This window comes from Chiloscyllium plagiosum, unplaced genomic scaffold (assembly GCF_037043375.1).
Source record: "Chiloscyllium plagiosum isolate Xiang-an unplaced genomic scaffold, Cpla_swu_hap1 HiC_scaffold_8, whole genome shotgun sequence".
In the NCBI taxonomy this organism is placed as follows: Eukaryota; Metazoa; Chordata; class Chondrichthyes; order Orectolobiformes; family Hemiscylliidae; genus Chiloscyllium; species Chiloscyllium plagiosum.
The window spans coordinates 117,373,079-117,517,257 of NW_028270146.1; the positions used below are offsets into that span (position 1 = coordinate 117,373,079).

The 144,179-nt window shown below is 43.7% G+C and overlaps 2 long non-coding RNA genes across 2 annotated transcripts; one reads left to right on the forward strand and one right to left on the reverse strand.

The window, feature by feature from the left end:
* Window positions 1-8,890: 8,890 nt before the first annotated feature.
* Window positions 8,891-28,729, reverse strand: LOC148149534 (uncharacterized). Its single transcript, XR_015757802.1, has 3 exons — window positions 28,631-28,729; window positions 23,058-23,183; window positions 8,891-9,784 (listed from the first exon to the last, which is right to left on the reverse strand). It is a non-coding gene; the product is annotated as an uncharacterized LOC148149534 (long non-coding RNA).
* A 7,721-nt stretch (window positions 28,730-36,450) lies between these two features.
* LOC148149535 (uncharacterized) lies at window positions 36,451-110,966 on the forward strand. The gene is made up of 6 exons (XR_015758003.1): window positions 36,451-36,996; window positions 37,114-37,221; window positions 61,635-61,761; window positions 73,670-73,804; window positions 99,264-99,367; window positions 110,551-110,966. It is a non-coding gene; the product is annotated as an uncharacterized LOC148149535 (long non-coding RNA).
* Window positions 110,967-144,179: the final 33,213 nt, after the last annotated feature.

Consider the following 144,179-nt stretch of genomic DNA (forward strand, 5'->3'; position numbering starts at 1 on the left):
ATAAGACATAGGAGTGGAAGTAAGGCCATTCGGCCCATCGAGTCCACTCCACCATTCAATCATGGCTGATGGGCATTTCAACTCTACTTACCCGCATTCTCCCCGTAGCCCTTAATTCCTTGTGACATCAAGAATTTATCAATCTCTGCCTTGAAGACATTTAGCGTCCCAGCCTCCACTGCACTCCGCGGTAATGAATTCCACAGGACCACCACTCTCTGGCTGAAGAAATGTCTCCGTATTTCTGTTCTGAATTTACCCCCTCTAATTCTAAGGCTGTGTCCACGGGTCCTAGTCTCCTCGCCTAACGGAAACAGTTTCCTAGCGTCCACCCTTTCCAAGCCATGTATTATCTTGTAAGTTTCTATTAGATCTCCCCTTAATCTTCTATACTCCAATGAATACAATCTCAGGATCCTCAGCCGTTCCTCATATGTTAGACCTACCATTCCAGGGACTATCCGTGTGAATCTCCGCTGGACACGCTCCAGTGCTAGTATGTCCTTCCTGAGGTGTGGGGACCAAAACTGGACACAGTACTCCAAATGGGGCCTCACCAGAGCTTTATAAAGTCTCACTAGCACATCAGTGCTTTCATATTCTAACCCTCTTGAGATAAATCTTCGAGGAGAAAGTGAGGTCTGCAGATGCTGGAGATCAGAGCTGAAAATGTGTTGCTGGAAAAGCGCAGCAGGTCAGGCAGCATCCAAGGAACAGGAGAATCGACGTTTCGGGCATAAGCCCTTCTTCAGGAGAAGAAGCTCCTGAAGAAGGGCTTATGCCCGAAACGTCGATTCTCCTGTTCCTTGGATGCTGCCTGACCTGCTGCGCTTTTCCAGCAACACATTTTCAGCTCTTGAGATAAATGACAACATTGCATTCGCTTTCTTACTCATGGACTCAACCTGCATGTTTACCTTCAGAGAATCCTCGACTAGCACTCCCAGATCCCTTTGTACTTTGGCTTTATGAATTTTCTCACCGTTTAGAAAGTAGTCCATGCTTGTATTCTTTTTTCCAAAGTGCAAGACCTCGCATTTGCTCACATTGAATTCCATCAGCCATTTCCTGGACCACTCTCCCAAACTGTCTAGATCCTTCTGCAGCCTCCCCACTTCCTCAGTACTACCTGCCTGTCCACCTAACTTCGTATCATCGGCAAACTTTGCTAGAATGTCCCCAGTCACTTCATCCAGATCATTAATATATAACGTGAACAGCTGCGGCCCCAACACTGAACCCTGCGGGACACCGCTTGTCACCGGCTCCATTCCGAAGAAGAACCTTTTATCCCAACTCGCTACCTTCTGCCAGACAGCCAATCCTCAATCCATACCAGTAGCTCACCTCGAACATCATGGACCCTCACCTTACTCAGCAGCCTCCCGTGTGGCACCTTATCAAAGGTCTTTTGGAAGTTTAGATAGTGCACATCCTCTGGGTTTCCCTGGTCTAACCTACTTGTCACCTCTTCAAAGAATTCTAACAGGTTTGTCAGGCACGACTTCCCCTTACTAAATCCATGTTGACTTGTTCTAATCTGACCCTGCTCTTCCAAGAATTTAGAAACCTCATCCTTAATGATGGATTCTAGAATTTTACCAACAACTGAGGTTAGGCTAATTGGCCTATAAATTTCCATCTTTTGTCTTGATCCTTTCTTGAACAAAGAGGTTACAACAGCGATCTTCCAATCATCCGGGACTTTCCCTTACTCCAGTGACTTTTGAAAGATCTCAACCAATACCTCTGCTATTTCCTTAGCCACTTCCCTTAGAACTCTAGGGTGTAGCCCATCAGGGCCAGAAGAATTATCAATTTTAAGACCTTTTAGCTTTTCTAGCACTTTCACTTTTGTAATGGCAACCATACTCATCTCAGCCCCCTGACTCCCTTTAATATTTGGGATATTATTGTGAAGACTGACACAAAGTACTTATTAAGTTCTCCAGCTATTTCCTTATCTCCCATCACTAGGCTTCCAGCATCAGTTTGAAGTGGCCCAATGTCTACTCTTGCCTGTCGTTTGTTTCTTATGTATTGAAAGAAACTATTACTATCATTTCTAATATTACTGGCTAGCCTACCTTCATATTTGATCATCTCCTTCCTTATTTCTCTCTTTGTTATCCTCTGTTTGTTTTTGTAGCCTTCCCAATCTTCTGATTTCCCAGGGCTCTTGGCAACTTTATAGGATCTCTCTTTTTCTTTGATACATTTCCTGACTTCCTTTGTCAGCCATGGCTGTCTAATCCCTCCCCGGATAATCTTTCTTGGGGATGAACCTCTGTACAGTGTCCTCAATTATACCCACAAACTCCTGCCATTTTAGCTCTACTGTCTTCCCTGCTAGACTCTGCTTCCAGTCTATTTTCGTCAGTTCCTCTTTCATGCCCTCATAATTAATTTATTTAAATGTAACACCATTACATCTGATTTTGCCTTCTCTCTTTCAAACTGCATACTGAACTCTACCATATTATGATCGCTGCTTCCTAAGTGTTCCCTTACTTTAAGATTTTTTATTAAGACTGGTTCATTACATAGCACTAGGTCCAGAATAGCCTGCTCCCTTGTGGCACCATGACAAGCTGTTCCAAAAAGCCATCCTGTAAGCATTCCATGAATTCCCTTTCTTTGGATCCACTGGCAACATTATTTACCCAGTCCACCTGCATATTGAAGTCTCCCATGATCACCGTGACCTTGCCTTTCTGACATGCCTTCTCTATTTCCCAGTACATGTTGCGCCCCTTGTCCTGACCACTGTTAGGAGGTCTGCACACAACTCCAATTATGTTTTTTTTGCCTTTGTGGTTCCTCAATTCCACCCACACAGACTCCACATCATCCGACCCTATGTCATTCAGTGCCATAGATTTAATTTTGTTCTTAACTAACAAGGCAACCCCGCCCCATCTGCCCACCTCCCTGTCTTTTCGATAAGTTGTAAATCCTTGGATGTTTAACTGCCAGTCCTGAACCCCCTGCAACCACGTCTCTGTGATGCCTACCACATCATAATCATTCACGATGATCTGTGCCGTTAGTTCATCTCCTTTGTTACGAATGCTACAAGCATTCAGGTAAAGTGCCTTAATGCTAACTTTCTTATCATGAGAGATATTGGAAGTCATAAGACGTCCTAAGTTATCCTTCCTTTTTGCTGTATTCCTAGTCTGCCTCAAGCTTAAATCCACCTGCACACACGCTATCCTGCTGCTTATCTTTCCATTTAACTCCATACTCCCTGTCGCTTTAACTTTCCGGTCGCTTTCACTTTCCCTAACCCCCCCAACTCAGAAGTTTAAAGTCCTACTGACCACCCTATTTATCCTCTTCGCTAGAACATTGGTACCAGATCGGTTCAGGTGGAGACCATCCCAATGGTACAGATTATGACGGAGGATGTGCTGACCATATTGAAAAATCATGAGGATAGATAAGTCTCCTCGGCCAGAAAGGATTTAACTAAGATTGTTATGGGAAACGAGGGAAGGGATGACTGTGTTTTGGCGAAAATCTTTGTATCCTCACTGTCCACTGGAGTCATACCAGATGATTGGAGAGTGGCAAACGTTATTCCCTTATTCAAGAAAGGCAATCAAGATAATCCTAGGAATCATTGATGAGTCAGTCTTACGTCAGTTGTGGGCAAATTATTGGAGAGGATTCAGAGAGACATGATTTATGATTATTTGGAAAAGCATAGATTGATTAGAGATAGTCAGCATGGCTTTGTGAGCGACAGGTTATGCCTCACAAACCTTACTGAATTATATGCGGTTGTGACAAACACATTGGTGAGGACAGAGTAGTGGATGTGGTGTATATGGATTTTAGCAATGTGTTTGATAAGGTTCCCCATGGTAGGCTTATTCAGAAAGTAATGAGGCATGGGATACAGGATTATCCTGATATAATTCAATGTTGAGACATTTGTGTCAGAGACTGCAAGGGGGAAGTGAGAGAGAAATAATTTTTTAAAAAGCAGAAAGGAAAGGAACTGGTGAGCAGAGGAGCTCCAATTAGCTTCTCACCCTGCCAACATCGTATTGGGTGAGCTGGAATGCAGACTAGTCGAGCAAAGGCCTGACAAAGTTACACGGACAGAATCATAGCTTACAATGTCCTAGACATCATCGTCACTATCCCTGTATGTCCTGTCCCACCGGCAGGACATGGGTGCAACTGAAATGCTGGAACATGCAGGGTTATGGACTAAGGTCTGCAGAATTGGATCATTGTGATTTATTTGACATTTCTCCAGAATATTAAACTCCAGTCTAATTTGAAAATTTATCAACATCATCAGACTTGAACTCCAAATGTCAGAAAAAAAATATCAGAGACTTACAGAGCAGGTGAAGGTCACTTGGCCCATCCTGTATGTGTTGCTTATAATATAACTACCTAGTCATTACAACGTTCTGTACTCACCGATGAGAGCAACTATTTCAGACTGTGTACTCTGCCCTCTATGTTGTTATAATCTATTTTGCCAATGTATTTCTTTGACAGGGGCTCACCTTGTTTCCTGGTTTCTTTCCCAGCCCTAAATCCATTCCCCGTGGCCTTGAGGGACTACCATTTCTGCTATTTAATCTCTCCTGCCTTCCCCCGTGTGACAGACTGTCTTTTTGTCCTTGCCTCACCCCCACCTTGCTCACATCCTGTTACATTTCTGATGGTTCCCAGGCCTCTGTGACTTCACTGCACCCCCTAGGTCAGTGGCACGAATTTTGAATTCTCTTCCTCCAGAAATAATTGGAAATCTTTCTGTCTGCAGTTTCCCCCAGATTTTACTTTGAAAATCAGAGCATTTGTGTCAGAGTCAAGTACTTGTGTGCTTTCATCCACAATTCCGAGCATTTGGATGTATTCTGTGACCTGTCCACAGATGTGCAGCTTCACTGGATTGACCATGTTAACATAGCCTGTAGTGTGCAGGTTCGGCGGGTTGGGTTAGCCATGATAAATGTGGGGTTATGGGGATAGGGTGGGAGAGCAGGTTATTGCAGACTCGATGGGCCAAATAGCCTCCTTCTGCACCTACGGGATTCTGTGATTCTAACTAGTTGTGATTGTCGTCACGTTTTCCTCATGCCATGGTCATTCAGCTCAGGTACATATGCTGCCTTGGTGTTTCTGTGGGTACTCACTCGCTCCTTTCCTTCTGTTTTATAACAATTTCACACTGTATTTGAGGGCGAGAATGAATTTGTTAATACAAATACTCCAACCGAAACCCGGGCAAGTCAGGACCTGTTTCTGCTGCTGATGTCGCTCACAGGGAACAGGAAAATAAAGGTTCGGTCATACATCTTACAAGGTTACAATCAGCAGGAATGGCTAAACAGCTTAAAACTCTTTTCTCAAGAGGAAGCTGAGAGACAACCTGGTACAAGCAGGAAGCTTTATGTCGGGTTTTCAGAGAGTTCAGGTTGAAATAATTGAGTTGGAAGCATGTTTCATTGCCCCAGGACATCAAAGGTGCTATCTAAATGTGCATATTTATTTCTGTCTCTCTGTCTGAGTTAACAATCAGATGGACAGGTCAATGTCTGAGTGTTTTCCCAAATCCCTGAATGAATGTCTCCCCCCACAAACTCAGGTGCCTCACCACTCACTGGGTCATGGAGAAACTCTGCCGTTACAATGAGAACTATCTTTGCTGTCACCTCTCCTCGTGCTTCCGCCTAATCCCCACTTCCCTTCATTAAATCCCAGCTGCCTCTAGTCCACCCACATGGGCATGTTGAAGAGCATGACAGGAGAATGGATTGAAACCGAGAGTTCAATAGCCAGAATGAAAGAGGAAGAAGGAAATAAATGGGGATTTTGAATCCCAGGGGATACAGACTCCAGGATTAGTCCTTGTGGGCATTCCTGCAGTAACACGAGACAGCATTCCATGATGAGAGTTACATACGGGTGGCAGGAGAGGGAGCCACTGAACATGCGCAGGTTTAGTTCAAACACAGGAGGTTTGTTCAGTCAGTAACAGTGTGTTAGACATGGAGGTGAAGTGAACAGTGAGGAGAAATGTTGCCACAAGCTGCAGATGGACAACTTTCAGTGGAACAGGAGGAGACCATTCAGCCCTTCAACCCTGCTCTGCCATTCAATAGATCGTGGCTGATTTGTGGCCTAACTTGCAATTTTCAAAACTCTCCAAACTCACCAATAAACTCCTCTGCAACAGACAAGATCAATATTCAAAAACGAAACATCTGAAAATGCTGGGAAATCAGGAACAAAAACAGAAATTGCTGGAAAAAGTCAGCAGATCTGGCAGCATCTGTGGAGAGTGAATCTTTGGGTCCAGTGACCGGTCAGGTGACCAGCTGCAGCCGACCATTCTGCCTTTTCTGTAACACTCTCTGGAACAGGTTCTGGTGCGAGGGGAATGAGATTGTCAATAACAACTGAGAAAACAGGAGGACGTGCTCAATCAGAATAAAACACATTTTGGTCTTTCACTTTTAATTCAACTATTATTGTTCAATATTATTATTATTATTCAACTACTGCAAAGATTATTCATCATCATTTCAGAAATAAGATAATAGGCCAGAAATCAACTCTTCATGTCATTGGGTCTGGGAAACTGTTAATTCTGACCTGGTCGAGCCTACGTGTGAATCCAGACCCTGAGTAATGGGGTTGACTCTGAATGATCTCTTGGGCAGTTAGAATGGATGACAAATGCTGCCCCGGCAAGTGATGCCATGATCCCATGAACAAACAAAACAGATCCAATCGCTGTGGATCGTTGTGAACTCGCCGGTGTTATTGGAAGAGGACGAATGGGAAGGTTTATGGGGTAAAGGGAGAAGATTGGCATTCGGTGAGGTGATCCTTTGGATAGCTGATGAGTCAATCAGCCTCTTTTTGCAAAGTAACAATTCTGTGAATATTTCATTCTGAGCCATCTAAGGAAATATCAGGGCAGGATTTGTAAAGAGGTCAGATTGAATGAGTTCTCGGTGAACACAAGTGAGACACAGGTACAGAGGGGTTTTGGGATGGATTAAATTAAATTTTATACATTTGCATAGTCATCAACTTTACAGCAGTTAAAAATGGGAGTGATCAAGAGTGTGGAATTAGAGCAGCAAATAAATCTTAAACATTTATGCAGCTAAAGGGAATGCTGGGTAAAGATACCGTAGTTAGTGCTTATTTTATTCCAGGCACACCAGCCTAGGAGCACATCCTTCCTGTATGTGTCCTCTCGAGCTCTTGAAGACTTTTGTTCATTTGAAGTGTTTCATGTTTAGATACTCCAGAGAAGACAGCTTCAAGCTGGTGGCACGGTGGCACAGTGGTTAGCACTGCTGCCTCACAGCGCCAGAGACCCGGGTTCAATTCCCGTGTCAGGCAACTGACTGTGCGGAGTTTGCACATTCTCCTCGTGTCTGCGTGGGTTTCCTCCGGGTGCTCCGGTTTCCTCCCACAGTCCAAAGATGTGCAGGGTCAGGTGAATTGGCCATGCTAAATTGCCCGTAGTGTTAGGTAAGGGGTAGATGTGTATGGGTGGGTGACGCTTCGGCGGGGCGGTGTGGACTTGTTGGGCCGAAGGGCCTGTTTCCACACTGTAAGTAATCTAATCTACAATCTCTCCTGCCAGGGCAATGCTGCTGTTAGAATTCAATTCACTGGTGCATGTTACTGGCTGCTTCATGGACTGGAACTGACAATTGAGACTGAAAGGTTACTGTATAAAATATCTTCAATGGTATTGCCAGACGTGAGTGGTTTTAGGAAAATGACCTTGACTACCGGGCATTGAGTGTCAGAGCACTTCCTGTTGTGGGGCATCCTGGTTAGATTCAATCTATTGATAACTATTAGAACTGACTTGCACTGACTCCGTCAAAGTGGTCAGAGCATTATGGCTGTCATCGAAGCTGGTAACAAACTTCCCATGGGTTAAAAATCGTAAATGATAGAGTAGGTACGAGGTCTGATGGCACTGTTGGAGTATTGATGTTGTTGTTAATCACATTAACTCGGCTGGAGTTGACTGAATTTATATTGTCTCTTGCTGAATCTCAGGATGCCTCTCTGGGCAATAAGTCTCCAATAAACAGCAATCTGACAATGAGCAGGGATCATCTGTTTTGATTTAAATTGGAGTCCAGCCTTGGTCAACAGCCAGTGTGGAGTTTGCACATTCCCCTATGATTGTGTGGGCCCCCTCCAGGTGCTCCGGTTTCCAGGTGCACCCTCCAGGTGTTCCAGTTCAAATATTTGTGGGTTAGGTGGATCAGTTGTGCGAAATTGTCCACAGTTCCAGGATTGTGCAGACTCGGTGGATCAGCCATGGGAAATGCAGTGTTACAGGGATGGAGTGCTCCAGGTGGGATGCTCTTTGGATAGTTGGTGGGGTTTGATGGGCCAATTCTCTCATGCCACACTGTTGGGATTCTATTCTATGATTGAGGATAAAGGCTATTCTATGATTGAGGATAAAGCAGGGTGTCCTTGGAGAAGGAGCATGTGGTATGTATCAATGCTCTCGATGCCTTTAGATAGAGGTGGGCATCGCAGGGGATACAGTGCTTTATCTCCACTGCTGCCCCCTCACCCCTAACTCTACTTTGATTTGGTCCCTTCCCACTCTGTCATTTGTAATGGTTTGCTTTGCCTGTAATGGGCTTTGTTTGTAAATATTCAATTGGTTACATGGGTGATTTACTGCTGGTGATTATATATTAACAAAACCCAAAATGGCGTAATGATGAACGTGGGAAGGTTGCTCAGCTTCTCCTACCCAGAAGTGAGATAACACTTCTGGGTTGGAGAAATGGGGGGAAAAAGTACACTTCACAGGTCACAGAAGGAGAACTGAAAAACAGTTAAATCAAACCAATGGTTCAGACAGGGAGGGAATATTTCCCTGGAGTTTGAGTAACTGGAAAGTGATTGTGTCCAGGAATAGACAGGATTTTGTTTTACAGGGCGTTTGAAATTTTTAAAAACTGTTATATTCAGATAGTTTCATTTCTTTTCTTTTAGTTTTATTTATTGTGGAATAAATAGTTACAATACTTTAAAACCAAATTCACAAACCTTGTGTTAAAGACAAATGTTAAATAAAATCCATCAAACCGTCCCTCACTGAAAACTGATGTGGAGGTGCAATCTCCTGGAGAATCCCTGCCCTGCCTACTTCTTCCTACCCGGGCTCCATGACTATATACATACCTGGGAGATGGCAGCAGGAGGCCATTCGGCCTTTCAATCCTGCTCCACTATTCAAGGGGTAACAGCTGATCATCCAGCTCAGTCTCCTGTTCCTGCTGTGTTCCAATCCCCTTTCATGACTTTACCTCAAAGAACTATATCTAAGTCCTCCTTTGGTTTCACTGCCTTTTGTTCCAGTGACGTTGCTGTGTTACTGTGTGGGTGTAGGCAGGGTTAATGTGATGGTGCTGCCTCCTGGAGGATGCACTCAGCGTCCCTCTTCATCCTGCAGTAACATCAGTTGGGTTTCAGCAACTTGAGATAGAAACCGTTTCCAGGATATGGGCATCACTGGCTCAGCCAGCATTTATTCCCCATCTCTCGTTACCCTTGAGAAGATGGTAGTGAGCTGCTGTCTTGTACCATTCACAGTCCATTTGGTGCAGAGAGACCGACAATGCTGGGAGGGAGAGTGTTGCAGGATTTTGGCCGAGTGATTCTCCATCTTTGGTTCTTCAAATGCTGGTTAACTTTATCACGATCGGCACATGATGTTGAGATTTCAGTCTGCAAATCTTCACCATCTAGCACCCTGTATAAAGGAATATGTACAGATTAGAAATTCAGAGCAGACAATTCTCGTTTCTCTGGAAAATCTTTTTCCCCTTTCTTCCCCCAAAACTGTAACCCTCCAGCCCACTTACTCTCTCCCATCATTCTGACTCTGCTACCCCCAATGTACACCCTCCACATTCTCATGAATGTTACTGATAAACAGATCCATTCCACCACTTCCCATCCCTGGTTAGACTCTGCACCCTTTCTGGGTTCACTTCATTTCCCTTCAGTTGCTGCAAGTCAATAATGTAACAGCAGAATGAAACAAAAGGAAACAGAAAGGGAGGTGGCAGATCCTGGACAGAAGAGGAACCTTCAGTCTGGGAGAATGGGTCAGATCCTTCCTTGTTTCCCATTAGTCAATTCCCAGTGTTATGACAAGTTGCGAATGGAACTTGGTCCCATCTGGGCATAGTGACACTTTGACCCCCCTAACAGATCAATACTACAAGCAGATGCGTCCCTTCTCCAGCCAATCACAGTGTGAAATGCTTTCCGCTAGCTACCCCAAAGAACATGCTCCAAAACCCTCCCACATTCTGTACATGTACAGTGCTGGGTTTTCCCACACACGTGTGGTCCCTGCCTCAGGGATTGTGGGAGTTGTAGTCCCCATGAAGCCCCTGGAGACCTGTCCCTGGAAAGTGAAATAAAGTGTGGGCTGGAGGGTGTTGTGTATAGGATATCTATTCAGACACACAGGACATGTGGGCTGTCACTGGGATTTACTGAGACATCCGCTTAGACACCCCGATTTCTGACGTAAGGAATATACATTTAGCCAATTTCAGGGTGGGGAGGTTAATAATGGGCAGCAGACTTTAAGGAGAGGTGGCTCAGTGGCTAGCACTGCTGCCTCTCAGCGTCAGGGACCCGGGTTTGATTCCAGTGTTAGGCAACTGTGTGGAGTTTACACATTCTCCCCATGTCTGCATGGTTTTGTTCGGTGCTCCAGTTTCCTCCCACAGTCCAAAGATGTGCAGGTTAGGTGGATTGGTTATGCCAAATTGCCCACAGGGTCCATGCATGAGCCAGTTAGGTAATTAGCAACAGGAAATGCAGGGTTACAGGGAATGGGAAGGTCTGAATGGGATGCTCATTATAGGGTTGGTGTGGAATCGATGGATGAATACCCTGTTTCTGCATTATAGAGACTCTATTCTATTCTCATGAAGAAGAATGTACCTATCTCAACGTGTTCTGAATCTGTGGAATTTCCTACTCAAAATGCAGTGGATGCCAGGACAATGAACAAATTTAATGAAGAGATACAGATGTTTAATTTGCAATGAGTTGAAGGGTGAGAGACAGCAGGTGGGAAAATCCAGCTGAGACCGAGGTGAGCTCAGTCATCATGGTATTAAATGGTGGAGCTGGTTCGAAGGGCTGCATTGCCTCTCCTGTGCCCAGTGATTATCTTCTTACGGTAATAACTGGAAAGCTGAATCCAAAAATCACCAACTTCACCAAAGGAGATTTCTGGAAAATGCAGGATAGTTAGGTGGATTAGCGTTCCAAACTTAGATAGTGAGGAAGCGTGCAGGAGATAATGATTTTGCAGTTTTAAACTGAGGGGAGACAGTGATTTATGGTTCTAGAATGTGTAGGACATTCACAGTGTCCAGAATACTCTGTTGTGAATATCTATCTTATATTTTATTACAAAGCCAAGGTCTCTGACAATGAAGCCCAAAACACCCAGGAAACATTGCCTCCCATCCAATCTGATAAAAAGACTTGTGATAAGTCTGGTTGAATTTAGAACACAGATGGAAAGCAGGAAGATTAAATCCAATCCCAAGATACTGTGCTTAAACAAAGGAGACTACAATAGGATGAGGCAGGAGTTGGCTAATGCAGACTGGAAGCAAAGACTTTACTGTGGGACAGTTGACAGTGGAGGAATATCAAAGCAATTTTTCAAATTTCTCAGCAAAAGTATATATCAGTGAAAAGGAAGGACTGTAGGAAAAGGAGCAATCTGCCATGGGTTGCTAAGGAAATAAAGTAGTCTATCAAATTGAAATAGAAGGCATACAAATTGGCAAAGACCAAGGAGAAATTCGGAGATTGGAAAAACTTCAAAGATCAACAGAAAGCATGATGGAATTGGGGATAAAAAGTGACGAGTAGCTATCCCCAGGGACAGAATAGCAGTTTACCCTGCTAGAGGGAAACCTATTGTTTGGGGAACATATGGCCTCTGTAATTGTTGAAGCACTTAACTGTTACCATAGGGACAATCCTGATCAAGTTAAAAATCACAGCACACCCCAAAAGCTTGCACTGCCAAATAAATCTGTTGGACTATAACCTGGTGATGTGTGGTTTTCAACTTTGTCCACCCCACCCCAACCCCGGCTCCTCCACATCAGAATCCCGATAGAAAGCCCCACTGAAACTGAAGCGCCTGTCAGATACTTGAGGGAGCCACGGGGGTGTGGGGGGAGGAGTGTGTGGTTTAACCACAAAGTGCTGAACTGAACTAGACTTTTGAACTGCTGTTGCCATGGAGATAACATTGAGAGACCGTCTGTATTCAAAGTCACAAACCACAAAAGGTATAAGAATGGGAGCATACACCAGACAGGCGGGGAGTTACCTGATGCTGCCTGAAGGCGTTTTACATGTACACTATCCAGGTAACTGCCATGTCTCAATAATAAAGACTCAAAGAAGACCTCTCAGAGTTCTGTGCCTAGTTATTCTTCTCCAGCAGGGTTGAAGAATATGATTACACAGCAGTCAGTCTTCACAGTGGTGGATACGAAGAACATGCCAGTAATTGAAAAGGAGACTGAGGAAGGTGAGGACCAAGAAACAATCATTATCACGAAAGTGTTAGAGCTGGGCAAGTTAATGGAGCTAAATGTACACAAGTCTCATTGCCCTGATGGAATGCATGCCAGGATACCAACAGACTTATTGGGAGAAATAGCAAATACACTTACGAGTTGTAGAATCCTACAGCAGAGACAGGCCCTTTGGCCCAAACTGGCCCATACGAACCAGAATGCCCATCCACGCTAAACCCATTTCCCTGCACTGGGCCCATCTGCTTCTGACCCTTTGCTATCCATGTATTTGTCCAAATGCCTTTTACATGTTGTTAATGTACCCACCTCAACCACTTACACTGGCAGCTCATTCCATATACATACCACCCTCTGTGTAAAACATTTACCCCTCAGCTTCCCTTTTATTCTTTCTCCTCTAATCATAAACTGATGCCCTCCAGTTCCCTGGGAAAAAGACTGAGTGCATTCACCTTACCCATGCCTCTCATGATCTTATACACTTCTGTAAAATATTCCCCCTCAGTTTCCACTGCTCTAAACAAAAAGGTCCTCACTTGTCCAACCTCTCCCTGTAACTCAGACCCCCGAGACCTGGCATTATCCTTGTAAATTTCTTCTGCACCTTTCCAGTTTAATAACTGAAACCTACACTGCACTCATCACATTTCCCGTGTTTCCCCACGGTGCTGGAACCGACGTGACAACGCCAATGGATTACAATCCATGATCGATAATTCACTCCATTACAACAATCCCATTTTCACAGCTTCTTCCATGATGCAGGAATCCTTTTGTCTTTCTGGTTTCATGGTAAATTGCCCTCATACAAAACCAATCTGTGGCTTAACTGTTCCTGGGAAATGTGCCATGATTTTTTAGACTTTCAAAAACCAATGAAATCTCTCTCCACAGTCCCCACGCTAACATGGACTTCGCTGTCTCAGTACTTTTTTCCAGCCACACTGACATTTGAAATATTCGCCCACAGACAGAATGCACACCTTTCCATCCGGGTGGAAAGGCCAATGATATTCAGATCGGCACGGATCCAGTAACATGAAGTTCAATTTGAATTTCTCAACTACTAATCCCCCCTTTCAGTATTCTACACCAGAGAAAACAAAGTGCTGGAGATCCTCAGCAGGTCCGTCAGCATCTGAAATGGTGACAGAGGCAGGAAACACTGCAGCCTTGAAGAAGTGTTTCAATGATCACACCAGGCATGTGTGCTTGATGACCAGAATGGAGAATATGGAGGCATTGTATTCAACAGTTTTATACCAGAGACTGTGACCCCATTTTATTCCGTATTTCTCCAATATTCCTTCTTCTCAGAAGCAGACAGGAGTGGGAAGCAGTGGAGAATGTAAATGATGTGTGACCTTCCTAGTGAGGATTCGAGTACAGGAGCAGGGATCCCTTTCTGGAAGGGTCTTGGTGAGACCACATCTGGAGTACTGTGTGTACCTTTGTTCCCCTTTCCCAAGGGGAGCTATCCAGGTTATTGAGAGAGAGTAAAGGTGGGTCATCAGCCTGACTCCTGGGATGTGAAGATAGTTGAGGGTTGCAGATCCTGGAAGTCAGGGTCTATACAATGTGGATCTGAAAAAGCGCAGCAGGTCAGGCAATATCAGAGGAGCAGAAAGGTTGATGATTTGGTCAGGACCCTTTGTCAGTCCCAATGAATAGTCCTGACCCGAAACATCAACTTTCCAACCCCATCGTATTCATGCTGATTATCAAGCTCCTATTTACTCTAGTCCCACGTCCTGGCACTCAGCGTGTAACTGATATTATAGTGCTTGGTGTGACTTCTTCAAGGCTGCAGTGTTTCCTGCATCTGTCACCATTTCAGATGCTGCCAGACCTGCTGAGGATCTCCAGCACGTTTTGGTTTTATTACAGATTTCCACCATTTTGCTGAAGCACGTGGAGACAGAGAAATGTACAACTCCATATTTTGTTGACTCTGATTCCTGGGATGTCAGGACTGATGGATGAACAGGGACTCAATCTTCGTTTAATCCTCATTTCCTTTGGCTTTCTGAGCTGCTGGCTACATCACTCATATTCTACCTCCCATTCCCTGACCTGAATCTGACCCATCTAAGCCTACACTTTAATTCCCATCCCCCTGCCAGACTAGTTACAACCTCACCAATGGGATTTCTCCCAGCTCTGCCCAGGTGTAACCGCTCAGGCTGGTACAGGTCCCACCCAGAAACAGTCCCAGTGCCTGAAGAATCTAAGGCCTTCTTTGGTACACCTTTTCTCCAGCCACATATCCAGCTGATCTGCCCTCTTATTCATGCTCTCACTAGCACATAGCACTGGGTGCAAGTCTCGCGTTATTGCATTTCAGGAGCTACATTTTAATGCATCCCTGATCTCCCTATATCCAGCTTTCAGGCCCTCATCCCTTTGTTTAGCAATGTCATTGGTATCTATGTGTTCCACAACCACTGACTTTACCCTCCAGCTCCAGAATGTCCTGCAGCGGCTCCATGATATCGCGGATCCTAGCTCCAGGAGGTAACGTACCATCCTGGATTCATGTCTGTGGCCACAGCAGTGCCCGCCCTAACCCTGAGCATTGAATCCCCTGTCACTATAGCCGTGTTTCCTCTCTTTCCTCCCGCTCTGTGCAGCAGAGCTCTGTGTGGTGTCATGAACCTGGCTGTTGCTGATTTCCCGAGAAGCCACCCCACCCATTCCCACCCTTACAGAGTCCCAGGCAGTATACAGTATCTGTTTGAGAAGGGGATGACCACTGGGGACTCCTGCACTCCCTTCCTGAGCCTTTTACTTGATCTGATGGTCACCCATTCCCTTTCTGCCTGTGTAACTCTCGCCTGCAGTGTGACGGACTCACTAAACGTGCTGTCCATAACATTCTCAGTATCGCAGGTGCTCCACAGTGAGTCTACTCACAACTCCAACTCTGAAAAGCAGTTTCCCAGTAACTGCAGATGGGAACCCTTCCTGCACACATAGCCGTCAGGGACACTGGAAGCTGCTCTTATTTCCCACATTGTACAAGAGGACCACACCACGGGTCTGAGGTGCCCTGTCACAACATCTCTCTACATTCATCTAGTTACTCCCATTAAGAGAATTTAAATGAGTTAGCAACCTTCCTTCACTTTAAACATGTCCATTATAATTAAAAAAAATTACTTAAGCTGATATTTCATACTTTAAAAACTTAAATACTCCGCAGGTATTACTGACAAATTGGCTATTCCCATTGGGACTGTGAACTTCTGAAAGGCCTGAAGCTGAAACTCAGTTTTAGTTCACCTTCTCCATGTCTCACCTCACTATTTACACCCAACTCTAAAACACTCTCATTGAGCCAAGCAGCACTCTTAGTGCAGCCCTGCCATTTTCATTGTCTGCTCACACCTACACTTCCCTCAGCCTCCTGTACTGTTCCAATGCACCTCAATGGGAGCTCAGGACCAGCATTGCATTTTTCAATTCAGCCCTTTGTAACCCCAGAGTTAAAATGGACTTCAGCAGTTTCTGAATGAATAGACAGTTGTCAGAATCTGGAATGTTCCACCTGAAATGGTGCTGGAATTTGAGTCCACAAGGAATTTCAATGAGAAATTTGCAGAGAATTGGAAGTAGGGAGTTTACAGATTAACATTATAAAGTGGATGATTGTGACTAAATCTGACAGATCCTGCAAAAAGATGAGGTGTAATTTGGATAAATCTGTGCTCTCTCCCAGGCCAATACCTCCTTCCACAGCTACAGGGCCAAGAATTAAACACATACCCCAAGGGTGATCCAACCATGGACTTGAACATCTTTCTGCTTTTGGCTTGACAAAAATATTGAAGATAATTTCCCACAGACAGAACAGACAAACCTTTCTCGTTCCACAGTTTAATGCCAATGATATTCAGATCCTGATGACTCTGCTAACTATAGAAACTTGTTTTTTGACATCCCAGTCTCAATTATTCTCAATTAATATCCTATAAAATGAATTCACAAAACAAAGCTCATAGTCAGTGCAAGATGAATAGTGAAGGCAAACACTTCTCTTGGTATGTGTTTGATGTGTAAATGCTCCTCTTCAAATCACCCCGCCCCCACCCAGGAAGAGGACACGTGCATGCTCCTTGCGGTACCTTACCCCAAGTAAAGATGGCAGCCATAACCCAGGTCCTCTCACTGCCTGAAGCCCAAGCCATCTTCCCCTTTGCTGCAAATGTGGGACCAAGAGTTTCTAATTCAGACTAACGACCTGCACAGAGTGTAACTAAACCCTCCCAGTCTACACTGATACATTTCATCCGGTTTCTGCTGCCACTCTCCCCTTTCCGCCTCCTGCACACACCAAGGGTCATCATGGGTCCAATGCCCCGTCCTCAGAACCGATGACAGCTGGGAAAATTAGAATCACTTCAGGAAACAGGCCCTTCGGCACAACAATTCCACACCCACTCTCCGAAGTTAATCCCACCCAGACCCATTCCCCTATCCTATTACTCTCCATTTCCCCAGACTAATGCACATCCCTGAACACTACGGGAAGTTTAGCTGGGCTAATTCAGTTGACCTACACATCTTTGGACTGCAGGAGATAGGGGTTAAAGAGTAACTAATAGGTGGAGACAGAGCCCAAAGAGAGACAGGAACATTTGGAAATGCCTGGAGTGGAGTTGGAAAGCTGTTAATGGAGGAGACAGGAACCTTCTAGCATCTCAGTGACGATGGTGGAAATGGTGTCTGATGATCTACATTGTGCCGCAAAAAAGACCCTGAGCTTCCAGTTGCCTGCTCTTTAACACACAAGACTGTTCCCTGTCCAACATCTCTGTCTCATGCTTACTGCGGTGTTCCAGTGAAGCTTGATGCAAGCTGGAAGAACACTTCAGAACATACCAAATGGCTTCCTATTTCAAGGACTGCAATTTCCCCTCACACGTGGTCAACAATGCCCTCCAGTGTATCTCCTCTACTTCCCACACCACTGCCCTTGAACCCACCCCTCTAAATGCAACAAAGATGGAATCCCACCATCCTCACCTTCCACCCAGATACAACGCATCATCCTCTGCTATTTGCACCATCAGATCCAACCACCTGAGACATATTTCCCTCCCCACCCCTTTCAGCATTCCACAGAGACCATACCCTCTGTGACTTCCACGTTAGATCACGCTCCCCACCAACCCATCCTCCACTCCAGGCACCTTCGCTTGTCACTGCAAGAGGTGGAAAACCTGTGCCCACACCTTCCTCTCACCTCCATCCAAGGCACCACAGGATCCTCCCACATCCAGGCATAGATTTCCCTGCCCACCCAAACACCTCACCGATTGTGTCCTTTGCTCTCAGGACGCCAAATTGTGGAATATTTCAGGGAACATTTCTGGGACACATGCACCAACCAACCCCATCGCCCTGTGGCCGACCACTTCAGCTACCCGCCCCTCACCCCCACCCCCCGCCACCACGCTGCCAAGGACATGCAAGTCCTCCACCACAAAATCCGAGCCACCCGACACCTGGAGGAAGAAAACCTTGGGAACTTTCAACCACACGGCATCAAGGTTTCCTTATCTCCCCTCCCCCACCTTATCTCAGATTCAACCCTCCAACTCGGCACAACCCTTTTGAACAGTCCCACCTGTCCATCTTCCTTTCCAATTATCCATTCCACCCTCTCACCACTACCCCCATCTACAACTACCTATTGCCTCCCTAGCTCCCTTCACCCAACCCCGAACACCCCTCCCTATTTATCTCTCAGCCGTATTCCACCACCCACATTTCTGATGAAGTGCTGACATGCCCAATACGTCAATTCTCCTGCTCCTTGGATGCTGCCTGACCTGCTGTGCTTTTCCAGCGCCACACTTTAACATAAGCTGGAATAACAACACCTCATCTCCCACTCGGGGACCCTGCAATCCTCTGGCTTTAACATCAAATTCAATAATTTTAGGTCCTGAACTCTCCCACGTCCTAGTGTCTTTGCCCCCTACCCCACATACCAGGCCTTGTTATTACGTAGCCTTCCAATTATGTAGCCTTCCATTACACATTACCTATGGTTAGCTACTAACAGTCCCCATAAACAGCTATTCACCCTCCCCCTCAGATCATTATCCACTCCTTTGTCCAACTGCTCTTATCTCTCTCTTTGGACTCTATCCCCACCTATCATTTACTCCTTAACCCCTACCTTCTGCTTAAAACCGACATTTTTTTCTCAGCAACATCAGTTCCTGAAGAAGCGTCACTGGATCGAAAATGCGAACCGATTTCTCTTCACAGATGCTGCCAGATCTGCTGAGCTTTTCCAGTACCTTCTGGTTGTTGTGTGTGATTTACAGCATCCGCAGTTCTTTTGGTTCTAATTTACTCGGAGTATCTAATTCAGGTCCAGCAGACTGAAACAGTGTTTATCAACCCTCCCAGTCCACACTAACTCCATCTCTCTCCCAGTCTCTGCTGTCTCTCCCACTCCCTTCACACTCACTGAGTCCTCCCTCACAGTGACACTGCGCCTGCAAAGCTGATGATCATGTGTTGGCCTGCTGAACCCACCCCTCATTCACTCCCATTGGCTGGAGGACCACGCCAACTCTCCTATTGGTCAATCAGCCAGGCCCCATTGTGACCGGAATGGTGGGATCCTCCCAGGTGCATCAAAGGCTGAGGGGTGACCTCAGAGGTTTATAAAATCATGAGGGGTATGGGTAGGAGAAATAGACAAGGTCGTTTCCCTGGGGTGGGGGAGTCCAGAATGAGAGGGCATGGGTTTAAAATGAGAGGGGAAGAATTTAAAATGGATTTGAGGGGCAATTTTTTTTCCCCACTGAGGTTGGTGCGTATATGGAATCTTCTGTCAGGAAGTGAAGGATGTTGGTACAATTATACCATTTGGCATCAGGATGGGTATATGAATAGGAAGGGTGCAGAGATATATGTGCCAAGTGTTGGAAAATGGGTCTAGATTAGGTTGGGATATCTGGTCAGCATGGACCAGTTTAACCAAAGGGTTTATTTTCATGCTGTACATCTCTACAGCTCTGCCCTGTGATGAGCTTCATCATTCACAGTGAATGGCTCAGTATCACAGAGCACAGGGGCTGGGGGATATTCCGCCCATTGGGGCTGTACTCTCTCCCACTGGAGATGTTGCCAGTCAGTCCCAACTTACCTCCCATTTGGACATAGCCCTCCAAATCCTTCCTTAAAAATGTTAAATTTCAAATTTGTTTTGACAATAACTACTGAATCTGCATCCAGCTGTCTTTCAAACTGTCCCAGATGCTCAGAACTTAGTGAGTGAAATAATCTTCACATTTTTCTTTGCATTATTTGCCAGTTACCTGAAAATAGTTACTAAAAATTGTGACGTTAAAAATTTCTCACTCTGTCTCTCTGTAAATGAAATACCCTGGAAACAAATCAACTCCTGGTCGAAATCACTGCTTAACCTTCTCAGCTCCAAGGAGAATTGTCTGACCTTCTGCTAACGCTCCATAAAAGAGAAACCTATCTTAATTTTAATTTATTAGTGCCATAGAGATGTACAGCACAGAAACAGACCCTTCAGTCCAACTTGTCCATGCCGACCAGATATCCTAAATGAATCTCGTCCCGTATGCCAGCACTTGGCCCATAGTCTTCTAAACCTTTCCCAATCACATATCCAATGAGATGCCTTTTAAATGTTGTAACTGTACCAGCCTCCACACTTTCTCTGGCAGCTTATTCCATACACATACCACGTTCAGCTTGAAACTTTGCACCTAATAATCCTTTTCAATCTTTTCCCTCACGCCTGTGCTTTCTAGTTTTGGACTCACCTAAACAGGAATAAGACCCTGGCTGTTTATCCTATCCATGCCCCTAACGATTTTATCAACCTCTATGGTCACCTCTCAGCATCCGATTCTCCAGTGAAAACAGCCTCAGTCTATTCAGCCTCTCCCTATAGCTCAATCCCTCAACCCTGGCAACATCTTAGCATCTTTTCTGAATCCTTTCAAGTTTCACAATATCATTCCAATAGCAGGGAGACCAGGACTGAAAGCAGAATTCCAGAAGTGGTTGAATGAATGTCCTGTACAGCCGCAAAATGTCGTCACAACTCCTGTACTCAATGCACAGACCAATAAAGGCAAGTACACCAAACACTTTCTCCACTACCCTGTCTACCTATGATTCCACTTTCAAGGAACAATGAAACTGCACTCCAAGGTGTCTTTGTTCAGTAACACTCCCCAGGACAGTCCCATTAAGTGTATACGTCCCACCCTAATTTGCTTTTCCAAAATGCAGAAACTCACATATATTGAAATTAAACTTCATCTGCCACTCCTCAGCCCATTTGATCGGAGTCTCATTGTACTCTCAGGTAACTTTGCTGTCCATTGCACCTCCAATTTTGGTGTCTATTGTAAACTTACTCACCATAGCTCCTCTATTCACATAGAAATCATTTATATAATTGGCAAAAAGCAGTGGACACAGCACCCAGCCTGACAGCATATTGCTCATCACAGGCTTCCAGTCCAAAAAGCACCCTCCACTATGACACTGACTGCTCAGCAAGGTTAGAGCTCATGGAATACAGGGAGAACTAACCATTTGGATACAGAACTGGCTCAAAGGCAGAAGACAGAGGGTGGTGATGGAGGGTTGCTTTTCAGACTGGAGACCTGTGACTAGTGGAGTGTTACAATGATCACTGCTGGATCCACTACCTTTCGTCATTTATATCAATGACTTGGATGTGAACATAGGAGGTATAGTTAGTGAGATGACACCAAAACTGGAGGTGTAGTGGACAGTGAAAAAGATTACCTCAGAGTACAATGGGATCTTGATCAGATGGGTGAATGAGCTGAGGAGTGGCATTTTGGGAAAGCAAATCTTAGCAGGACTTATACACTTAATGGTAAGGTCCTGAGGAGTGTTACTGAACAAAGAAACCTTGGAGTGCAGGTAGATAGGATAGTGAAAGCGGCATGTGGTATGCTTTCCTTTATCGGACAAAGCATTGAGTACAGGAGTTATGAGATCATGTTGCAGCTGTATAGGACATTGGTTAGGCCACTTTTGGAACGCTGCGTACAAATCTGATCTCCCTCCTATTGGAAGGATGTTGTGACACTTGAAAGGGTTCAGAAAAGATTTACAAGAACGTTGCCAGGGTTGGAGGATTTGAGCTAGGCTGGGGGTTGAATAGAGGTTGAATAGACTGGGGCTGTTTTCCCTGCAGCGTCAGAGGCTGAGAGGTGATCTTATCTATGTATATAAAAACATGAGGTGTATGGATAGGATAAATAGACAAAGTATTTTCCCTGTCGTGGAAGATCCCAGCACTAGAGGGCATAGGTTTATGGTACGAGGGGAAAGACTTTAAAGAGACTTGAGAGACAACGTTTTCACACAGAGATTGAGATGTTTTTGATGCAGAGATAGTGGGGTGGTACGTGTATGGAATGAGCTGCCAGAGGAAGTGTTGGAGGCCATTACGATTGCAACATTTAAAAGGCATCTTCATGTGTATATGAATACGAAGGATATGGGCCGGGTGCTGACAGGTGGGACTAGATTGCATTGGGATATCTGATGAGCATGTACTGGTTGGACTGACGGGTCTCTGTTTCTGTGCTGTCCATCTATGACTCTTTGACCTTCCAGCCAATTCCGTATCGAAACAGCTAGTTCCGCCAGAATTCTATGGTGTTGAACCTGCTAACCAATGTGTTATGTGAAACCTTGTGTCTTTCTCAAGTCCAAGTTAATGATTTCAGTGCACAAAGCCATGCTGACTCTCCCTCATCATTTCTTGCTTTTCCAATGACATGTAAATCCTGTCCCTGAGAATCCCTTCCAACAACTTCTCTTCCACTGACTTCAGGCTCACTGGTCTATAGTTCCCTGGCTTTTCCTTACCACCTTTCTCAAATAATGGCACCAGTCTTCCAGCACCTCACCTGTGGTGATCGATGATACAAATATTGCAGTGAGGGGCCCAGCAAAAGCTTCCCTAATTACCCACAAAGCTCTGGGATACACCTGATCAGATTCCAGGGATTTATCCACCTTTATGCATTTTAAGACATCCAGTACCTCCTCCTCTGTAATATGTACACTTGCCAAGTTATCACTATTTATTTTTCCAACTTCTCTAACATCCATATCCCCTTTCAGTAAAAACTGACATGAAATACTAACAGAATCTCTCCCACCTCCTGCTGTTCCATAGACAGTCTTGTTGATCTTTAAGGGTCGCTATTCTCTGCCTAGTTATTCTTTTGTCTTTAGTGTATTTGTAGAATCTCTTTGGATTCTCCTTAAACCTATTTCCCAAAGCTATCTCATGTCCCCTTTTTTGCCTCCTGGTTTCCCGCGAGTATATTCCTACTGCCCTTATAGTCCTCTAGGGATTCACACAGTGGTCTGTACCTGCCATATCCTTCCTTCATTTTCTTGACCAGAGCCTCAATTTCGCAGGTCATGCAGCATTCTCGATGCCTCCCAGCCTTGGCCTTAACAGGAATATACTGTCTGTGTACTCTCATTGTCACAGGCCTATGGAGGCAATGGCAGATGAGGACAGAGAAACAATCATTTATCAGTAAAGAGGTAGTGTTGGGAAAGCTAACAACTCATCCTTATCTCAATAATTCCTCTCTAGCCTCAGAACTATCACTATCTCTGCATCAAAAACATCTCAATCTCTGCAACATCCTCCAATCTCTAATCTCCTCCAGTCTCAACACCCTCTCTATCTTTAATCATGTCCGCCCTCACAAATCTCTGTGATGTGCCTTTCTTTAATTCCAGCCTTCAGGATAACCCATTTTTACTTCAGATTCCTGCACCCAGAGCTCCACAATGTCCCGCTTAACCTCTGTCACATTTTCCTCCAAAAAACATTAATCAATCACGTATCATCTATTCTAATATCACCTTCTCTGACCTGGTTTCTATTGTGGCTTGTCATATTCCTATATTATGCGTCTGTGGTCTACATGACAGAAAACGGTTTTGTGGTCCATTGGGTTTCTGCTGTAAAGAAATCTCCCAGCTAACTATTTTAATCCCATTTTCCAGCACAGAGCCCATAGACCTGTCAGCCTTGGCCTTGCAAGTGTGTTCCTAAATAGATTGTAAATGCCATCGAGATTTCTGTCTCTCACTCTCTTCCAGACAGTGAGGTTTAGTGCAACTGTTGCTCTATGCTATCACCCACAGGGTTCAGAGCAGCTGGGTCTGTGCGAACCAGGATGGATCAAGGAATGGGGGATTTTAGTTGCAGAATTTGTGGGGCTTTTTTAACATTAATTGTTCATGTGCAATGTGTGTTGCTAATACATATCAAGAATAACCATCCACAATTAATGGACTCTCCTTTTCAACCTCTCCCCTTGCTTGAGCTGTGGTAATATTCAGGTTAACCACTACCAGACATCTCTCTCTAATGAGAGAGCAGTCCTATGTCGGATGGACAATACTGACTTGATCTTTTACACAGTGATGCCACTGTGCCTTGAGGGTGGGGAAAGGGAATGCTGAAGGTGGTGGATGGGAAACCACTCGGGCACAGTGCTTTATCCTGAGGATGTTCACTTTCTTTAATATTATTGGGAGGGGGGGGGGGGGGGGGGGGGGAGGGGGGGGGGGGGCGGGGGGGGGGAGTGCACTGATGCAGGCAAGTGGAGAATGTTCCAACACAACCCTGATGTGTACCTTATAGAGAGCAAACAGACATTGGGGAATCAGCAGTTTGGAAAAACTGAGATTGTTCTCCTTGTAGCAAAGGAAATTCGGGGAGCTGTGACAGAGCGGTTTACAAAAGTTACACGTTATAATAATAAACCTTACACCCATCAGCTCATTACACAAGGATTACAGGACACATGTTGAAGATTTGGGAAGATCTATTGAGAGGATGGTTTGATTCAAAGGAGAACTTTTCTGCAGCAAATGGGATTGATCTGGAACACAATACTCTCACACAATATGAATATCCAGGTCCTGATGAATGGAGTAATTCTGTCAGAGTTTGGCGTTACAATGACTGAGATTACCATCTGAATATCTGCCTGTAATACAAGTTTATAAAATCCGTCACTGTCAGTTCGAGTTTGAAACTCATACAATCCCCTCCTCCTGGCCCAGGATGACTGTACACATTACCCCTGGTGGAGGTTAGCAGGCACTTCAAGGGCAAATCTATGTGGGTTTCTATGAGTTTCCACCTTGGGACTTCATGTGACTGAACATGGGACAGAATGTCCCAAGATTCAGTGAGATATGGAGAGCAGGATTTGCTTCCTTTTCTTTCCTTCCGTTCTGCCGCTGTGCCTCCTCAATAAGACTTGGGGTGTGAAAGGCTCATGCAGCTCGATGGGCAAGATGTCTCCATTCTGACCAATGGGCAGCAAGCTCCTCCCAGTCATGAAACAGAGTATCCCTGAAAGATAGCAACTGCGCATGCTTCCCACTGCCCAGTGCTCACAGTACATGTTTCGAATAATGAGGGGGGAAATCTCAGAGAAAAGGCATAACAGGAAAGTTCCAAAAGGATTATAAACATCTTACAGAGAGATAGTCACAGGAAACGTGGGCAACAAGTTAGCAAATAGAGTATAACTTGGGATAAACTGTAGAAAGCTGCACCACAAAGGGACTGGGGGAAAATGAGCAGGAAACACAGAAAGCTAGCACACAATTACAACATTGGATCAGGAAGGGGAATGGAATGCTGTCCCTTATTTCAAAGAGTTTGCCAAATAAGAGTTTGGAGTATATACCTTAGGACAACTAAACAAATGGCGAGTGAGACCACATCTGGAGTAACATGAACAGATTTGGTCGCTTTAGTTAATAAAATAGAGCAGTTTATTGGAGGCATTTCAGAGAAGATCCATTGGGATGATCACTGTTTTGAAGGGATTATCCTGTAAGCAAAGGCTGAATAAGTTGGGAATCTACTCACTGGACTTTGGAAGAATGAGAGGTGATCTCTTTGAAAAATACAGGATTCTGTCGAGGTTTGACAGGGTAAATATGGAGAGGGTGTGTCCCATTACGGGTGAGTCTTGAACCAGATTGTGGGTCAGTCGCGGAATCAAGGGTTCTGTTTCAGATTTGTCAAGTTAAAGGCAACACCGACACAGGTTAGGGTTTCAGTAGCAATGGAGCTGGGGTGAGAAGGAGACAAGCAACGTTTTAGAGATTGGAATTCGTGGTTTCTGATTGTGTAGATGTCCGATCAGAAGGTCACCTTGGGGTCAGATATGAAAGCAATATTGTGAAGAATGTAGTTCTGCCTCAGACACTTCCCAGTGAGAGGGAGGGACACAGCAGTAAGGGAAATGAATTTGGAATAGCAACTGAAGGCAATGGGTTTAACAATTACAGTGTTTCATTGGAGTGAATTGCAGCTAATCGATGCGTGGTAAGCAGTTTGATAACTGAGTAATAGTGGAGTAATGGAGACGGATGATGGGGAGGGAGAGCTGGACATTGTCAGTGTACATGTGAAACCTAACACAGTGCTTTTGGGCGATGTTACCTCCTGGCAGTATGTAGGTCAGAAACAGGACGGACCAAGGATAGATCCTGGAGGGACACCAAATACAATGAATTCAGAAAGGAAAGGGAGAGTGGAGATGGAGCAGGATTTTCCAATGATGGTGAGGTCAAATATGAGGTTTTAGCAAAATGGGAGAGAAGGACATAACGAGAAAAGACAGACAGACAGATCATGGGACAATATCTGTGAATTGCAAGGGTGGGGAGGGCGGTGACAAGCAGGAGGATGAGACAGAGATTTGGAATGTCCATGATTTAGCTACACTAGGGTAAATGTTCAAGATGACCTCTAATAAAGCTTGACAAGAGACTCTAGGAAATGCAAGTTTAGGACTAAAATGAGGAGCACCCTTGTGAGGCAGTTTGGCCCGATGGGCTAGTGGAGAGGGAGCGAAGAAGCAGAGGCAGCTGATCGGATTGTCTCAATGTTATTGACAGAGAAACTCCATGTGCTCCTCACTCTTGTTGTTGGAGGGGAGGATGGAGGAGGCAGGATAATGGACATTTATTTATTTCCAAAACAATAAACACAACCTGTGATAGTGATTCTAAAAATAAGTGGACAAACCTGTCGTATTTATCATTTATCAAGAATATTAAAATATATAACTGAAGTTCAGGTTTGAATCCCAAATTGGTTGAGGGTGGCTCTGAAGTCAAGAAAAAAATAACTGGAATGAAGAATCTACTGTTTGCCATGGAACCATTGGGGATGTTTTTCTGCCATTGACAATGTCCTTGAGGGAAAGAAACCCGACAGTGGCCCATCAAGTCACTCATTGTATTAATCACTGCACAGTCTCAACAAAGGAATGAAACTGGATGGATCACATTATATCTACCAATGCACGAGCAAAACCAACCACACAATCAGCCCTCTTGACCCTGCAACTTCCTCACTGTGGGCCAACAGCAGCAGAACTGTACTTCAGTCCAATCTGAAATCTCATGGCCTGATATCCCCCACTCAACCATTAACATCAAGCCAGGGGAATCAACCCTGGTTCAATGGTGAATGTAGGAGGGCATGCCAGCAGTACCAGGCATACCTAAAAATGAGGTGCCAACCTGGTGCAGCTACCAAACCTGCATGCCAAACAGCACAAGCAACACCAAATAGAACTAAGTGATCCCATAACCAATGGATTAGATCAGAGTTCTGCAGTTGTGCCACACCTAGTCAAGAATAGTGATGGACAATTAAACAACTCACTGGAGGAAGTATCACAGATATCCCCAGCCTTACTGATGGAGGGGTCTCACACATTCATGCAACAGATAAGAGGACAGCATTAGCAGCGAGTTTCAGCCAGCAGTGCCAAGTGGATGAGCCTATTCCATTGGTCCCTGACATCACAGATATGAATCGACTTGGTTGAAAACTCATTTCAAATCAGATCAAGAAACGGATAAATAGTATAAAGGCTAGGGGCCCTGCCAATATTCTGGCAATAATACTGTTGGCTGTGCTCCAGAACCTGCTGCCCGCCAAGGCAAGTACTGCTCCAGCACTGGCACCTACCGACTTTGTGGAACATTGCTCAGGGATGTTCCAACACAAAAACACAGGGCAGATCCAACTCAGCCAATTCCCCTCCATCAGTCGACACTCGCTCAGCAGTGAAGTGATGGAAGGTGTCATCAACAGTGCTGTCACGCAGCTGCTCAGCAGTAACCTGCTCAGCGATGCCCAGTTTGGGTTCTGCCAGGGCCACTCAGTTCCTGAGCTTGTTACAGACTTGATTCACAAACTGACAAACAGCTACATGAGGCGAGGATGACAGGCCAGACCCCCTCCAAGACCACTATTTCGACTTCAGTGATATCACCTGACCTCACCACAGTCTCAGCTCATTTGCTGAAACTCTCATTCATTCCTTTTGTTAAATCTAGATTTCATTATCTAAAGCCACTCCTGGCCAGCATCCCACATTCACCCTCCCGATAATCTCAAGAATATTGAAAACTCTACTGCCGAAGTGCTCACTTGTACCAAAACTTGCTGATCAATCAAAAGACTCCCATTTATAAGCAACAACAATTTACTTTTGCACCATTGTTTTTATTCCTGGCTGTAAGCATTCCTATCTCCCTGCACCACACACCCTTTCATATCTCAATAATTCATTTTAGTTCAGACTCTCAATGATGTGTTTATTTTTGAGTTCACCTGTGTGACTGTTTCTATAGACTCCAAGGGAACATGGTCTGGAATCCCCACTCTAACCCTCTAAGATCTACCTTCTTCCTTTAAGGCATTCTTGAAAAACTGCGTATTTGGCAATGGTTTCGGTCACTGGACACAATATTTTCCATCTGTAGCCTTATGTCAAAAGTTCTCAATAATATTTTTGTGAAATTAAAACCATGATGATTTGTACAGATATCTTCTGCTCTTCGATATCGCTGAGTGAATAATCTGTAATGTCTCTTACCCAACCACGTTGTGGGAGCACCTTCACCATACAAACTGCAGCTGTACAAGGAAGTCAAACATCACCCTCTCCCCAGGCAACAAGGCTTTGGTATTGATCACTGGTTTATGTGGAAGGAGAAATACACAGTTGATGTTTCAGGGAGTGCAATATGAATTACAGGGAATGAAAATGGTGCGAATTTGACTGTCAGAAATTGAAGGAAAATGCACTCGCTTATTGGAAAAAAGAATTCTTGACTGTCAAAGATATTGAGGAAAAAATAACCTGATAATGGAACAGCATATGGTCAGGAGCCGGGCAGCAGTGGACAATTCATTTACATTCCTGAAGAAGGGCTTATGCCCGAAACGTCGATTCTCCTGCTCCTCGGATGCTGCCTGGCCTGCTGTGTTTTTCCAGCACTACACTTTTCAATTCATTTACAAAACAGCTGTGAAAGTAATAGTAAAATACTATACAGAGCAAAAATACACCCATGAGAGACTGAGGAAGCTCGATAACGAACAAGTGGACATCAGAGAACCCAGAGGTGAACCAGAGCAGAGTTCACTTTTATAATCCCACAGTCAAAGATGTCTAGCACAGAAACAGACTTCTCCGGTCCAACCTATGCCAACCAGATATCCTAACCTAATCTATCTAAATTAAATCCTATCTGACACTCCTCAGCCCATTGGCCCATCTGATCAATATCCCATTGTATTCTGAGATTGTCCACAATACCAACTGTTGCCTGGAGCTTGCGCACTGCTTCGTGGCTTTTGCTGCTGTTTCTCAGTTTCAAGAGTGAGGGACAAGGTTAAATATCACACAACCACCTGATGGAGGACCAGCTTCCAAATAAACCTGTTGGACTATAACTTGGTGTTCTGTGAATTATAATTTTGTCCATCCTAATCCAACACCAGCACGTCCAAGTCACGAGTGAGGGAGGAATGCATAACATAAGAACAAAAGATCTTGGAAAAGGAGAAGGCCGTCCTGCCCTTCGAGCCGGCTCTACCATTCGATAAGATCATGGCTGATCATTTTGTGGATGCAGAACCATTTACCCACGTTCTCACCGTATTCCTTAATTAATTATTTCTTTTTTAAAAAAACTAACTTAGCTTTAAAAATGTTCATTGAACGAGCATCAACTACTTCCCTGGGAAATGCACTCCATCGAGGTCAAGACGTTCCTTCTCAATTCAGTCCTAAATTTGCTGCCTCTAATCTTGTGGTGATGCCCTCTTGTCCTGGCTTCACCTGCCAGTGGAAACATCCTCTCTACTTCTATTTTATCCATTCCATTCATTATTTTATATCTTTCCATTCTTCTGAATTCCAATGAATATAATCCCAATCTACTCCGTCTCTGTTAAGCCAAACCCCTCACCTCTGGAATCAACCTCCTCTGCACCGCCCTCTAGTGCCAGTACATCCTTGAGCACGTAAGGAGATCAAAACTGCCTGCAGTACTCCAGGTGTGGCCTCACCAGCACCCACTATAGCTGGAACATAACCTCTGCTTTTAAACACAATCCCTTCAGCAATGAAGGACAAAATCCCATTTGCCTTCTGAACTGATTGTTGTACCTGGTGACCAACCCTCCTGCAGACGCATGTTCAGGTGCCTCTGCATAGCAAATAACGCAACTTTTAAAAAAATCAAGTAATAATCTTTTTATTAATGTTACTCCAACCAAAGAGAATGACTTTACATTTATGAACGCAATATTCCACTTGCCAAACCATTGCCCACTCACTCAATGTATCTATGTTCTTCTGCAAAGTTTCCCAGTCCTCCGCACACTTTGTCCTGCTTAGTCTCATATGCAAACTTTGACACCCTACATGTGGTCCCCAATTTCAAATCATCTGTATCAATTCTAAATAATTGCAGTCCCAACACTGATCCTAGAGGCACACTACTAGTTACTGATTGCCAGCCAGAATAAGGCTTATTTATCCCCACTCTTTGCTTCCTGTTAATCAATCAATCTTCTATCCATGCTAATACTCTATCCCATGCACCCTTATATAATGCAACAGCCACTTGCATGGCACCTTTTTGAAGGCCTTTTGGAAATCAAGGTACACCGCATCCACTGGGTCCCCGTTGTCCACCTTGCTCGAAATGTCTTCATAGAATTGGGCGGCACGGTGGCACAGTGGTTAGCACTGCTGCCTCGCAGCGCCATAGACCCGGGTTCAATTCCCACCTCAGGCGACTGACTGTGTGGAGTTTGCACGTTCTCCCCGTGTCTGCATGGGTTTCCTCCGGGTGCTCCGGTTTCCTCCCACGGTCCAAAGATGTGCAAGTCAGGTGAATTGGCCATGCTAAATTGCCCGTAGTGTTAGGTAAGGGATAAATGTAGGGGTAGGGGTATGGGTGGGTTGCGCTTCGGCGGGTCGGTGTGGACTTGTTGGGCCAAAGGGCCTGTTTCCACACTGTAAAGTAATCTAATTCCAAACGATTTGTCAAGCATGACCTGCCCTTCCTGAATCCATGCTCTGTCTGCCCAATAGGACAATTTCTATCGAGTTTCCCTGCTATTTCTTCCTTGATAATAGACCCAAGCATCTTTCCAACTACAGAGAATAAACTAACTGGTGTAGAATTCCCTATCTTTTGTCCACCGCCTTTTCTTACAGTCCTTCCTTTTCACTGGAATATGCCTTTGCTGAGCACTTCCTAAAATGTCTTTGAAAATCTTTCACTGCTCATCAACTGTCCCACCATAAAATCTTTGTTTTCAGTCTACTTTATCCAGGTTCTCCCTCATTCTATTTTAGTTCAAGCACAGGACCAAGGTATTAGCTTTTATCTTCACACTGTCCATATGTATTCTAACTTCAACCATACAGTGATCACTTCTTCCAAGAGGATCCCTAACTCTGAGGTCATTAATTATTCCTGTCTCATTGCACAGGGGCCAGATCTTGGATAGCTTGCTCCTTCTCAGTTCCATTTCAAACTGTTCAAAAAAACTATCACAGATACACTTAATGAACTCCTCAAGGCTACACTGACTGAGCTCGTTCGACCAATCTACATGTAGATTAAAATCACCCATGGTAATAGACATACCATTTTTACAGGCATTAGTTATTTCTTTGTTTATTGCCCATCCCAAAGCAATGTTATTATTTGGCCTACACACTGCGCCTATCAGTGACTTTCTTATTATAATTTTGGATGCATCATTCCTGTTTCTCCTAATGTACAGCAATAACAACAACTACTTGTATTGTATGGAATCGTTCACAATGGCAAATCTGCTAAGGTGCTTCATGGATGGTCAAAACGTTGATTAAGGAGAATGATTTAAAAAAATCTTAAAGGGGGATAGAGAAGGTTAGGGAGGCTATTCCACAGACTTCTGCCCTTGACAGCTCCAATTGTGGAGTGATGCAGGTGGGGTGGGTTGAAAAGGGAACGTGCAAAGGGGAAATGGAGGAGCGCAGGCAGTGCATAAGGTCTTAAGGATAGAGGAGGTTCCAGACTGAGTCTGTCTATCATAGACAGTATGGCTGCCTCATGGAATTTGAAGCACCGCAATGGGCCCATGCATGTCATGTTAGTCAAGGATAGTATAACGGTGGCTGAGAGAATATTTGATGAAGACTTGTATACTGAAGTAGTGTGGGCTGAGGTTAGAAACAAGAGAGGGGAGGTCACGCTGCTTGGATTTTTTAATAGGCTGCCACAGAGTTCCAGGAAGGGGGAAAAGAGGATGTGCAAAGTTACTCTGGGTATGAGTAAAAGTAACATGGTGGTCATTGTGGGGGACTTTAACTTCCCCAACATTGACTGGAAATGCTATAACTCTAGTACGTTGGATGGATCAGTTTTTGTCCAATGTGTACAGGAGGGTTTCCTGACACAGTATGTCGAAGGTCCGACAAGAGGGGAGGCCACATTGGATCTGGTGCTTGGTCATGAACCTGACTAGGTGTTTGATTTAGTTGTAGGTGAGCACTTTGGAGAGATTGATCATAATTCAGTTATGTTTAGTTTAGCGACGGAAAGGGGTAGGTACATGCCACAGGTGAAGACTTATCAATGGGGCAATGGCAATTATAATGCGATTCAGCAAGAATTAGGATGCATAGGATGGGTTAGCGAAATGCAGTAGATGCAGACAATGGAAATGTGGAGCTGGTTTAAGGGACAGATATTGCGTGTCCTTGATAGGAATGTCCCTGTCAGGCAGGGAGGAAGTGATAAGGTAAGGGAACCGTGGTTTACCACAGAAATTGCATGTCTTGTTAAGAAGTAGGAGGCTTATGTGTTGATGAGACAAATGGTACAGATGAGGCGATGGAGACTTGCAGATCAGCTAGGAATGATTTAAAGAGAGTTAAGAAGAGCAAATGGAGGACACGAGCAGTCTTTAGCGAATAGAATAAAGGAGAACCCTAAAGCTTTTTATAGGTATGTGAGGAATAAAGGATAGGGTAGGAATAGGGCCAATCAAAGACAGGAGTGGGAAGTTGAGTGTGGACACTGTGGAAATCGGAGAGGTGCTAAACAAACATTTCTCATTGGTTTTCACTCAGGAAAATTAGAATATTGTAGACAATAATGAGGTAGAAGATGTTAGACTAGAAAGGATCGAGGTTAGTTATGAACAGGTGCTATCAATTCTAGAAGGATTAAAAGTAGACAAGTCCCCTGGGCTGGATGGGATTTATCCGTAGATTGTCTGGGAAGCTTGGGAGAAGATAGCAAAGACTTCGACTTTGATATTGAGTTGTCATTGCCTACAAGTTCAGTACCAGAGGACTGGATGATTCCAAATGTGATGCCCTTGATCAAGAAGGACAGTAGGGATGACCCAGGTAATTATATACCTGTGAGCCTTACTTCTGTTGTAGGAAAGGTTTTGGAAAGGATTATAAGAGACACTATTTGTAATCATCTGGAAAACAACAATATGATTTCAGATCGTCAATATGGTTTCGTCAAGGGCAGGTCGTGTCTCACAAACCTCATTGAGTTTTTTGAGACGGTGACCAAGCATATAGATGAGGGTAGGGCAGTTGACGTGATATACATGGACTTCAGTAAAGCCTTTGATACCATGGTAGGCTGTTAGAGAAAATGCAGCAACATGGAATTGAGTGTGATTTAGCTGTTTGGATTAGAAACTGGCTTTCTGAAAGAAGGCAGCGAGTGGTGGATGATGGAAAATAATCAGCCACCAGTGCGGTTATTAGTGGTGTGCCACAAGGATCTGTTTTGGGATCACTGCTGCTTGTCATTTTTATAAAAGTCTTAGACGCAGGCATAGGTGGATGGATTAGTAAATTTGCAGACAACACGAAAGTCAGTGGAGTTGTGGACAGTGTGGACGAATATTACAGGTTGCAGGGGGACTTGGATAAACTGCAGAATTGGGCTGAATGGTGGCAAATAGAGTTCAATGCAGCTAAATGTAAGGTGATGCACTTTGTGAAGTATAACAGGAAGGCAGAGTACTGGGTCAATGGAAAGATTCTTGGTAGTGTAGATGTGCAGAAGGATGTTGGAGGCCATGTACATAGATGCCTGAAAGTTGTCACCCAGGTGTACAGTACTGTTAAGGCGGCATACAGTGTGTTAGGTTTCATTCGTAGATGGATTGAGTTCTGGAGCCGCAATATCATGCTGCAACTATACAAACCACTGGTGCGGCTATATTTGGAATATTGTGAGCAGTTCTGGTGCCCATATTTCTGGAAGGATGTGGAAGCATGGGAAAAGGCACAGAGGATATTTACTAGGATGTAGTGTGGTCTGGAGGGAAGGTCTTATGAGGAAAGGTTGAGAGACTTGAACGTGTTCTCATTGGCAAGAAGAAGGCTAAGAGAGGATTTGATAGAAACATACAAGATGATCAGAGGCTTAGATAGGGTAGACAGTGGAAGTCTTTTTCCTAGGACGATGATGTTAGTGTGTATGAGGGGGCATATCTACAAATTGAGGGGTGATAGATTTAAGACAGATGTCAGAGGCAGGTTCTTTACTCAGAATGGTTAGGGCATGGAATCCACTACCTACTAATGTAGTTAACTCAGCCACATTAGTGAGATTTAAACAATCCTTTAGATAAGCACAGGGTAATTTCAGGATAGTGTAGGGGGACGAGCTGAGAATAGTTCACAGGTTGACACAACAGCAAGGATCGAAGGGACTGTTCTGCGCTGTATTGTTCTCTGACTATTGTGCTACAAGAGATTTTTACTCTCTTAAACAGGGCGATGGATCTTGTATTGTGGGCTTACGAAGTGTCACTGATCTCTACCAAAGATGTACGAGGTAGAGAATGCTGCCTGACCTGCTGCGCTTTTCCAGCAACACATTTTTCAGCTCTGATCTCCAGCATCTGCAGTCCTCACTTTCTCCATGTACAAGGTAGAGTCAAGGCAATAATAAGAGGCTGCAACAGGAGGGGGACAGGTAGCTCCATATAAAACCCGACTCCTTCTCAACTGTTTTCACCACAAAAACTCAGCGCCTTCCAGAAAAGCAACTCTATATCCCACCACAACACTTTGCCCCACAATCGTGGTATCTGGCTGTGCACTAAGAGGAGTGCAACAGTCTGTACTGGGACCACGCTTGGTAAAGAGTCAAATCATCTGAGCATTGAGAGCCCCACCACATTGCATGCATTTTCTCTTGTTTTCACTCTGTTCCTGACTTCCCTTGGTTTTCCTAATGAACCTGCTAAAAATTGTTATTACACATATCTGCACAAGCTGTGAATTGAACCCAGGCCTCTCGGTCCAAGATTCGGGATATTTTCACCGCGTCACAAAACATCGACTCGAACTCCCTTTGTCCCTTGCCTGCGAAGTCACGCCTGAATCAACTCTGCAATTGGGAGGAAGGGGCGGAACAGGAGGACCGAGTAGCGGCCAGTCCTCTAACCAGAGTGAAAGAGGAGAGGGGCCAAAGCATTCTCGGGAGTGAACGCTTCAAGATTGGTCAGAGAGCAAATTATTTTGCAGGATTGATCATTCTCATTACATAGTGGAGCATTAAACCTCTCTCATAAATCAATGTGAGATTTTAAAGAATACTGTAGTTGAAATGTAAATCTGATAACATACATATTTCCAATCGATTTACACTACTCGAGTAAGAAACTTCTTTTCAAACTCCCAGAACGATTGGTAATTTACATACCTGGCCGGTATGGTTGATTTGGACCGGACAATTTGCATGTTAGACATCTCTATAACTATAACTCGACAAAGCAATTGTTAATGACTAGTATTTTACCCATCAGTCTGTGCAGATATGAATATTCTCTATAAACTCACTGATAACCTCAGACGCACGCGCAGTTTGGTTTCTATGCAGAACATGCGCAGTACCACATTGTCAGGACACAGAGAGAGACATGGAGCTGCTTTCTCCGGCAGCGGCTGCGATCGGCTTCAGAGAGCGGCGCTCAGAGCCGGTGTGTAGGAGCCTCGCTGGGAGAAAGGAGCGGAGAGATTTCACAAGTCCCGGATACAGGTTAAAAATAACTCGGAAAAGACCCTCCAGGCCCGTGTAAGGAGGCGGCGGTCCCTGATCAGGGAAGCGGCTCAGGGTCACGGCCGCCATTTGTTTGAGGGAAGAGGGAGCGCTCAGGGCCGCCATCTTGAGAAGGTCAAGGTGCAGGAGGGCGGGGCTCTCGGGGTCTGTAGAACAATCAGAGGAAAGGGAAGACCCATTGTTACTGATTAATCCCACGGACACAGCGTCACTGGGCGGTCCCGCAGGAATATCCTCTCTCAGTCCTGCTGGGCTGGTTCACCCAGTCAGAACCAGCAGCTCTCCTCCTCTCTCAGCTCCCCTTCTGTCCTTCCTGCAGCATCTGTCCCCTGGGACATTGAGCTGCCTGTCCTGTCCCTCCCTCAGCTGTTGTTTCTGTAATACCTGTGATATCCTAGTCCCACCTTAGATTACTTCACTAAAGACAGGAATGCACCCGATGGATTTTTCTTAACATCAGCAATAGTTTAATACTCACTCACAGGTTTTTAATTACATCGTTTTTGAACCACTTAATACACATTCAATCATTTGCAATGGCTGGATTTAAACCTGTGTCCAGAGAACATTTGCTGAGTTTCTGGATAAATTGTCTCACAATAATGCCACTAGGCCATCACTTCGCCTGCTCACAGGTTGCGCATCCTAGTGCAACCTGAATCAAAACCCTTTCTTCCTGCACAATTATTTGATCCTGAACTTTGGTGATATCACTCAGTATCTCTCCATGTGGGATCCCTCACTGTATGCATCTAATTGCTGCCTCTGTCAGCGTCTCTCACTCTTGCAGCTACTCCAGATCCTGAGCCAACAGAATTCTCCGCTCCAGAGAGATGAGGCAGCACAGGTGAGGAATGGAGACTGGAATTTTCCAGATCTCTGTGGGCTCACTGCCATTCTACATGTGTAACCCTCACAACATCAGTCTAATTTCCCATTCTGCTTATTTATGTGTCTTCTACAGGTACTCAGGGAGTTCCTGACTCAATAGACTTGCCAACTGCTGGTTGGGAAGATGATTGGTCAGCCAGAGAGACAAAGGTCGGGAGCCTTTAATAAATCCTGCTGCTAGGTAAGATCACTCACAGTGCACAGAGCAGAGAGCTCCAAACATCAGCTAACAAGACATGACATAGACATAGTGCTGAAGGGGGAGCATAGTACAGGCACACCCCAGGCTCAGTCATCATCCCTACTTTAAGTTTTGTTGTACTGAGACAGCATCGGGAGTTCCTAGTTTTCAATCCAGATGTGTGCTTTCTTGGTGAGCACCAGGACAACAGAGGGGAATGCAGGCCTCACATGAGAGAGTGGTAATGCTGCCTGGGATCTTTCTGTTCTTCATTCCCTCTCCAACACAGTATCTATGGGTCCTCTTGTGGACCCAGTGTCTTCAATCATTCTAACTCCTATAACAGTTCCTATCTCTGTCATCCCCTCCCCTCTTACCAATTAATTGACATATTTGAAACCTCCAGTCCAGACCATCCATATCGCTGTAACTTGCTTCAGTCTCGACAACATGCCTTGTCTCAATAGTCTCCTCCTCCAATAACTGGAGACATCGGGTCTGTTTCTGTGCTGCATGCTCTTTGTTTTAGATTTCCTAAATGGAATGAGTTGCATTTGCCTGTGTTTGGCCCATACCCCTTTCAATCATCTCCTCTCCATGTACCTGCCCAAGTATCTTTTCCATATTGTAATTGTACTTGTTTTTACCATTTCCTCTGGCAGTCCATTCTGTCTATGCACCATCCTCTGTGGAAAATGTTGCCCCTCAGCTCCCTCTTTAAATCCTTGCTCTCTCACATCATGTTTATGCCTCTAGCTTTGGACTCACCTACCCTTGGCTTTTCACCTTACTTAGGCCCTACATGGTTTCATAAACCTTTATAAGGCTACCCCGTGGCCTCCTCTGCCCAGGAGAAATATTGACGACAATGTTACAAATATCTCCAACTCATGTACTCAATGCTCTGACCAATGAAGACAAGTGTGCCAAATGCTGCTTTCCTCACCCTGTCCCCCTGTGATTCCATTCCAAAACAGTGTAACTGCACCCCTTGGTCTCTCTCTGTTCGACAACACTGTCCAGGGCCCGACCATTACCTGTGTTACTCCTCCCTGGTTTGTCTTAACTAAATCCAACACCTGAATTAATTTCCATCTTTAATTCCTTGGCCCACTGGCCCAGTTGATTAACATCCCCTTCGATAACTATATTCCCTGCCTACTCTTCTACTAATTTTGGTATCCACAAACATACTAACAGTGACTCCTATATTTTTACCCAGATCCTCTGTATAAATGATGCACATCAGTGGCCCCAGCACCAATCCTTACAGCACACTGCTGGTCAGAGGCCTCCAGTCTGAACAACACCTCTACCACCTCCTATCAAACCCATTGTGTATCCAGTTGGCTCGCTCTCCCTGATCCCATGTGATCTAACCTTACTAACCAGTGTACCCTGCTCAACCCTGTCAAAGGCCTTGCTGAAGCCAGAAACAACGTCTATTGCTCTGCTTCCATCTATTTTCTTGGTCACATCTTCAACAAACTCAGACAAGTTTGTGAGACATGTATTCCCGTGCACAAAGCCACTCTAACTTTCTGTAATCAGTTCTTATCTTTCCAAATGCATATAAATCCTACGTCTCAGAATGATCTCCAACACCTTACCCATCCTTGATTTCGCTCTCCTCAGTCTGCAGTTCCTTGGCTTCCCCTTGCAGTCTTTCTTAAATAAGGCCACAACATTATTTTCATAGTCAGACAGTCATACAGCACGGAAACTGACTGTTCGGTTGATGCCGACCATAATCTTAAACAAACCTCATCCCTCCTGCCTGTTCCTGGATCACATCCCTTCAAACCTTTCCTATTCCTGTACTAATATTTCAAGCATTGTAATTGTACACACGTTTACCCCTTCCTTGGGAATTTCATTCCACACACAAAACACACTCTGTAACAGTTTGCTCCTTATGTTTTCTGATTTTAAATCTCTCCCTTCTAACCTTAAGAAATGTAGTCCCTCATTCTAAAATGACCTGCTGTTGGGAAAACACAAGTCACGTTAACTCTATCTATACCCCTCATTATTTTATAATTTCTATACGCTCACCTCTCAACCTCCAGGCTCAAGTGAAAAATGTCCCAGACTGTACAACCTTCCTTCATAACTGAAACCTTCTATACCCATCACCATCCTGGTAAATGTGATCCGAACCCTCTCCAGCTTAATATCCTTCCTATAACTGGGCAGAGTATTCCAGAACAGGCCTTACCAATGTCCTGTACAATCTACACATGATTTCCCAAACTCTTAAACTCGAATGACTGAACAATGAAAGCAAGTACCATTTATAATCATCCTGTCTCTCCTTGTGGCAAACTTCAAAGAACTACGTACCTGAACCCCAAGGCGTACAACACTACTGAAGACACTACCATTAATTGTGAAAGCTCGACCCTTGTTTGTTGTAACCTAAATGCATTACCTCGCATTTCCCCGAATTGAACTCCATCTGCAGTTTTTCAGCCATTCACTCATTTCATCAAGATCCCTTTGAAATCTCAGAAAACCTCCATCACTGCCCAAAATGCCACAAATATCACTGCTCAGGCCTCTACAATTTCTTCCCCAGCTTCCCACAATGTTCTGAGATACACTTGATCAGATCCTCGGGATTTATTTACCTCTATGTTTTAAAACTTCCAACACCGCCTCTTCTATAATGAGGACTCATTTCAAGACATGGAGTCATCGAGATGTACAGCACGGAAACTGACCCTTTGGTCCAACTCCTCCAGGACGTTTTTCATCCCATTTGCCAGAACTTTGCCAATATCCCTCTAAAATCCTGCTATTTATGTACACATCCAGATGCCTGCTAAATATATTTCTGTCAGCCTCCACCATTTCTTCTGGAAGTTTATATCATACATATACCAACCTCTGCAGGAAACAGCTGTCCCTTTGGTCCCTTCTAAATCTTTTCCTCTCACCTTAAAGCTATGTCTTGTAGGTTTGGACTCACCCCCCAACCCCCCACGACCGGAGAAAGTCCTTATCTATTGACCCTATCCATGCTCATCATGATTTTAAGAAACCTTTATAAGATAACTCCTCAGCGTCCCATGTTAAAGTGAAAATAATCCCAGTCTATTCAGCTTTTCCCTGTAGCGCAAACACTCCAACCCTGGCAACATCCTTATTCATTTCTTCTGAACCTTTTCAAGTTCCACAACATCCTTCCGATGGCATTGAAACCAGAATTGCACACAATATTCCAATAGTGTTCTGGCCAAACAATGTTTAGGTCCCTGAGCGCCCCAGGCCTTATCCACAGTAAGCTCCAAAGTGAAATATTTGTTTAGGATCTTGTAGTTTCACACATCGTTGGATTTGTTGATCATTAAGAATACTGGTTTTGTCCCTAGCTCCTCTTTTGTTCTTAATACACTTTTATTTCATGTCCCCTTTCTGCATTCTTGATTTCCATCCAAAGAGTATTCCTACAGCCCCTATGCTCCTCAGGGATTCCCTTGATCCAGCTGGCTATACCTGACATGTGCCCCCTTTTCCTTGACCAGAGTCTCAGTCGACAGCCAGTGTTTCTGAAAGCTGTCAGCATTGAGCTGCACACAAACAGGAACATGCTGGTGCTGAACGGTCCTTTTATCTCACATTTAAAATATTCCCAATTGTCAGAATTCGCTTTACCTGAAAATAGACTCTCTAATCAACTTTTTAAAAAGTTCATGTCTAATACTATCAAGATTTGTCTTGCCACATTTTATAACTTTAACTTTTGGACCAGGCCTGTCTTTCAGCAAAGCTATTTTCAAACTAATAGAATTGTGGTCACTTTGCCAAAGTGCTCCCGCACTAACACCTCAGTCCTATTCCCTACCTTGTTTCCCAAGGGGAGGTCAGGTTTCACTCCTTTCTCCAGTTGGGCCTTTACATATTGACTGAGACCTTGTCAAAGGCCTTACCGAACGCCATGATAACCACATCGTCTGCACTGCGCTCATAAATATTTTTTGATAACTTTTCAAAAAAACTCAATTGAATTCATCAGGCAGGATTTTCCTTTACAAAATCTGTCCTGAATCTATTCCTTCCTTTTCAATGTTGATACATCTTGTCCCTGAGAATTGTTCCCAATTTTTACCCAATATCCCTGTGGCCAGCAAAGTATTAAAGAGATCCAAAAGGGCCCCAGCAATCTCCTCCCTTACCTCCCACTGCAGCCTGCAATACATTTCATTGGGCACTGGGGATTTCTCCCCCTTTATGCCTGTGAAAGCATTTAATACCTCTTTATTGATCTTAACATGTTCTCGAGTCTCACCATCCTGACTGAAATCCCCGGCTACAGTGTCTTTCTCCTGTGTGAATACAGATGGGAAGCATACATTGAAGACCTCCGCTACTTCCTCTGGCTCCATGCGCAGATCGTCCCTTTGGTTTCCAACAGGCCGCACTCTTTAGCTGGGAATCTTCTTACTCTGACTCTCATCATAAAATATCTTGTAGCTTTTCCTTACTAGTGTCTACCAAGGAGGTTTCATGGCCTATTGAGTGCCCCTCATTTTTAAGGACCCCCTTGCACTCTCTATAGTTGTTGAAGGGCTTCACCTGGTTTTATTGCACTGTATTTTCTTTACCAAACTCCCAATATCACTTGATCAGTATTCGCTGAACTTGGTGCCTTTGTCATTCACTGTTCATGGTACACGCTGGCCCTGAATTCTCACTGTATTACTTGAAAATACTCCCTCTTTCCAATTGTAGGCTCGACTGCAAATAGTTCCTCTGAGTCTATATTTTTCAAATCCTGTCTAATGCTAGTAATAAAGATCAGTGATAGTGATAATGAAATGATAAGTAGCATTCCCCAAACTTCTGCATGATCCTTAGCTCTTTCCATCATGACTTCAAAACGTACAGAATTATGGTCATTATCCCCAAACACTACCTTATCCTTATCTCTGTCAAAATTTCCAGTACTACAGCCCACCCTGTCTGTTTAATATCCTCCAGCCCTTAGCAATCGCCCCATCTGTGTACCTTCCTCAAGCCTTTCCATCATATGATATCACTGCAAACTTCTCCAGTCCCCACAGCACTCCTCCATCCTATCCTACAGCACCTCACTCCCATGAACCTTCTACCATCCCTATAAACCTCCTTATCTGTATAAACCTCTCCAGCTCCCACACCCATTACTGCCCATGCTCCCTTTGTGTAAATTATGAAGCCACGTGACCGTTCCCCAGATCTGTAACCTTGGCCAATCTCTGCAATCTTATCTATCTCTGTGACCTCCTTCCATCACTACTAGCCTTCTTAACTCTGTAACCTCCTGCAGTCACTAAAATCATCCGTGAATGTGTACCATCCTATTGAAGACTGTCACCTCTTCCAGTCCCAACAACTCTCTCTACCTGTAACCTTGGCCAGTCTGAAGAGTCCTTACTAACTCTGCAACCCTCAGTATTGATAACTTCATCCAGTCTCGATAACTGAGAAGAGAGGAATGAGAAGGCTCCAAACCTCTGTTAACAAGACATGACATCGATACAGATCTGGAGGGGGAATACAGTATAGGCCCACCCCACGCACAATCCCCACCCCTATTTTTAAGTTCTGTTGTACTAAAACTTGCTACACCCCAACACTGCACCTATGCCATGTCTTGTGGACCGGTGTCTTCAATAGTTTTTAACTCCGATAACAGTTCATATCTCTGTAACCTCCTCCTATCCCAATAGTCACTTCACGTATTTGAAACGTACTGCATTCCAGATTACTATCCCTATCGCTGTAACTTGCTTCAGTGTCTACAACATGCCTTATCTCGGTTGTCTCCAGTTATTGGAGGAGGAGACTGAGTGATGCAGCACAAAAATAGTTCCTTCGATCCAACTAGTCCATATTGACCAGAGTCCCTGACCGAGTCGCGATTTCCTGCATTTGACCCAAATCCCTTCAAACCTTCTCCTCTCCATGTTTCTGCCCAAATCTTTTTTACATGTTGTTATTGTACTTTTCTCTACCACCTCACCATCCTCTGTGTGAAAAATGTTCTCCTCCAATCCCTTTTAAGTCTTTCCCCTCTCGCCTTATATTTATTCCCTCCAGAACGTAGAACATGGCGGCACAGAACAGGCCATTCGGCTCTCGATGTTGCGCCAACCTGTGGAACCAATGTGAAGCCCAAGTAGCCAACACTATTCCATTCTTGTCCATGTGACTATCCAATGACCGTATAAATGCCCTTAAGGTTAGCAGATCGACTCCTGTTGCAGGCAGTTTGTTCCAAGCCCCTACTACTCTGAGTAAAGAAACTATCTCTGACATCTGTCATATATCTTTCACTCCTCAATTTAAAGCTATCCCCCCTCAAATTGCCATCTGAGGGAAAAGGCTCTCACTGTCCAATCCATTTCACTTTCTGATTATCTTAATGTCTCAATTAATTCATCTCAAACGTCTTCTCACGAATAAAAACAGCTTCAAGTTCCTCATATCACATTCCCTCCATTACCAGGTAACATCCGAGTAAATCTCCACTGAACCCTTTCCAAATCCGACACATCGTTCCTCTAATGGGGTGACCTATCTGCTCTGTAATTTCCTGGCCTATCCCTGCTTCCCTTCTTGAACAAAGGAACCACATTTGCTATCCTCCCGTCATTCGGCATTTCATCCGTGGTCAGCAATGTATTAAATATATCCACCAGGGCCCCAGCAATCTCCTCCCTTACCTCCCAAAGCAGATTGAGATACATTTCATTCAGAGGGAAGGGAGACCTGGAGCCTTCAAGAAATCCTGCAGCAAGATAGGACCACTCACAGTGAACAGAGCAGAGAGCATTTCAGTGATCGATCTTTGGTATGGAGGACATGACATAGATACAGAGTTGAAGGGTGAACACAGAGTGTGATAGTCCCAGGTTCAATCCCCACTCTCTTGTTTACTTTCATCTCTGCTGTATTGAGCCTTCCTATGTCAATATAGGAAGTTAACAGTTATCAATCCAGGCCTGTGCTGTCTTAGTGAGGATCAGTCCAACAGAGGGGAAAGCAGGCTTCCTCCAAGTAGATGATTTCAAATCCTGGGATCTTTCTGTTCTATATTTCCCCCAATCACGCTGACTTTTGTCATGGGATGGAGTCATTCAGCAAGGAAACATACCTTTCGGTCCAACTCATCTGTGCCAGGGCCTTGAGTGCTTGTAATTCCCAGAAAAGTTCTTATTTCTGTAACCTTAACCCCGCCCACAATCCCACTATGAATTTGATCCCTACTCCAATACTGATGATTCTTCCTATTTGTAAATTGCTCCAGTCTTGATAACATGCCAAATCTCAATAATCCCATCCTGCACTCAGTACAATCATCACTATTTCTGTAGGTTTTCACAATAACTACAGTCCACCCTGTCAGTGTCAAATCCTTTTCAGACCCTTTTCCAATCACAACAACCCTCCACATCTCTGTTTGCTCCTCCGAGCACCTCTAACGCTCTCACTTTGTGTGGCCAGTACTGTGTGTGAATAACCCTTGGCATGTGGATGGACAATATGGTATGTGAATAATCCTGTGGCCAGAGGATGGTCAATACTGTGTGAGAATAATCCTGTGGTCTGAGGTTGGTCAGTTCTGTGTGTAAATAATCCTGCGGCTTGAGAATGTTCAATACTGTGTGTGAATAATCCTGTTGCCTGAGAAAGATCAATATTATGTGAGAATAATCCTGTGGCCTGAGGATGATCAATTCTGTGTGTGAATAATCCTTTGGCCTGAGAATGGTCCATACTGTGTGAGAATAATCTTGTGGCCGCATGCTGGTCAATACTGTGTGTGCATAATCGTGTGGGCTCAGAATGTTGAATATTGTGTGTGAATACCTGTGGCTTGAGATTGGTCAACACAGTTTGTGAATGATCCTCTGGCCTGTGAATGGTCAATACTGTGTGTGAATAACCCTTGACCTGAGGATGATCAATACTGTGTGTGAGTAATCCTGTGGACGGAGGATGGTCAATACTGTGTGAATACCCCTGTGACCTGAGGATGGATAAAACTGTGTGGTAATAATCCTGTGACCTGTAAATGATCAAGATAGTGTGTGCATTAATCCTGTGGCCGTAGGCTGGTCTATACTTTGTGAATAATCCTGCTGGCTGAGACTATTGAATATTGTGTGTGAATACTCCTGTGGCCTGAGGTTGGTCAATACTATGTGTGAACTAGCCTGTGGCCTGTGTCTGTTCAATGCAGTGTGTGAATAATCCTGTGAATTGAGGATGGTCAATATTGTGTGTGAATAATCCTTTGGAATGTGAATGGTCAATACAGTGTGTCAATAATCCTGTGACCCATGAGTCGTCAATACTGTGTGTGAATAATCCTTTGTCTAAAGATGGGCAATACTGTGTGTGAATAATCCTGTGGCTGTATGCTGGTCAGTACTATGTGTGAGTAATCCCGTGGACTGAGGGTGGTCAGTAGTGTGTGTGAATAATTCCGTGCACTGTGAATGCTCAATACATCGTGTGAATAATCCCGAGGCTTGAACGTGGCCATTACTGTGTGGGAATAATCCTGTGGCCTGAGGTTGGTCAATACAGTTTGTGTATAATCCTGTGGGTTAGGGTGATCAATACGGTGTGTGGTAAATCCTGTGGACTGAGAATGATCAACGCTGTGGCTGAGTAATCCTGTGGAATGAGGGTGGTCAGTATTGTGTGAGAATAATCCTTTGGAATGTGAATGGTCAATACAGTGTGTGAATAATCCTGTGCACTGTGAATGCTGAATACTGTGTGTGATTGAGCATTTGTCTAAAGATTGTCAATACTGTGTGTGAATGATAATGTGGCCTGTGGATGGTAAATGCTGTGTGTTAATAATCCAGTGGCCTGTGGATGGTCAATACTGTTTGTTAATAATCTGTGGCCTGTGGATGGTCAATTCTGTGTGGGAGTAATCCTGTGGCCTGAAGATGATCAATGATGTGTGTGAAAACTCGTGTGGTCTGAGGATGGTCAATACTGTGTGTGAAAAATGCTGTGGACTGTGAACGGTCAATACTGTGTGAGAGTAATCCTGTGGATGGAGGATTGTCAATACTGTGTGTGAATGATCCTGTGGCCTGCGAATTGTCAATACAGTGTGTGAATAACCCTTGGCCAAAGAATGGTCAATACTGTGTGTGAATAATCCTTTGAATTGTGAATGGCAAATACACTGTATGAATAATCCTGCGGCCTGAGGATGGTAAATACTGTGTCTGAATAGTCCTTTGCCGAAGGATGGGCAGTACTGTGTGTGAATAATAATATGGCCTGTGGATATTCAATGCTGTGTGATAATAAACCTGTGGGCTGTGGATGGTCAATACTGTGTGTTAATAATCTCTGCAATACTGATTGCAAATAATACTGTGGCCTATGGATGGACAATACTGTGTGTGAATAATGCTGTGGCCTGAGGATGGTCAATGCTGGGTGTGAATAATCCTGTGACCTGCAAATGGTCAATACAGTTTGTTCATTAATCCTGTGTCCGTATGCTAGGCAATACTGTGTGGGAATAATCCTGTCGGCTGAGAATGTTGAATATTGTGTGTGAGTACTCGTGTGGCCTGAGGATGTTTAATACTGTGTAGGAATAATCCTGTGGCTTGAGGATTTTCAATACTGTGTGTGAATAATCCATGGCCTGAGGATGGTCAATACTGTGTGTGAATTAACCTGTGGCCTGAGAATTGCGAATACAGTGTGGGAATAATCCTGTGCACTGTGAATGCTTAATACTGTGTGTGAATAATCCTGTGTACTGAGGGCAGTCAATACTGTGTCGGAATAATCCAATGGCCCGTGAATCGTAAATACTGTATGTGAATAACCCTTGGCCTAAGGATGGTCAATTCTGTGTGTGAATAATCCTTTGGACTGTGAATGGTCAATACACTGTGTGCATAATCCCGCAGCCTGAGGATGGTCAATAATGTGTTTGAATAATCCTGTGGCCTGTGAATTGTCAATACTGTGTGTCAATAGCCCCTTGTCTAAGGATAGTTGATACTGTGTGAATAATAATGTGGCCTATGGATGGTCAATGCTGTGTGATAATAATCCTGTGGGCTGTGGATGGTCAATACTATGTGTTAATAATCTGTGACGTGTGCAATGCCAATATTGTTTGCAAATATTACTGTGGCCTGTGAATGGTCAAGACTGTGTGTGAATAATCCTGCGGCCTGTGAATCATCAATACAGTGTGTGAATAATCCTGTGGCCTGAGAATGGTCAATAATGTGTGAAATTAATCCTGTTGCCTGAGGATGATCAGTACTGTGTAGGAATAATCCTGTGGCTTGAGGGTTATCAATACTGAGTATGAATAATCCATGGCCTGAGGATGGTCAATCCTGTGTGGGAATAATCCTGTGACCTGTAAATGGTCAAGACAAAGTGTTCATTAATCCTGTGCCATGTGCTAGTCAATACCGTGTGTGAATAATCCTGTGCCCTGTGAATGATCAATACTGTGTGTGAATAATCCTGTGGACTGAGAATGGACAATACTGTGTGGGAATAACCGTTGGGCCGAAGGATAGTCAATACTGTGTGTGTTAAATATCCTGCTGCCCGAGGGATGTTCAATACTGTGTGTGTGTGTGAATAATCCTGTGGCCTGAGAATGGTCCATACTCTGTGGGAATAATCCTGTAGCCTGAAGATGGTCAATACAGTGTGTGAATAATCCTGTGGCCTGAGAATGGTCATTCATGTATGGGAATAATCCTGTGGCCTGAGAATGGTCAATGCTGTGTGGGAATAATCCTGTGGCCTGAGGATGGTAAATACTCTGTGTGAATAGTCCTTTGGCCTGAGAATGGTCAATACTATGTGTGAAAAATCCTGTGGACAGAGAATGGTCAATACCATGTGTGAATTAACCTGTGGCCTGAGAATTGTGAATACAGTGTGTGAATAATCCTGTGCAATGTGAATGCTCAGTAAAGTATGTGAATAATCCTATGGCCCGTGAATCGTAAATACTGTGTGTGAATAACCCTTGGCCTAAGGATGGTCAATACTGTGTGTGAATAATCCTTTGGACTGTGAGTGGTCAGTACACTGTGTGAATAATGCTGTGGCCTATGAATCATCAATATTGTGTGTGAATAATCCTGTGGCCTGAGGATGGTCAATACTATGTGGAAATAATCCTGTTCCTTGAGGATGGTCAATACTGTGTGGGAATAATCCTGCGACCTGTAAATGGTCAAGACAGTGTGTTCATTAATTCTGTGGCCGTAGGCTGGTCAATACTGAGTGTGAATAATCCTGTGGCCTGAGGATTGTCAATACTATGTGGGAACAATCCTGTGACCTGCAAATGTTGAAGACAGAGTGTTCATTAATCCTGTGGCCGTGTGCTAGTCAATGCTGTGCATGAATAATCCTGTGCTCTTTGAATGGTCAATACTGTGTGAGAATATTGCTGTGGCCTGAGACGCGTCAATCCTGTGTGGAAATAATCCTGTGACGTGTAAATGACCAAGACAGTGCGTTCATTAATGCTGTAGCCGTATGGTGGTCAATACTGTGTGTGAATAATCCTGTGGACTGAGAATGGTCAATACTGTGTGTGTTAAATATGCTGCTGCCTGAGGATGTTCAACACAGCGAGTGAATAATCCTGTGGCCTGAGGATGGTCAATACAGTGTGTGAAAACTTTTGTTGCCTGAGGACGGTCCATACTATGTGCTGAAAAGCCTGTGGAATGTGACTGGTCAATACTGTGTATCAATAATCTGTGGCCTGTGCATGTTGAATATTGTTTGTTAATAAAACTGTGGCCTGTGGATGGTCAATACTGGGTGTTAATAAACTATGGCCTGTGCATGTTCAGTACTGTTTATACTGAATGGTCAAGGCAATGTGTTTATTAATCCTGTGGCCGTATGTTCGTCAATACTGTGTGTGAATAATCCTGTGGGCTGAGAATGTTGAATATTGTGTGTGAATACTCATATGGCCTCTGTCCTGTCAACACAGTGTGTAATTAATCCTGTGGCCTGAGGCTGGTCAATAATGTGTGGGAATAATTTTGCTACCCGAAGATTGTCAATACTGTGTGTGAATAATCCTGTGGGCTGCGAATGGTCAATACTGTGTGTGAATAATCCTATGGCCTAAGGACGGTCAATACTGTGTGTGAATAATCCTATGGCCTGAGGACGGTCAATACTGTGTGTGAGTAATCCTGTGGTCAAAAATTGGTCAATATTGTGTGAAAATAATCCTGTGGCCTGAGAATGGTCAATACTGTGTGTGAATAATACTGTGGCCTGAGGTTGGTCAATAATGTGTGTGAAAAATGCTGTGGACTGTGAATGGTCAATACTGTGTGTGAGTAATCCTGTGGCCTGAGGATGTTCAATACTGTGTGTGAAAATAATCCTGTGGCCTGAGAATGGTCAATACTGTGTGTGAATTAACTTGTGGCCTGAAAATTGTGAATACAATGTGTGAATAATCCTGTGCACTGTGAATGCTCAATCCTGTGGACTGAGGGCAGTCAATACTGTGTGTGAATAATCCTATGGCCCGTGAATCGTAAATACTGTGTGTGAATAACCCTTGGCCTAAGGAAGGTCAATACTGTGTGCGAATAGCCCTTTGCCTAAGGATGAGCAATACTGTGTGTGAGTAATGATGTGGCCTGTGGATGGTCAATGCTGTGTGATAATAATCATGTGGGCTGTGGATGGTCAATACTACGTGTTAAAAATCTGTGGCCTGTGCATGATCAATATTGTTTGCAAATAATACTGTGGCCTGAGGATGGTCAATACTGTGCATGAGTAACCCTTGGCCTGAGGATGGTCAATACAGTGTGTGAACAATCGTGTTGCCTGAGATGGTTCAATACCATTTATTAATAATCCTGTGGCCTGAGAATGGTCAATACAGTGTGAGAATAATCCTGTTGCCTGAGAATCGTCAGTATAATGTGAGAATAATCCTGTTGTTTAAGGATGATCAATACTGTGTAGGAATAATCCTGTTCCTTGAGGATTGTCAATAAGTTGTGTGGATAACTCATGGCCTGAGGATGGTCAATACTGTGTGTAAATAATCCTGTGACCTGTAAATGTTGAAGACAGAGTATTCATTAATCCTGTGGCGATGTGCTAGTCAATGCTGTGTGTGAATAAACCTGTGCCCTGTGAATGGTTAATACTGTGTGGGAATATTGCTGTGGCCTGAGAATCAACAATACTGTGTGGGAATAATCCTGTGACGTGTAAATGAACAAGATAGTGTGTGCATTAATCCTGTGGCCGTATGCTGGTCAATACTGTATCTGAATAATCCTGTTGGCTGAGAATATTGACCATTGTGTCCGAATACTCCTGTGGCTTGTGAATCATCAATACTGTGTGTGAATAAACCTGTGGCCTGAGGTTAGTCAATACTGTGTGTGAATAATCCTCTGGCCTGTGAATCATCAATACTGTGTTTGACTAATCCTTAGACTGAGTATGAACAATACGATATGTGAACAATCCTGTGGACTGTGAATGGTCAATAGTGTGTCAGAGTAATCCTGAATTTGAGGATGTTCAATACTGTGCGTGAATAATCCTGTGCCCTGTGGATTGTCAGTACTGTGTGGGAATATTCCTGTGACCTGTTAATTGGTAAAGAGAATGTGTTCATTAAACCTGTGGCCTCAGGTTGGTCAATACTGTGTGTGAATGATCTTATGGTCTTAGGATGGTCAATACTGTGTATGAATAACCCTTGACCTGAGGATGATCAATACTGTGTGTGAGTAATCCTGTGGACAGAGGATGGTCAATACTGTGCGTGAATAATAATGTGGCCTGAGGGCAGTCAATACTGTGTGAATAATGCTATGGGCTGTGAATCGTCAGTACTGTGTATGTATAATCCTTTGCCTAAGGATGGTCAATATTGTGAGTGAATCATAATGTGGGCTGTGGATGGTCAATGCTGTATGAGAATAATCCTTTGTGATGTGGATGGTCAATACTGTGCATCAATAATCTGTGGCCTGTGAATGTTCAATACTGTTTGTACTGAATGGTCATGGCAATGTGTTTATTAATCCTGTGGCCGTATGTTCGTCAATACTGTGTGGGGGAAAACCCTGTGGGCTGGGAATGTTGAATATTGTGTGTGAATACTTCTGTGGCCTCTGTACTGTCAACACAGTGTGTAAATAATCCTGTGGCCTGAGGCTGGTCAATAATGCGTGTGAATAAATTTGCTACCCGAGGATTTTCAATGCTGTGTGTAAATACTCCTGTGCGCTGTGAATGGACAATACTGTGTGTGAATAATCCTGTAGACGTAGAATTGTCAATTCTGTGTGTGAATTAACCTGTGGCCTGAGAATTGTGAATTCAGTGTGGGAATAATCCTGTGCACTGTGAATGCTCAATACCGTGTGTGAATAATCCTGTGGCCTGAGAATGGTCAATACAGTGTGAGAATAATCCTGGTACCTGTGGATGGTCAATACTGTGTAGGAAAAGTCCTGTGGCTTGAGGATTGTCAATACTATGTGTGAATGATCCATGGCCTGAGGATGGTGATATTTTGTGTAAATATTCCTCTTCCATGAGGATGGTCAATACTGTGTGGGAATAATCCTGTGACCTGTAAATGATCAAGACAGTGTGTTCATTACTCCTGTGGCCGTAGGCTGGTCAATACTGTGTGTGAATAATCATGTAGCCTGAGGATTGTGAATTCTATGTTGGAATAATCCTGTGACCTGCAAAAGTTGAAGACTGAGTGTTCATTAATCCTGTGGCCGTGTGCTAGTCAATACTGTGTGTGAATAATCCTGTGCCCTGTGAATGGTCAATACTGTGTGTGAACATTGCTTTGGCCTGAGAATCATCAATACTGCGTGGAAATAATCCTGTGATGTGTAAATGATCAAGACAGTGCATCCATTAATCCTGTGGCCGTATGGTGGTCAAGACTCTGTGTGAATAACCGTTGGGCCGAAGGATAGTCAATACTCTGTGTGTTAAATATCCTGCTGCCTGAGGATGTTCAATACAGTGAGTGAATAATCCTGTGGCCTGAGGATTGTCAATACTTTGTGTGAAAATTTATGTTGCCTGAGGACAGCCATACTGTGTGTGAATAATCCTGTGGCCTTAGAATAGTCAATACTGTGTGTGAATAATCTTTGGCCTGAGGATGGTCAATACTGTGTGTGAATAATCCTTTTGACAATGAATGATCAATACCATGTATGCATAATGCTCTGGCCTGTGAATCGCCAATACTGTGTGTGAACAATCCTGTAATTTGAGAATTGTGAATAATGTGAGTGAATATTCCTGTAGCCTGAAGATGGTCAATACTGTGTGAGAATAATCCTGTGTTCTGAGGACAGTCAATACTGAGCGTGAAAAATCCTGTGGCTTGTGGATGGTCAATACTGGGTACGAATATTTCTGTGACCTGTAAATGGTCAAGACAGTGTGTTAATTAATCCTGTGGCCGTATGCTGGTCAATACTATGTGTGAATAATCCTGTGGCCTGAGGATGTTCAATACTGTGTGTGAATAATCCTGCGGTCTGAGAATGGTCAATACAGTGTGTGAATACTCCTGTGGTCTCAGGATGTCCAATACTGTGTGTGAACAATCCTGTGGCTTGAAGATAGTCAGTATTGTGTGGAAGTAATTCTGTGACCATGTAAATGGTTGAGACAGTGTGTTCATTAATCCTGTGGCCGTGTTCCAATCAATACTGTGTGTGAATAATGCTGTGGGTTGGGAATATTGAATATTGTGTGTGAATACTAGTGTGTCCTGAGGATGGTCAGTACTGTGTGTGGATAATCCAGTGGCCTGAGGATTGTGAATACAGTGTGAGAGTAATCCTGGGGCCTGTGAATTGTGAATACTGTGTGTGAGTAATCCTGCGGTCTGTATACTGGCAATACTGTGTGTAAATAATCCTATGGTCTGAGGATGATTAATACAGTGTGAATAATCCTGTTGCCTGAGGATTGTCAATATTGTATGAATAATCCTGTTCCTTGAGGATGGTCAATACTGTGTGGGTATAATCCTGTGACCTGTAAATGGTCAAGACAGTATGTTCATTAATCCTGTGGCCGTAGGCTGGTCAATACTGTGTGTGAATAATGATGTGGTCTGAGAATTGTCAATACTATGTGGGAATAATCCTGTGACCTGTAAATGTTGAAGACAGAGTGTTCATTAATCCTGTGGCCATGTGCTAGTCAATGCTGTGTGTGAATAAAGCTGTGCCCTGAGGATGGTCAATACTGTGTGGGAATAATCCTGTGACGTGTAAATGACCAAGACAGTGTGTTCATTAATACTGTGGCCGTATGGTGGTCAATACTGTGCGCAAATAATCCTGTGAACTGAGAATGTTCAATACAGTGTGTGAATAATCTAGTGGCCTGAGGATTGTCAATACTTTGTGTGAATAATCCTGTGGCTTTAGAATGGTCAATAATGTATGGGAATAATCCTGTTGGCCTGAGAATGGTCAATGCTGTGTGGGAATAATCATATGGCCTGTGACTGCTCAATGCTGTGAGTTGATAATCATGTGCCCTGAGAGTAGTCAATAAAGTGTGGGAATAATCCAGTGTCCTAAGAATAGTCAATACTGTGTGTGAATAAGGCTGTAGCCAGTGAATGGTCAATACTGTGTGTGAATAAGGCTGTGGCCTGTGAATGGTCAATACTGTGTGTTAATAATCTTGTGGCCGGAGGATGGTTAATACAGTGTGTGAATAATCCTGTGGCCTGTGATGGTCAATACTGTGTGTGAATTATCCTTAGACAGTGAATGGTCAATACCATGTGTGAATAATCCTCTGGCCCGTGAATGGTCAATACTGTGTGTGAATAACCCTTGGCCTGAGGATGGTCAATACTGTGTGTGAGCAATCCTGTGACCTGAGAATGGTCAAAACTATGTGCGATTAATCCTGTTGACTGGGGCTGTTCAATGCTCTGTGTGAATAATCCTGTGGTCTGTTAACAGTCTATGCTGTGTGTGAATAATGCTGTGAACTGTGAATGGTGAATACTGTGTGCGAATAATCCTGCAGCGCGAGGCTGGTCAATATTATTTGTGAACAATCCTGTGGCCTGAGGATGGCCAACACTATGTGGGAATTATCCCGTGGCCTGAAGATGGTCGGTTCTGTATGGGAATAATCCTTTGGTCTGAGGAAGGTCAAAACTGTGTGTGAATAATCCTGTGCGCAGTGAATGCTGAATACTGTGTGAAGAACCCTTGGATGGTCATTGCTGTGTGTGAACAATCCTGTGACCTGAGGGTAGTGAATACTGTCTGTGAATAATCCTGCAGCCTGAGGGTGATCAATACACTGTGTGAACAATCCTGTAGCCTGAGAATGGTTAAAACTGTGTATGAATGAAACTGAGACCTGTAAATGGTCAAGACAGTGTGTTCATTAATCCTGTGGCCTAATGGTGGTCAATACTGTGTTTGAGTAATCCTGTGACCTGAGAATGTTTAATTTTTTTTTTGAGTATCCCTGTGTACTGAGGATGGTCAATACTGTGTGTGAATAATCCTGGGAACTATGAATGCTCAATACTGTGTGGGAATAATCTTGTGGCCTGAGAATGGTCAATGCTGTGTGTGAATAATCATGTGGCCTGATGATGGTCAATACTTTGTGAATAATTATGTTGCGTGAGGATGGTCAGTACAGTGTGTGAGTAATCCTGTGGCCTGATGATGGTCAATACCTTGTGAAAATAATCCTGTCGCCTGAGGATCGTCAATACTGTGTGTGAAAAATCCTGTGGCCTGAGGATCGTCAATACTGTGTGTGGAAAAATCCTGTGGCTTGAGGTAAGTCAATACTGTATATGAATAATCCTGTGTCCTGATAATGGTCAATACCGTGTGTGAATAATCCTGGTACCTGAGGATGGTCAATAATGTGTGTCACTAATCCTGTGGCCTGTGAATCGTCAATTCTGTGTGTGAATAATCCTCCAGCCTGTGAAGTGTCAATATGGTGTGCGAATAATCCTGTAGCATGAGGATGGTCATAACAGTGTGTTCATTACTCCTGGGTCTGTAGGCTGGTCAATACTGTGTGAATTACGCTTGGCCTGAGGATGGTCAATACTTTGTGTGAATAATCCTGTGACCTGTAAACTGACAAGGCAGTAGGTTCAAAAATCCTGTGGAAGTAGGCTGGTCAATACAGTGTGTGAATAATCCTGAGGCCTGAGGATGGAGAATACTTGTATGAATAATTCTGTGGACTGTGGATTGTCAATACTGTGTTTAAATAATCCTGGGAACTATGAATGCTCAATACTGTTTATGAATACTCCTGTGGCCTGAGGTTGGTCAATACTGTGAGTGAATAATCTTGTGGCTGGAGGCTGGTCAATAATGTGTGAAAATAATCCTGTGGCCTGTGGAATGTCAATACTGTGTGTGAATAATCCTGTGGCATTAGGGTGGTCTATACTGTGTGTGAATAATTATTTGTGTGAGGATGGTCAATATTGCGTGTGAATAATCCTGTTGCCTGAGTTGATGAATACTCTGTGAACTTCTCCTGTTGCCTGAGGATGGTCGATACTGTGTGAGAATAATCCTTTGCACAGTGATTGGTCAATATCATGTGTGATTAATCATGTGGCCCGATGATTGTCAATACCATGTGAAAATAATCCTGTGGCTTGAGGATGGTCAATACTGTGTGTGAATAATTGTGTTGCATCAGGATGGTCAGTACTGTGTGAGAATAATCCTGTTGCCTGATGATGGTCAATACTGTGTGTCACTAAACCTGTAGAATACTGTGTGCAAATAATGCTGCGGTCTGAGGATGGGGAATACTTGTGTGAATAATTCTGTGGACTATGGATTGTCAATACTGTGTTTAAATAATCCTGGTACCTGAGGATACTGTTTATGAATACACCTGTGGCCTGCGGAATGTCAATACTGTGTGTGAATAATCCTGTGACATTAGGGTGGTCTATACTGTGTGTGAATAATTCTTTGCGTGAGGATGGTCAATATTCCGTGTGAATAATCCTGTTGCCTGAGGATGTTCAATAATGTGTGGGAATAATCCTGTGGCCTGTGAACGGTCAATGCTGTGTGTGAATTACCCTTGGACAGTGAATGGTCAATACCACGTGTGAATAATCCTCTGGCCTGTGAATCATCAATACTGTGTGTGAATACTGTGAATACTGTGTGTGAATAACTCTTGGCCTGAGGATGGTCAATACTGTGTGTGAACAATCCTGTGGCCTGAGGATGGTAAAAACTATGTGATTAATCCTGTTGCCTGTGGTTGTTCAATACTGTGGATGATAAATCCTGTGGCCTGTGAATGGTCATTTCTGTTTGTTAATAATACTGTGGCCTGAGGATGGTCAATACTGTGTGTGAATAATCCTGTGCACTGTGACTGCTCAATACTCTGTATGAATAAACCTGTGGCCTGAGAGTAGTCAATAAAGTGTGGGAATAATCCAGTGGCCTAAGGATGGTCAATACTGTGTGTGAATAAGGCTGTGGCCTGTGAATGGTCAATACTGTTGTGAATAATCTGTGGCCTGTGGATGGTCAATACTGTTGTGAATAATCTTGTGGCCAGAGGCTGGTTAATACAGTGTGTGAATAATCTTGAGGTCTGATAATGGTCAATACCGTGAATAATCCTGTGCCCTGAGGATATTCAATATTGTGTGTGAATAAACCTGTGGCCTGTGATGGTCAATGCTGTGTGTGAATTATCCTTGGACAGTGAATGGTCAATACCATGTGTGAATAATCCTCTGGCCTGTGAATCGTCAATACTGTGTGTGAATAACCCTTGGCCTGAGGATGGTCAATACTGTGTGTGAACAATCCTGTGGCCTGAGGGTGCTCAAACTGTGAAAACTGTGTGCGAATAATCCTGTGGCCTGTGAACCGTCAATACTGTTTGTTAATAATAGTGTGGCCTGTGGATGGACTATACAAAGTGTTGAATAATCCTGTGCACTGTGAATGCTCAATACTGTGTGTGAATAGACCTGTGGCCTGAACATGGTCAATACTATGTGTGAATAATCCTGTGGCCTGTGAATGCTCAATAATGTGTGTGAATAATACTGTGGACTATGGATGGACAATACTGTGTGTGAATAATCCTGTTGCCTGAGGATAGTGAGTCCTGTCTGTGAATAATCCTGTGACCTGTAAGTGGTCAAAAAGTGTGTCCATTAATCCTCTGGCCGGAGGATGATCAATACTATGTGTGATTAATCCTGTGTCCTAAGAATGTTGAATATTGTTTGTGAATATTCCTGTGGCCGGAGGTTGGTCAATACTGTGTGAGACTAATCTTGTGGCATGTGAATCATTAGTACTGTGTGAGAATAACCCTTGGCCTGAGGATGATCAAAACTGTGAGTGAGTAATCCTGTGGCCTAAGAATGATCAATACGATGTGTGATTAATCCTGTTGCCTGAGGTTGTTCAATCCTGCGTGAGAATAATCCTGTTACCTGTGAATGGTCAATGCTTGTGTGAATAATTTTGTGGGCTGTGAATGGTCATTACTGTGAGTGAATAATCCTGTGGTCTTCGGATGGTCGATACTGTATGTGAGTAATCCTATGGACTGAGGATGGTCAACACGGTGTGCAATTAATCCTTTGGACTGTCAATGGTCAATACTTTGTGTGAATAATCCTGTGGCCTGAGGATGGTCAATATTGTCTGTGAATAATCGTCTGGACTGATGATGGTCAATGATGTGTATGAATAATCCTGTAGCCTGTGAATCGTCAATACTATGTGGGAATAAACCTTTGCCTAAGGATAGTCAATACTGAGTGTGAATAATTCTGTGCACTGTGACCGCTCAATACTCTGCGTGAATAAACATGTGGCCTGAGTGTAGTCAATACTGTGTGGGAATAATCCAGTGGCCTGAGGATAGTCAATTCTGTGCGGGAATAAGGCTGTGGCCATTGAATGGTCACTACTGTGTGTTAATAATCTGTGGCCTGTGCATAGTCAATACTGTTTGTTAATAAAACTGCGTCCTGTGAATGGTCAATACTGTGTGTGGGTAATCCTGTGACCTGTAAATGTTCAAGACAGTGTGTTCAAAAATCCTGTGGCCATACGCTGGTCAATACAGTGTGTGAGAAATCCTGTGACCCGAGGATGGTTAATACTGTGTGTGCGTAATCCTGTGGCCTGATAATGATCAATACTGTGTGTGGATAATCCTGTTGCTTGAGGATTTTCAATAATTTGTGTGACTAATTCGGTGGCCTGATGATGGTCAATGCTGTGTGATAATAAGCCTGTGGCCTGAAAATAGTCAAATACTGTGTGGGAATAATCCTGTGCCTTGAGGATATTCAATACTGTGTGTGAATAATCCTGTGGTCTGTGGATGGTCAATGCAGTGTGTGAATAATCCTGTTGCCTGAGGTTGTTCAATACAGTGTGTTAATAATTATGAGACCTATGAATGGGCAATACTGTGTGTGAATAATCCTGCAGCCTGAGAATGGTCAATACTGTGTGTTAATAAACGTGTGGCCTGTGGATGGTCAATACTGTGTGTGAGTAATAATGTGGCCTGTGGATGGTCAATGCTGTGTGTTAATAATCTGTGGCCTGTGCATGGTCAATAGAGTATGAATAATCCTGTGTGCTGAGAATGCTGAAAACTGTGTGAATAATCCTGTGGCCTGAGGATGGTCAATACTATCTGTGAATAATCCTGTGTCCTGAGGACAGTCAATACAGTGTGTGAATTATCCTCTGGCCTGTAATTCGTAAATACTTTATAAAAATGCTCCTATGGCCTGAGGATGGTCAATAGTGAAAAATCCTGTGGCCACTAATGTGGTGGTTTTGGATGAGCAGCTGGTTGATCCTTTCTCTCCAATGTCCCTCCCTATCTCTGCAAACCCCTCCAGCTGCAGCAATCCGTACTGGCTTTGTAACACCGTTCAGATCCTGGCCACTCCCTGTAACATTCTCACCACCTCCAGCACCTTCATCTCTCCCTGTTCCTGTCATGTCATTAAACCCTGACAATGATTCCCATTCCACCTGCCCTCCTGCTGCGAGCAGACCCTTTGTGATCCCTTTACAACTTACTCTTAAAGCACACTCACACTTCTGGATTTTAAGCACGTTTTGCTGATCTTGTTTGCCTCATAATCTAATATGATCCATTTTGTCCTGAGTGAGGGACAGGAGTGAGTTTCTTGTTGAGGTTTTGTCTGTTTCGATGGAATGTACTTTTTTTGAGTGATTTACACTGTTCCTTCAAATGTTTTCCACTGTTCATTTACAGATACATGTTCCAGTCTGTTTAGCCTGTTTACCTTGTTCATTTCTCCTGTCAAATGTACACAATTGGCTATTTTTGTTTTTCATTGTAATTTGTCCTTTCTGTGATTCACTCTAAAACTTTATATTTCTTTAAACTGCACTTTATCACAATTTCCCGGAAGATCTCTCCAGGTGACATTACTCATTCACTAAGTTTCATCACACAACCATCGATCTGACATAGTTATGTCCCTAGCTAGTTGCACAATGTGTTATTCAAAGAAACACTGAAAAAAATTATCTGTACTCCCCTTCCACTATCACTGTTGTCAGTGTGATTGTCCCAGATTATGCGAATATTGAAGTTTCCAAAATTATCACAATATCTTTGTTAAAAAATTCCAATTAATTCCTGTTTAATGCAGTGATGTGCAATGAAATGCTGTTCGGCGGCTAAAACTGTTCTACTTTTTCTGTCCTTGGCAAGTAGTAGCCAGAATTTACATTCCGACTCTACTTCATAATCTGCAGCCAAATGCTTTCTCTGTAATGCCTTTGTTATCCATTATAGTTCTCATTGCGCATTTTGCCTGAGTTTCTGCAAGGTTGTGAGCTATTGAATATTTATGTCCCACCTTTTGTTCGCCCTGTAACCATGTCTCCCTGGTGTCTAAATCTCTTTTATCTCTGTGTCACAAATCCATCTACGTTATTGCAGAGACCTTGTCCATGCGAAAAAAAAAGACATAATTTACTCTTTCCCACAATGTCTTGTCACAAACCTATTCGCTGATGTACAGGTTTAGTTAAACTCTGTCCCTTTCGGTTCCTTTCTGCTTGTCTTCAGCCACATCCCCATGCTGTTCTGATGCTTCACCTTTTCTCTTTGGATTTGGAAAGCTCCTTTCACCTGAACCCTGTCCCTGCGTCCTCTCTGTCAGTTTAAAGCCCCGTCCACAAACCTACCGACATGATTTGCCAGGACACTCTTCCCAGCACGGTTCCAGTGGGTCCATTCTAATGGATTATTTTTTTATAAATCAGCTATGGGATTTGGGTGTCTCTGGCTGACCAGCCTTTCTTGTCCAGCCCTAGCTGCCAGTGAGCTGAGTAACTTGCTCAGCCATTTCAGAGGGTAATTGAGAGGCAAACACTTTGCTGTGGTTATGTAGTGCAGACCATGTTAGGATGGGCAGATGTCTATCTCGGAAGGACAACTGTTTGGGTTTTTTGTACATCAGCAATGGTCTCATACTTACATGTGGATTGTTAATTACTATTTTTAAAATTATTGATTTCAAATTCTACCATTTCTGATGGTGGGATTCAAACCTTTCTCCCCTGTACATTAGCTGAGGTTTTCGATTCGTGCTCTAGCAGTTATACCACTCGGCCATCACTTCACCTGCTCAATGGTTGCCCATCCCTGAACACTGACACCAGTGCATCATTAAGCTAAACCCGTTCTTCCAACACAATTGTTTGATCTTGATAACTTGCTGTACTCTAGTGATATCACTCAGTCTCTCTCCATGTGGTATCCCTCACTGTGTGGGTCTAATTGCTGCCTCTGTCAGTGTCTCTCGCTCTTGCAGCTACTCCAGATCCTGAGTCAACAGAATTCTCCACTCCAGAGAGACGCAGCAGCACAGGCCAGGGATGGAAACTGAGATTTTCCAGATCTCTGTGGGACACAGTGCCATTTTCCATGTGTAATCCTCACAGCATCAGTCTATTCCCTCCTCAGGCGACTCTCTGTGTGGAGTTTAGCACATTCTCCCCATGTCTGCGTGGGTTTCCTCCGGGTGCTCCGGTTTCCTCCCACAATCCAAAAATGTGTAGGTTTGGTGAATTGGCCATGCTGAAAATGGCCCGTAGTGTTAGGTGAAGGGGTAAATATAGAAGTATGGGTCTGGGTGGTATACGCTTTGGCGGGTCGGTGTGGACTTGTTAGGCCGAAGGACCCGTTTCCACACTGTAAGTAATCTAATCTAATCTAATCTAATCTAATTTCCCATTCTGTCTATCTCTCTGTCTCCTACACATACTCAGGAAAGTCCTGACTCAATCGACTTCCCAACTGCTGGGTGTCTCGTCAATCATCACATTGAAGATGGTTGGTCAGCCAGAGAGACAAAGGGCAGGGAGATCTGGAGCCTTCAATAAATCCTGGAGTGAGGTAAGATCACTCACAGTGCACAGGGCAGAGAGCAATGAGAGGGCTCCAAACATCGGCCAACAGTACATGACATAGATACTGTGCTTCTGGATTAGTGGTGCTGGAAGAGCACAGCAATTCAGGCAGCATCCGAGGACAGGCAAAATCGACGTTTCGGGCAAAAGCCCTTCATCAGGAATAAAGGCAGAGAGCCTGAAGCATGGAGAGATAAGCTAGAGGAGGGTGGGGGTGGGGAGAGAGTAGCATAGAGTACAATAGGTAGGTGGGGAAGGAGATGAAGGTGATAGGTCAGGGAAGAGAGGGTGGAGTGGATAGGTGGAAAAGGAGCTGGGCATGTCGGACAAGTCCGGACAGGTCGGGTTACTGGAGGTTAGAAACTAGGATGAGGTGGGGGAAGGGGAAATGAGGAAACTGTTGAAATCCACATTGATGCCCTGGGGTTGAAGTGTTCCGAGGCGGAAGATGAGGCGTTCTTCCTCCAGGCGTCTGGTGGTGAGGGAGCGGCGGTGGAGGAGGCCCAGCACCTCCATATCCTCGGCAGAGTGGGAGGGGGAGTTGAAATGTTGAGCCACTTGGCGATTTGGTTGATTGATGCGGGTGTCTCTGAGATGTTCCCTAAAGCGCTCTGCTAGGAGGCGTCCAGTCTCCCCAATGTAGAGGAGACCGCATCGGGAGCAACGGATACAATAGATGATATTAGTGGATGTGCAAGTCCGGAGCCTTCCACATCCATCAAAGTTTTACCTGCACATCCACTAATATCATCTATTGTATCCGTTGCTCCCGATGCGGTCTCCTCTACATTGGGGAGACTGGACGCCTCCTAGCAGAGCGCTTTAGGGAACATCTCAGAGACACCCGCATCAATCAACCAAATCGCCCAGTGGCTCAACATTTCAACTCCCCCTCCCACTCTGCCGAGGATATGGAGGTGCTGGGCCTCCTCCACCGCCGCTCCCTCACCACCAGACGCCTGGAGGAAGAACGCCTCATCTTCCGCCTCGGAACACTTCAACCCCAGGGCATCAATGTGGATTTCAACAGTTTCCTCATTTCCCCTTCCCCCACCTCATCCTAGTTTCTAACCTCCAGTAACTCGACCTGTCCGGACTTGTCCGACATGCCCAGCTCCTTTTCCACCTATCCACTCCACCCTCTCTTCCCTGACCTATCACCTTCATCTCCTTCCCCACCTACCTATTGTACTCTATGCTACTCTCTCCCCACCCCCACCCTCCTCTAGCTTATCTCTCCACGCTTCAGGCTCTCTGCCTTTATTCCTGATGAAGGGCTTTTGCCCGAAACGTCGATTTTGCCTGTCCTCGGATGCTGCCTGAATTGCTGTGCTCTTCCAGCACCACTAATCCAGAATCTGGTTTCCAGCATCTGCAGTCATTGTTTTTACCTCATAGATACTGTGCTGGAGGGGGAGCACAATACAGACATACCCCAGGCTCAATCCCTGCCCATAATGTAAGGTCTGTTGTACTAAGACTAACCACACTGCAACACTGAATCTATGTCATATCTTGGTGAGCAATGTCTTCAATAATTTTTTAAATCCTATAACAGTTGCTATCTTTGTAGCCTCCTCCCTCCCTTATAATCACTTCACTAATTTGAAACGTACTGCATTCCAGCCTACCAGCCCTATCGCTGTAGCTTGCTTCAGTGTCTACAACATGCCTTATCTCAGTAGTCTCCTCCTCTTTAACTGGAGACAGAGTCATGTAGCACGGAAACAGAACCTTCACTCCAACTCATCAATGCTGACCATGATTCTGATACTAAATGTGTCGCATATGCCTGTGTTTGGCCCTTATCTCTTCAAACCTTCTCCTCTCCATGTATCTCCCCAAATGTCTTTTCCATGTTGTAATTGTACACGTTTCTCCCATTTCCTCTGGCGATCCGTTCCGTCTATGCACCATCCTCTGTGGCTAATGTTGCTGCTCAGCTCCCTCTTTAAATCCTTGCTCTCACCTCACGTTTATACCCTCTAGCTTTGGACTCACCTACCCTTGGCTTTTCACCTTACTGAGGTCCCGCATGGAGGAGAAAGTGAGGTCTGCAGATGCTGGAGATCAGAGCTGAAAATGTGTTGCTGGAAAAGCGCAGCAGGTCAGGCAGCATCCAGGGAACAGGAGAATCGATGTTTCGGGCATAAGCCCTTCTTGAGGCCCCGCATCGTTTTATAAACCTTTATAAGGTCAATCCGTAGCCTCCCCTGCCTAAGGCAAATATTTAGGACAATGTTACAAATGTCTCCAATTCATATCACAGCTCTGGACAATGAAGGAAAGTGCGTCAAATACTGCTTTCACCACCCTGTCCAACTGCAATGTCACTTCCAGGGAACAATGTAACTGCACCCCTTCGTCTCTCTCTGTTCGACAACACTGTCCAGGGCCAAACCATTAACTGTGTTAGTCCTCCTTGGTTTGTCTCAACAAAACCCAACACCATATGTCAACTGCATCTTTCATTCCTTGGTCCACTGACCCCGTTGTTGAAGAGCCCCTTTGATAACCATATTCACTGCACACGACGCTATTAATTTGATCATCTGCAAACTTACTAACAATGACTCCTATATTCTCAATCAATTTGTTTATGTCGATGATACATATCAGTGGACCCAGCCCCGATCCTTATAGCACACCGCTGGTCACAGGCCTCCAGTCTGAACAACAATCCCCTTCCACCACCCTCTGTCTCCAACTGTCAAGCCAATTTTGTATCCAGTTGGCTAGCTCTCCCTGATCCCATGTGATCTAACCTTCTGAACCAGTATATCATGCTGAACCCTGTCAAAGGTCCTGCTGACTTTAGTGTAGACAATGTATGGTCACCACTTCAACAAAAGCAATCAAGTTAGTGAGACCTGACTTTGTGCTGACGAGCTTTCATCAATCCTTGCCTTTGCAAATGCATGTAACTCCTGCCTGGCAGAATCACTTCCACAACCTACCCATCACTGACATCTGGCTAATTGGTCTTTAGTTCCCTAGCATTCCATCATAACATTTCTCAAAAAATGGACCAAAACTATATTCTTGTCATAGTTGTACAGCATGGAAACAGACCCTACAGTTGGTAGAAAAGATAATCTCAAACTAAACCCATCCCAGCTGCCTGTTGCTGGCCCATATCCTTCCAAACATTTCCTATTCACGTACTTATCAAAATGTCTGAAAAACGTTGTTATTGTACCCACATTCACCCCTTCCTCAAGAACTTCATTCCACACTCAAACTGCCCTTTGTGTAACAATTTGACCCTCAAGTCATTCTTTTGAAGATCTCTCTCCTCTAACCGTAAAAATGTGGCCCCTTCTCATGAGACTCCCCCATCCTGGGGAAAATGCAGCTACCGATAACTCTATGTAAATCTCTCATTATCTTATAAACTTCTACAAGGTCACCTCTCAATCTCCAGGCTCCTGTGAAAAAAGACTCAGCGTATCCTGCCATTTTTCAGAACTCAAGCCTTCCATACCCAGCAACATCCTGGTAAATCTCTTCTGAACCCCCTGCAGTGGAATAAAATCCTCCCTATAACTGGGCGACCAGAACTAGGCAGAGGATTGCAGAAGAAGCCTCACTAATATCGGTACAATCTCAACATGACGTCCCAAATCTTCCACTCAGTTGACTGAGCAATAGTCAATCATGTCAAGCACTGCCTTATCCATCCTGTGATGCAAACTTCAAGAATTATGTACCCAGAGGTCGCTCTGCTCTGAAACACTAACCGAGGCACTAACATTAATTGTATAAGCTCGACCCTTGTTTGTTTTACCAAATTTATAACGTTGCATTTATTCAAATTGAATTCCCTCTACAGTTTTTCAGCCCATTCACTCATCAAGATCCCTTTGTAATCTTAAAAACTTCCTACACTGTCAACTATTCCACTCTCCAAACTTCCAGCCCATCTCACGTGGCTGTCAATTGTACAAATACCTTTGCTCGGGGCTCCACAATTTCTTCCCTAGCATCGCCTGTCTTACAGTTAATCAGGCCCTGAGGCTTTCCATACCTTTGTGTTATAAAGCTTCCAGCACTACCTCTTCTACAACATGGACTCTTTTCAAGTCATAGAGATGTACAGCATGGAAACAGACCCTTTGGTCCCACTCGTCCATGCTGACCAGAAGATCTAAATACATCCATCCCATTTACCAGCATTTGGCCCATGTACCACTAAACTATTACAATTCATATTCCCAACCAGATACCTTTTAAATGTTGTCATAGTATCAGTATCTGTTACATTCTCTCTCAGTTCATTTCATACACGCATCACCTTATGCATGAAAAAACTGTTCCTTCGGTCCCTTTTAAATCTTTCCCCTCTAAACCTAAACTTATGCCCTCTAGGTTTGGACTACCTAATCCCTGGGAAAAGGCCTTGAATGTTTACCCTATCCATACCCCTCATGTTTCTATAAACGTCTGTCAGGTCACCCCTCAGTCTCCGATGCTCCAGGGAAAATAACCCCAGCTTATTCAGCAACAGCCCTGGCAACATCTTGTCAATCTTTTCTGAGCACTTTCCAGTTTCACAACGTCATTCCTAGAGCAGGGAGGCTGGAATTGCAGAGAACTCCAATTGTGGTCTAACGTATTACTCTTGTTCCCTGAGTTCCCCAGTCTTTGTCCACGGTAAGTCCTGGAGTGAAAAAGTTGTTTAGGGTCTTAGCAAATATCCTACAGTTCCACACATCAATTGCCTCATTGATCTTTAAGGGCCATTATTTTGTCTCGAGTTACTCTTTTACTCAATATATTTATACAATCACTTTTGGATTCTCCTTATCCTTCTCTGCCGAGGCTATTTCATGTACCCTTTCTGCATTCCTGATTTCCACCCACAGTGTATTCCTCCAGCCCCTGTGATCCTCGTGGATTCCCTTGACCCAGCTGGCTATACCTGACATGTGCCCCCTTTTCCTTGACCAGACCCTCAATAGACAGCCAGTGTTTCCGAATGCTGTCAGCAGTGAGCTGCACACAAACAGGAACATGCTGGTGGTGATCGCTCAATTTATAATACTTTTAAAATATTCTCACTTGCCAGACTTCCCTTTCCCTGCAAATAGACTCCCCAATCACCTTTTGAAAGGTCCTGGCTAATACGATCAAGATTGATCTGGCCCCATTTTATAATTTGAACTTGTGGACCAGGCCTGTACTTTTCCAAAGCTATTTTCAAACTAATAGAACTGTGGTCACTTTGGCTAAATGCTTTCCCACTAAGCCTCCGTCCCTTTCCCTACCTTATTTCCCAAGGGGAGGTCAGGTTTTGCTGTTTCTCTTTTCAGGCCACTTACATATTGATTGGGAGTTTCTGGAACACAGTTACCAAATTCCTCCCTTGCAAACGCTGAACACTGGCAGTCCCAGTCTAGGTTTGGAAAGTTCAAAACCCCCTACCATAACAGCCCTATTATGATGATTGGTATTTAAGATCTCCCGAGATATTTAGAACATAGAACAGTACAGCACAGATGTTGTGCCGACCACTGATCCTCATGTATGCGCCCTCAAGTTTCTGTGACCATATGCATGTCCAGTAGTCTCTTAAATGTCCCCAATGATCTTGCTTCCACAACTGCTGCTGGCAACGCATTCCATGCTCTCACAACTCTCTGTGTAAAGAACCCGCCTCTGACAGCCCCTCTATACTTGCCTCCAACCAGCTTAAAACTATGACCCCTCGTGTTAGTCATTTCTGCCCTGGGATATAGTCTCTGTCTATTGACTCTATCTATGCCTCTCATTATCTTGTATACCTCAATTAGGTCCCCTCTCCTCCTCCTTTTCTCCAATGAAAGGAGTCCGAGCTCAGTCAACCTCTCTTCATAAGATAAGCCCTCCAGTCCAGGCAGCATCCTGGTAAACCTCATCTGAACCCTCTCCAAAGCATCCACATCATTCCTATAATAGAGCGACCACAACTGGACGCAGTATTCTAACCAAAGTTTTATAGAGCTGCAGCAAGATCTCACGACTCTTACACTCAGTTCCCCTGTTAATGAAAGCCAAAACACCATATGCTTTCTTAACAACTCTGTCCACATGGGTGGCCATTTTAAGGGATCTATGTACCTGCACCCCAAGATCCCTCTGTTTCTCCACACTACCAAGAATCCGATCCTTAATCCTGTACTCAGCTTTCAAATTCGACCTTCCAAAATGCATCACCTCACATTTATCTAGGTTGAACTTCATCTGCCACCTCTCAGCCCATCTCTGCATCCTGTCAATGTCCCGCTGCAGCCTACAACAGCCCTCTGTACTGTCAATGACACCTCCAACTTTTGTGTCGACTGCAAACTTGCTGACCCATCTTTCAATCCCCTCATCTAAGTCATTAATAAAAACTACAAACAGTAGAGGCCCATGGACAGATCTCTGTGGAACACCACTCACCACAGACTTCCAGGCAGAATATTTTCCTTCTACTACCACTCGCTGTCTTCTGTTGGCCAGCCAATTCTGTATCCAGACAGCTAAGTTCTCCTGTATCCCATTCCTCCTGACCTTCTGAATGAGCCTGCCATGGGGAACCTTATCAAATGCCTTGCTGAAGTCCATATACACCACATCCACAGCTCGACCCTCATCAACTTTTCTAGTCACATCCTCAAAAAACTCGATAAGGTTTGTGAGGCATGACCTTCCCCTCACAAAGCCGTGTTGACTGCATTTAATCAAGCCATGCTCTTCCAGATGGTCATAAATCCTATCCCTCAGAATCCTTTCTAACACCTTGCAGACGACAGACGTGAGACTGACTGGTCTGTAATTGTCGGGGATTTCCCTATTTCCTTTCTTGAAGAGAGGAATTACATTTGCCTCTCTCCAGTCCTCAGGTACGACTCCAGTGGAGAGCGAGGATGCAAAGATCTTCGCAAGTGGCGAAGCAATTGCATTTCTCATTTCCCAAAGCAGCCGAGGACAACTCTGATCTGGTCCGGGCCTGGCAACTTGTCAATCTTAATGTTTGACAAAATTTTCAGCACATCAGCTTCCTCTATCTCTATCCATTCCAGCATGCACACCTGCTCTTCAAAGGTTTCATTCACTACAAAGTTTGTTTCTTTTGTAAAGACAGAAGCAAAAAACTCATTTAGGGCTTCCCCCTACCTCCTCAGACTCCACACACAAATTCCCTATTCCTGATCGACCCTACTCTTTCTTTGACCATTCTTTTATTCCTCACATAAGTGTAAATTGCCTTTGTGTTCTCTCTAATCCGTTCTGCCAAGCCTTTCTCGTGCCCCCTCCTGGCTCTCCTCAAACCATTTTTGAGCTCCTCAGTTTCTCATGTTTGTTCCTCAGTCTCCCACTCATTATTAGACGTCAGCAGTACCGTCATGTCAAAGTGATGACCCATTCTTATTTCTCAGCTCCACTAACGTAGCTTCACTGGGCGATCCCACAGGAATATCCTCTCTAAGTACTGCTGTGATGATTCATGCAATCAAAACCCACCACCACGCATCCTCTCTTGCCTCCCCTTCGATGCTTCCTGCAGTCTCTCTACCTTGAAACAATGAGTTGCCAGTCCTGCTTCTCCCTCAGCTGTGTTTCTGTGATAACTATAATCTCCCAGTCTGATGTTCCAGTCCATGCCCTGAGTTCATCTTCCTTAGCTGTCAGGCCCCTTGCATTGAAATACATGTAGTTTAATAACCAGTTTTCCCCCATTCCCTGCTATGTTCTTGCCTGCCTTGCCTTTTGAAATCACTGTCTTTAACTTGTGTACCAGCCTCAATCTTCTTTCTGGCCTTACGACTGTTTAAGGTCCAACACCCTGCCAGACTAGGCTATATCCTCTCGAGCAGCTCTAGCAATTTACCCCACCAGGATGTGGGTCCCTCTCCTGCTCCCAGTTCAGGTGCCTTTCCCACCGTGTCTCCCTGTGCTGACACCTTGGGCGGCACGGTGGCACAGTGGTTAGCACTGCTGCCTCATAGCGTCAGAGACCCGGGTTCAATTCCCGCCTCAGGCGACTGACTGTGTGGAGTTTGCACGTTCTCCCCGTGTCTGCGTGGGTTTCCTCCGGGTGCTCCGGTTTCCTCCCACCATCCAAAAGATGTGCAGGGTCAGGTGAATTGGCCATGCTAAATTGCCCGTAGTGTTAGGTAAGGGGTAAATGTAGGGGTATGGGTGGGTTTCGCTTCGGCGGGTCGGTGTGGACTTGTTGGGCCGAAGGGCCTGTTTCCACATTCTAATCTAATCTAATCTAATCACCTTCAGGGATCTGTGGACTAGTCCACCAAGGTCCCTGTATTCCTCAGTACTCCGCAAGGTCCTACCATTAATTATGTCTGTCCTTCGCTTATCGTACCTCCCACAGAGTATTACCTCGCCTCGATCAGAACTAAACTGTGGGTGGCACGGTGGCACAGTGGTTAGCACTGCTGCCTCACAGCGCCAGAGACCCGGGTTCAATTCCCGACTCAGGCGACTGACTGTGTGGAGTTTGCACGTTCTCCCCGTGTCTGCGTGGGTTTCCTGCGGGTGCTCCGGTTTCCTCCCACAGTCACAAAGATGTGCGGGTCAGGTGAATTGGCCATGGTAAATTGCCTGTATTGTTAGGTTAAAGGGGTAAATGTAGGGGTATGGGTGGGTTGCGCTTCGGCGGGTCGGTGTGGACTTGTTGGGCCGAAGGGCCTGTTTCCACACTGTAAGTAATCTGATCTAATCTAAACTCTGCTGAGATTATCATCCAATTGACATCAGACTGCAGACGGAGACTATCCTCCTCACTGTGAACAACACCCTCACCTTTCATGTCATCTGCAAACCTACTCTTGATACCTTCTGCTTTCACTTCAAAGTTACTATTTGACAGAATAAGCAGCAATGGTTCCTGCACAGATCCCTGTGGTACATCCAATGGTGAAAGTATTCTGTCCACCAGTTTTGCATCCAATTTGCCAACTTGCCTTGGAACCCAGTCCTTTTGGACCAGCCTTCCATGATGGATCTTGTTAAATGACTTATTCAAGTCCATGTAAACCACATCATCTGCACAGCCCTCATCAATATACTTAAGCACCATTTCAAAAAAACTGAACTGAATTCCTCAGACAGTATCTTCCTCTGCCAAATCCGTGATGACTAAACCGAGTTGATCCTTACCTTTGCAAGTGTTGATTCATCCTCACAATTGTTCCCAATAATTTCCCTCCCCCTGCTATCAGACTATCTGCTCTGTAATTACCTGGCCTATCCCTGCTGCCCTTCTTGAACAAAGGAACCACATTAGCGATCCTCCAGTCATTCAGCACTTCACCTGTGGCCAGCAAAGTATTATATTTATCCACCAGGGCCCCAGCAATCTCTGGGTAATTAGCATGGGGTCAAAGAATGCTGGTCCAGGCAGTGACACCCACATCCCATGAAAGAATAAATAAAAATACATATGTCCCTCCTTACCTCTGACACACCTCACAGCTGCAGCAATCCTTACTGGCTTTGTAACACCATTCAGGTCCTGACCACTCTCTGTAACACTCTCACCACCTCCAGCACCTTCACCTCTCCCTGTTCCTATCGTGTCATTAAACCCTGACAATGATTTCCCCTTCCCACTGCCCTCCCCCTGCTAGCAGACCCTTTACAATCCCTTCAAAATTTACTCCTAAAACACCCTCTCATTTCAGGATGTTAAGTACTTTGTAGTGATCTTCTCAGCCTGATAATTTAATATGATCCATTTTGTCCTGAGTGAGGGACCAGTGGGGATTTCTTGCTGAGTTTTTGTCTGTTTCAGTGGAATGACCTTTTGAGTGTTTTACACTGTTCCTTCAAATGTTTTCCACTGTTCATTTACAGACACATATTTCAGTCTGTTTAGCCTGTTTACCTTGGTCAGTTCTCCTCTCCAACTCATGTAGTTGTCTATTTTTGTTTCTAGTTGTAGCTTGTCCTTTCTGTGATTTACTTTAAAACTTTATATTTCTTTAAACTGCACTTTATCACAATTTCACAGAGGATCTCTCCAGGTGACATTACTCATTCACTACGTTTCATCACACAACGGTCGCTCTGAGATAGTTATGTCCCTAGCCAGTCGCACAATTTGTTATTCAAAGAAACACTGAAAACTAATTCTCTGAACTCCTCTTCCAATATCACTCTTGCCAGTGTGACTGTCCCACATTTTGTGAATATTGATGTTTCCCAAAATTATCACAATGTGTTTGTTAAAAAAATTCCAATGAGTTCCTATGTAATGCAGTGATGAGCAATGGAATGCTGTTTGGTGGCTAAAACTGTTCTGCTGCTTGTGTCCTTGGCAAGTAGTCGCCAGAATTTACATTCAGACTGACTCTACTTCATAACCTGAGACCAAATGCTTTCTCTGTGATGCCTTGTTTTTCCATTATTGTTAGTGTTACCCATTTTGCCTGAGTTTCCACAAGGTTGTGATCCATTGAATATCTATGTCCACCTTTTGTTCACCCTGTAACCATGTCTCTCTGGTGTCTAAATCTCTTTTATATCAGTGTCACAAATCTATCTGCCTTATTGATAAGACTTCGTCCACTCAAAAAAAAGACATAATTTACTCTTTCCCACAATGTCCTGTCAGATACCTATTCACTGATGTACAGGTTAAGTTAAACTCTGTCCCTTTCGGTTCCTTTCTGCTTGTCTTCAGCCACATTCCCATGCTGTTCCGATGCTTCACGTTTTCTCTTTGGATTTGGAAAGCTCCTTTCACCTGGACCCTGTCCCTGCATCCTCTCTGTCAGTTTAAAGCCCTGCCCATAAACCTACTGACGTGATTGGCCAGGACACTGGTCCCAGCACTGTCGCAGTGGGACCATCCTATTGGATTTTTTTATAAATCAGGTAGGGGATGGGGGTGTCTCTGGCTGACCAGCCTTTACTGCCCAGCCCTAGCTGCCCTTGAGCTGAGTAGCTTGCTTGGCCATTTCAGAGGGCAATTGAGAGGCAAACACTTTGCTGTGGGGATGTTGTGCAGACCACGTGAGGATGATCAGATCTCGTTGTCGAAAGGACAAGTGGGCGGCACGGTGGCTCAGTGATTACCACTCCTACCTCACAGCACCAGGGTCCCAGGTTCAATTCCAGCCGCGGGCGAATGTGTGGAGTTTGCACATTCTCCCCGTGTCTGCGTGAATTGCCTCCGGATGCTCCGGTTTCCTCCCACAGTGCAAAGACTTGCAGGTCAGGTGAATTGGCCATGCTAAATTGCCCGTAATGTAAGGTGTATTAGGTCGAGGGAGATGGGCCTGAGTGGGTTACTCTATGGAGGGATGGCGTGGACTGGTTGGGTCGAAAGGCCTGTTTCCACACTGTATGGAATCTAATCTAAGGGATTGTAATTTTTGTACATCAGCAATGGTTTCATATTTGTTTATGGATTGTTAATTGCTATTTTTAAAATTATTGATTTTAAATTCCACCATATCTTATGATGGGATTCAAACCTGCCTCCCCTGAACATTAGCTGAGGTTTTGGACAAATGCCCTAACAATAAAGTTACTAGGTCATCACTTCATCTGCTCACTGGTTGCTCATCTCTGAGCACTGATACATGAAGCTAAACCCATTCTTCCAACATGATTGTGTGATCCTGAAGTCTTCCAGCACTCCGGTGATATCACACAGTCTCTCTCCATGTGGTATCCCTCACTGTGTGGGTCTAATTGCTGCCTCTGTCTGTGTCTCTCACTCTTGCAGTTACTCCAGATCCTGAGCCAACAGAATTCTCCACTCCAGAGAGACGCAACAGCACAGGCCAGGGATGGAGTTTGGGATTTTCCAGATCTCTGTGGGGCTCATTTCCATTCTCCTTGTGTAACCCTCACTGAATCAGTCTAATTTCCCATTCTGTCTATCTCTCTGTCTCCTGTAGGTTCTCAGGAAGTTACTGACTCAATAGACTTCCCAACTGCTGTGTGTCTCATCCATCACCTCAATGAAGATGGTTGGTCAGCCAGAGAGACAAAGGGCAGGGAGATCTGGAGCCTTCAATAAATCCTGCAGTGAGGTAAGATCACTCACAGTGCATAGAGCAGGGAGCAATGAGAGGGCTCCAAACATTGGCTAACAATACATGATATAGATACAGTGCTGGATGGGGAGCACAGTTTAGACACACCCCATGCTCAATCACCACGTCTACTTTAACTTATGTTACACTGAGACAGCATCGGGAGTTCATAGTTATCAATCCAGCCCTGCGCTGTCTTAGTGAGCATCAGGACAACAGAGGTTAAAGCAGGCCTCCGATGAGAGGTTGGGAATGTTGCCTGGGATCTTTCTGTTCTGTGTTCTCCCTCCAATACTGTACTAAGACTCACTACTTTGCAGCACTCTATCTATGCATGGCTTGTGCACTAGTGTCTTCAGTCATTTTTAACTCCTACAATAGTCCCTGTCCCTGTAACCTGCTCCATTCGTGATTAGTCCCTCCACATATTTGAGATGTACTGCACTCCAGACTACCATCCGCATCGCTGTAACTTGCTTCAGTGTCTACACCATGCCTTATTTTGATACACTAATCCTCTTTAACTGGATACAGAGTGATACAGCACGGAAACAGAACCTGTGGTCCAACTCCTCAATGCTGTCCATGTGTCCTAAACTGAATGAGTCTCATTTCCCTGCATTTGGCCCTTATCTCTTCAAACCTTCTCGTCTCAATGTACCTGCCCAAATGTCTTTTCCGTGTTGTAATTGTTCTTGTTTCTCCCATGTGCCTGAGGCTGTCTGTTCCATCTATGCACCATCCTCTCGAGATAATGTTCCCCCTCAGCTCCCTCTTAAAATCCTTGCTCTCTCACATCCCGTTTATATCCTCCAGTTTTGGACTCACCTACCCTTGGATATTCACCATTCTTAGGCCCCGCATGGTTTTGTAAAACTTTATAAGGTCACCCCGTGGCCTCCTCTGCCCAAGGGAAATATGTAGGACAATGTTACAAATATCTCTAACCTATGTAACAAAGTGCTGGCCAATGTTGGCAAGTGTGCCAAATGCCACTTTCCCCACCCTGTCCACCTGTGATGCCATTTCCAAGGAACAATGTAACGACACCCCTTGCTCTCTGTCTCTCTCTCTCTGTCTCTCTCTGTTCGACAACACTGCCCAGAGCCCTTCCATTAACTGTGTTCATCCTCCATGGTTTGTCTTAACAAACTCCAACAGCTGAATTAAACTCTATCTTTACTGCCCACGACACCATTAATTTGATCATCAACAAACTTTCGCACAATCACTCATATATTTTCAACCAAATCGTTTCTGTAGATGATGCACATCAGTGGACCCAGCCCTAATCCTTTCTTTAAATAATGGAATAAAACCATATTCTTGTCATGGAGCCATACAGCATGGAAACTGACCCTTCAGTTGACACCCAACATAATCTAAAACTAAACTCTTCCCAGCTGCCTTTTGCTGGCCCATATCACTCCAACCCTTTCCTATTCACCTGTTTATCCAAATATCTTTTAAATGTTGTAATTGTACCCACATCAACCCCTTTCTCAGGAAGTTCATTCCACACTCAAACCACCCTCTGTGTAGCAAATTGCCACATATCCTTTTTTGAACATCTCTCTCCTCTAACCTTAAAAATGTGACCCCTCCTCTTGAGACTCCCCCATCCTGGGGAAAAGGCAACTAGCATGAAATCGATCTATATACCTCATTTTTTCATAAACCTTTATAGCATCATGTCTCAACCTCCAGGCTCCAGTGAAAAAAGACTCAGCCGATCCAGCCATTTTTCAGAACTCAAGCCTTCCATACCCAGCAATATCCTGGTAAATCTCTTCTGAATGCCCTGCAGTTTAATAATATCTTCCCTGTTAACTGGGCGACCAGAACTGGACAGAGTATTGCAGAACAGGTATCGCAAATGACTGTCCAATCTCAACATGACGTCCCATATCCTCCACTTAATGGACTGAGCAATAGTCAGGCATACCAAGCACCGTCTTATCCATCCTGTGATGCAAGCTTCAAGAATTATGTACCTGAACCCGGAGGTCCCTCTGCTCTAAAACACTAACCGAGGCTGGAACATTAATTATATAAGCTCTACCCTTGTTTGTTTTACAAAATGCATTGCCTCGCATTTATTCAGATTGAATTCCATCTCTAGTTTTTCAGCCCATTCACTCCCTTCATCAAGATCCCTTTGTAATCTCAGAAAACATCCTTCACTGTCCATGATGCCACCCTCCAGCCTGCCAGCCCATCACACATGGCTGTTAGTAGTACACATACCTTTGCTAGGGCTCCACAATTTCTTCCCTAACATCCCACAGTGTCCTGTGATACACTTAATCAGGTTCTGGGACTTGCCATACCTGTGTGTTTTAAAATCTCCAGCACCACCTCTTCAATAACATGCACTCTTTTCAAGTCATAGAGATATACAGCATAGAAACAGACCCTTCAGTCCCCAACTCATCCAGGCTGACCAGAAGATCTAAATAAATCCATTCCCTTTTCCAGCATTTGGCCCATATCCGTCTACACCCTTACTATTCAGATGCCCATCCAGATACCTTTTAAATGTTGTAATTGTATCAGTCTCCATTACTTTCTCTCTCAGCTCATTCCATACACACATCACCATGTGTGTGAAGAAGCTGTCCCTTCAGTCCCTCTGTAAACCATTCACCTCTAACCTTAAACCTATGCCCTCTAGTTTTGGACTCCCCAACTTCTGGGAAAAGGCCTTGAATGCTTACCCTATCCATACCCCTCATGTTCATATAAACCTCTGTAAGGTCATCCCTCCGTCTCCGATTCTCCAGTGACAGTAACCTCAGCTTATTCAGCAACAACCCGGGCAATATCTTGTTAATCTTTTCTGAGCCCTTTCAAGTTTCACAACATCCTTCCTGTAGCAGAGAGACTGGAATTGCAGAGTACTCCAATTGTGGTCTAACGTATTACTCTTGTTCCCTGAGTTCCCCAGTCTTTCTCCACAGAAGTTCTGGAGTGAAAAAATAGTTTAGGGTCTTAGCAAATATCCTGCAGTTCCAAACATTGATGACCTCATTGATCTTTAATGGATACTATTTTGTCCCGAGTTACTTGTGCACTCTTAGTATACTGATACAATCACTTTTGGATTCCCCTTTCCTTCTCTGCTGAGGCTATTTCATTTAGCCTTTCTCCATTCCTGTTTTCTACTCAAAGTGTATTCCTGTAGCCCCTGTATATCCTCAGGGATTCCCTTGATCCAGCTGGCTATACCTGACATGTGCCCCCTTTTCCTTGACCAAACCCTCAATAGACAGCCAGTGTTTCCGAACGCTGTCAGCATTGACCTGCACAAAAACAGGAACATGCTGGCGATGATCGCACAATTTAACTCACTTTTAAAATATTCTCACTTGCCAAACTTCCCTTTCCCTGTAAATAATTCCCTTCCCTAATCACATTTTGAAAGTTCCTGGCTAATACGATCAAGATTGGTCAGGCTCCATTTTATAACTTGCATTTGTGGACCAGGCCTGTCCTTTTCCAAAGCTGTTTTCAAACTACTAGAACTGTGGTCCCTTTGGCAAAATGCTTTCCCACTCACATCTCAGTCCCTTTCCCTACCTTAATTCTTAAGTGGAGGTCAGGTTTTGCCCCTTTCTCTTTTCAGGCCATTTACATATTGATTGGCAGTTTTCTGGAACACAATTACCAAATTCCTCCCTTGCAAACACTGAACACTGGCAGTCCCAGTCGAGGTTTGGAAAGTTCAAAAACCCTACCATAACAGCCCTATTATTATGGTTGATATTTAAGATGTCCCGACATATTTGTTCCTCAGTCTGCCACAGATTATTCGGGGTCAGCTGTCCGATCGTATCAAATTGATGTCCCATTCTTATTTCTCAGTTCCACTAACATAGCTTCACTGGGCAATCCTACAGGAATATCTTCTCTAAGTACTGCTGTGATGATTCATGCATCAAATCCCACCATCACACGTCCTCTCTTGCCCACCCTTCGATGCTTCCTGTAGCATCTCTACCTTGAAACAATGAGCTGCCAGTCCTGCCCCTCCCTCAGCTGTGTTTCTGTAATAACTATAATATCCCAGTCCCATGTTCCAATCCATGCCTTGAGTTCATCTTCCTTAGCTGTCTGGCCCCTTGCATTGAAATAAATTCACTTTAATCATCAGTTTTCCCCCATTCCCTGCTATGTTCTTGCCTGCCTTGTCTGCTGAAATTGCTGTCTTTAACTCGTGTACCAGCCTCAATCTTCTTTCAAGCCTTATGACTGTTTAAGGTCCAACACCCTGCCAGACCAGGTTATATCCTCTCAAGCATCTCTCACAATTCACTCACCAGGATGTGGGTCCCTCTCCCGCTCCCAGTTGAGGTGCCTTTCCCACCCTGTCTCCCTGTGCTGACACTTTCAGGGATCTATGGACTTGTCCACCAAGGTCCCTGTGTTCCTCAGTACTCCGCAAGGACCTACCATTCATTATGTCTGTACTTCGCTTATCGTACCTCCCACAGAGTGTTACCCCACTTCGATCAGACCTAAACTTTGCTTAGATTATCATCTGATCGACATTGGACTGCAGACGGAGACCATCCTCCTCACTGTGAACAACATCCTCACCTTTCATGTCATCTGCAAACCTACTCTTGATAACTTCTGCTTTCACATCCGAGTTAATAATGTTCAATGGTTCCTGCACAGATCTCTGTGGTACACCCGCTGGTGAAAGTATTCTATCCACCAATTTTGCATCCAATTTGCCAACTTGCCTTGGAGCCCAGTCCTTTTGGACCAGCCTTCCATGTTGGATCTTGTTTAAGGACTTAGTCAAGTCCATGTAAACCACATCATCTGCACTGCCCTCATCAATATACTTAAGCACCATTTTAAAAAAAACTGAACTGAATTCCTTGGACAGTATCTTCCTCTGCCAAATCCGTGATGGCTAAACCGAGTTGATCCTTACCTTTAAGTATCGATTCATCCTCAAAATTGTTCCCAATAATTTCCCTCCCCTTGCTGTCAGACTATCTGCTCTGTAATTACCTGGCCTATCCCTGCTGCCCTTCCTGAACAAAGGAACCACATTAGCGATCCTCCAGTCATTCAGCACTTCACCTGTGGCCAGCAAAGTATTAAATATATCCACCAGGGCCCAAGAAATCTCTGGGTAATTAGCATGGGGTCAAAGAATGCTTAAACTTTATTGCTGGAACAGCACAGCAGGTCAGGCAGCATCTAGGGAACAGAAGATTCGACGTTTCGGGCACATGCCCTTCTTCAGGAATGCTTGTCCAGGCAGTGACACTCACATCCCATGAATGAATAAATAAAAATACATATGTCTCTCCCTACCTCTGCAAACCCCTCCAGCTGCAGCAATTCATACTGGCTTTGTAACACCATTCAGACCCTGACCCCTCTCTGTAACTCTCTCACTACCTCCAGCACCTTCACGTCTCCATGTTCGTATCGTGTCAATAAACCTTGACAACGTTTCCCCTTCCCATTGCCCTCCTCCTGCTAGCAGACCCATTGCAATCCCTTTAAAACTTACTGTCAAACTCTCTCTCACTTCAGGATTTTAAGTACTTTGTGGTGATCTTCTCAGCCTCATAATCTAATATGATCCATTTTGTCCTGAGTGAGGGACCGGTGGGGATTTCTTGCTGAGTTTTTGTCTGTTTCAGTGGAATGTCCTTTTGTTGAGTATTTTACACTGTTCCTTCAAATGTTTTCCACTGTTCATTTACAGACACATATTTCAGTCTGTTCAGCCTGTTTACCTTGGTCAGTTCTCCTCTCCAACTCATGTAATTGGCTACTTTTGTTTCTAGTTGTAGCTGTACTTTTCTGTGTTTCACTTTAAAACTTTATATTTCTTTAAACCTTTATATTTCTTTAAACTGCACTTTATCACAATTTCCCAGAGGATCTCTCCAGGTGACATTACTCATTCACTAAGTTTTATCGCTCTGAGACAGTTACGTCCCTCGCCAGTTGCACAATGTGTTATTCTAAGAAACACTGAAAATATTCTCTAAATTCCTCTTCCAATATCAATGTTGTCAGTGTGATTGTCCCAGACTTTGCGAATTTTGACGTTTCACTAAATGTTCACCGTGCCTTTATTAAAAATTCCAATGAATTCTTATTTATTGCAGTGATGAGCCATGAAATGCTGTTCGGTGGTCTAAAACTGTTCTGCTGCTTGTGTCTTTGGCAAGTAGTAGCCAGAATTTACATTCAGACTGACTCTACTTCATGATCTGATGCCAAATGCTTTCTCTGTAATGCCTTTCTTACCCATTATTGTTAGCGTTACCCATTTTGCCAGAGTTTGCACAAGGTTGTGAACCATTGAATATTTATGTCCCCCTTTTGTTCGCCCTGTAACCACATCTCTCTGGTGTCTAAATCCCTTTTATCTCTGTGTCACAAATCCATCTACCTTGTTGCAGAGACTTTGTCCATTAATAAAAAACATAATTTACTCATTCCCACAATTTCCTGTCACAAATGGATTTGCTGATCTACAGTTTTAATTAAACTTTGTCCCATCCTGTTCCTTTCTGTTGTCTTCAGTCACATTTCCATGCTGCTCTGATGCTTCACATTTTCTCTCTGGATTTGGAAAGCTCCTTTCACCTGAAGCCTGTCCCTGCATCCTCTCTGTCAGTTTAAAGCCCTGTCCATAAATCTACCAACGTGATTGGGCAGGATATTGTTCCACCGGAACTGTGCTGGGACCAATCTGAATGGTTTTTAATAAAAAACCAGGTATGGGATGTGGGTGTCTCTGGCTGACTAGCCTTTATTGCCCATCCCTTGCTGCCCTTGAGCTAAGCAGTGGGCTTGCCCATTTCACAGGGTAATTGAGAGGCAAACACTTTGCTGTGGGTATGTCCTGCAGACCACATGAGAGTGAACTGTTGTCTTTCTCTGAAGATCAAATGTTTGGATTTTTATCAATTCTTATTTATGGATTGTTAATTCCAATTTTTAAAACATATATTCATTTAAAATTGCACATGGTTAGAAGTTAGAAAGAAGAAGAGGGGTGGTCACTTTGTTGGGATTGTATTGTAGACTGTTGTAGACCCAACAGATACCAGAGGAGCAGCTGTGTAGAGAGATTGCAGATAACTATAGGAATAATAGAGGAGTGCAGGCTGAAGATTTTAATATTCCCTGTATTGACTGGGCCACCTCTAGTATAAAAAAAAACTGGACGGAGGGCAATTTTTCAAATGTGTCCAAGGAAGGTTCCTAAATCAATATGCAGAGGGCCCTACTCTCCTCAGGCAGGTGCAACATTGGACCTCCCCTCAGAAAATGAGGTCGGGCAAGTGACTGAAGTGTCATTCAGAGAGCACTTTGGGTCCAGTGCCCACAACTGTCTTCGTTTTAACATAGTTATGGAAATAGATCAGCAGGTCCACAGATTGACGAGGAAAACTGAAACAGGGCCAGATTTGGGGCCATTCTGCAGGATCTGGCAGGCGTCAATGCTGTGAATTTAAAATTGCACAACGCCCAGTTATAATCCAACTCGCTTTGGAAGCGCTGGTGATCACTGTAACAGATGAAAGGCTTAAACTAAATTTGTTTGATATTATATTCCATGACACTGCCATCCTGTTGCTATAAATTCTGTACCTTAGGATTGTGCTCCATAACCACCCGATGAAGAAGCAGTGCTCTGACAGCTAGTACTTTCAAATAAACCGGTTGGACTGGAACCGAGTGTTGGGTGATTTTTAACTTTGTCCATCCCCAGTCCGACACCGGCACCTCCACATTATGATTCTAATCGATCGGGTGGGTCTGTTTGAAGGAAAAGGAACAACTGGCAAATGGGAGACTTTTCAAAGTGTGATCTCAAGAATCCAGGACCCGTATGGCCCCAGTGGGGTAAAGGGAAAAGCTGGCAGGGTTAGGGATCCTTGGCTGATGAGGGATAATAAGGCTCTGGTCTTGAAATGAAGACTGCATGCATTGGGTTTAAGCTATCCGTATCTACATAAACTCTTCCATTCTTAAAGACACGATCAATCTATGGAGACCCCACAATCCTCTCAGTCCCTGTAACACTCCCAATCTGCAGAAGTCATTCCAATGCCTGTGACTCTTCGATCCAGTTCCTACAAGACCCTCTATCTATGTAATATCTTCCCATTGCCAGCACCCACCCTGTCAATGTAAGCTCCTCCAGTGTCTCCATCCATCTACTCATTTCCGTAATCTTCTCCAGCTCTTACATGTGTAACATCACCCTCCCTTACAACTCTTCCCACTCTGACCAATCTGGAGGAAGTTACTAATGCTCCCTAATCTGTGAAACTGTCTCCAACCAAAATTGCTGTGAAACCACCACCAGTCCCCACAACCCTCTGTCTCTGTTACCTCATACAACCTTAGCAACGCCTCCTCTTTATGTCTCTTCATTCAGACCCATCCTCTCCAGCTTCCCGAAACCTCTTCCTGCCATCATAACCCTCGCTATTTAGAACATAGAATAGGACAGCCCAGTACAAGCCCTTCAGCCCTTGATATTGTGCTGACCTTTTATCCTACTCTGAAGACTAAACTAACCTACATACCCTACATTTTGCTAAAATCGCTGTGCCTATGCAAGAGTTGCTTAGATGCCCTTAATGTGTCTGAATCTACGCTCACGGCTGGCAGTCCATTCCACGCGCCCACCACACTCTGTGTAAATAACGTACCTCTGATATCCAAGCTAAATCTTCTGCCAATTACCTTAAAAATATGTCCCCTTATGATAGCCATTTTGCCATGGGAAGTTGTCTCTGGTTATCCACGCGATCGATACCTCTCATTACCGTGTACACTCTATCATGTCACCATTCTTCCTTGTTCACTCCGATCTGAAAAGCCCGAGGTTCCACAACCTACCTTCAATGGGCATGCCCTCCAGTCCAGGCAACATCTTGCTAAGTATCGTCTGTCCTGTCTTTAAAGCTTCCACATCCTTTCTCTAATGGGGTGAACAGAACTGTTCACAGTATTCCAAGTGTGGTGTAACTGTGGCTCTATAGAGCTGCAGCAAAACCCTGGATCTCTTAAACTCAAACCCCGCTAATGAAAGCCAACACACCATACGCCTTCTTAACACCCTCTCAACTTGAGTAGTATCTTCAGGGACACACTGTTCGTGCACACTGCTAAGTATCCTGCCTTTAACCATGTAAAGTTTTTTTTTCTGCAGAATCCTCCAATCTGAAACCATCCCTATCTTTGTAACTTCCTCCAGTCCCTACAACACTCATAAACTGTGAAACCTCCTCAAGTCCCTATATTCCTAATGCCTGCAAAATCCTCCAGTCGCGATATCCCTCCCTAATTCTGTAAATGCCACCGGCCTCCAGTGCCTTTCTGGGGAACATTGCAGAGGAAGGAAGAGTTGTAGAGTCCGGGCCATGTGACAGAGGTAGGAAGGGCTGCAGAACCTGGAGGATGGTACAAACATGGGAAGGGACGTGGGTCCTGTAGGAGTGTAGAGGGAGCGGGATTCATAGAGCCTGCAGGCTGGAACCAAGAATGGATTACGGAAACTGAAGGATGTTATGATTTGAACCACAGATCATTTTTGATTGGACCATTCAGCCCCTCTAAGAGTCAAAGAGATGTACAGCATGGAAACAGACCCTTCGGTCCAACCCGTCCATGCCGACCAGATATCACCACCCAATCTAGTCCCACCTACCAGCATCTGGCCCATATTCTTGCAAACTCTTCCTATTCAAATATCCATCCAGATGCTTTTGTATCAGCCTCCATCACTTACTCTGGCAGCTCATTCCATACACGTAGCAACCTCTGCAGGAAAAAAGAATGCTCCTTAAGTCTTTTTTATATCTTTCCCCTATAACCATAAACCGATGGCCTCCAGTTCTGGACTGCCAAACCGAAGGATAAAGACTTTGTCTCTTTACCCTCTCCATGCCCCTCATGATTTTATAAACCTCTATAAGGTCACCCCTCATAGTTTTGTAAACCTCTATAAGGTCACCCCTCAGCCTCGATGCTCCAGGGAAAACAGTCCCAGCCTGTTCAACCTATCTCTATAGCTCAACCCCTCCAATCCTGGCAACATCCTTGTAAATCTTTTCTGAACCCTTTCAAGTTTCACAACATCCTTCCGATAGGAAGGTCACCAGAATTGCACATAATATTCCAAAAGTGACCTAACCAATGTCCTGTACAGCCGCAACATGACCTCCCAACTCCTGTACTCAATACTCTGACCAATCAAAGAAAGCATACCAAATGCCGCCTTCACTATCCTACCTATCTGCGACTCTGCTTTCAAGGAGCTATGAACCTGCACTCCAATTTCCCTATGTTCAGCAACACTTCGTCAGACCTTACCATTAAGTGTATAAGTCCAGCAAAGATTTGCTTTTGCAAAATGCAGCACCTCGCATTTATCTGAATTAATCTCCACCTGCCATTTCTCAGCCCATTGGCCCATCTGATCCCATTGTAGTCGGATGTAACCTCTTTCACTGACCACTGCACCTCCAATTTTGTTGTCAACTGAACACTTACAAACTATACCTCTTATGCTCACATCCAAATCATTTATGTAAACAATGCAAAGTATTGGACCCAGCACCGATCCTTGTGGCACTCCACTGGTCACAGGCCTCCAGTTTGAAAACCAACCCTCCCCCACCAGCCTCTGTCTTCTACCTTTGAGCCAGTTCTGTACCAATTGGCTAGTTCTCCCTGTATTCCGTGAGATCTAACCTTGCTAACCAGTCTCCCATGGGGAACCTTGTTGAACGCCTGAGTGAAGTCCATATAGATCACATCCACCGCTCTGCCCTCATCAATCCTCTATGTTACTTCTTCAAAAATCTCAATCAAGTTTGAGAGACATGATTTCTCACTCACAAAGCAATGTTGACTATCCCTAATCAGTCCTTGCCTTTCCAAATACATGTACATCCTGTCCCTTACGATTCCCTCCAACAACTTGCCCACCGATGTCAGGCTCAACAGCCTATAGTTTCCTGGCTTTTCCTTACTGCCTTCCTTAAATAGTAGCAACACGGTAGCCAACCTCCAGTCTTCTGGCTCTGATGTCCTGTTTCTATAGATCTTTACCAGAATGGGTGAGCACAGCTTCAAATTCCCAGGCTGTGAGATGTGAATTCCGATGTGAATCTATTTGCCCGTTCTGTCTGTGTGACTGACACTGACCTGGTGGTGCTCTGGTAGAAAGCACTCTCCGTAACATCCAGATCCATGTTACTGACCAGAGCTCACCTCATCAAAGCCTCCATTTGGAATGTTCTTTATTTTAACATTTTTAAATGGCAGGTTTGTGAGATGCAGGTATTGAGGAGTTGTCATTTTTGAAAGAATGAAACTTTTGTCATTGACCCTGACCCATGCAATGGGGATTCATGGATTCTGTTGTTCTCTGCAGACTATCACTCAGAGGATTGTATCACCAGGGAATCTGAGTGCAGATGGTCTTTGCCTGGTAGAGTGTGAATTTACCAGTTTATGTCGGCTAGGGCACAGTGTTGCTGGGCAATGCGTAACTGTGTAAATACTTCACCGACTGGTTCAGGGGTGAGTGCACTGGGCTCTGAGCACCATTAACTGGGAAACCTCATGCTGTTTGTATGTGGAGCTTGGCACCAGACTGGGTGAGAGCAGCTCCCTGAGTAAATGACGGGTATGGAGCTTGGGATCCTCCTGCTGTGTTTGACCTTGTGCCATATCGTTATCTCCCTCTCATGAGAGAGCGTGTCATGTTCTCCAGTCCTGACAATGTCCACTCCCTGTAAACTCTTCTTGCTGTTGAACATCTCCTTTCTCTCTCACTCCCTCCAGCCCTTCCAAACCTGGCCTTCGTCTCATATCTCCTGCAGTCCCAAACAACCTTGCTCTTTGTTATCGCATTGCTTTCCTTTGACCTGTGTGGGAACAAACCTGAAGTGGGTTTGGGCCATTGGAAGAAAAAGATCAGTGCCCATTCTTCGTCTTTGTCAAACAGAGTCTCGTTGTCTGCCTCTCTCCCATAAGGAGAAGGAAGCATCCTTTCAGCATCCACCCTGTCCATTCCCCTGAGGGTCTGTACATTTTAATAAGGAAGACCATCGTCCTGATGACCCTCAGTGGCACAGCACCGAAGTGACATGTTTATGTTCTATAATTTTTGCGACCACTTCCTTTTGCTCGACCCCTCCATCATTCTGAAGCCTCCCCCAGTCTGGACAGTGCTCCAAACCAATAATTACTGAGAATTCAAAGTTTGTGCGAAGATTTGTAGCTCGGGTGCTCGTTGTTGTGGTTCTGTTCGCCGAGCTGGAAGTTTTTGTTGCAAACATTTCGTCCCCTGGCTAGGCGACACCATCAGTGCTTGGGAGCCTCCTGCGAAGCGCTTCTTTGATGTTTCCTCCAGTGTTTATAGTGGTCTGTCCCTGCCGCTTCCGGTTGTCAGTTTCAGCTGTCCGCTGTAGTGGTTGGTATATTGGGTCCAGGTCGATGTGTTTGTTGATGGAGTTTGTGGATGAATGCCATGCCTCTAGGAATTCCCTGGCTGTTCTCTGTCTGGCTTGCCCTATGATGGTAGTGTTGTCCCAGTCGAATTCATGTTGCTTGTTGTCTGCGTGTGTGGCTACTAAGGATAGCTGGTCGTGTCGTTTCGTGGCTAGTTGATGTTCATGTATGCGGATTGTTAGCTGTCTTCCTGTTTGTCCTATATAGTGTTTTGTGCAGTCCTTGCATGGTATTTTGTACACTACATTCGTTTTGCTCATGTTGGGTATCGGGTCCTTCGTTCTGGTGAGTTATTGTCTGAGCGTGGCTGTTGGTTTGTGTGCCTGGATGGACTGACAGAAGAGACACAACAAACAGTGAGACAAACGGTCGTACCTCCGATAACAAGGAAAAGACAAACACACAACCTCAACACCAAGGAGAGGGAAGCACTGAAATCACTAAGAAACGATAAGAACATAATCATTACTACCAGCAGATAAAGGCAGAATGACGGTCATCCTAGATAAATCTGATTACATCCAAAAAGCACAACAACTACTTACAGATATCAACACCTACCAAATGAAGGAATTTGACCCCACACCACAACTCACCAATAGGATAAATAACACTCTAAGGAATCTACAAAAAAACGGACAGATAACCAGGTCTGACCTACAAAGAATGAAACCGGAAAGCAACAACACCCCCAGATTCTATGGATTACCTAAAGTACACAAACCAGACATCCCACTCAGACCCATAGTATCACTGCCAGGGACACCATCATACAAACTGGCCAAAGAACGACAACAGAAACTGAAATACCTGGTCAGCGGATCCAAACACTCTATACAATCAACACAGGAATTCTTGGACATCATCAGAAATATACACATAGACAAAGAAGAAACCATGATATCATTCGACGTGACGGCACTGTTCACTTCGATTGACAAAACCCGAGCCAGAGAAACAATAGTTAACCTACTGGACATACAGAACAGAAAACAGGACGCTGAACCTATCAACAAAGATGGCATACTTATACTACTGGACTTGTGCCTCACAACACACTTCACTTTCAACAACCAGATATACGAACAAATCAACGGAACACCCATGGGATCACCAATCTCGGGACTCATAGCAGAGGCAGTTATGCAAAGGTTAGAACAAACAGTCCTACCATAAATTCAACCCAAACTCTGGGTCAGATATGTCGATGACACGTTTGTAATCATTAAAAACACGGAAATAGAAAAAACACACCGGATCATCAACGCCACACTCACAGGAATCCGATTCACGGGAGAAGAAGAAAAGGATAGCCAACTCCCCATTCCTAGACGTGATGGTACAGAGAACACCAAATGGAGAATTCACTACAAGGGTATACAGGAAAGCCACACACCCAGACCAAGTCCTAAACTATGAAAGTAACCACCCCAACACACACAAACGAAGCTGCATCAGGACACTATTCAGAAGGGCCACAACACACTGCAGTACACCAGAACTGCAAAAAGAAGAAGAGGAACACCTATACAAGGTATTCGCCAAAAACGGATACCAGCGCAACTTCATCAACAGATGCCTAAGAGAAAGACCACAGAACGAGAACATACCACAACCAAAAGGACTAGCCACACTACCATACATCAGGAGCATCTCGGAACTGACAGCCAGACTACTGCGACCCCTAGGACTCATAACGGCACACAAACCAACAGCCACGCTCAGACAACAACTCACCAGAACGAAGGACCCGATACCCAACATGAGCAAAACGAATGTAGTGTACAAAATACCATGCAAGGACTGCACAAAACACTATATAGGACAAACAGGAAGACAGCTAACAATCCGCATACATGAACATCAACTAGCCACGAAACGACACGACCAGCTATCCTTAGTAGCCACACACGCAGACAACAAACAACATGAATTTACATTTCTCCATGCATCTGTAAACCCCTCCAGCTCCTCCAAATCTACCTATCTTTCTAAAGTCCAACAGTCCAAGCAGAGGGGCAGCCGGGAAGGAGAACTGTGAGTATAAATACTCACTGTTTCACCACCAACGGTCATTTGAGTGGGAGCAGCGGCCGAGTTGAGGTGAACCCGGGACACTACAGCTAAGGTAAGAGTTTTTTTCAAAATTACTTACCTGTAGCGGGCATCGGTGTTTTGTTTTCTCTCTCCTTCACAGAAAGAGCGGGAGCAGCAGAGGAAGTGACGGCAAGCAGAGGGGCAGCCGAGACCCGGAAGCAGTTAGTGTAAGCTTAGCTGGGTTAGTTTTTTCCCCCTTTAAAAGCGTGAAGGTGAGGAACCCGAGGCACTACACGGGTAGTGCCTCCCACCCGCCCTCCTCCTCTAACCTAATAATAACATCTGTTGTGGCAAGCAGGTAAGTGCTGAATTTTGCTTGTATTATTTAGACACAGTTTTTGTTTAAACAGTTAGCTTTAGAGGGATGGCAGTGAAGGCAGTGCAATGTTCCTCCTGCAACATGTATGAGGTGAGGGATGCCATCGACGTCCCTGCCGATTACACTTGCAGGAAGTGCACCCATCTCCAGCTCCTCCAAGACCGTGTTAGGGAACTGGAGCTGGAGTTGGATGAACTTCGGATCATTCGGGAGGCAGAGGGGGTCATAGATCAGAGTTATAGGGAAGTAGTAACTCCAAAGATGGCAGATAGATGGGTTACAGTGAGGGGGACTGGGAGGAAGCAGCCAGTGCAGGGACCTCCTGCGGCCATTCCCCTCAGGAACAAGTATACCGTTTTGGATACTTGTGGGGGGGATGACTTACCAGGGGTAAGTAACGGGGCTCAGGTCTCTGGCACGGAGCCTGTCCCCGTTACTCAGAAGGGAAGGGTGAAGAAGAGCAGAGCAGTAGTAATTGGGGACTCGATAGTTCGTGGCACAGATAGGCGGTTTTGTGGGAACGAGAGAGACTCACGTTTGGTATGTTGCCTCCCAGGTGCAAGGGTACGTGATGTCTCTGATCGTGTTTTCCGGGTCCTGGAGGGGGAGGGGGAGCAACCCGAAGTCTTGGTCCACATTGGCACCAACGACATAGGTAGGAGGAGTGCTGAGGATGTTAGACAGGCTTTCAGGGAGCTAGGTTGGAAGCTTGGAGTTAGAACAAACAGAGTTGTTGTCTCTGGTTTGTTACCCGTGCCACGTGATAGAGATTCGAGGAATAGGGAGAGAGAACAATTAAATGCGTGGCTTCAGGGATGGTGCAGGAGGGAGGGGTTCCAGTTTTTGGATAACTGGGGTTCTTTCTGGGGACGGTGGGACCTCTATAAACAGGATGGTCTACACCTGAACCTGAGGGGAACCAGTATCCTTGGGGGGAGGTTTGCTAGTGCTCTTGGGGGGGGTTTAAACTAACTCGGCAGGGGCATGGGAACCCAGATTGTAGCTTCAGGGTGCAGGGCCTGGAGTGTAGGGAGGTGAGGAACATGGCATCAATTTCAAAGGAGGGTGCCTGTAAACAGGGAAGTGGCTTGAAGTGTGTATACTTCAATGCAAGAAGTATACGAAATAAGGTAGGTGAACTTGCAGCGTTGGTTGGTACCTGGGACTTCGATGTTGTGGCTATTACGGAGACATGGCTAGAACAGGGACAGGATTGGCTGTTGCAGGTTCCGGGATTTAAATGTTTTAGTAGGTTTAGAGGTGGGGGTAAAAGAGGGGGAGGTGTGGCATTGCTTGTGAAAGATAGTATTACAGCGGTGGAAAGGACGATGGATGAGGACTTGCCATCTGAGGTAGTTTGGGCTGAGGTTAGGAATAGGAAAGGCGAGGTCACCCTGTTAGGAGTCTTTTACAGGCCTCCTAATAGTCCTAGAATCATTGAAGAAAGGATTGGGAAGGTGATTCAGGAGATGAGTGACAGTAATAGGGTGGTTGTTATGGGGGACTTTAACTTTCCTGATATTGATTGGGAAAGCTATAGCTCAAGTTCGTTAGATGGGTCAGTGTTTGTTCAATGTGTGCAGGAGAGTTTCCTGACACAATATGTAGACAGGCCAACAAGAGGTGAGGCCATACTGGATTTGGTTCTGGGTAACGAACCAGGCCAGGTGTTAGAATTAGAGGTAGGTGAGCACTTTGGGGATAGTGACCATAATTCGGTGACTTTTACACTCGTGATGGAGAGGGATAAGTGTGTACTACAGGGCAAGAATTACAGCTGGGGTAAGGGAAATTATGATGCGGTGAGGCATGACTTAGGATGTGTTGCTTGGAAAAGTAGACTCCAAGGCAAGAGTGTAAATGATATGTGGAACTTGTTCAAGGGGCAACTATTGAGTGTCCTTGATAATTATGTACCGGTCAGGCAGGTAGGAAAGGGTCGTGCGAGGGAGCCGTGGTTTAATAAGGAATTGGAATCCCTTGTTAAATGGAAGAGGGCGGCCTATCTCAAGATGAGACGTGAAGGTTCAATTGGGGCGATTGAGAGTTATAGGGTAGCCAGGAAGGACCTGAAGAGAGAGCTAAAAGCAGCAAGGAGGGGACATGAAAGGTCCTTAGTAGATAGGATTAAGGAAAACCCTAAGGCTTTCTATAGGTATGTTAGGAATAAAAGAATGACTAGGGTAGGAATAGGTCCAGTCAAGGATAGTAGGGGGAAGTTGCGTGTGGAGGCGGAAGAGATTGGGGAGACACTGAATGAATACTTTTCTTCAGTATTCACTCAGGAACAGGGCATTGTTGTCGATGAGAATACTGAGGCACAAATAAGTAGAATGGATGGCTTTGAGGTATGTAGAGAAGAGGTGTTGGAAATCCTGGAAAAGGTGAAAATAGATAAGTCCCCTGGGCCTGATGGCATTTATCCTAGGATTCTCTGGGAAGCAAGGGAGGAGATTGCAGAGCCATTGGCCTTGATTTTTATGTCCTCTTTGTCTACAGGAGTAGTCCCAGAAGACTGGAGGATAGCAAATGTGGTTCCCTTGTTCAAAAAGGGGAGTAGGGATAGCCCTAGTAACTATAGGCCGGTGAGTCTCACTTCTGTTGTGGGCAAAGTCTTAGAGAGAATTGTAAGGGATAGGATTTATGCACATCTAGATAGGAATAATGTGATCAAGGATAGTCAGCATGGTTTTGTGAAGGGCAAGTCGTGCCTCACAAACCTTATTGAATTCTTTGAAAAGGTGACGAAGGAGGTTGATGAGGGGAAAGCGGTAGATGTGGTATATATGGATTTTAGTAAGGCGTTTGATAAGGTTCCCCATGGTAGGCTACTGCAGAAAATACGGAGATATGGCATTGAGGGTGAGTTGGAGGTTTGGATTAGGAATTGGCTGGATGGAAGAAGACAGAGGGTAGTAGTTGATGGCAAAGTTTCTTCATGGAGTGCCGTCACTAGCGGTGTTCCGCAAGGATCTGTTTTGGGACCATTGCTGTTTGTCATTTTTATAAATGACCTGGAAGAGGGGTTAGAAGGTTGGGTGAGCAAGTTTGCGGATGACACGAAAGTCGGAGGAGTTGTTGACAGTGAGGAAGCATGTGGCAGGTTACAGCAGGATATAGAGAAGCTGCAGAGCTGGGCAGAAAGGTGGCAGATGGAATTCAATGTAGCTAAGTGCGAGGTGATTCACTTTGGGAAGAATAACAAAAAGATGGGGTACTGGGCTAATGGTCGGATACTTGGTAGTGTGGATGAGCAGAGGGATCTTGGTGTCCATGTACACAGATCTCTGAAAGTTGCCACCCAGGTAAATAGTGCGGTGAGGAAGGCATATGGCGTACTGGCTTTTATTGGTAGAGGAATTGAGTTCCGGAGTCCTGAGGTCATGATGCAGTTGTATAAGACTCTGGTACGGCCGCATCTGGAATATTGTGTGCAGTTTTGGTCGCCATACTATAGGAAGGATGTGGAGGCATTGGAACGGGTGCAGAGGAGGTTTACCAGGATGTTGCCTGGTATGGAAGGAAAATCGTATGAGGAAAGACTGAGGCACTTGGGGCTGTTTTCACTAGAGAAAAGAAGGTTTAGGGGTGACTTGATTGAGGTGTACAAGATGATTAGGGGGTTAGATAGGGTCGACAGTATGAACCTTTTCCCGCGTATTGAGTCGGGTATTACAAGGGGGCATAGCTTTAAATTAAGGGGGAGTAGATATAGGACTGATGTTAGGGGTAGGTTCTTCACTCAGCGAGTCGTTAGTTCATGGAATGCCCTGCCAGTAACAGTGGTGGACTCTCCCTCTTTATGGGCATTTAAGAGGGCATTGGATAGGTATATGGAGGATAGTGGGTTAGTGTAGTTTAGGTGGGCTTGGATCGGCGCAACATCGAGGGCCCAAGGGCCTGTACTGCGCTGTATTCTTCTATGTTCTATGTTCTATGTAGTTCCAAAAACCATCCCTCTACATGGAACTTCCACCAGAGACCACTGGCCACCATATCTCTGTAATCCCCTGCGCGTCTCTCTATCTCTGTTCCCAGCTTCAGTCCCTATAACTCTACTTCCATGTACAACATCATCAAGTCCCTGCAATCCTCCTGAACTGTGCAACCTCCAAAAGACCTTACAATTCTATCTCGGTCTCTAACTGCCTGGAGTGATTTGAAACTTCGGCAATTAAAGTCAGAGAATCATAGAGACGGTACAGCATGGAAACAAACCCTTTGGTCCAACTTGTCCATGACAATCCAGTCGCACCAAACAGCACCCAGCCCATCTCCCTCGAAACCCTTCCTATTGATGTACCCATTCAGATCCCTTTTAAGTTTTGCAATTGTACTAGACTCCACCACTTCTTCTGGCAGTTCATTCCAAACACGTACCACCCCCTGTGTGAAAAGGTTGCCCCTTAGGTCTTTTTTATATATTTCCCCTCTCAGCCTAAACCTATGCGCTCTTGTTCTGGACACTTGACCCCAGGGAAAAGACTTTGCTTATTTATCCTATACATGCCCCTCATGATTTTATAAACTTCTATAAGGTCAACCCTCAACCTCTGACGCTCCAGGGAAAACAGCCCTAGCCCATTCAGCCTCTCCCTGTAGCTAAAATACTTCAACCCTGGCAACATCCTTATAAATCTTTTCTGAACCCTTTCAAGTTTCACAACATCCTTCTGATAGGAAGGAGACCAGAATTGCACACGGTATTCCAAAAGTGGCCTAACCATGTCCTGTACAGCCGCAACATGACCTCCCAACTCCTGTGCTCAATACTCTGACCAATAAAGGAATGCATACCAAGTGCCTTCTTTGCTATCCTATCGACCTGTGACTACTTTCAAGAATCTCTGTACTTCATTTGAAAAATTGGATAGACAGATGGAGTGGCCTGAGGTCTTGTGGGTAAAGCTAGTTCAGTCTAAGCTGTTAGGCAGAGCCAGTGAGGTATTTGCAGCGCTGCCTCATGAGTGGCCAGGAGATTATGCACATGTCAAACAGGCTATTGTAAGTGCTTATGGATTAGTACCAGAAGCGTATCGACAGCGGTTCAGAAACATAAAGACAGAACCAGGACAGACTTATGTGGAGTTCTATACAATTAAACAAAGTAATCTTTCTGCAACATCTCCAGTCTCCATGAGTCTCTCTGTCATGGTGAGCTGCTCCAACCCCCATAACATTTCCTGCCTGTGTACACCATCAAGTTGATACAACCCTTCTGATTTCTGTCCTGTCCTGCAGACCCATTTTTGTGAATTCTGCCGACCACTAATACTCTCCCTATCTGTGTAAATGCCCCCAGCCACTGCAATCCCCATTACTTTGCAGCCCCCACCAGACCCGAAAGCCATCGCTATCTGTGAAAGCTCCTTCAGGTTTGTATCCTCCACCGTGCTGAATCCCGCTCTCAGCATTGCAACCCCAATTATTTCCTAACGTTGTTGAGTCTCTAAAACCATCCCTATCAGTTTAATCTCCTCCACTACATACAACACTCCTAGTCTGTGTAACCTCTTCACATCCTTCAGTTCCTATATACCTATGTATAGGTGTGACTGCTTTGTGGCCATTGTATCCTCGTTTATATCTGCAAAATGATCCACTCACTGTAGCACATCGTATGCCCATAAGTGAATCTGGTCTCTCACAAGCCTCTCTACGACTCTCTCCTCCCATCTCTACAAGCTTCCTTATCCCTGTCGTATCTTGCAGCATGCACACCACTCTCTGACATACCTGACATAAAATCATCTCTCCTTCTAACTTTATCCAGTCTGCAACTTTTCCCTATCCGTACAACATTCTCCAGTCTATATCATCTTCCATGTGCTTGCAACATTCTCCAGTCCATACCACCCTCCCTTTCCCTGTAATATTCTCCAGTCTATACCATTCTCCCTATCACTGTGATATTCTCCAGATCCCACAACTGTTGTTAAATGTACGACGTCCTGGAATCATGTGAATGTTTCTACACCCTGATCAACATTGACCATGTTATGATCCACAACCCTACACACATCCCTATCTCTGGAATCTAATCAAAGACGCTTTATCTCTCCAACTTCCTCCAAACAATAAAAACTTTTCTCCTGTGAACATTCTGTAGCAACTGTAACTATGTTTAACCCTGCAACATTGTCGCGCCCCCAAACATCTCTCCCAGTCTGTGACCTCTATCCATCCCTCAAAGGCCCTCTCTCGGTGACACGCGCCATGCATTTGCAACAAGGCAGATGGAATGACAGCATTAACTGAAAAGAACAGATATGATCGAACTGTTATTGTGGAGGTGTGGCTGCAGAATGATCATGACAGCAATGTGATTATTGAGGGGTTGTAGGGATTTAGGCAGGATCAGCAAACACCCAAACAAGGCCCCGTTTAGTTGTGAAGATAGGATGCAGTCAGTGCATTAGTGAGACAGCCAATTTAATCTGGGAATCAAAATATCGATTCATTTTGAATGGACAGCTTCCAAATAGCAAGGGGGACCTGGAAGATCAAATCACAATCCATGCCCGTTGGTAAGTTGGATACAATATTTTCTTGGTGATAGTAGACAGAGGCATGTGGAGTGGTGAATTCTGATTGGACGTCTGTGGGCAATGCTGTTTCACAAGGATCAGTGCTGCGGTGTCTGTGTGTAATTTATATCTGTGATTCAGATGGAAAGGTCAGCAGTTTGATTAGTATTTTGCAGTCGACATTTGGAAAGCATGTAATGATTAGGGATAGCTAGGGGAATTGTGGATAGTGAGGAAGAGTGTTAAAGGTTGCAGCACTACATAGATCAGCTGGAACACTGTGCAGAGAAATCGCAAATCGAATTTCATCCGGACAAATGTGAAGTGATGCATTTATGAAGTCAAATAGAAGAGAGAAGCGCACTAATTGACTATATGGAAACATTGATAAACAGATGACCTTGGATGCAAATCCGTAGCTCCCTCAAAATAACAACACAATAGGATGTGGTGGTAAAGGAGGAGTGTGGTATGCTGACCTTCATTGGTCACGGTATTGAGTACAGGTGTTTGCATGTCATGTTGTGACTGAATGAAACTTCATTCGGCCATGTTTGGAAGGTTGCGTGTCGTTCTCATCGCCACACTACAGGAAGGAGGTTGCAACAGAGGATTGGCAGAATGTTGCCTGGTCAAGAATGTGTTTACTGTAAGGAGGTTGGACGCAGTTGGATTGTTTTGCGAGAATATCGGAGACTGAGGGGTGACCGGGTACAGGTATATAGCATTAGGAGAGGCGTGAATAGTGTGGATAGTTGGAATCCTTCTTCCAATGTAGAAATATCAAATACTAGTGCACCTCGGTTTAAGGTGAGTGTGAGAAGTTTTAAGTGAGATGAATGAGGCCAGTTTTCTTTCCCGAGAGGATGGAAGCTGCTTAGGAGGAGGGAGAGGTGGCAACGAGAGCAAAGTTTTGAAGTGGCATTTAGACAGAAAGATGAACAGGCAGAGAAAGACGGATATAAACCATGTGCAGGCAGATGGGATTAGTTTAGAATAGCATCATGGTCAGCACAGCCATGGTGGGCCGAAGGGCCTATTACTCTGCTGTACTGTTCTAGTTTCTAACTTAACGACATCTAACCTGCCAAAGCCCCTCCGAATCCTGGATGTTTCATTCAATTTCTCTCCCATTCTTCAAAACCCCAATGGGTTCAAGGTCAATCTACTCCACCTCTTCTCATTGGAATATCCCGCCATCTCCAGCATCAGCCAAGTGAAGCTTCCCTGGTCTGCCTCCAATAAAAGAATGTCTTTCCTTAGGGCACGCATACTGTTCATTATAATCTAGGTGTGGTCTGACTTGTACCTGGCATCGTTTTAGCAAGACCTCCTTATTTTTAAACTCCATTCCCTTTGTAATAAATGCCAGCATTTGCTTTGCCTTCTCTATTACCTGCTGACCCTGTGAGCTACCTTTTTTCAGATTGATAAACAAGAATTCCCTCAATCCTTTCTGCTGTCAGTCTGAAACCAAATAGTGTTAGCCTGACAGTAAGTCGGGAACGTGCTGGAATGTGTTATAAAGGATATGACAATAAATGATAACTGGATGCTTAGAAACAATGGGAGACGCATGATTTTATAAAAGAGGAATGTTTTTCAATCTGTTGGATTCTATATTTTGGTGTGACCTTAAATGGCAGAATAGATAAGGGTGGGGGAGGCTAGTTGCGGTAGAGGGATATTTGACATTTCAGAAGCATTTTGACAAGTTTCAACAAGGGCTAAAAATTAGCTCGGGAGAGAATAGGGCCCCTGAAAGGTCAATGAGGCTGTCTGTGTGGAATCACTGCTGATGGGGGAGATACTGAACATATATTTTGTGTTCGGATTTACTACGGAGAAAGACATGGAAGCTCTGGAACTTGGGAAAATATATAGGGATGTCTTGAAAAGAGAGCACATTGGAGAACAGGAGATGCTGGATATCTTAAAATGCAAGAAGTTAGATAAAACCTTGCGACATGATCAGATGTATCCCAGCGCCTTGTGAGAAGCAAGGGAGAAAATTGCAGGGCCCCTCCCAGAGATATTTGCATCATCAACAGCCACTACAGACCAGTGAGACTGATGCAGGGGTGGGAAGTTGTTGGCGGAGATTCTGAGAGAAACGATCATCATGCCTTTGGAAAGGTAAGGACAGATTAACAATTGTCAGCATGCCTTTGTGCATGGGAAATCATGCCTCAAATGTGAGTGTGGAGATAGACAAGTGAGAGGTCAAAGCAGAGCAGGACATGATGTCCACATGAACTTTATCAAGGCCTTTGACAAAGTTCTGCATGGCAGACTGGATAGTAAGTTTAGATCATACATAACCAGGGAGCGCTCACTAACTAGATACAAAACAGATTGACGGTAGGAGACCGAGCGTGTTCATAGAGGGTTGCTGCTCAAACTGCAGGCCTGTGACCAATGGTGTGCCATGGGGTTCGGTGCCGGGTCACTGTTGTGCATCCTTTATATAAACAGTTTGGATGATAATACAGGAGTCATGGTTAGCAAGTTTGTGTGTGAGACTGAAATTGGTGATAATGTGGACAGTGAAGAGGGTTATTGAAGAGTACAATGGAATCAACACTCCTGCTGGACCAGTGAGGTTAGGAATAGCAGATGGAGAAATGCAAGATGTTGTATTGTGGTAAGGCAGACCAGGCTAGACTTGTACAATTAATGTTTGGGCCTTGGGTACTGTTGTCAATCAATGACCCAGGGATGCAGGTACACAGTTTTTTGAAAGTAGCGTCACTGCTAGACAGGCTGGTGAAGCAGGCGTTTGAGATGGTTACCCTTCATTGGGCAGAGCATTGAGAGTAGGAGTTGGGATGTCATGGTGTACCTGTACAGGATATTAGTGAGGCCACCATATAAGCATTGTTGATTATCTTGTAAAAACTAACTTGTTCACGTATGTCCATTAGAGAGGCACATCTGGCATTCTTGCCTGGTCTGGCTTATATGTGACTCCAGACCCACAGCAATATGGCTGACTCTGAGCTGCCTCTGGGCAATTAGCACTGGGGTAAAGTATGCTGGTCCATCTGGTGACATCCTCAGGCCATGAATGAATCAATGAAAATACAGATGCCCATCCCTACCTCTGCAAACAGCTCTAGCTGCAGCAATTCGTACTGGCTTTGTAACATTGTTCAGTACTTTGCTCCTCGCTGTGACACCCTCACCACCTCCAGCACCTTCAATTCTCCCTGTTCTGATCATCTGATTAAACGCTGACGTTTCCTCTTCCTACTGCACTTCTCCTGCTCGGAGACTACCTAGCGATTTCTTTAACAAATGTGACCACATTTCTAAATGTTGGCTTCTTCAGAATTGATAGTTTTTTTTTTCATCTTTTAATCAAATCCGTTAAGTCCTGGGCCAAGACTGTCTGAAGTGGGGAAGGAACATTGGGAAGGTGTTGAGCACCTCGAGACTTGCTGTAGGGAAAAATAGGAATCCAGGAGAAAACAGCAAAGGAGCGTGCTGCCACACCAACGCCCCACCCACCCCTTTCCCATGGCCACCTTCTGCCCCAAGTTTAACAGAATCTGTGAAAGGTAACATCGGTCTATACAGCCAACTCAGGACCCGCACCGCCCAGGAGTGGTAGAGAGTCAGCCTCGTCTGTGACCCACGGCCAAAGAGATGATGAGATAGGAAGGTTGAATCCCCTCACAATTATCCCAGTGCCTTTCTTACAAATTCAAACAATTCCCTGTTAATGCAGTGTCTAATAATGTGCTATCACTCAGTATCTCTCCATGTGGTATCCCTCGCTGTGTCGGTGTATTTACTGCCTCTGTCAGCATTTCTCCCTCTTACAGATGGTCTGAGATCCTGAGTCAACATAATTCTCCACTCCAGAGAGATGCAGCAGCACAGGCAAGGGATGGAGACTGGGATTTCCGAGATCTCTGCTGGACTCAGTGCCGCTCTGTATGGGTTATCCTTATTGCATCAGTCTAATTTCCCATTCTGTCTCGTGCAGGTAATCAGGATGTTCCTAACTCCTGTCTCATCCATCACCTCATTGAAGCTGGTTAGTCAGCCAGAGAGAGGGAGATCAGGAGCCTTCAGTAAATCCTTCAGCCGGTAAGATCGCTCACAGTAAACCGCACAGGGTGGAGGTAGTAGACTTCTATATTCAGACCTGGAAGACCGGACATAGATACAGAGCTGGGCAAGGAACAGCAACATTCTAGGTTTCATTCCCACCATCTTGTGAGGGTCCTGCCTTCACCTCTGCTGTACTGGTCCTCAATTCGACAGCACAGGGGATCGCAGGCATCAATCCTGACCCATGCTGTGTTAGTGATCTCTGTAATATCTTCCAGTCCCGATAATCCTACCTGTGTCTGGAATCTCCTCTAGTCCACACCATTCTCCCTGTCTCTGTCTCTGTCAAGTTCTCCAGTCCCTAACACACTTAATTCCTAAGCTTCTCCAGTAGATACTAAATTCCTTCATCCCTGTAAACCCTGACAGTCCTGTCTATCCTTGTAAGTTCCTCCCACCAATATCCCCCTCCATGTCAATGTATTTGCCTTTAACCTTCCATCCGTCCCTACCTATGTAATCTTCTCCAGCTCCTACAACCCTTCCTTAGCTGTGAAAAATTTCTAATCTCCTTATCCTTCTCCAATTCTTTGATCTTTGTCTTGTTAAATTTCACACTCATCCCGACACCATACCCCTCGTGACCACAGGAACCTCCTTCAGTTTGTGCAACCCTCCCCATTTGTGTAACTGTCTCCAACTCGCCAACCTGGCATTCTCCATTGCCGTCCTATCTATGTAGCCTCCAGAGCCTAGATGCCTTCTTATATCTGTAAATGTCTTCAGTCACGATAACCTTCCATATCTCTGTTAGTATACACAATACTCTCCTAGATGAAACAGCCCCCTCTCTATGCCTCTTCCTTTCTCCATCCCTATCCCTATCTCTAGAATCTAATCCAGCTCCCTCTATCTCTGTAAATTCCTCCAATCCCCAAACCCCTTTGTCCCACTGACATTCTTGACCAGATGTAACTCTGTTTAAATCTAACATCCTCGAGCCCGTGTAAGCCACCCTATCTCTGTAACCTGTACCCATCTGGTCAACCCCCCACTACTGAGGAATGACTCCCTGCATTCACCATAAGGCAGATAGAATGACAGTGAACAGATATGATGGAACTTTTATTCCGGAGATGTAGCTGCTGAATGAACATCGCTGGGAGGTAAATACTGAAGGCTTGTTGGGACAGAGTCATAGAGTCAGAGAGATGTACAGCATGGAAACTGACCCTTCGTTCCAACTCATCCATGCTGAGCAGATATCCCAACCCAATCTAGTCCCAATAGGCAGACTAGGCAAAAAGCCAGCAAGTTGTGAAGGAAGGATGAGGTGAATGCATTAATGAGACAGTCATGTGGATCTGAATATCAAAAGTGGAGCTGAGAATAAGCAAGCAGCAGCAACCGTTAGCAGGAATTCTTTTGTGAGCACCAGACAGTGATGGGAATGTCAATATGGTTACAGTCAGGACACTGAATATACTTATGGCAAGGGCAGTACAGTAACTGTGTGTGACAGTGGTCTCCATGCCAGGAGGCTTTGGAGAGGGTGCAACAGGGATTTATCAGCACGTTGCCTGTGTTAGGGTTTTTAAGGGTGTGTTAGGTGTAAGAGGAAATTAAACAAAGTTGGATTGTTTTGTGAGATTATCAGAGGCTGACAGGTGACCAGGCACAGGAATATAACATTTGGAACAAGGATAAATCATGTAGATAGTCAGAATCTCTTTACCAATGTGTAAGTTTCAAATACTGGAGTGCATAGGTTTAAGGTGAGAAAGAGGAAGTTTAAATGAGATGTGTGAGAGAAGTTTTTTTTTTACGTAGAGTGGATATTACCGAGGGAGGTCGTAGAAGCAGAAATGTGAGTAAAGTTTAGAAGTGAGATTTAGACAGAAACATGAACAGGCAGAGAATAGAGGGATATGGACCATGTGCAAGCAGATGGTATGAGTTAGAATAGTATCTTGGACAGCATAGACGTGATGGGCCGAAGGGCCTGTTGCTGTGCTCTTCTGTTCTATTTTCTAACTTCCCAGCATCTGCCCGATCAGATCCCCTCAGAAACTTGGATGTTTCATTCCATTTCTCTCTCATTTTCTAAACTTCAATGGCTTCAACCTCAACCTACTCCACCTCTTCTCATTAGAAAATCCCTCCATTCCCAGGATCAGCCGAATGACCCTTCTCTGGACTGCCTCCAATGCGACAATATCTTTCTTTTAACATTCACACTGTTCATAGTATTCTAGATGTGGTCTGACTTGTACCTTGCATAGTTTTAGCTAGACCTGCCTATTTCTAGACTCCATTCCCTCTGTAATAAATGTCAGTATTTGATTTGCCTTCTCTATTACCTGCTGACCCTGTGAGCTACCTTTTTCAGATTGATAAACAAGATCTCCCACAACCCTTTCTGCTGTCAGTCTGAAACCAAATAGTGTTAGCCTGACGGTACGTCGGGAACATACTGAAATTGTTAGAAAGGCTATGTCAATATACAATAACTGACCACTTAGAAACACATGTGATAAAAGAGAATTTGTTTTTGAGCCTGTTGGATTTAATTTGTTGGTGTGAATATAAATGGCCGAATTGTAAGGGTGTAGGAGGGGTGGAGTGGTAGAGGGGATATGGTGTATTTGAATTATCAGAAGCCTTTACGCAAGTTTCAATAAAGGCTAAAGAGTAATTTGGTAGAGAATAGGGCCCCTTAAATATCAATAAGGTCACCCATGTGTGGCACAGAGGAGATGGGTGAGATATTACACAAAATAGTCTTGTCAGTATTTACTGTGGCGAAAGACATGGAAGCTCGGGAACTTGGGGAAATAAATAGTGATGTCTTGGAAGGTATCCTCAACAAAGAAGAGAAAGTGCTGGAATCTGAAAACAAATAACGGTAGATCAATTCTCAGTAGCTCATTAGGTCAATCCTAGAATATTGTGGGAAGCTAGGGAAGAGATTGCAGTATCCCTTACAGAGATATTTATATTTTCAACAGACACAGTGAGATGTTGGAAGACTGGAGGGCAGCTAATGCTGTTCCATCACTTAAGGGCTGCAGGGAAAAGGCAGGAAATTACAGCCCCGTGAGCCCAATGATGGGGAAGTTGTTGGAGGAGATTCTGAGAGAAAGGAGCTACGTATATTTCAAAAGGCAAGGGCTGATTCGAGATGGTCAGCATGGCTTTGTGAGTGGGAAACTGTGTTTCACAAACTGGATTGACTCTTCGAGGAGGTGGCCAAAGATAGATGAAGGCAGAGCAGTCAATGTTGTCCACATGGACTTTACCATCTAGTCAAGAGGAAGAAGGAAGCTTACTTAAGGTTGAGGAAGCAAGGATCAGACAGGGCTCCAGAGGAGGAACAAGAGGATGTTCAGAGTGAGGATAAGGCCAATCTGGGATAGTGGAGGGAGCTTGTGCCTGGAGTCCCAGGAGGTAGGAGAGGCCCTTAATGAATACTATGCCTCAGGATTCCCGGCTGAGAAGGGTCTTGTCGTTTGTGAGGACAGTGTGAAACAGGCTGATGTACGTGAACAGGCGCATGTTATGAAGGAGGATGTGCTGCAAATTTTGTAAAAGATAAGGATAGATAAGTCGCTGAACCAGACTGGATGTGTCCAAAATTACTACAGGAACCGAGGGAATGGATTGCTGAGCACCTGGTGATGACCTTTGCATCCTCACTGTCCACTGGAGTCGGACCAGATGATTGGAGGCAGGAAAATATTATTCCCTTGTTCAGGAAAGGGAATAGGGATAATCCTGGGAATTGCACACCTGTCAGTCTTATGTCTGTGGTGTGCAGATTATTGGAGAGGACTCTGGGAGACAGGATTTATTATTCATTGGGAAACCATAGTTTGATTAGAGATAGTCAGCATGGCTTTGTAAGGGGCAGGTCATGCCTCACAAATCTTATGGCTCATTCAGAAAGTATGGAGGCATGGGGTACAGGGAAACCTGTCTGTCTGGATACACGATTACTGGCCCACAGAAGATAGTGGGTGATGATAGATGGAAATAATTCATCCTGGCGCTTAGTGACCAGTGGTTTTCTGCAGGGAGAGGTTCCAGGACCTCTGCTCTTTGTGAGTTTATGAATGACTTGGATGTGTGAGTGGAAGAGTCGGTTAGTAAGTTTCCCAATGACACAAAGGTTGGTGGAGTGGCTGATAGTGTGGAGGGCTGTTGTAGGCTGCAACAGGACATTGAGAGGATGCAGAGCTGGGCTGAGAAATGGCAGATGGAGTTCAATCTGGGAAAAGTGTGAAGTCATTCATTTTGAAGATTGAATTTGAATACAGAATTCAGGGTTAAAGGTAGGATCCTTGGCAGTGTGGAGGAACAGAAGGATCTTGGGTTCCAAGTCCCTAGATCCCTCAAAGTTGCCACCCAAGCTGATAGGCTTGTTAAGAAGGAATATATTGTGTGGGATGTCATGAGTTTGGGGATTGAATTTTAAAGCCGTGAGGTTATGCTGCAGCTCTATAGAGCCCTGGTTAGACCCCACTTGGAATATTGTGTTCAGTTCTGGTCCCTTCATTACAGGAAGGATGTGGAAGCTTTAGAGAGGGTAAAGAGGAGATTTACCAGGATGCTACCTGTACTGGATAGCATGTCTTATGAAGAAAGGTTGAGGGAGCTAAGGCTTTTCTCATTGGAATGAAGAAGGGTGAGGGGCAACTTGGCAGAGGTGAACAAGGTGATGACAGTCATAGATAGAGTGAATAGAGAGATTTTTTTTTACCCTGACATAAATAGCTATTACAAGGGGTTATAATTTTTGGATGATTAGCGGATAGTTAAGGGGAGATTTCAGAGGTAGATTCGTTACATACAGAGTGGTGGCTGAGTGGAATGCACTGCCAGTGGTGGCAGTAAAATTAGATGCATTAGGCACATGGATGATAATAAAATGAAGGGAATGGAAGTTAGAGTCATAAAGATGTACAACATGGAAACAGACCCTTCGGTCCAACCTGTCCATGCCGACCAGATATCCCAACCCAATCTAGTCTCACCTGCCAGCACCTGGACCATATCCCTTCAAACCCTTCCTATTCATATATCCATCCAAATACCTCTAAATGTTGCAATTGTACCAGCCTCCACCACCTCCTCTGGCAGCTCATTCCATACACGTTCCATCCTCTGCGTGATAAAGTTGCCCCTTAGGTCTCTTTCATATCTTTCCCCTCTCATCCTAAACCTATGCCCTCTAGTTCTGGACTTACAAACCCCAGGGAAAAGACTTTGTCTATTTACCCTATCCTTGCCCCTCATAATTTTGCAAACCTCTATAAGGTCACCCTTCAGTCTCTGATGTTCCAGGTAAAACAGCCCCAGGCTGTTCAGCCTCTCCCTGTAGCTCAAATTCTCCAACCCTGGCAACATCCTTGTAAACTTTTTCTGAACCCTTTCAAGTTTCCCAACATCTTTCCGATAGTAAGGAGACCAAAATTGCATGCAGAATTACAACATTGGCCTAACCAATATGCTGTACAGTCGCAACATGACCTCCCAACTCCTGTACTCAATACTCAGACCAATAAAGGAAAACATACCAAACGCCACCTTCACTATCCTATCTACCTGCGACTCCACTTTCAAGGTGCTATGAACCTGCACGCCAAGGTCTCTTGGTTCAGCAACACTCCCTAGGACCTTACCATTAAGTGTATAAGTCCTGCTAAGATTTACTTTCCCAAAATGCAGCACCTCGCATTTATCTGAATTAAACTCTATTTGCCACTTTTTTTTATTGTACGGTCGGATAAAAGATTGGCATATCATCACGGCCGAAGGGTCTTGTGCTGTACTGTTCTGTGTTTTACGTTCTGTATGGTAAACTGGGTAATAAGCTCAGATCTGTGTAAAAGGATATGGAGGAGCGAATCAACTGGACAGAAAATTGGGCTTGATGGGAGGAGACAGAGGGTGATGGGAGACATGTTGTTTTTCTGACTGGAGGCATGTGACCACCAGTGCAGTGGGCCCACTGTTGTTTGTCATTTGGATAAATGGTTTGGATGGGAATATTGGTTTCCTGATAAGTAAGTTTTTTGGGTGACACTGAAATTGTTGGTAATGTGGACAGTGAAAAAGGTTATATAAGATACAACAAGATGAACGTACTGCTGGGATAGTGGGCTGAAGAATAGCAGATGGAGTTTAATTAGATAAATGTGAAGTGTGCCATTTTGGTGATACAAACCAGGGTGGGATTTGTACAGTTAATATTCAGGCCCTGGGTAGTGTTGTCAGTCAGTGACCCAGGGATACAGGTCCACAGTTCTTTGAAAGTGGTGTCACAGGTAGACAGGCTGGTGAAGCAGGCGTTTGGGATGGTTACCTTCATTGGTTAGAACACTGAGAGTAGGAGTTGGGATGTCATGTTGTGGCTGTAAAAGACATCGGTGAGGCCACCATAAAAGCATTGTTGATCAGTGGGAAGAACTCATCTGGTTCACTGACCTCCTTTTGTGTAGAACATCTGACATTCTAACCTGGCCTGGCTAACATGTGACTCCAGACCCATTGCAATATGGCTGACTCTGAGCTGTCCTCTGGGTAATTAGCAGTGACACCCACATCCCATGAATTAATAAATAAAAGTACATATGTCCCTCCCTACCTCTGCAAACCCCTCCAGCTGCAGCAATTCATACTGACTTTGTAACATCGTTCAGGCCCTGACCACTCTCTATAACACACTTACCACCTCCGGCACCTTCACCTCTCCCTGTTCCTATTGTGACATTAAACCTTGACACTGATTCCCCTTCCCACTGCCCAACTCCTGCTAGCAGACCCTTTGCAATCCCTTTAACACTTACTCCTAAAACACTCTCTCACTTCAGGATTTTAAGTACTTTTTGGTGATCTTCTAAGCCTCATAATCTAGTATGATACATTTTATCCTGAGTGAGGGGCCAGTGGGAATTTCTTGCTGAGGTTTGGTCTGTTTCAATGGAATGTACTTTTGTTGAGTGTTTTACACTGTTCTTTCAAATGTTTTCCACTGTTCATTTACAGGCACATATTTCAGTCTGTTTAGCCTGTTTACCATGGTCAGTTCTCATCTCAAACCCATGTAATTGGCTGTTTTTCTTTCTAGTTGTAGCTTGTCCTCTCTATAATTCACTTTAAAACTTTATATTTCTTTAAACTGCACTTTATCACAATTTCCCGGAGGATCTCTCCAGGTGACATTACTCATTCACTAAGTTTCATCACACAACGGTCGCTCTGAGATAGTTATGTCCCGAGCCAGTTGCACAATCTGTTATTCAAAAAAAAAAACCGAAAGAAATTCTCTGAACTCCTCTTCCAATATCGCTCTTGCCAGTATGATTGTCCCACATTTTGTGAATATTGATGTTTCCCAAAATTATCACAGTATTTGTTAAAAAATTCCAATGAATTCCTGTTTAATGCAGTGATGAGCAATGGAATGTTGTTCGGTGGCTAAAACTGTTCTGCTGCTTGTGTCCTTGGCAAGTAGTAGCCAGAATTTACATTCAGACTGACTCTACTTCATGATCTGAGGTCAAATGCTTTCTCTGTAATGCCTTTGTTATCCATTATTGTTAGTGTTACCCATTTTACCTGAGTTTCTGCAAGGTTGTGATCTATTGAATATTTCTGTCCACCTTTTTATCGCCCTGTAGCCACGTCTCTCTGGTGTCTAAATCTTTTATCTCTTTGTCACAAATCCATCTATCTTATTGAAGAGACATTATCCATTCCTTAAAAAAACCATAATATACTCTTTACCACAATTTCCTGTCACAAGCCGATTTCCTGATGTATAGTTTTAATTAAACCCTGTCCCATCCTGTTCCTTTCTGCATGTCTTCAGTCACATTCCCATGCTGCTCCCATACTTCACCTTTTCTCTTTGCATTTGGAAAGCTCCTTTCACCTGAACCCTATCCCTGCATCCTCTCTGTCAGTTTAAAACCCTGTCCATAAACCTACAGACATGATTGGCCAGGATACTGTTCCCAGCAGGGTTCCAGTGGGACCATCCTAATGGATTAATTTTTAAATCAGGTATGGGATGTGGGTGTTTCTGGCTGACCAGCCTTTCTTGCCCAGCCGTAGCTGCCTTCGAGCTGAGTAACTTGCTCGGCCATTTCAGAGGGTAATTGAGAGGCAAAAACTTTGCTTGTGGGTATGTCGTGCAGACCACATGAGGATGAGCAGATGTCGTTTTCTAAAGGACAAGTGTTTGCGTTTTTTATACATCAACAATGGTTTTCATATTTATTTATGGATTGTTATTTACTATTTTTTAAATTATTGATTTCAAATTCCACCATTTCTGATGGTGGGATTCAAACTCACTTCCCCTGAACATTAGCTGAGTTTTTGGACACATGCTCTAGCAGTAATACCACTCGGCCATCACTTCGCCTGCTCAGTGGTTGCTCATCCCTGAGCACTGATACCAGGGCATCATGAAGCTAAACCCATTCTTCCAACATGACTGTATGATCCTGACATCTCCCTGCATGCTGCTGATATCACTGTGTCTCTCCACGTGGTATCCCCCACTGCGTGGGTATAATTGCTGCCTCTGTCAGTGCCTCCCACTCTTGCAGTTACTCCAGATCCTGAGCCAACAGAATTCTCAACCCCAGAGAGACGCAACAGCACAGGCCAGGGATGGAATGGGATTTTCCAGATATCTGTGGGGCTCATTTCCATTCTCCATGTGTAACCCTCACTGCATCAGTCTAATGTTCCATTCTGTCTATTTCTCTGTCTCCTGTAGGTACTCAGGAAGTTCCTGATTCAATAGACTTCCCAATTGCTGAGTCTCATCCAACACCACTGAAGTCTCACCACCTCAATGTGCAAATGGTGTATGACCCTGCACTGAGTGTCACATTGTTCACAACTCTGTTAGCAGCTACAATGCCTTACTTCTGAAAGAGTTAGCCATTCCCAATAGCTTCTGCCCTCCATAGAGAACACCAGTCTACCTTCTCAGAGATGAAAGATGCTTCCTTGAGACTTCACATGAAACATTTGTCTTCTCTCGTCACCGTCACCAAATGTATCAATTGTGTACTATTAGCAATGGAGCCAGGAGGAACAACATGGAGCAGTGTATCCGTGTAGTCTCTCCTCTTCATTGGTTTATCATGTTGGGGCGTCTATAACATCCTCCTGTTTCTGTACAAGCGGCTTGAGGGGCAGAATGGCCACCTCCTGGTATCAGTGTAGAAGCTCAATGGCCTGATTAGGCAATCCCTTGTTCCTGTTTAACAGCTCAATGTGTTTGACTGGGCTCCTTCTCTTCCTATGTAATAGGCAGGAGGGATTAAATGGGCTATTCTTATCCAGTAGTATTCATGGACTGAATGACCTCCTCACATTTCTGTGAAGCGAGCTTGAGGTGCTGAATGAGCTCTTCCCTCTACTGTCGTCATGCATAGTGTCCAGCAGTACTGTTACATGAATGTTACCGACTTTTTAACAGCACAAGCCTGAATAATGCCCGGGTCTTGCTGAATATGGACACAGGTGCTGAGGGAGGACACGTAATTCTGAACATTGTGTGATCTCCATTGACTTTCCCCACTTCTGAGCTTATGATGAGGCGGGGGGGGGGGAGGAAGACATTGAGGAGAAACTGAGAAAGCTTGGGCTGTGGATTTCCCGCAGAGATGTCCCAGGACTGAGGTGGTGGATGTCCAAGAACCACAGCCATCTTCTTTGTGCTGAATCACTCCAACTGGTGGGGAGATTCTTCCTAATATCCATTAAGTTCCATTTTCTTCAGGTTCCTTGATACCATCATCAGTCAAATACTGCCTTGTTATCAGGGCCAGTCATTCTTTCCTAGTGTTCATATATTTAGTTGATGTCAAAAGGTCACGCTGTATGTGTGTGATGTGTTTTCTTTTCACAGAGGGGAGTGACCGTCGGCACGTCTCTATTCCAAAGAGGTAGGGGAGATAGATTACTGAGATATTTGAAAGACAGGGATGGATGGATGTTTGACACGTTAGGCCCTGCGGGATTTGGGGCCGAGAGCAGATCAGCCATGACCCTATTAAAGGGAAAGGCAGGCTGTAGGAGCTGAATGACCTATCCTGCTACTAATGTTCTTGCATTCTGTTATTGGAAGTTTCATCGTTGTTATTTTTCTGGAAGGGCTGTGAAGGATTGTTGAAGTCAAAGAGACCAGAGGATTTTGTGATCACTATCTGGATACGGTTTGGGGGCATTATTCACTTTGAATCTAGGTCTACAACATGACCAATAAATGGAACCAGGGGAACATCTGTAAAGAGAGAGGAGGGGACTGTTCCACAGTAACACCCACTCTTTTCGCAAGAACGTTTTCCAATGCACACCAAATCATGTCTGACTGTATTCAGGGGCTGAATGGTCACCTCGGTTTCTGTGCACCAGGTAGTAGGAGCAAGTGGTCTCCAACTGCTCTTGAGTAGCAGATTGAGGGATTGAATGGAATGGGGCAAAGTAGAACTGAGAAACAGGTGTGGGTCCCTGCCCCAGCAGGAACTAAGATTGTGACTGATCAGGTTGCGGTTCCAGTCCCACGTTCCCAACTGCAGATCATTATCTTTGAGTCACTTTTCTGTCAAATATTTAACTAACACATCTTTGAGTAAATGCAAACACACAGGTACCACAAACCTGTGGGACCGAGAATTCCCACTCAAATGGCCTTTTGAGTATTCGTCCTTATCCCTGTAACTACCAAGGTTAGAGAGTCATTGTTTCTGTTTCTAGTCCCACTCCTCCAGAGATCACGACAAATTATCAGTGTAACTAAGTGTGTGATATTGAAAATGATATCCATCTCAGACTGGGTCAGGTTCAGCGTTAGGAACAAGTCAGATAGGTTTCCTCAATTTTTAAAAAATGTCTAATCTAAAACCAAAGCATCGTTACTCGAATTGCGATGGATACATAAATGGTATACAATTTTGACATTGACAATATGTACATCAACATTTATTTTCTATAAATCTGAGACATAGAAACACACACACACACACACACACACACACACACACACACGTCTGAAGGCAGAAGAGAAAAAATTGCAACTGTACAGAATATTAGTTCGGAAGAGCTTTGTCCAAACAACACTTAATTTCATGACAAAAGCAAAACTGAAAATGTTTCAATTGTTATTCTGCGTCTAAAGTTATTCTACCTTACAGAAGCTGCTAGCACTGGGGTTTCTTCCTGGAACAGCTGGATTTGGCTGAATTCCCTTTGCTGCAGTCAGTGGAGAGATTCCAATGAATCCTCAGCAGGAACCCTCAAAGAGCGTAGAAGATGGCTGATTGGTTTTCAGCTCTCATATGTTGCTGTAGAGAAGTACAAGTAGAGATGGAGCAATGGCTGTTTGCTTCTTCGACAGGTTACATTTTCTCTCTCTCTGATCTGGAACATGCAATAATGTGACCCGAACACCAACCTGGTCTATATCAGGTCTGGTTGAACATTTTCGAGGAGAAAGTGAGGTCTGCAGATGCTGGAGATCAAAGTTGAAACTTTATTGCTGGAACAGCACAGCAGGTCAGGCAGCATCCAGGGAACAGGAGATTCGACGTTTCGGGCACAGGCCCTTCTTCAGGAAGGGCCTGTGCCCGAAACGTCGAATCTCCTGTTCCCTGGATGCTGCCTGACCTGCTGTGCTGTTCCAGCAATAAAGTTTCAACTGGTTGAACATTTCCCTGATTGCATGACTCCATCCCTGTTATCTGCTCCATTTTGAAATGATTTGTAATTTATAATTTGAAGGCATGTTTATATGTGTCTGCCTAATTTCTGTATAAGGCAATGCTCAGACTACATCGGATATCTTGTGTGTGGTAATGAAACCCTAAACGGAAAGAAAAAACATGCAACTGGTTTAGAAGCTTTTTACAGATGTTTCACTTTACTCTTTGCTAGAATGAAGGCCAGATGGAATCATAGCTTCATACAGCACGGAAACAGACCTTTCAGTCCAGCTAATCTGCACCGACTAGATATTCAATCTGATGTAGTACCATCCATACAGTAAAACATACCGATGATCATACCCAATTGCCTTTGCATGAAACAGCATCATTCGCTACACTTTCCTAATCACTTGCTGAATCTGCTGACTAGCTTTATGTGGCTCATGCACCAGGACGTCCAAATCTCTCTATACCAATGAGTTCATTGATGTTTCTCCATTTAAGTAGGTTACTGTTATTTTATCTTTTCAACACAACACTGACTTCCCTTTACCCACATTATACTGTTTTCTGCCAAAGATTTGCTCACTTACGTCCCGTGTCTATATCCCATTGCAGAGTCTCCATGTCCAGTTAAATGACTATCTTGGTGAATGAGCTAATTGAGCTCCAAGCCAATCAGTCCTTTCATCCAAGTCATTGGTTTAGATTGTAAATAGTTGATAATCTCACTCTGATCCCTGAGACACTCCACCAAGTTACAACTTTACAACCTGAAAATAATCATCTATCCCGAATGTTTATTCCCAGATAGTTAACTGGGTTTCCCTTGTTGCTGGGCAGAAGGCTGGAAAGGTTGGATGGCCTCATCTTACACTGTGTAATGTACCTAGCGGGCTGAATGACTTCAATCTATTCCTGCATAAATCCTTAGAGGGCAGAATGGTCTCCTCCTGTCTCATTATAATTATGCTGACTGGCTGAATGAGATCTTTCTTTACCCCTGTAAGATTACGGAGCGCTTGAGAGAACAACAGATGGGTTAGAAGCAACAGCTGGCCATTCAGCCCCTCGCACCTGCTGCACCATTCAGAATGTGTATTATTGATGTGATTGTAACTAAACATCCCCTTCCTGTCTGTTCCTAATAAATACGGATTATCTTGTTCATCAAAGATCTATGGAACTCGACCTTGAGTTTTTTCAGTAACCCAGTCTTCACTGCTCCTTGGGCACGAGAACACTACAGATCACACAACCCGAAAGAGAAACAAACATCTCTGTCTCAGTCAGAAATGGGAATGCCCTTATTCTAAACATGTGTTCCCCTCAAACCAATCACCACCCTTTTGATATATGAGGAGTCGACAATTAGGAACAGATATCAACCACACAGCCCCTCAAACCTGTCCACATTACTATTAACTCTCCTAAATCAAATACGTAACCAATTCAGCCTCCACTGGCCTCGTGGAAAGACAATCCCAGGCACCACAAGATCAAATGAGCAATGAATCCTGCAGCAGAATTAGACCATTCAGCCCATCTTGTCGGCCACGGCATTTGATCGCTGCTAAATTATTTCTGAATCCCATTCCCCTACCTTCTCGGACTGACCATTGATAACTTATTAATTAAAAAAAAATATGTCTCTGTATTAAAGACAGTGTGTGCCTGTATGTAGGGTCATGTCCATCTGTTTGTATGTAAATGTCCATATCTACGTGCGTATCTCTGTGTGCATGTGTTATGTGTGTTAGCGTCAGTATCTCAGTTTGTGTGTACGTCTGTCTGCATCGCTATGCAATGTTGTTTTTGTAGTAAATAGATTGAAATTGGAATCAAAGCCTCCCTCCCCCTCTGTCTCTGTCTGTCCCTGTTGTTCATAGAGTTCACAGAATCGCTACCGTGTGGAAACAGGCCCTTTGGCCCAGCGCATCCACACTGACCCGTCGAAGAGTAACCCACCCAGACCCAATTCCCTACTATCCTACGTTTACCCCTGATTAACGCCCCTAACTAACACATCCCTGGGCACTATGGACAATTTAGCATGGACAATTCACCTAATATCCACATCGTTGGACTGTGGGTGGAAACCAGAGCACCTGGTGGAAACCCAGACAAACACGGCGAGAATGTGAAACTCCACACAGACAGTCGCCCGAGGGTGGAATCGAGCCCGATTGCCTGGCCCCGCGAGGCACCAGTGCAAACCACTGAGTTTTATGATTAGATTCTTATAATACCTCCCTCTGCTGGCCTGCCCACACCACTGCATCAGTGACACAGTTTTTAACTCTCTGAGAAGATAAAATTCCTTTGCTGTGAATCTCTCAAATTGCACGGCCGTTTGATTTTTCAAATAATATCTTTGGAAGCACAGAACAGTTTTGTCTAATACTAAGCAATGTTGTTTCTGCGTCATTACCAACACCACTGGGCCTTTTTCGGGACTTTTCAATAATTTCTCGCGTAAATTTTAAGCATTGCAAGTCACAGAATGAGAAATAAATTCACCTCATCTCCTGACAAAATGGTTCACTCAGGGGTGAGCATTTCCATTCTAACAGGCCCAAGCATATTTGCAACCCTCCAGCTACCAGCATTGTTTGTGTGTGTTGGGGTGGGGGTGGGGGGGGGGGGGGAGTGGGGGGAGGTGTATGTGTTGAAGGTACTGTCAGTTTGGATGGTGATGTGAGCTGCTGCCCTCTCTCCCACCCAGACTGAATCTTCGAAGGTTATCACCCTCTGCCACTGTCACTGCAGTAGGATGGGGAGGCTAGCTGAGGGAGAGATTGTGTCATTTTAAACACCGCAGACACTGTCAGACCTGCACCTATGTATAGATACTCACAGAGTCAAATGCAGACACACAGGTAAATTGGGCGTGGGGGTGGGGTGTGGAGATGGATATCGGGCACTCCACCACCCGGCTTCGCTCTTTCAATCCTATTCCGAGCTGTTTCTCCTGGAATAGGAGACAGTGTAGGTGGGGGCGGCGTGGAAGATGGTGACGTGTCCAGAGGGAGTCAGTCAACAGTGTTGTATCCATGTGGCTCTAATAGTTAAGGAGCTATAGTAGAGGGGAAAGAGAGTGAGAGAGAGAGAGGGGGGAAGGTGCTGCGTGCTGGGTGGTGGTCCCCCTCTGTACTAGACTATCCAGCAGGACCCCCGTGCCCCTCTCGTCAAACCGTGGTATAATTGCCCCTTATCTGCCATGCTCAGGGTAAATTGTGCAGGGCAGTTCTAACCTGAGAAAGCTCCACCATGTGCTATTGGCCTTTTAAAGATGGCACCAGTGTCAAGGATCACGGAATACCAAGGGGCATGCGGATGATGGTGAGTCCCTTCAACCTTGATGGGTGGGAGAATCGGGCTGGTATTGAAGGAGAGGGATACCATGGGGTTGGGTGGGTAGCGAATGAGGTGAGTCTGATAAGATAGCACCAGAAAACTAGCTCAGCCTTGTGCAGACAATCCCTCCGTCACACTCAATGAAAATGGCACTGAGACAAATTATTGTTAGATTCAACCCAATGAGTCGAAGACTCTGCTGACCCCAATCCCAGTTACAACGCTGCAGCTGCTTGACCAATGTTCTCCATCACAGGGAAGGAGCTAAACGTCACCTTACCTTGGGACATAAGGCAGTGGGGAGGCGGTGGTTGAGGTATCAGTGGGGGAACACTTTATGGCAAGTCATCATAATTCTATCAGTTTTAAAATAGAGATGGGAAGGGGTGAAGCAGGTCTAAAATTTAAAGTTCTACATTGTTGAAAACCAATTTTGATGATATTAACTAAGAATTTTCCAAATACGATTGGGACAGATATTCGCAGAGAAAGGGGGTCAGTTGAGAAGTGAGAAGCCTTCAAAAATAAGATGTCAGGAGTACAGAGACATTATGTCCCTGTTAAGGTGAAGGGTAAGGCTGGTACGTGTAAGGAATGCTGGAGGGTTGGAGAAGTTGAGGTTCTGGTCACAGATAAAAGGGAAGCATGTGTCAGGTATAGACAGCAGGAATTGAGGGTTTTTTCTTAATTCATTCACACGTCCCTGGCTAGGCAAGCATCTATTACCCATCCCTAATTTCCCAGAGGGCAGTTAGCAGTTAACCACATTGCTGTGGGTCTGGAGTCACTTGTAGGCCAGACCAGGTAAGAATGGCAGTTTGTTTCCTTAAAGGGTGTCAGTGAACTAGATGGATTTTTCCAACAATCGGAATGGTCATCATTAGCCTCTTAATTCCTGATTTAAAGTGAATCACTAGAAGATTCTGAAGGCAACAAGAGTATACTTAAGAGAGAAATTGGGAGCATAAAAAGGGGACATGTGATAACTTTGGTAAATAGAGTTAAGGAGAATCCAAAGAATTTCTACAGATACGTCAAGGACAAAAGAGTAACTGTGGAGAGAATAGGACATCCTTAAAGATCAGCAAGACTGCCCATGTGCAGAACCACAGGAAATGGGGGAGATACTGGACGAATATACAGGAGGATATGGAAGCTAGAGAACTTGGGAAATAAGTAGTGACATCTAGGAAAGTGTCTGCATTACAGCGGAGCTGCTGGAGGTCTTAAAACATGCAAAGGGAGGAAAATGTCCTGGCTTTTATTGGATGTACGCCAGAACTCTGTGGGAAGATATGGAAGTGATTGCTGGGCCCCTTGCTATCATCAATAGCCACAGGTAAAGTGCTGGAAGACTGGAGGTTGGCTAACGTGGTGCCACTACTTAAAGGATTTAGAAGGGTAATAAGGAAAAGCTAGTGACCCTGACGTCAGTGGTGGGTAAGTTGTTGGAAGGGCTTATGAGTCATCGGATTTTCACGCATTTTGAAAGGTAACGACTGATTAGGGATAGCCAACATAACTTTGTACAAGGAATATTGTGTATCACTGTCTTGACAGATTTTTTTCAAGAAGCGATTAAAAAGATTAATTAAGATAGAGTGGTGTACATTGTCGATATGGACTTCAGTAAGGCGCTGAATAACATTGTGCATGGTCATCTGTTTAACAAGGTTGGTTCATTTGGATGCAAAACTAGTTCAAAGGTAGGAGGCAGAGGGTGGTGGTAGAGAATAACAATATCCTGGAAAAGGTTTGCATTACTCCCCATATTGTGCAGATAGGCCTGTCCATGGAATATTCCTCTAGCACGGCCTGCACAGCTCTCCATCCCAGCCGTTACCTTACCACAGTTTATGGTGTCTGGGCTGGTTCTCTGAAGCAGATTCAGGGTTTGAGGCAATGGACCATTCCAGCAGATCTGGAAATGTCTTTATTCTTTGTTTGCATTCTTGTGAATTGACCAACTGTTGTCTCATTTATCCAATTATTCCAATCCCTGAAGATATGAAATCCATATTTTCAGCAAGTTATCAGTTAATTAATTATTTGTTCTTTTTTTCTGTACCTTTCCCTGGCCTTAGTTTTTGACTCCCTCCTGTATCGATTTCTGGCATTGTGAAGCTCAGAAACAGTGAAAAGGTGTGTTTCAGGCTGTTGTTCTCTTCCCGATGTGTCCCTTGTGGTTCTCCATGGACGGGGTGTTCCAGCAGCTTTGACTCGCGTGTTTGAAACTTGATATGCGCCTGGTCACGGAACACCTGTTTGTCTCTCTCAGTTGATCGTGCAGTCAGTAACACGAGTAAAATTCTGGAGAATAATTGTAAAGAAACAGGCATCTAACTTGGAGCTGAGGGGCTTCTGATTGACTCCTGTTATTGAAAAGCTAGTGGGGTGGCTGGGGATGGTTTGCTGGAGGTTGTGCTATGAGCTGCGTCAGACATTCAGGGAGACCTTAGGATTTGCTGACCCAACTCTGGATGGAGCATGGGGACTGTAGTTACAGCATCTAGGTCTGTAACATGAACAACAAATGGAGCAGAGGCTGCAGAGAAGTGAAGCTCTGAAACCACGCAGTGAGTGTGTGTGGAGAAAGGGATTTGCTGTATCTGTCTGTGTTTTCGCCTGGACAAGCACATACTCTCACTCTCCCCGTTACATATACTGATGCACACTCTCCCTATCTGCTCCACACACACTCTCCCTCTCTCTCTCTCACATGCACACACGTGCACTCCATTCTGTCACACGCAAGCACTCTCTCCCTCCCACACTCACACACCACACACTCCTCCTCACTCTCTCTCACGTACATAGAGTGTCTCTCACACCCCTCTCTCCTACATACGCACACACACATGTATGCACATATTAATCTGCGGGGTGAATTTGCATTTGTCATTTGTATTTGCAGATGCATTTTATTTTATTCCAAAACATACAATTTGTAGACAGTCAGTCAATGTGATATTTTACAAACTCCTACTTTGTAAATAAAACCAGTCTGACTCCAGATGAAGACACAGACAGCGTCCAAACAAGGTCTCACGCTTAGAATACATTCTCTGACCGCAAGTGTTACTTCATTTACTTGAAGGTATTTTCAGGAGTGACTTGAAATAAATTCTGCGATTTGCATATTGATTAATAAAATTTGCATCTCTATTCTAACTGATTAAGTATTTAAGAGCCATCTTAGGTGTGTACAATTCATGTACATAAGTTGTACAACCCTTTGATATTCTCTTATAACTTCTGTGTTTAAGGTCTTCCTCTCTCTTACACCTGATGAAGGAGCAGCGCAAGGAAACCTTGTGTTTCCAAATAAACCCATTGGACTCTAACCTGGTGTCATTTGATTTTTGACCTTGTCCAAACCAGTCCAAAACCAGCGACTCCATATCATGGTTTTTACTGGTTAGCTAATCCTCTCCCCTGGCAAGTAAATTGTTCCTAACCCCATGTGGCCTTGTCTTCCATATTAATATTTTGTGAGGCTCGTTATGCTCTAATGTCTGGAAGTCCAGATATAATACATCTATATGATCCCCATTATCCAACTAGCTTGTTACGTTTTATTTAAAGAAAGTTAGTCAAATCATTCAAGCATGATTTCTCCTTCGTATAACTATGTTGACTCTGCTGGATTGTGTCTTGATTTTGGAAATCTCCTGTTATTAATTCCTTCATAACGGTTTCTAAAAATTTGTCTTCAATCCCAATAGTTTTCTCACTACTTTTCATTCCCCAGTGAAGCGGATTATTCAAAGTCCTTCCCTTTCTATAACCTCTATGTTCACTTTCACAATTCCTGTGTAACAGGCATAAGGCTGTAAAAGATCTGCTCGAATTGCTGTGTAAGAGGCCTGAGTGGCTGATTGGACTCATTCTGTTTCTGCTTTACACACCCGCTTTGCTGAATGTCCTCCTGCTGTTCCGACATTATAGTCTCAATGGACTTGCATGTCCTGCTCCTGTTTCTGATCAAGCCGCTCAAGATCTCAATGTCCACCTCCTGTTGATCAATGACAGGTTTAGGGTCTTATGGAATCTCCCTGGTCAAATGTCACTTTTCAAGGGCTGAAATATTTAGGAAAGTTGTGTTGCCCACACTGGCTAGCTCAGTGGTTAGCACTGCTGCCTCACTGTACCAGAGATCTCAGTTCAATTTCAGTCTCCAGTTTCCTCCCACTGCTCCCAAGATGCGCATGTTAGGTGGATTGGCCAAGCTAAATTACCCATAATGTTGGGGGATGTGGAGGCTAGGGGCATCAGTCTTGGAAAATGCCAGATTATAAAGACTGGGTGGGGATTGGATGGGATGGTCTTCGGAGAATCAGTGTGGAGTCGATGGGCCAAATGGCCTGCTTCCACACTGCAGGAATTTTATGATTAACACCTTTGTTGCAGAAATCAGTTGTGGGAACAATCTTTGATTTTAATTCAATTATCCTTTCCTCAGTGAGGAGATTAAATCTGTGTGCACTACTCCAGATGTGATCTCACTAAGACACTGTACAGCAGCAACAACACTTCACCAGCCTGCTGTAAGATTCCCACAAAGGTTAGAGCAGTCTCAGCTCTCTGGGAATTACACAGCATTATTGAAAGGTCGTTGTCCTTCTCTACTCCACCAGCATAACGGCAGATCTGGTGATAACGTCACAATGACACTTGAGAAGAACAGGTAAGGTGTGGCGAGATGGTATCAATGTTAAGATATGCCTCACCAAACATCTCACCTGAATCTACCAAGAACCTCGCCAGAGCCCATGTCACGCAGATTCCACAGAATCTGGTACGGGGAGCTCAGAAACAGCAAGGAGAAGCAAACATTTATTATAGTTATATATCAAAGTCAAAATTGTGGTGCAAATGTTGTGTAGGGTCCAAAACCGGAAATTAGACATACAACTTTGTGGGTACGGCAGTAATAATGGGCAGCTTCAAGTTACATCTAAAGAGTGTTAACTCAAGTGAATGTTAATGCTGGGAAAATGGATTTCAAAAGAGTCTATGAGATGGGTTGCTTTAACGATATATTGTACACCGAGCTAGAGATCAGGTTGTTCTGGAATTGATGATGTGTGATCAGAACAGCTAATTGAAGACTTTGTTGTAAAAGAGATTTTTGGAATAGTGACCTTAATATTTTGAATTTAAGTGACATCTTAATAAAAAGCAGTTTTTTTTTTCTTATATTAATGGTACATGCCTGAGTCATGCAAGCCATTAAGTTGCGAGGATAAAGTTGGCTTCAGTGAATTTGAAAAGTACATTAAAATGATTTAATGAAAGACAGGCAATGAATGTATTTTATTTATACAAACACTGTAAGGTCTATAAGGACATTCTCGAGATTAATGCCTCAGATGGCAAGATTGTCTGATCAGGGAACACTGCCTGTGTCTCAGAGAGGTTCAGAGAATGAGAGGTGATCGAAATTAAACTTAAAAAACTCACACAAAGTGGAGTGACGAACATGGGCATTGACAAGGGAGAGCAATATTAGCGAGAATCCCAAGATATTCCACAAGGACATCAGCAGTGTAGAATAACCTGGGAATAATTAGGGCCCATTATACACTGAGGGAGCAATCTGTGTTTGAAGCTGGAGAAGATTGCAAGATTGTGACATGAGAGCTTCACATCTGTTTTAATTGGGAGAAGAAGGAGACAGATACATATTTCAAGAAGACTGGACTAGGAAGCTCTTGAGCAGATTGATATAAGATGCGAGCAGGAAATGATGGTTTTGGCTGGTATAAAATTGGACAAGTCGCCAGGTCTGGAAGAGTTGTATCACAGCTGCAGTGGGAGACAAGGGAGGAAATGCCCTGACTCAAATGTTTAAGTAGAACCTAGTAACAGGGGAGTTGGCAGAGTAATAGAGAGCATCCTTTACAGGAAAGGTTGGTGCAGGTAGACCAGGGAACTATAGATCAGTGAGTATCAGATCAGTGTCAGGGAAACTATTGGGGAAAACAGGGAAGGAGACAATTGATCTTCATTGAGAGAGGTAATGTTTGATCAGGGATCGGCAGCATGAAGTTATGCCGAACGAATTTTATTGATTTTTTTCGAGGAGGTCGTTTATATGTTTTCTTTTTGAGCAACACCTTTGACAAAGCCTAACGTGCAAAACTGATAAAGAAAGTACAATATCATGGTATCAAGGGTAACTAGACAAATGATATTCAAATTGTCTTAGAGGCAGGAGAAAGAGGGTGGTGGGAGAAGGATGTTTGTGTGACTGGAGACCAGTGACCACTGATGTACCCCAGGGATCAATGCTGTAACCCTTATTATTTATGTTATTCATAAATGATGCAGATGTGAATGTGGAGACAGTGTATCTTTCACACAAAGATTGGCCGGGTAGTTGGCAGTGAGGTGGAAGGCCTTATGTTACAGGAAGATAGAGATGGAATGGTCAGGTGAGCAGATCAATGCAGATGGAATGCAACCCTGATAAATATGAGGTGATGCGTTTTGGGAGAAGGAATCAGACAGGGGAGTACTCAATGAATGTCAGCACACTAGGAAGCTCAGAGGGTGCTTCTCCACACATCCCTGAATGTGACTGGACAGGGTAATAGTTGAGTTAAGAAGGCATTGGGAATAGTAAATAGACTTTACTCATCGGAACATCAATTATGAGAGCTATACAGGACTTTAGTTCGGCCAAGGTAGAATACTGTTTGGAGTTCTGGGAGCCACATTACAGGGAGGATGTGTTTCCACTGGACGGGGTGCAGAGGAGAGTCACAAGTATGTTCCCTGGGTTGGAGCATGTCACCTGTGGAGAGAAGCTGGAAAAGCTTGGTTTGTTTACTTTGGAGCAGAGAAGACTGAGGGGTGTGTGATTCAGAAGGATAAGATTACGAGGGGCATGGACAGAGTGGATAGACAGCAGCTGTTCCTTTTAGTCAAAGGGGCAAAACCAGGGAAAAACACTTTTCAAGTGAAGGGTCTCAGGATTTGAGGATTGTTTTTCATCCAGAGGGTGTTGGGTTCTGGAATATACTTCCTGAGAGGGGAGCTGTTATGGTAACCACATAACAGCTAAATAGTACTTGGACGAGCTCTTGAAGTTTCATAACATTCCCAGCTACAGGCCTCATGTAGAGAGCGTGGGATGAGTGTAGACCGTGCTGTATGTCTGACGGTACAAAGACTATGCTCCTCTGATTGTATGGTGTGGACTTGAATTGATGGGTTTCTGAAGAGAATATTAACAAGAATTATAAGGGTGAACTGTCAATGGAAAAGGTTAGAGAAAACAAGTGCAGCTTCGTTACAGCCTGAACCCAGAGGAAGGAGAATAGAGAGCAGGGCAATAGCAGAACTATGAAGCAATTACTTTAGTTCTGTCTTCACAGAAGGAAACAAACCAAATAAATCAAATCTTCCCAGGAAGACTGGAAAGCGTAAGTCTCGAGAGAAAAAGAATGAAATTAGAAATGAATGCTTTGGGAGAAATTATTGGGACTGAAAGTATGTTTGAATTTAGAATACAGATGGAAGGTGAGAAGATAAAGTCTAAGACCAGGGTCCTGAGCTGAAACAGAGGAGACAGCAATAGGATGAGGGAGAAGTTGGCTAAGGTTGGCTGGAAGCAAAGACTTTAACGTGGAACCATTGATGAACAGTAGCTGGCTTTCAAAGCAGTTTTTGTTTTGCAAATGGGCAGCAACAGCATATAACAGTGAAATGGAAGGACTGTAGGAAAAGCGATCTGCCATGGATGTCTCATGAAATGCGGGAGGCTATCAAAATAAATAAATGTCATAAATAATGGCAAAGACCAGTGGGAAACTAGACGATTGGGAAAGTTATAAAGGTTAAAAGAAAGCAACAAAAAAACCTGTCAAGAAACATAAAAGTATGTGTATCTATGAGTTGCCAGAGGATGTGGTGGAGGCTGTTACAATTGAAACATTTAAGAGACATTTGGATGGGTATATGAATAGGAAGGGTTTGGAGGGATATGGGCCCGGGTGCTGGCAGGTTGGACTAGATTGGGTTGGGATATCTGGTCGGCATGAACTGGTTGGACCGAAGGGTCTGTTTCCATGCTGTACATCTCTATGACTCTATGACTCTATAAGATAGATAGATTACGAGAGCAAACTACCTCAGAATATACAGACAGATATCAAAAGATTCTAAAAATAAATAAAGTGAAAAGAATGGCTAAGGTAAGAATTGGTCCTTTAGAGGGCGAGAAGGGTTATTTAGTGAGGAAATGGCCGAGGAATTGAATAGATATTTAATCGGTCTCACAGTGAAGGACACTAATAAGATGCCAGAATTGTCAAAGAGAGGAAGACCGGTGAGGACCTGGAAACAGCCATTCCCATGAGAGAGATAGTGTTGGGCAAGTTCATGGATCTAAAGTTAGATAAGTCGCCTGGCCCTGATGGAATGCATCCCAGGGTGCAAACAGAGGTGGTGGAAGAAATAGCAAATGCATTTGTTTTCTAAATTCACTGGACTCTGGTACAGTTCCAGCAGGGTAGAAAACAGGAAATCAGACGCCACTGTTTAAAAAGGATAGAAAAAAAGTGGGAATTACAGACCAGTTAGCCTAACATGTATATTGGGGAAAATACGTAAAGCTGTAATCAAGGAAAAAATAGCAATGCATCTAGATAGAAATTGTCCCATTTGACAGACACAGCATCAGTTCATGAAAGGAAGGTCATAATTAACCAATTTACTGGAAAGCTATGAAGACATTATGACCACGGGGACCCAGTAGAATTGGTGTAAGGAGATTTTAAAAAGTCACTCGATACAGAGCCGCCATAAAAGCTGCTGCATAAGGTAAAGATGTGTGGCATTACGGGTAATGTATTCACATGGGTAGAGGATTGGTTAACTAACAGGAAGCAGAGATTGGGAATAAATGAGTGAGTTTCTGGTTGCTGATCAGTGACTAGTGGTGTGTCTGGGATCAGTGCTGGAACCGCAATTATTCACAGCTGAGACGGACGATTTGGAGTTGGTGACCACGTGTAATATCTCAAAGATTGTAGATGATCCGGAAATGAGTGGCAGAGCAAATGTGCAGAGGACTGATAAATTTTACAAAGCAACAAAAATAGTTTAAGTGAGTGGGCAAAGGTCCGGCAGAAGGAGTGCAATTATAATAAATGTGATTTCATCCATTTTGGTGGGAATAACAGTAAAAAAAAGGCTATCAATTGCATGGTAAAAATGCAGCATGCGTCTGTGCAGAGGGAGCTGGGTGTCCTTGTGCATGAATCACAGAGGTTATTCTACAGGTGCAGCAGGTAATTAACAAGGCAAATGGAATTGTGTTCTTCATTGAAAATAGGATTGAGTTTAAACACAGGGATGTTATGTTCTGCTGTACAGGGTGCTGGGAGGTCACACCTGCAATACTGTGTGCAGTTTTGGTCTCCCTACTTGAGAAAGTATGTCATGGCACTACAGTGGATGCAGAGGAGTTCGCTAGGTTGGTTCCAGAGTTGAGGAAGTTGGCTTATGAGGAGAGACTAAGTAGACTATAATTATATGTTGATTGGAATTTTAAAGAATGAGGGATAATCTGGTAGAAACAGGTATAACTATGAGGGGAATAGATAAGATAAAAATAGAGAGGATGTTTCCAGTAAAAGATGAGAATAGGACAAGAGGACAAAATCTCAAAATTATTTGGAGCAGATTTAGGACTGAATTGAGAAGGAACTTCTTGACCAAGACGGTTGTGAATCTGTGGAATTCCGGCCCACTGAAATAGTTGAAGCTTTATCATTGAATGCCTTTCAATGTCAGATAGATTTTTTTTAGCAGTAAAGGAACAAAGGGATATGGTGAATGTGCGGGTAAGTGGAGCTGAGGCTATGGAATGATCAGCCATGATCTTATTGATGCTCCTAGTTCTTATGTAATGGTTCAACATGAAATGGAAATCATATTTAAGAAACTGACTGGTTGATACATACGGAGAAGCAATGGATGCAGTGCATTTGGATTTTCAGAAGGATCTTGGTAAAGACGCTGGCAAAGTCAAATGTTACAGGATTGTGGTTAAAATATGAACATGGTTTTAGAATAGGAGAGCTGACAGGAAACAATTAACAGGAATAAAACATTCTGTTTTGAAGTACAAGGATGATTGAGTGTCGCAGGGATTGAGTCTTGGGCCCCAGCGATTCCCAATGCATGTCAAACGTTTACTTAAGGTACTCAAATTCAATATTTCACAACCTGCCGACAGCACTAAACGAGGCTGGATTGTGAGTGGGTGAGGAGGATGTAAAAAAAACTCCAAGGTGGTTGAGACAAGTGGAGTGAATGGGCAAATGCATGGCACATGGAGGGCAATGGGGTGGGTGTGACGATAGGTACTTTTGTGGGAACAGTAGAACAGCAAACTATCATTTGAAAAGAGATTAGTAGAAACATGTTGATCTTTAAAGGGATTAATGTTCTTTCTTTGTTTCTTCTCTGCAGACCTCCAATGCAGGGCAGTGGGTTCTGAACCTAGAAGTCAGTACTGGGAATGGCATTGGCACGCGCCCACTGTACGCAGACCCACCAAGTGGGTAGCTGTAACATTGAAAAAGATTTAGATCTCCTTGTACACCAGTCACTGAAAGCAATATTGTAGGAGCAGTAAGCAGTTAGGAAGATAAATGATGTGTCAACCTTTATTTCAGGGAATTTTGAGTACAGGAGTAAGGGTATCTTACAGCAGTTGTACAGGGCCTTGGTGAGATCCCATCTCGAGCATTGTGCTGTATTGTGAGCAGTTTTGGTTTCCTTACTTAATAAAAGACAAACCTGACATTGAGGAATTACAGTGAAGGATGACCAGACTGATCTCTGGGATGACAGGCTTGTTTTGGGAGCAGAGTTTTGGGTGATTGGACCTGTATTCCATGGGCTTAAGGAAAATGAGTGAAGATCTCAGTGACATATATAAAACTCTGACAGGGCGAGACAGGTTGGAAGCAGGGATGGTAATTCCCCTGGCTGGGACGTCTAAAATAATGGGCCACAGTATTCGGTATGGGCAGTTCACTCTGCATTGAGATAAGAATAAATGTCTGTACTCCGAGACTGGTGAATGTGGGGCTTTCTCTCCCACATAAGGGAGAACGTCCTGAGGATGCCAGGACATTAAATATAAAAAGGATTTCCGGACACTAAAGGGATCAGGAGACAGTTGGAGTACAGCTATCACATGCTCTCAGATGTTAGGAAGGAGATCTCTGCAGTGTCAACAGGACTGTTGACAAACAGTCATATTTACAAATGAGAGGGACCGTATTGTTGAAGAGGAGTTTGTGAAACGGACTAGCTAGAAGAGATACTTGTTAGGAAGGAAGATGTGTTGGACATTTTGAACAATGTGAGGATAGATAGGTCCCCCGTCCTGACGGGATATATCCCAGGATTATGTAGGAAGCAAGAGAGGAAATTGCAGAACCGTTGGCAATAATCTTTTCGTCTTCACTGTCAACGAGGGTGGTACCAGGGGACTGGAGAGTGGCGAATGTTGTGCCCCTGTTCAAAAAAGGGAATAGGGATAACCCCGGGAATTACAGGCCAGTTAGTCTTACTTCGGTGGTGGGCAAAGTAATGGAAAGGGTACTGAGGGATAGAATTTATGAGTATCTGGAAAAACATTGCTTGATTAGGGACAGCCAGCACGGATTTGTGAAGGGTAGGTCTTGCCTTACAAGTCTTATTGAATTCTTTGAGGACGTGACCAAGCATGTGGATGAGAGTAGAGCAGTGGATGTAGTATACATGGATTTTAGTAAGGCATTTGATAAGGTTTCCCATGGTTGGCTTATGCGGAAAGTCAGGAGGCATGGGATAGAGGGAAATTTGGCCAGTTGGATAGAAAACTGGCTAACCGGTTGAAGTCAGAGAGTGGTTGTAGATGGAAAATATTCAGCCTGGAGCCCAGTAACAAGTGGAGTTCAGCAGGGATCATTTCTGGTCCTCTGCTGTTTGTAATTTTTATTAATGACTTGGAAGTGGGAGTCGAAGGGTGGGTCAGTAAATTTGCAGATGATACGAAGATTGATGGAGTTGTGGATAGTTAGGAGGGCTGTTGTCGGCTGCAAAGGGACTTAGATATGATGCAGAGCTGGGCTGAGGAGTGGCAGATGGAGTTCAACCCTGTCAAGTGTGAGATTGTCCATTTTGGAAGGACAAATAAGAATGCGGAATACAGGGTTAACGGTAGGGTTCTTAGTAAGGTGGAGGACCAGAGGGATCTTGGGGTCTATGTTCATAGATCTTTGAAAGTTGCCACTCAGGTGGATAGAGCTTGTAAGAAGGCCTATGGTGTATTAACGTTCATTAGCAGAGGGATTGAATTCAAGAGTCGTGAAGTGATGTTGCAGCTGTACAGGACCTTGGTTCGGCCACATTTGGAGTACTGTGTGCAGTTCTGGTCGCCTCACTTTAGGAAAGATGTGGAAGCTTTGGAGAGAGTGCAGAGAAGATTTACCAGGATGTTGCCTGGAATGGAGAATAGGTCGTACGAGAATAGGTTGAGAGTGCTAGGCCTTTTCTCATTGGAATGGCGAAGGATGAGGGGTGACTTGATCAGAGGAATAGATGAGTAGACAGTCAGAAACTTTTTCCCCGGGTGCAACAGAGTGTTACAAGGGGACATAAATTTAAGGTGAAGGGTGGAAGGTATAGGGGAGATGTCAGGGGTAAGTTATTTACCCAGAGAGTGGTGGGGGCATGGAATGCGCTGCCTGTGGGAGTGGCAGAGTCAGAATCATTGGCGACCTTTAAGCGGCAATTGGATAGGTACATGGATGGGTGCTTAAGCTAGGACAAATGTTCAGCACAACATCGTGGGCCGAAGGACCTGTTCTGTTCTGTATTGTTCTATGTTCTATGACTGTGTTACCCGTTCCCTTTTCCAATATCGAGTTTTCTGTCGGTTTTATGCTTCCAAACCTCGGAGTAATTTGATATATTTGAGTGCCTTGCTTGACCGTTTTCGAGATCATTGAAGAGTTTATCACATGTCTGTGTATCTGGAGTCACTTTTAGGACAGACCAGGAAAACACGGGAGATTCACTTTCTGAAAGTACATTGGGGAAGAAAATTGATGTTTACAAGCAACGTTTGCTTCAATGTGAATATTACTGGCCCCAGATTTCACAGCTCGATATTTTTTAAAAATATTTTTTAACTTCCACCAGCTGCCAGTGCATTAACCTGTTCTGGATTAATAATCCAGTGCCATTTCCACAACAACATCATCTCCACATGGGGACCTATCGGAAACCACACTGAGCAGTTTCGTTCTGTGCTGCTTGACAGCTCTGTCAGAAAAACGACCACTAATTTGTCTTTTGTGATGGCACTGAGGGAGTGGTAATTGGTCAGATTGCAACTATTCCTCTCTTTGGGAACTGGAGATAGCTGAGTAATTTTTCGCATTGCCAGGGAGATGTCAGAGTTGTCAGCTTAGTGGTAGTAATGGACTGAGGGATTATCCCATTCAAAAAGTTACAGATTGTGCTTGAATATAATGCTGCTTCTGCTGATGTTGCTGCTGTGATCTACAGCACCACATCAATGTTAGGAATTCTGTATTTAAGAAAGTTCAGAGATTTATATCACTGCAAGTATTTACAGAGGACTTTTGACTTGGAAATTAATTGAGGGCAATGAAGAATTAATAGATTCTTACCCTCATACAATATGAAAACAGAGCCTTTGACCCAACTCCTCCATGCTCACCAGTTTTCCTAAATTAAATGAGTTCTATTTTTCTGTTTTTGGCACATACCCCTCCAAAATGTTCCTGTTCATGAACACATCAAATTGCCTTTCAATTGTTGTAATTACACTCACCAATACCACTTCCTCCGACAGCTCGCTACATGTCCACACCACTCTCTGTGAGAAACAGCTGCCGTTAGATCTCATTAAAATCTCGTCCCTCTCACCTTAAACCTATCCTCTATGGCTTTGGGAACCTCCACCCTGGGGAAAAGACTTTGGCTATTCATCCTATCAATGGCCCTCATGATTTTATAAACCCCAATAAATTCACCCCTCAGCCTCCTACGCAAAAAGAACAAAATCACAGCCTATCTTTATACCTCAAAACCTCCAATCTCCCTCACACCATTTAAAATATTTTGTCCCCTTTCCAGTTTATAACATGCTTCCTTTAGCACGGCGACAAGAATTGTACTCAGTACTCCAAATGTGGCCTTACCATTCTCTTGTACAGTCATAACATGATATCCCAATTCCTCTAATCAATGCTCTAACTGATGAAGGTAAGTGTGCCTAATGCCTTCTTCACCACCATGTCTACCTGTGACTCTACTTTCAAGGAACTATGTACCTGCACCCTGGATCTCTCTGTTTGACAGCACTCCCCAGTGCTCTACCGTTAACTGTATAAAACCTGTCCTGGCTTGTCTTACAAAATGCAACACCTCACATTTATCTGCATGAAGCTCTATCTGACAATCACCAGCCCACTTTCCCAGTTGATCAAGATCTTATTGTTCTCCAAGATACCCTTCTTCACTGTCCACTATTAACACAAATTTTGGGGTTTCATCTACGAACTTACTATCTATGGTTCCTATATTATGATCCGAATCATTTACAAAAACAATGAACAGCAGCAGCCTGGTCCTTGTGGCAACCACTGGTCACAGGCCTCCAATTGGAACAACAAATCTCTCCCAGCAACATCTACCTCCTACTGTCAAGCCAATTTTGTGTCTAATTCGATAGCTCTTCCTGATCCCCTGTGATGTAACCTTATTAAACAGGCTACCATGTGGAACCTGTTGGTCCTCACTATATTCACGTAGACAAAGTATGCTGCTTTACCTTCATCTATTTTCTTCGTCAACTCTTCAAAACTGCAATCTAGTTTGTGAGACGTGGATTCCCAGACACGAAGTCATGCTGAATATCCCTAATCAGTCCTTGCCTTTCCAAATGTATGTAAAACCTTCCCCTCAGAATCTCCTACAAAAACTTACTGACGCTTGACATCAAACTCACTGGTCTGCAGTTCCCTAGCTTTTCCTTGCAGCCTTGTTACAAATAATGACATTAGCTGTCTCCCTGTCCTCCAGCACCTCAACCGTGGCTGTCAATGATACAAATAAGAAAGTCAAGAGAATTTCAGATTTCGTAAACCAGAAACAAAGACAAAACATCCTGGAAAAGCTCAAAGGTCTGGCAGCATCTGTGCAGAGAATTCAGACTTAATGTGTTACAACACGGGTTAATCACCCACCCACCCCCGCTAATTTAAACCTGCAACACAGAAAAGGTTTAACCTGTGCTGTAATATGTTAAAATTCGAGAAGCCAAGAACTATCCTAAAGGTCACTATTTAAAATAAAAATTAACAACTCTTTTTTAAAAACAAAAGTCTAACAGAGAATAATTAACTAACAACTATTTGCAACTTCTTTCTCTGACAAATCTTTTATTTTCCCTTCTACAATACTGCTCCGATAATAAAAAAACAATTAAGATTTACTAAAACATTCAAATTTCTGAAGCAAACCGCTGTCAAATTTTCTCTTTGTATTTTCCTCTGTCATCTTTTCTTCTCCTTCGGATTTCTGTTTCACAGGACATTGACAAATAAAGGTACATTTAGGAAAGCTATTCTCCGGGCAGTCTGCAGATGTTGGTGGCTTGGTAGTTCTCCACCAACTGTTCATTTTATTTTGTTTTTCTACCCCAAAGCATCGGGTCATTTCATTTTTTTTAACATTGTCAAAATGCAAAATTCAAACTTGATTGGAGTTTAGAATCTTGGGGCATAATGTAAACTGATTGATCGAATTTCATTTTATTTTTGTCTCAGAGCTATCCAGGTACTGCCAACTTCTGGACCAAATGTTCCATTATAAATTTTCCAGAACTCGCTGTGCTTGTAAATCCTTCAACTCTCTTAAAGATACAATACCCTTTACACCTTCATAACACCTTCCCTCTCAAAAAAGAACCATCATAATTAAAACATGGTCTTATTTCTTTTTGTATTCTTTAAACAGATTACTATAACATACTGACAACTTAAATCTAAGTTCACCTTAACTTCTTCCCATATACCTATATTTAACATTGGATAAATACAAATCTCATCTAAACTTTATCAGTTAAATCCGTGAGAACGCCTCTGCAATTGCATTTTTATGACAAACTGCATGTACAATTTTAAAATTAAAAGTCTGTAACATAGTCTCCAATGAAATATTCTTTAAAGCATTCTAATAATGTAAGCAGATTGGGATCCGTGTACACAATTGTCTCCAATGCATTATTCATGACATACATGTTAAAATGCCATAAGGCTAGTACCAAACTCAATAGTTCTGTCTCAATCATGGAATGTTTCCTCTCGTGACTGTTGAGTTTCTTTGAAAAGTACAATTGCATGTCATCGTCCTGCAGCAATTCAGCTCCAACTCCTATGTCACTAGCATCGATTGCAGCTTTGAAAAGTTTTGTAATGTTTGGTGTATCTAAAACTGGGTTGGTGGTCAATATTTCTTTTTAATGGTCGAGGACCTCCTGGCATTGTTTTGTACACCAAAAGTTTGTGTTCTTTTTCAGCAAATCGGTTAACGGTGCCACTACACTGCTGAAGTTTGGAACAAACCCCTGAATGATTCCGCTGAGTCCGAAGAAATGAAGCACTTTTTTCTTTGAGGTTGGTCGTGGAAATTCCTCGGTAGCTTTTGTCTTTGCATTCCATGGAGTCAAGAACATGTCCCAAGAGCATCACGTCTGCTTTCACAAATTCAGTTTTCTTTAATTTTACCACCAGTTTTGTTTCTTGTATTCGTTCAAAGAGCTCTGCCATCTGTACCAAGTGATCTTTCCAGAACTTACTAAGGATCACTACGTCATCCAAATGGACTGCACAGTTTGTTAACCCAGCCATACATCTGTTCTTGAGTGTTTGGAATGTGTTGGGTGCGTTCTTCATTCCAAAGGGCATTAGTTTTAATTGATACAGCTGATTTGGCGTTACAATTCAGAAATTTATTTTACCCTCTCTGATAAAGGTACCTACCAGTAACCACGCATTAAATCCAACTTGGTGATGTAACTGGCTTGTCCAACTTTCTCGACACAGTCCTCCAATGTTGTTATTGGATATTTCTGAATTTGTAACAGTGTTGACCTTCCAAGAAAAATTATTGATTCCTGTCCGGTTTGGGACAATTGGAGAGCTCCACTTGCTCTGGCTTGGTTTGATGATGTCGTCATTGAGCATGGCCTCCACCTCTTTCTGGACCTGTCTGGCTTTGACAGGATTAAGCCAATATAGATGTTGTTTTATCGGAACAGTATTCCCTACGTCTACTTCATGTACAATAGCATTAGTTCTCCCAATATGATTCTTACATATGTCCTCATACTGCAATAACAAACCTTTCAACTTTGTTCAATGTTCCTGAGACAGACAGTTTACGAACTTTTCCGACTGCTCAAGGACTTCTGCATTTTTAACATATTTTGAGGCACATCAAAATCCACAAGATTTGGATTTGATTCCTCACTCTGTGCGGCAGTAGCTGACACCTGTTTCTCCAGTTCTTCCTCTCCTCTACTTTTCAGGAGCGGATCTACATACCCATTTATAAGCCACATGAAAGGGAATTGGCAACAGAGGTGCTAATTTCATTACTGCCTGTGGCCTACCTACCATTTGGCAAAAATGACACGTATGTCAAAAGTTAACCACGTACTTGTGCATTCCAGGTCTTTAAAAATGTCTTTGTCCCTTAGCCGGAGTCTTTTGTACCCCTAGGTGACCTCCTAAAGGTAGTTCATGTGCTACCCATAACATTTCCTGTCTGTATGCTATCGGCAACACAATCTGGTGCACTTCGGCACATTTCTCCTCTGCACTAACTTGACGTGGTCTCCATTTTCATCTTAAAATTCGATCTCTCAGATAATAACCCTCACGAATATCCTCTGCCTCCCTTTCAGAATATGCAACTACATATAAATCTTTTATCATCTTGTCTGACTGTTGCACGTCCCTTTGTCTTTCAGAACTAAAAGATTCTGTCTGATCCACTGCCTGTTCAGGTTTTCCTTGCAACATTATGGCAAACAGGGTGTCCGGTAACTGAACCTCAACTCCTTCATCTTTGTCTTTAGTTTGTGCTTCGTGCTGTCACTTGTGATAGTGGGATCTGGTTACTGTACAGCCTGGGAAAATAACAGAATGCTTCTGATTTAACTCCTCAGTTTCTTAGTCTTCCTTGCACTTCTCCACAACAAGGGGTGTCACTCCCAACTTGGACCCTGCTAAATCATTCTCAAGAACAAACTGGATTCCTGGAACTGACTCTCTGTCAATCATTCCCACTGTAACTTTCCCAGTCTTGGGTTGGTACTCCAACCTGATCTTCTATAGGGGAATGCTAAATTTCTGTCTATCTATTCCACAAATCACCACAGGCTCGGGTAACAGATCAGAAATATTGCAAATTTGCTAATCTCTTACTATTAAAGACTGGTTAGATCCTGTATCTCTCAAAGTTATAACTTCTTACCCTTCTACCCCTGTTATTTCCGAGTAAACTTTACTCACAGAGGCAAATTCTTCATAGAGATCAGGTACTAACTCCATACCCAGCCCCTGCCTAGGCTGTGCACTTTTCTGCAGCTCCTCGGCTCGTATTGGAGTCTCCTTTAAAACTTTCACTCATGCCACTGGCTTAGCTTCTTTTACCACATCTTTTCCCACAGTGCCTTTTTTAACGACCAGCACTGTGACCATACGTATCCATCCTTATGGCAGTGAAAACATCATTTTCCTCATGCCCTTCTGAAACCAACGACACTGTAATTTTACGTGTCCCACTCCATTACAGTGAAATCACTGAGGCCTTTCACCTCCTTTCCACTCTCTTGGGCATCTTCTTTAACCTGTGGTAAACTCTTATTCTCCACTCTTTCTTTTCTAGTGTAGTATGTATCCTTCTCCCAAATTCTATCCCTCACAGGACGAAATTCTGGCTGGAAGCTTATCTTATGCAGCAACAAGTATTCTTCTGCTAATTCTCCTGCCCTTCTCAATTCCTGAACTTTCTGTTCCTCCACGTGAATTCTTATCATTTCTGGAAGTTAATTTTTAAACTCCTCCAGCATAATAATCTCCCTTAGATCCTCATAGATCTTTAAAGACCGCACTCATCTGTCAAAATGCCTTTGTTTAATTCTTTCGAACTCAACATAAGGCTGACCTGGTTACTTCCTTAATTTTCGGAACCGCTATCTACACGCTTCCAGTACCAATCCTAAGCAGTTAAAAATAGCTTGTTTGCTGTCTTCATAATCTCCTGAACCCTCATCTGACAACTCAGAAAATACCTCACTAGCCTTTCCCAAAAACTTAGTCCGAACTAGCATTACCCATAGATCATTGGACCACTCCACCTGCCGAGCCAAATTTTCAAATGAAATAAAGAAGACTTCAACACCTTTCTCATCAGCACGTGGGCAGACATTTGACACAGTTGTATATATCACTAACGCCCCTTTTAATCTCCATCCTGTTAACTTGACTTTACTGACTAAATCGCAATTTCTCAAGTTCAAATTCTCTCTCTTTTTTGCTCAGTTAAGAAATTTATTTATCTTTTTCTCCCTCTGCTCTCTTTGATCAGCTAAGAACATTCTCCTCTCTTTCTTCTCACTCTTACTCTCTCCCTTTGTTTAACTTTAAACTACATTTTCTTCAATTGTAATTTAAGTTTTTTTTTCTAAATCTCCTGTACTTTGTTTCTCTGACGCACTTTAGTGTTTGAGTAATTTCCTGACAATTTCTGCTTTACTATTGTTCTTGGTTAGATCCAAATCTAAGTTATTTGCTAATTCTAAAAGTTTGGCCTTTATCTTTCCTTCTAAACGCCCTCGGCAAATGTGAGAATCATCTTCAAATCTCAGAACCTCTTTAACATTTTAAAGAGCCATTTCTCTCACTTTTAATTTAACCAATCTCAGGTCACTGAAATTAAACAAACTGTCTCACCGACGTTTTATTTAAAGCTCTCAGACAATAATGTGCAAATAATTAAATCTACTGTGTGTTTTTCACAGTTCAAACCTCTTTTAATCTGCCCAAATCTCAGACTGGATCTGACTAAACCTGTTCAAATCGCAAACGAAAGCCCGCAAACTGGTACAACACAGGATAGACCACTCTCCTAATTTAAATCAGACACAGAGAAAAGGTTCACCTCATGCTGGAATCCGTTAAATTTCGAGAGGCAAAGATCTTTTTACAGAGGTCACTATTTAAGGTAAAACTAGCAATCTTTTTAGCAAGGTCCAACAGAGAATATTAAAATGAACAACTATTTAGAACTCCTTTCGTTAAACCTATCTTATACCTACCACACTATAATACTGGTCCGATAAAACAAAACACCACGATTAAAATTTACAAAAAATATAATCGCATTTCAAAACCAGTCAGATTTTTCAATTTTCCTTTGTAGATTTTGCTATGTAGATTTTTTTTCTCTAGGTTGGCTTCGATGTTCTGCTGTAGAAACCTCTTATAGACAGGTACCTTTTAGAAAGCTCTTCAGCTAGCAGTTTATCTTTGTGGCTGTCCTTGGCAGTTCTCCCCCTAAATGTTCTAAATGAGTGGTTTTATACTCAAAACATTAGATTATTTCATCGATTTTGAAGTCATAAAATACCTTATATTTCAAACTCGATTGGATTTCAGTGTATTTGGACATAATTTAAACTGACTGGCCGAATTTGAATTTGTTTGTGTTCCATGGCAACTCATTCTCACTGTTGATTTCGCAGTCAAATTTTACATTTTAACTTCTTTCAGAACAATGTACACCTCTACATCTTCATAACAATATCTTTTTTTTCTGTAAATTTGATTATCTTAGTAAGTTCACATAATTGCATATTCTGTTCCATAAAAAGACCCGTTTACTGTCATCCTTCCTTTATCTCAATCCTTCTTTCCAGTTATGAAACCAATTACTAACAATGTTACTGGTATTCTTCAACAAAGTAACTATGTGTGTGTGTGTGTTTTGATTAATCCACTATAATTAAACTGTTAAACTGACATGAAAGAATGAGATGCAATCACATTCCCATATGAATAAGTAAATGTGCAACGTTTCCGAGCTTTCTGATATTAAAAGGGTGCAAAAATCTCCTTTATTCAGGATTGGAAAGTGAGCACATGACGTTCATGTACAGAACAGAAGTTATTTACTGAACATTTATTGGGATTATTGAATAACCAAATATTTAGTTTTCTCCTGAGAGTTTAAATTCAGCATTTTTTCAAGTCTGAGTTGAACATATTTTTATCAATATGCAATCGTCATCAGTGACAAAAGCAGAAGTTGCTGGAAATGCTCGGTAATTCTGGCCGTATCTGTTGTGAGAAAGCAGATTCAACATAGGTTAGCGGAATAGGTCTGGGATGTTTACTTTTTGCCAATAGTGTTCAGCAATGTGCTGGTTAGATTCATTAGTCAGGGTAAATGCAGAGTAACAGCGTAGGGGGATGGGTCTGGATACGTTAGTCTTTGGAGGGTCAGTGTGGACATGTTGTGTGAAACGGCCTGCTTCCCCACTGTAAAGATTCTGTGATTCTATGAATTCTTCATACAAAGGTTGGTTAGTGCCAGGATCAAGAATGTCTCAAAGCATGTTCAGGGCATAGTGAACAGCCAGTGGTCGTGGTACACATTGGTAACAATGACAGAGGTAAGAAGAGTGAAAGGTCCTGCAAAACAATCTCAGGGAGCTCGGAGTGAGTTTAAAAGCAGGATCTCCAGGATTGAAATCTTAGAATTGCGCCCAGTGCCACCTGGAAGTGAGACAAGGAAGAGGAAAATAGTCGAGTTGAATATGTGGCTAAAGATCTGGTTTGGAAGGAGGCTTTCTGATTTTTGGACGATTCTGATAGCTTCCGGGGCAGGTGGGAACTGTACAAAGAGTACAGGGTTCACCTTAACTGGAGGGGCCCCAACATCCTGTAAGTCGAGTAGATTTAAGTTAATAATACAGGAGGCTGGGAACCAAAGCAACAGGTCAGAAACTGAGCAGAAAGTAGAGTTTAGTCGAATAAACAGACAGAGCCAGTTTAATGATCATGCTGAAGGAAGGAACCATAACAATTTAAAAATGTGGATCGAATGTTGGAGTAAATGATAGACTCGTTATTGTTGGGGATCAATAAATAAAGATGGAGAGCCTGTGCACAAAAATATTAAAAGAGAAAAACAAATCAATGGTGGTTGGTGCCAGGATCAAGATGTCTCAGGACAAACTGAAGGGGGAGGGTGAACAGCCAGTGGTCGTGGTACACATTGGTACCAATGACAGAGGTAAGAAGAGTGAAAGGTCCTACAAAGAAAATTCAGGGATTTCAGAGTGAGTTTAAAAGCAATGTCTACAGGATCTTAATCTTGGGATTGCTCCCTGTGCCACCTGGAAGTGAGACAAGGAAGAGGAAGATAGTCGAGTTGAATACGTGGAAAACCTTTCAAGTAAATGCGTGCAGCATTTGGAGTAAAATTAATGAGCGGTCAGCTCAAACAGAGATAAATAAGTATGGCCTTTGTGCGGATTACTGAAACGTGGTTACAGGAATGTCAGGACTGGGGTGTTAAATGTCCAAGGGGACTCTATTCAGGCAAGAAGGAACAGCAGGTGGAGTGTCTATAGTGGTTAAGGATAATGTCAAGGCTGTATTAAGAAATGATATTAGCCCATGGGACGATAATGATTAATCAATCTGGTTGGAAATAATACACATGGAAAGAAACCCATTGGTAGGATCATTTCCAGCCCACAAGCTCCCACCCCGACAACTTACATTCAAAGTAGCGAATCGCATGAAGCAGGGAATATTGATTGCTTGAGACAAGGGCACAAGAGTAATCATGGGTAATTTGAACATTGATATTTACTGGACTAAACAATTTGGCAAGGGGAGCCTCAGAGAACGATTCACCAAATGTATGAAGGATTATGTCTTCGAGTAACATGTCATGGCTTTGGTATTACGTAATGAGGAAGGAGTGATCAATCATATTGTAGTAGTGGACTATTTTGAAAGAGTGACAACAGCATGCTGGGGTTTCACATTCAGATTGAAACAGGAAAGACAGAATCACATATGAGAGGTTTAGTGTTGGACAATGATAATTTTACTAGCCTGAGGAAGGGGTTGGCTCGTGTGGACTTGGAAAAACATTAAAGGTCAGGACAGTTGAAGAACAGTGGCAACTACTTAGGGAGATAATCAAAACCTCTCAATCAAAGTGTAACCCTGAGTGGAAGAGTAATTGTAAAAAGGTGAAAAGTGATCCATCTCTTAACAAGGAAATCAATAATAACATGAAGGTGATAGCCTGGTTGTATTATCGCCGACTACTAATCCATATCTGGTGACATGGCTTCAAATGCCACCATGGTAGATGGTGCAAGATAAATTCAACACAAACTTGGAATCAAGAGTCTATTAATGATAATGAATCCACTGCTCATTGTTTGATACAGCCATCTGTTTCATGACTCTCCTTTCGGGACAGAAACCACCATCCTTACCTGGTCTGACCTACATGTGACTTCAAACCCATACAAATTTGGTTGACGTTTAACTGCCCTCTGGGCAATTAGGGACGGACAATGAGTGCTGTCTAACCAGCGACGTGTTCATCCTGTGAATGAATTAAAGAAAAACGCTTACATTGTCAGCAAATGGTTACTAAAAACAAAATCAAAATGGCTACGAAGGAAAACAAGCAGAAATCATAAGAATTGATAAAGAACACTTCTCCGAGTAGAGAAAAAGGAAAAGAATGCTGTACCGAAATGTTGGTCTTTTAGAGGATGAAAACCGCAAGGTAATAATGGGAAACTCAGACGTGGCAGAGGGAAAAACAACATTTCCTTTTTTTCACTGTGGAAGATAATTTCTTCCCAAAATGTACAACAATTGCAAAGGATCTTGATGGAAGTACGATGATGAGGAAGAAGATATTAAATACATTGATGGGATTAAAGTCAGGTCAGGCTCTCGGCCTGCACTTTATCATTTTAAAGGAGGTAACAGCAGAGGTACTGGATGCGTTAGTTACGATATTCAAAACATTTCTGGATTCTAGAACAGTGCCGTGGTATTGCAAAATTAATAATGTGGCACTAGCATTCAAAACAGGAGATAGGCAAAAAAATGACAAACTACAGACAAATCAGTTTAACCTCTGTCGTGGGGAAATGTCTTCAACAACTATAAAGTAGGAAATAACTGAACACTTGGAAAAACAAAAATCAATTCACCAGTGTCAGCAAGGTTTCATGACTGACAGGTTGTACTTGACAAACCTGTTGGAGTTCTTTAAGAAAGTAACCAACAATGTGGATTATTGGGATGCAGTAATTGCTGTACATCTAAACTTCAGAAGGCATTGAGTGTCCTTGATTAGTATGTACCTGTCAGGGAGGGATTAAAGGGTCGTCTGAGGGAGCCGTGGTTTAATAAGGAATTGGAATCCCTTGTTAAACAGAAGAGGGCGGCCTATGGAAAGATGAGGCGTGAGGGTTCAATTGGGGCGATTGAGAGTTATAAGGTAGCCAGGAGGGATCTGAAGAGAGAGCTAAGAGCAGCAAGGAGAGGACATGAAAAGTCCTTAGTTGGTAGGATTAGGGAAAACCCAAAGGCTTTCTATAGGTATGTCAGGAATAAAAGAATGACTAGGGTAGGAATAGGTCCAGTCAAGGATAGTAGTGGGAAGTTGCGTGTGGAGGCTGAAGAGATTGGGGAGATACTGAATGAATAATTTTCGTCAGTATTCACTCAGGAACAGGACATTGTTGCAGATGTGAATACTGAGTCACAATTAATTAGAATGGACGGCTTTGAGGTATGTAGGGAAGAGGTGTTGGAAATTCTGGAAAGGATGAAAATAGATAAGTCCCCTGGGCCTGAAGGCATTTATCCTAGGATTCTCTGGGAAGCAAGGGAGGAGATTGCAGAGCCACTGGCCTTGATTTTTATGTCCTCGTTGTCTACAGGAGTAGTGCCAGAAGACTGGAGGCTAGTAAATGTGGTTCCCTTGTTCAAGAAGGGGAGTAGGGATAACCCTAGTAATTATAGGCTGGTGAGTCTCACTTCTGTTGTGGGCAAAGTCTTAGAGAGAATTGTAAGGGATAGGATTTATGAACATCTGGATAGGAATAATGTGATCAAGGATAGTCAGCATGGTTTTGTGAAGGGCAGGTCGTGCCTCACAAACCTTATTGAATTCTTCGAGAAGGTGACTAAGGAGGTGGACGAGGGTAAAGCGGTAGATGTGGTGTATATGGATTTTAGTAAGGCGTTTGATAAGGTTCCCCATGGTAGGCTACTGCAAAGAATATGGAGGTATGACATTGAGGGGGCGTTGGAGGTTTGGATTAGGAATTGGTTGGCTGGAAGAAGACAGAGGATAGTAGTTGATGGTAAAAGTTCATCTTGGAGTGCCGTTACTAGCGGTGTTCCGCAAGGATCTGTTTTGGGTCCATTGCTGTTTGTCATTTTTATAAATGACCTGGAGGAGGGTCTAGAAGGATGGGTGAGCAAGTTTGTGGATGATAAGAAAGTCGGTGGAGTTGTTGACAGTGAGGAAGGATGTGTCAGGTTACAGCGGGATATAGATAGGCTGCAGAGCTGGTCGGATACTTGGTAGTGTGGATGAGGGATCTTGGTGTCCATGTACACAGATCTGTGAAAGTTGCCACCCAGGTAAATGGTGCTGCGAAGAAGGCATATGGCGTACTGGCTTTTATTGGTAGAGGAATTGAGTTCCGGAGTCCTGAGGTCATGTTGCAGTTGTATAAGACTCTGGTGCGCCGCATCTGGAGTATTGTGTGCAGTTTTGGTCACCATACTATAGGAAGGATGTGGAGGCACTGGAATGGGTGCAGAGGAGGTTTACCAGGATGTTGCCTGGTATGGTAGGAAGATCGTATGAGGAAAGGCTGAGGCACTTGGGGCTGTTTTCATTGGAGAAAAGAAGCTTTAGGGGTGACTTGATAGAGGTGTACAAGATGATTATGGGTTTAGATAGGGTTGACCATGAGAACCTTTTGCCACGTATGGAGTCAGCTATTACGAGGGGGCATAGCTTTAAATTAAGGGGTGGTAGGTATAGGACAGATGTTAGGGGTAGATTCTTTACTCAGCGAGTCGTGAGTTCATTGAATGCCCTGCCAGTAGCAGTGGTAGACTCTCCCTCTTTATGGGCATTTAAACGGGTATTGGATAGGCATATGGAGGATAGTGGGCTAGTGTAGGTTAGGTGGGCTTGGATCGGCGCAACATCGAGGGCCAAAGGGCCTGTACTGCGCTGTATTCTTCTATTTGACAAGATGGTGCATAAAGGACTGAAATGGAAGGTTCGATCCCAGGGCTTAAGTGTAGCGTATTGAATTTGATAGAGAACTGGCTGAATAACAGAAAGCAAAGCATTGGGTTCAATGGTATTTCTCTGGCCAAGTGAAACTAGTGAGGTGCGGCAGCGTTCAGTTTTCAGACCTCAATTGTTTGCAATCTCTCAAATGAGCTGGAAGGAAAGGCTGACTGCAGTAACTAAATTCACAGATGGTATTAAACTAAGTGGTAAAACAGGCTACAACGAGGATCTAAAGAGTTTACAGATGAATATTGATAGGTTTGGAAAATGGGGCAGATTGCTATATCTGGCCGATGGTGTTTAATGTGGATAAGTGCGTACTTGAATTTCCTACAACCAGTCTTCATATCTATGTTCTTGTGTTGCTCCAGTTCTTCGGATTTTATTCATCGTTGGTGGCTGGGTTAACAGGAATCGAGTGGTTAGGTTGAGGGAGATGCAGGTTGCTCTTTGTGTGGGGAACATGACATTAATGTGGAGAAAATATCGCAGTCAGGCCTTGTTATTTACCACCCTGTTATAGGCCTGCCAACCAGATGGCCTATCCCTGTTCTTAATAAACCAAATCACACTGTTGCAGTCAGACAGACAATCCATAATTAATATGCCCATTTAAAAATGGCCAATTAGATCGGAAATAAAGATTTGCCAAATCTTTTTAGATTTAATGGCTATTTGAAGCTACAGTCTGAGAAGTGGGTGACGGGACAAGAAAACACTTTAGCATTGTTGCAACTTTATAGTTTAGATATTGAGTAAAATATTACATTATCAACATTGTTGGAAAGTGTCCATTATCTACGTCTTATGAACAATATTTAGAATGTTTCATGGGAGAATACACGCATTGAAATGGTTAGAAAAGGAAAATGTGAAGAGTATATAAGTATTTAAAGAGGTCTGGGCATTTTAAGGGAACGGGTAAATATTGGTCTTTGGATCGTAGTTGGGAAAATGTACCTGTGTTTGTGAACGTTGGCGAGTTGAATGGAAAAACAGTGCACTTTTCGGGAGGCAATATAAATCTTGAAATATTTTAAAACCAAACACATTTAGAAATAGGAAAGTTTTTTTCTACAGTTTACACATTAATGATGAGACCAGTTTCACTTTATAAGTGTGTCTCCTTATTATTGAGTCTTCGAGTAAGGGGAAAAGCTGCTCTCTGTTCACCCTGTCCATACCCCTTATGCTGTTAAACACCTCCATCAGGAGCACCCCTGATCTTTCTTTGGTTAAATGTAAAATGCAGTAAATTTAGACTCCCATCAGTTTGAGCACTCTTTTGTCTTGTTACTTCTGAAATGTATCACATTTATCAGTGTAAAATTTCATCAGCGATTGATTTGGCCATCTGGACAACAGGTTTATACCGTCCTGCACCCTCACACGTTCTTCCTGACTGTGAATCACCATCTCATCTTTGTGTCATCCACAACATTATTTATCATTTCCCCCAAACTCCATACCTCCCATTCTTATCATCATCTTTTATGAAGTTCACTATTTTGCCTTGATTTTCTTCGTGTTCTTCAGATGTAGTCCACAGGAAAAGAATTGAGAATTCCATTCTCTTGTTGTTTTCCTATTTCGATGATTTTTTTATGGTGATGCAGTTGAGGTTTTTTCTTATGAAAGAGCTACAAATTTTATTTTGGAGCTGAATTCTCCTTTTAGACTATACGCCTCTGTATGTTTTATTCATAAGGCTTATACGTAATTAATACTGGATTAGATTTAGGTGGTTGTCACTGCAGCATTTGTGTTTTACGTGGACCTGGATAATGTTCTTTGTATCGTTCCCTGCAACAGTCAGAGCTGAAGGAACTTTCTGCCTGTATGATGGTCACAGATGCATAATTTTGTTTGAAAGAGATAGAGAAATGATGATAAAGATTCAATTAAATTCTACATAAATAGACTCACGGCAGGAGATCAAATTATATCGCCAAGTCACTTTGAATTGGAAGCAAATTATTAAAACACACGCCCACTTTTCTTCATATTGTAAAAACAGGTCCAAAAAAATGTTCTTAGAGCAACATGGATCTTACAGCTGCTTCTGGGATTGCAGGCAATCAAATATTTAATGTAGTCTTTTTTTACAGTTGATATAGTTATTACAGTTTATTAATTTAACATTTTTTTTCTATTTTGTTTTATTAACATTCAAAAGCAAACAAATAAAACAAAACAACTCACGAGTTTCTTTCAAACGAATATTTTAAAAATATCTTTTTAAGGATGGTTTACCAAAAAGGAAATGTCTATTTATGTTTTAATTTTTTTATTTTATTACACAGCAATAGTTGTTTTAGTTTCGAAACGTTAATCAGTTTTTTTTTAAACAAAGGAGTTGTACCTTCAATCCAGAGAGTCCTACACATGCTCAGGTTCAGAGAAGACTTTTCTTCTTGGAATTTCTTGAAGAGGAATATTTTTATTGATTTTAATTAGCTGAATGGTTGATTTTATTTAATTTTTATATGTTTGGAACATATACGTATATATTTTTCCATTGCCTGCAGGTAATGAAAGGTAACATAATGTGTAGTACAAATAAATCCTGCTTTTCAGGTCACATATAAGGGACAGAGGGGATGGCTGGTAAATTTAGAAAAAAAATCCAGCAAATCAGTCAGATAGATGGATGTCAGTCAGAAAAGATAGGATTACAGTTCAAAATCCTTTTGTGCCTATTCATCTATCAAAATGATTTTCAGTTTTTAGAACTGCTGAAGGGAATTGTGTCTCTGAGGAAAATGGAAGGGTCATCAGTTATTGGACACTTGGAATGATTCTCATGTTCGGCAGCGTTTGAGAAGATTTAGTAGAATTATTGCTACAGTGAGTTCTTCTGTCAGAGGCATCACAGGAGATTCTATGCAGTGACCATAGATTTAGGATGGTTTGTTGCTTTTCCTATGCTAGGATTAAGAACGTCTCTAAACTTTTCAAGCACGTTGTTAAAGGTGAAATTGAGTAGCCAGAAATTATTGTACTTAGTGGTAGGAATGCTATTTTAGGGAACGGTTAAAGCAGTCCATAATGAATTTAAGAGGGGAGGTCGAAGATTAAAAATAAAACCTTAAAAGTAGTTATTTCTGATTTACTCCCAATGCCAACCCCAACCGGCAAGGAACAAAAGATTAAAGGAGAAAATTCAATGGCTGAAGAACTACTATGTCGTTGAGGGATTTCGATTTTTGGGAAATAGGAATCTATTTTAGATTAGAAAAGACCAGTTCAGAAAGGAATGGTCCATGTAGGGAGATCTCGGA